Source organism: Astyanax mexicanus, chromosome 2 (genome assembly GCF_023375975.1).
Source record: "Astyanax mexicanus isolate ESR-SI-001 chromosome 2, AstMex3_surface, whole genome shotgun sequence".
Classification (NCBI taxonomy): domain Eukaryota; kingdom Metazoa; phylum Chordata; class Actinopteri; order Characiformes; family Acestrorhamphidae; genus Astyanax; species Astyanax mexicanus.
Window position 1 is genome coordinate 60308066 of NC_064409.1, and position 144179 is coordinate 60452244.

The following is a 144179-nucleotide window of genomic DNA, read 5'->3' on the forward strand; positions in this document are numbered from 1 at the left end:
AGAGCAGATGTATTAAATAAATTTATTAAACAAACAAGAATAATAAAAAACAGAAAACAAACGTGGGTAACGCAAAAAACGTACAAAAAAAACAAGACTAGGATATAAATTAAACTAAAAAAAAAAAAAAATAGGAAAACTAAGGAAACAAGAAAATCTAAAATTAACTTTAAACAAAGAATAACTAGAAAATACAAAAACAACTGACCTGGATCATAGTAACAAAAAAGATACTAAGGAACACAAAACACAAACTCTATTCACAAACATACAGTCACAAAGATACAAAAGACTCCACAAGTTAACACTCATACACTGGGCTATTTATACACAGGGAGGGTGAAGACAGGTAATGAGGGGGCGGGGTTACAAACAAGACACAAGGTGATAACACTAATGGCTAGGGCAGGGCTAGGGCGGGGCCAGGGCAGAGACAGGACAATAACAAAAAAATGCTATGTGCTCAAAATGGCTGGGGACACAAGACAGGAAAACAGAGGGCAGGAGCACAGAAAACCAAAAGAGGGAAAAACACAGGACAGACAGGCTATGTGTGATAATGAGGAAAGCATAAAACAACAAATTAAAGAATGTGCGGAATTTTTGGTAAAAAATTTACAGATACATTATGGTGGTTTTGATGCTTACTGTATGAAAGAAAGAAAAAGGGGATGGAAATAAAATGCCAAATAAATGAGTGTGGTTCAAAACAAGCCTAAATAATGAAGAAGCAAAACACAACAATATGGTTTGCCATATTCTATGATTGTAGAAAAAAAAAAGTGACCCCTAGAGAGTTTTGGCCAAGTTAGGGTTGTTTAAAATATAACGATATGAATGGGAGGAAAGAGAGATTAAAATAAAACGATAAATACATAAGTGAAGGTCAAAACAAGATTAAACACTGATAAAGCATAAAACAATGCTATAATTTGCCAAATTCTGTGATTAAAAAAAAAATTGACCCCTGGTAAAGTTTACATATATATTTCATTGCATTTGTATGGTAGAGATTTGGACCCATTAGGATTGTTTTAACACTATCTTTTTGAATGAGAGGAAAGAGAGATGAAAATAAAATGACAAATAAATGAGTGTGGGTTAACACAAGCCTAAAAACAACGCTATGATTTGCCAAATTCGGTGATTGTAGATCAAAACATTTGATCCCTAGTAAAATAAAAAATTTTGGTGAAATATTTAAAGACATATTTCAGTGCATTCCTGTAGAAAAGTTTTGGTCACATTAGGGTTGTTTTAATGCTTACTGTATGAATGGGAGAAAAGGGGGATGAAAATAAAAGACAAACATTTGAGTGTGGAAAGACAAATGCCTAAATAATGATAAAGCAAAAAACAAAACCCCATGATTTGCCATTTTTTGGTGATTGTAGATCAAAAAATGTGACCCCTATTAAAAGGTAAAAAAAATTGGTTAAACATTTACAGACATATTTTTGTTAGGGGAAGGTTTTGGCCACATTAGGGTTGTTTTGATGCTTACTGTATAAGTGGGAGGTAAAAGGGATAAAATAAATTGCAAATGAGTGTGGGAAAACAAGAGCCTAAATATTCATAAACCATAAAACAACCCCATGATTTGTCATCTTCTGTGATTGTAGATCAAAAAATGTAAGCCCTAGTCAAATTAGAATTTTTGGTGAGAAATGTACACATTTCAGTGCATTCATATGGGAGAGTTCTGGCCACATTAGGGTTGTTTTAACACTAACTATATAAATAAGATGAAAATAAGATGACAAAAAAATGATTGTGGGTCAAAACAAGCCTAAATAATGATAAAGCATGATTTGCCATTTTTTGTGATTGTAGACCAAAAAAGGTGCCCCCTAGTAAAGTTAGAATTTTTGGTTAAAAATATACAGACACATTTCAGTGCACTCCTATGGGAGAGTTTTGCGATTAGTTAAGGAAAATTAAACATATGCGAACAGCACTTTATCTGAGGGGCTCCTGCTGCTGTTCCTCACTGTATGAGTGTTTTTATACAAGTAAATTAGAAAAACAACCGTGGGGAGGGATAGGTGGGGAGGGATGGTTGTGGGTAAGGTGAACTGGAAGTGGTGGTTTGGATGTGTAAAAACTTGATTACAAAAAAACAACAGCAATCAGCAATTATTCACTCAGAAAAAAAGAGATGAATGAATTGCTCAATCGGTCCACAGAGAAAAGTTCTGAGTACAGAATCATTTCATTCATGTTTTCATAAAAAAAATAAATTTTAATTAAAATGTTAGCTTAATTTAATAAAATTTTGTACAGGAGGTAATTTCTGCAAAAAACTTCCTTAATATGTCCTTAGATAGATGGGGACATATATTTTATTTTAATATTTTAATTGTGTGTAATGTGGTAGTTTGACTGCTAGATGGTACTGGAAGTGTCTTCATATGAGGCCAAAGGGTCAACATTTTAACTGATTAAGTATCATGATGCAGAGAAGCAGTAATGTCTCCATATGAGGACGCAGGGTCTCAGGAGGATATATGTAAACACTATTCCCACCCATGCATCACCCAAGAATTCCCAGACACCTCCCAGACAGAGATTAAACATAGTCAAGGACTACATAGCATTTGAAAAGAGGATGTTTAATAAAAGAAAATTGTAATCTGCAACTAGTTATTAGGAAATGTATGTAAACTGAAGGACAAATCCTGCTGATGCATTGTGGTTTTCATGTGGAAATAATACACCCATTCATGCCAAACCAATTCAATGCATCCCTGTTTTTCAGAGCAGTCTACAGATGATAAGCACGCTGTTCAGACAATGCACAACTGTCGTACTAGGTCACCAGGAGAAGCAGCATTACATGCACCTGAATGATAACGGCTCCGCAGCTGGGCTAGAAAATATAACAATATCTGAAGGTGGATGAAGCCGTAATAGCATAGAGACATGTGTACAGTGCTGTTGTTGAGGTATTGTTTGTGATGTTCTGCATGATTCAATGCAGGTGACACATTTACAACATGCTGGAGGATTTTATCGTACGGTTAGTCAGAATTGGGAAAGCTTGCTGATTTTTATCACTATAATTACCCATAGCAGAGCCAGTATATATGATATACATCGTACAGCTTCCAAATGGCTTCGTTTTCACCAGGTGTAGATAACATGATTTCTTTGTGTTGGAATCCTGTTTTCTTTCTTTGTTCAGACACTTTATGATCACTGACAAAAGCTTCACAGAACAAAACAAAATGTTTCTGTTTGTAATAATGGCTCAGTCTCTATAAAAAAAATTATATACACACTCTAAATGGTTCTCTTTGAAGGTTTCTCTATGAGAAGCACATTTGTAATGGAGGTGACTGAGGATAAAGAACAGTTTACTTGATGTAAACATTTGTTTTTCTATATAAATGATCTTTAGACATTTCTATGGCAAACATGTTTTTTTTAAAAGACAAGCCAGCAAGCTAGCTAGTCTGTAATGTCACAAGATTTATTTATATCCAGTGTTGAATGAATTTTTTACCAAGATCTTGCAGCATTAATGATGGTAGAGTCTGACCACTGCACAAATCCTTCTCCAGCACATCCCAAAGATTCTCAATGAGGTTAAGGTCTGGACTCTGTGGTGAACTCTCAATCCATGTGTGAAAATGATGATCTCATGCTCCCTGAATCACTCTTTCACAATTCCAGACCCATGAATCCTGACATTGTCATCTTGGAATATGCTCGTTCCATCAGTAAAGAAAAAATCTATTGATGAAATAACCTGGTCTATAGTCAGTATATTCAGGTAGTCAGCTGACCTCATTCTTTCAGCACATACTGTTGCTGAACCTAAACCTGATCTGTGTAATAGCTGATGGCTGCTTCAAAAGACAGCAAGTCTGCATTTTAGGTTGTGTCCTGTTTTATAACAATGCATCCCAGGCTTTATTTTAAAACTCCCTCCAAATGGTTCTTTAGAAAGATATGTTGCAAAATCTGATTGCAGTTGGAGCACAATTCAACATCTGTGAAAGAAATGCAAAAAAAAAAAATAATAATAATAAAAATGCTGTATTTGTTAGAAGGCACAACACACTGCGAGTTTTCCTCCTGAAGTTGACATGATTTTTGGGCTTTTCTTTTCACATTGGACGATTTAACACATTTATACCTGAGAGACTGAGGCCATTTAAGGTACTATCTCTGCCTAGCTGACATCATGACAGTGAGTACTAAAGAAAATCAAAAAAACACCAAACCAACACAGACTACCACAACCACAAATATGAATCAGAGGTACCTCAAAGCATCATCACTCCTATTCCACAATATCACCATCTCATTGTGTGGGTCAGTTTTTGTGTTTTGTGTTCAGCTCAGATACAAAAAATAAAATACAAAACCAGTCTGCAGAGGTTCACTCTTGAATCTTAGGGACGCTGTTGGGAGGTTTGCCTATTTTGTCTATTTAGCCCCTTCCTTTCCAAAGGAAATACTAGCATCTGCCACTTTCCAACTAGCTCATGCCAATAACAGTGGCCACTAAGTGATTGACAGCATCAACTGGCTAAATGGAAGTTGCCTTAAACAGCTGGAATCAACTGACTGGCGGTTGCCACTGGGCTTGTATGTTACTGTCAGATTCTAATTGCTAATCGAATTCATCCTACACATTTTTAAAAAGCATGACTGTAGCAGTTAGTAAATGCCACAGTTTTAAAAATAAAACAGTAATACATAGCTAGTCTGCTAGTTGTTTAATAAAGTGATAGGTGTTAATGGCAGTTTTAATGGCAGGAAGGAAGTCTGCATGGCAGGTTTGATTGGAATAAGGTGTCAGAGGCAATTTTCCTCACAGTGCACTCATGGCTTTATTGCATAGCCCCCTCCCAAAAGAGAAAAGAAAAGAAAAGATCCCAGGTTAGCCCCACATGGAATTTACATGGAATTATACTGGATGAAAGTGGGGTTTGGGTCATAAATGGGCAAATGTATAGCCAGTGACTGGGAACCACATGGGCTTTTAATTAACATTTTATGGTTTTAATTGGGGAAGCCCAGTTGGGTCTTTAGTGCGGAACAGCATGGGTTCTGTTTGGGAATATGGATTTTATAAGGGCTTACCCAAGTGTTTTGTAATGTTTCTCTTGAACTTGACTTTTTCAATTTTTCCTTTTAAATTGGAAGATTGAGACAGTAGTAATTTTACAACAAGAACAAGATATTAATTTTGTTTGACTGACTTGTTTTACATTAATACTTGGGAAACAGAGGGGATTTGCAGCCTTATCTAAATATGAAAACTATATTAAAGTGTTAAGTATGTAAATTACACATTGCATTCTCATACTATTTCATCATTTTACTGCTCAGGAGGTGTATGAGTGGCAAGATGCACATACAAAATTCACCAATATTTTTTAGCAGTGCTATTTTTATGTTAAAGCTGATGTCCTTAAGGTTTTAGAATTTAGCTCTCTCTCTCTGGTGAGAATGGGTAATTGCACCAAATATGTGGTCGTAGAATCATTTTAAACTGGGTGGGTGTGATGCGGTCTCCTTTCAGAGCGGATAAATGAGACAGTAGTAATTTTACAACACACTGCTCAACAAAATAAAGGGAACACTCAAATAACACATCCTAGATCTAAATGAATGAAATATTCTCATTGAATACTTTGTTCTGTACAAAGTTGAATGTGCTGACAACAAAATCACACAAAAATCATCAATGGAAATCAAATTTATTAACCAATGGAGGCCTGGATTTGGAGCCACACACAAAATTAAAGTGAAAAAACACACTACAGGCTGATCCAACTTTAATGTAATGTCCTTAAAACAAGTCAAAATGAGGCTCAGTATTGTGTGTGGCCTACACGTGCCTGTATGACCTCCCTACAACGCCTGGGCATGCTCCTGATGAGGTGGCGGATGGTCTCCTGAGGGATCTCCTCCCAGACCTGGACTAAAGCATCCGCCAACTCCTGGACAGTCTGTGGTGCAACGTGACGTTGGTGGATGGAACGAGACATGATGTCCCAGATGTGCTCAATCGGATTCAGGTCTGGGGAACGGGCGGGCCAGTCCATAGCTTCAATGCCTTCATCTTGCAGGAACTGCTGACACACTCCAGCCACATGAGGTCTAGCATTGTCCTGCATTAGGAGGAACCCAGGGCCAACCGCACCAGCATATGGTCTCACAAGGGGTCTGAGGATCTCATCTCGGTACCTAATGGCAGTCAGGCTACCTCTGGTGAGCACATGCAGGGCTGTTCAGCCCTCCAAAGAAATGCCACCCCACACCATTACTGACCCACTGCCAAACCGGTCATGCTGAAGGATGTTGCAGGCAGCAGACCGCTCTCCACGGCGTCTCCAGACTCTGTCACGTCTGTCATGTGCTCAGTGTGAACCTGCTTTCATCTGTGAAGAGCACAAGGCGCCAGTGGCGAATTTGCCAATCCTGGTGTTCTCTGGCAAATGCCAAGCGTCCTGCACGGTGTTGGGCTGTGAGCACAACCCCCATCTGTGGACGTCGGGCCCTCATACCATCCTCATGGAGTCGGTTTCTAACCATTTGTGCAGACACATGCACATTTGTGGCCTGCTGGAGGTCATTTTGCAGGGCTCTGGCAGTGCTCCTCCTGTTCCTTCTTGCACAAAGGCGAAGGTAGCGGTCCTGCTGCTGGGTTGTTGCCCTCCTACGGCCTCCTCCACGTCTCCTGGTGTACTGGCCTGTCTCCTGGTAGCGCCTCCAGCCTCTGGACACTACGCTGACAGACACAGCAAACCTTCTTGCCACAGCTCGCATTGATGTGCCATCCTGAAAGAGCTGCACTACCTGAGCCACTTGTGTGGGTTGTAGAGTCCGTCTCATGCTACCACGAGTGTGAAAGCACCACCAACATTCAAAACTGACCAAAACATCAGCCAGACAGCATAGGTTCTGAGAAATGGTCTGTGGTCCCCACCTGCAGAACCACTCCTTTATTGAGTGTGTCTTGCTAATTGCCAATAATTTCCACCTGTTGTCTATTCCATTTGCACAACAGCAGGTGAAATTGATTGTCAATCAGTGTTGCTTCCTAAGTGGACAATTTAATTTCACAGAAGTTTGATTTACTTGGAGTTTTATTGTGTTATTTGAGTGTTCCCTTTATTTTTTGAGCAGTGTATATATATATATATATATATATATATATATATATATATATATATATATATGTCTGTAATTATCAGTATGATCACAATAATGGCGGCACATTGAACTCAAAGCTAGCAGCACAGAATGTCTCTGGATTCTATCAAGGAGGTGTGGAGCTACTTTGAGCTGGAAAACAGTGTAAAAAGTGATTTTTTTGGGGAAAAATATGCCCTGATATGGTCGTTGTACAGAGTTCTGGGCAAAAAGCACAAAATTACTGGATCTCAGGAAGCTGTAGGAGAGAGATGGTGGACTATTGAACAAAAGTAAGTACTATTTATCATGTTTTACTACACCAAAAGCCTATTTTACACAGAGTTCTACTTTAAGATACAACTGTATTACAGTATTAAATAGTACACTATTCAGCATGAGACAGTGGTTATCTCTAGGTCTCTGTTAAAGAGATAATACTTGTTAGCACATTGTGTGTGTATCTGACACAACAGTATGGAGTGTGTTTGGACTTTTTACTATGTATCACTACTGTCAGTGGGTTAAGAATAGTCCATCAAGAGTGGGCAGACTCAGACTGCTGAAAAAAAATAAATGTCACTGAAAGCAATGTACTAGACTCGTACACCTACAGTAAAAGGTATAGCAACAAGGAAGCAGTGGTGATGGATTAAATTGGTCTGGCTGGGCTGACTTGCTGACCGTTTGGATTTCACTCAGCTGGATGACACACATCACTTTCTAAAAGCTTCAGTGCTCATCCACACAGTTTTTTTGTATTATTATCTTACTCCATACCAAGAGAATGAAAGCAAACATAGTATCTGCTCTCAGTTCACCAGGCACTGTTCACTCGTCCATATCACTCTCATAGCTGTTGCCTTTTGTAGCAAGTGATAATCCTTACCATAGGGGTAGTTTTCACACATTCCCTGCCTAGTATCTCTTTACAGCTTGTCTTGCTGTGTCTGATGGGTTTCTCTGGTGCCTGATCTGGCTTCTTTTTGAAAGTCTTTGTCCCTCAGTTTGCGAGCAACAGTCGAATAGAGTAGCGTGAATATCACTATTGATCCAAAGGCGCACTATCAGAAAAAGGGTTGCTAAAAGACCCACCAAGAAGGTTTACATGATTTACATGAAAACCTTCAGCTGCAAACTTTAACACATTCTAAATTTATCAAGCCAACAAAGCCGCTGTATACTGCTGTATGCCGCTGTAATTTATGTGTTTTGAATACCAGGGAAATACAGAATCTGGATCAGGCCAAGTTACATTAAAATGCAGGTGTAAACACACATTTAATTTAAATCAACATATAGAAATCCCATCATTCAAATCAGGAGGTGGCGTGAGACTCATTTATCCTTATAACAGTGAAAACACGTCTACAGTATCTCTCTTCAAGACACATACAACATACTAATCATATGACAAAACAAATTTCAATCCAACTAACTGTGGTGAATTTTGCCACCAAATGTGGTGTGAAATGAATATGGTGGAAATAATGAATTCACAATGTAAGCTACTTTTGTTTTTTTCTCAGCTCTACTTCCTCAGGAGGCTGAGACGAGCTGTACTCGGGAGTGCAGTCCTCACCTCCTTCTACAGATGTGTGGTGGAGAGCGTTGTGTGCTCCAGCATCAATGTGTGGCATGGAAGCTGCTCTGCTGCAGGCAGGAAAGCTCTGCAGAGGGTGGTGAAGGCTGCACAGAGGATTGTTGGAGTCAGCCTCCCCAGCACCGCGGACATCTACACCTCCAGATGCAGGAAAAGGGCCACCTGCATCAGGAAGGATCCCACCCACCTAGCACACACACTTTTTGTCCCACTCCCCTCAGGCCGGAGGCTGCGGAGCATCAAGTGCAAAACAACCAGACTGAGAAACAGCTTCATTCCAGAGGCTGTAAGACTCTTAAACTTCTCCTAAACGACACACTGCACCAAAACTTTACAGGGACAATTACTGTTTACAAACACTGTCACTTTAAACCGCACTGAGACACTTGATGCTCTTAATTCATACTATTATGTTGCTGTAGCAAACTTTCACTCTGGACTTCATGTTTCTGCCACCTGCCTACTCTCCCTATTTTTTTTTTGCTTATGTATTTATCTTGATGTCTATTTTGTTCTATTCCATTTTATTGTGTTCTTATTTTTATTTTAACTTTCACTTTGGACTTCATGTCTCTACCACCTGCCTACTCTCCCTATTTTTATTTTTTTGCTTATGTATTCATCTTGATGTCTATTTTGTTCCATTCCATTTTATTGTGTTCTTATTTTTATTTGATTTTATTTTATCTATGTATCTATTTTAATAACAGCTCTTGGGTGTAAACTGGATCGTCAGATCACAATTTCGTTCTACCTCATGTACCACATGTGATGCGAATGACAGTAAAATCTCCTTGAATCCTTGAATCCATGAATAATGTTCTGCAGTGCAAAAAAAGCCTTGATACTAGGCTAGACAATAGAAACGTCATGTTCTCGTCCTGTCTGTCTGGCTCTGTATGTTTCCTGCCCTCCTGTTTGTATATTTACCTTTCTCCTCCGTGCCTGTGTGTTCTTTCCCCATGTGCTCCCTTGCACATGGCCCTGTGTGTTCCTCCGTGTCTCAAGAAGGTAACAAAGACATTAAGGCGCCCAAAAACACTGCAATTCACCCACTCCACTGTCTACAAAACCTTTTTGTATAGAGTTATAGTGTGCAGAGAGCAGGACAACAGCACCAGCATCTAAGTTTAGAAGTTGAGCCTTTATCTCAATATGAAAAATATATGAAAGTGTTGAGTATGTAGATTACACATTATATTTTCATGCTATTCCATCATTTTATTGCTCAGGAAGTGTATGAGTGGCAAGGTGCACATACAAAATTCACTAATATTTTTAGCAATATTATTTGGATGTTAAATTGGGCTTATTTGAATGAAGACAATACTGATTTTATTGAGAATGGCTGTGATGACTTTAGGAAATATCCAGTTTTCTTTTCACAGTGATGCTTCCTTAAAACCAAGACCAGATTATTTTTATTACAGCACTATACCCCCAACCCTTACTAAAACAAAATATGGGGTATTTGCTTTACCAGAGGCCACTCAAATACGTAAAACAAAATTACATAGTCTTTTTTTAATATATCCAAGAGTGCTTCTTTAAACTAATCTGACTCAGAGTTGTGACGGACACTGAGGTGTGCTCTGCATCTTTCCTGCAGTGAGCCCTCTTCACAAGAACATTTCCATTACATTCTTTAATAGACTCCCAGTTATCCACCCTTTTGAGTTCCTCTCCTCCCTCCCTCTTTCCCTGTTTCTCTTTTACCCTTTCCTTTTGATTGTTAAGTCTCTTGACACCTGAAAAGCACAGCTTTAGAGAGAGGAAGACAGTGAGAGAGGGAAAGGGAAAGATAGAGAGAGGAGGCAGAAAGAGCAAAAGAATAGCCGATGTGAATTGCGCAGCTTATCAGGAGACAAATAATGCCTGTGAGTGCTGGGGTGAAGCAGCTCGCTTCCCCTCCCACTTTTATCTTGTTCATCTCACAAATACTAATGCTCCTCTTCCTCTCTTCCTCTCTTTTTTTTCTCTGCACTCCAGCAAGGAAACCATGCTGAGGAGGCACCAGACCTTCAAAGACTTTCTCTACTTGAATTTGTTAGTCTTTCAAAACTATCCGCATAGAAAAGTGGTTGGAAGCTTGTAGGCTTAACATCTTTCCTCACTGTTTTTTTTTGTGTGAAAAAAAAAACACTTTTGAAGTGGGATGGGACCTTCTGTGTTTTATTTTTTCTAGTATACAGTACTTTTACAGTTTTGAGCACATACTGTATAAAAGAGAGCTGGTGCTTGTCTAGACCCTGAAAATGCCAAATTACCAAGCCACCTAGCGAAATACCAACAACACAAAATCAGTCAGAGAATCAAACAGAACAAATTCTTCCATTGGTTTTCAAATTAATAAACATATCTATGTTATACACAGCACATATATTAATTCAAGTTTTTTTTTACTTTTATGTTGATGGTACAAAGGGTTTTAACTTGCGCGATCAGTGGAATAGGAAGGCCCATCCATCCATGTATCCATCCATGCATCCATTTATCCATCCAATCACCTATCCATTCATCCATTCATCCATCCATTCAGCTACCATTCAGCCATCCATTTATACATCCATCCATTCACCCATCCATTTATCAATCCATCCATCCATCTATTCATCCATCCCTTCACTCATCCATCCATCCATTCACTCATCCATCCACCCATTCACCTACCATTCAGCCATCCATTTGTCCATCCATCCATTCACCTATCCGTTTATCCATCCATCCATCCATCCATCCATCCATCCATCCATCCATCTATTCATCCATCATTCACTCATCCATTCACTCATCCATCCATTCATTCACTTACCATTCACCCATCCATTTATCCATCCATCCATTCACCCATTCATTCACCTATCCATTCACTTATGCATTCAGCTACCATTCAGCCATTCATTTATACATCCATCTATTCACCCATCCATTTATCAATCCATCCATTCATCCATCTATCCATCCATCCATTCACTCATCCATCCATCCATTCACCTACCATTCAGCCATCAATTTATTCAATTCAATTCAATTTATCCATCCATTCACCCATCCATTTATCTATTCATCTATTCATCCATCCACTCATCCATCCATCCAATCACTCATCCATTCACCTACCATCCAGCCATCCATTTATCCATCAAGCCATCTATTCATCCATCCATTCATCCATCCATCCATTTATTCATCCATTCATTCACTCATCCATCCACCCATTCACTCATCCATTCACCTACCATTCAGCCATCCATTTATCCATCCACCCATCTATTCATCCATCCATTCACCCATCCATCCATCCATCCATCCTTCCATCCATCCATCCCTCCAATCTATCCATCCATCCATCCATCCACAATTTGTAATGGATCTGGCACCTACCCAAAATCATTGGCAATGATTCAATACCCATTGAATAGGGCACCACTTGTAGTTAGTTGATAGACAACTAATACTAGTCTGATATTGTGAATATAGACTGTTTTTTTTTCAGACTTTGGAGCACCTGCTCGGTGGGTTTATTATGTTTTGTCAAGTTTAAACCCTCTTTGAGCCTGTTAAAGCTGTTGGAAACTGATCTATGTTATTGTAGGTGAGATTTGCTGCAGGTGTAGAAGCTATTCACACCTGGTGCTTTGTGTGGGGTCATGTAACTGGCAATTTTTGATTATTATCTTCTTAATAAAATCAGAGTTTCATAGGACTGGAGAAAGATCACTTTATTAAACTTTGTGGAGTGAGAGTGTGTAGCTACAACATGTTGGAAAACTTGCATCTTGTACTGGCATGCATGGGTAAAAGTGTTGTTATATGAGCTCCTTGCTTGGAGGAGCTTCTGCAAGGCGAAACGTTAATCATTCCAAAGGCACTGTTTCTCATCGCTTACATGGTTATTCCTATTATAATATACACTATTACAATATTACAATGTAATGTTAAGAGTCTTGCCCAAGGACTAGTAGGTAGTGGTGTTATCCACTTCCCACACCAACCACACAATGACCTGAGAGAACACACCCAACAGAGAGCTGAGTAAAGATCCTAAAGCCATTTTTAGTGACATTTTTTCCTTTTTTCACATTTGACAGTTTTGAAGGAGGTTGATGGATTTCAGTATAGTTATTTTCTTAATAAAAAGTTGCAGGTAAATAGCACATGTTGGCTCCCCATCCCTAATAAAAGTACGGCTGCAGATGTTCTATTGTTCAGGTGCACATTTATATGCACCAAGGCACACACATCCACTTTCACACAGCATTATCTCTTCCCCACCGTGTGTTATGCTGACTGTTTGGGGCTTTAGTCATGCTCTTAATTAAAAGGCCGGAGGTTTAGTCTCAGTCTGCACTGCGGTGGGCATCCAGTCTACGTGTGTGCGCTCACTCTAGCTGAAACCCAGACGTTCTGAATAAGCTGTTTTTATGCACTACTCTAAGATGAACTTGTTTATACTCTAAGATGAAGTTTTGTTTATACTTCCCTAACCCAAAAAACTGTGCTGCAGGAACCGCTCCCAGATCCCGACCAAGGGTGCAACATCCAACTTCTAGGGTGCGAGCTGCATCCATTAGCAGCTTAGCTCCCACAGGCACCGTAGAGTGGAGAATCAAGGGGGTGACCCATCTGACCTTACCCCAGTAGAAGCTGCAGCCCAGGCACAGCAGGACCCCCTGCCTGCAGAGTGATAGATCCTTCCAAAGAGCCCAAAGTGTTGTTCTGAAAAATCAAAGGTTAAGAAGTTCACACATAAACACATCTCTCACTGAACTCGCTACCCGAGCTCAAGCTCCTCCTGCTGAGAACTGTGTTTACACCAGCGCACAGCCAGAGCAGCAGTCTGCGGGATAAAAAATTTAAATACAAAAATACTCATTGAATATCAAAAAGAATATGCAATACATGGGGCTAAATACTGAAGTGCACTTTTGCATAAGATTTCTCATTTCTACTGTACATTTTTGCACATTTTTGTGCAGTGTTTATTTTTATTTCCTGGCTTTGGTTTCTGCTTTTTTGCTACTAAATATGAGCTATTTTAATGCTCTGATTTTGTTAAAAAAATATTTTACATGCTTTTAAATTATGAAATACTTTGTCTAATTACATCAAGGCCTTTGTGCGTTTTTGTTCAGTATGGTTCAGGGTTTGAGGCTGAGAATAAGACTTTTAAGATCTTATTCTCAGCCTCATTAGTGTTACAAGGGCTCAGCTGTGAATGGTGAGCAGGTCTGTTAAAGTTTGAGTTTTTTTTGGGTACAGTTCTCTCATATGGCATCTCATGTCAAATAACTCTCTGAGGATGTGAGAAACAGAATTGCTGCTCTCCAAAAAAAAATCAGCCTAGGCTGTGCGTTTTTGTTCAGTTTGGTTCAGGGTTTGAAGCTGAGAATAAGATTTTTTTAAGATGTTGAAAAAAATGAGAATTCTTTCTCCCCTTTTTAAAAAAATATATCTATTTACACACAGAAAAGCAAAAATGCCTGAATAAGCATGTTAGTGCTGAAGCTAAAATAAGATCTGATGCACTTTATTTAAATTTTTTTGTGGGGCTTCTTATTTTTTAAATTTTTGTTGTTTTTGGATATTTTTGCTTTTTTTTGTTACTATCAATATTTACTTATGTATGTACAGCTCTGGAAAAAAATAAGAGACAACTTCAGTTTCGGAATTTGTTTCTCTGGTTTGCTATGTATAGGTATGTGTTTGAGTAAAATGAACATTATGGTTTTATTCTATAAACTGTAGACAATATTTCTTCCAAATTCCAAATAAAAATATTGACATTTAGAGCATTGTGCCCAATTAGCCATTTTCCCTTACTAGTATCACATGACTTGTTAGTGTTACAAGGTCTTGGCTGTGAATTGGGAGCAGATCTGTTAAATTTAGAGGGTTTTTTTTTTTTGTACAATTCCCTCATACTGCTTACTGAATATGCACTGTGGCACCTCATGGCAAAGAACTCACATCTGAGGATGTGAGAAAGAGAATTGTTGCTCTCTACAAAAATGAATAAGCCTAGGCTATCTGGCTAAAACTGAGATGGACAAGGTTATACAACAGTTTTTCAGGTGTTCCAATGTTCCACTCACAACAGGCCACCCCAGGGTTGACCAAGGACATTGAGACCATGTGTTCAGAGTAATATTAAAAAATAAATAAATAGATGCATGACCACTTTATATTGTATCTAAATTTCATATCTTCAATGTTGTCCCATGAAGACAAGGAATGGTAAATTATTTACAAAAAAAATTTGTGAGATACTGCATGTGGTTCACACAGGAAGTCAGAGGAATTAGAGATTAAAGTAGGAACATACATCATTGTGACACCAGTTTTTTTTATGAAGATCTGTTTTTCCTGTCCACATGGAAACAATGAAAACAAAAAGGTAAAAAGAAAAATCTCCACTTTGGGTAGCGTTTTGTAAAAAGCTCTTCTGTCAGTGATCAAAACAAACTATTTCATGTAGAGGAGAGGCCAAAACACAGATCAGTTATCTAAAAAAAAGCCTCATCTATGCTTGAAAGGGAATACCTTGGCATGCCTTGCCAAATTTAGCCAGTCCTTAATTTTTCATTCCCGTCCTCTCTCTCTCTCCATCTCTGCCTCATGTCTATCCACTCGACCCTCAGGCGTGTGTTATTTCCTTGGGGAGGCCATTTTAAGCCTGCTGTTATTTATTCTGTCGCTGGAACAACTGCCTGGCACAAGTCACTCCATATGAAATCAATAACTATTAAGCGCTCATTTATGTTCATGTTCAGTGGTCATCCTACAGTGGTTCACCTTTAGTATGAAATATAGGTGCTAAAATGTCTCTCTCCATGTGCTTTTAAAAAATAAGGGCGCCACAAGTGTTCCCCGGAGCCAGGATGCTGTTGATGAACCATGATTGTTCTTTTTTTTTTTTTACTAATCTCTATCTAGTGTATCTTTAGCACATATCTGTTTATCATATGTACTAATTTAGATATTTTACCTTAAAAAAATAAAAGAATATATTATTATTTTAACTCATAAGAGCCAATAATAATTGGTCTCAATTTCAAAATTGAATCAGATAATTTTTAAAGCTCAATCATGTTTTTTATTTTATTTTTTTATTGTGTGCACATGACTGTACATATGTTTAGGCTAAAATCATGATGTAACATCAATGACACAACAAGAATTTCTTTAAAGAAATCAGGTCAGAAGTAGTTATATGGAACATAAAAACATTAATTCAAGTTTTTGGATGGTTAAAATAGCAAAAACTACACTTTTAAAATAAGCTACATTCTGTTGATAAGCTCAGGTGAACAAACAAAGAATCACACACTGTCCTGTTGTGATGCTTTCAAGATGTTCAGTATCTGTCACTTAGGAACTTGATGAGTTAAAGCAAAAGACAAAAAAAAGAAACTTTACACAGCCTTTAAACTGTCTGTGGCACATGTCACTATGGGTTCATTTGGGTTAATATGGATAAGTATTATCATATAATAAGATATTTGAGCTGCAGCAAAAACAACAACAAAAAAAATCCTTAAATATTTTTAAGATACTTAGTTTGTGTTTGTTCACCTCTTGTCCACCAATTTTTCACTGCCTATTTCCTTGTGCAAGAAAAACGTCTCATTGGTTGTTCGTTTCTAATTGTATTTCATTATTTAGCCAGTTTAGAAGGCCAATTAGCCTGTTATTACTGGGCAGCCAACACACTCTCTGAGGAAAGTGCAAATACACAGCTCTAAAACAACAGGTAACAGATGCCTGTGCTGACCAGCATTACATTATGTGGGAGGGAATGCCATCAATCCATGCTCTCTCAGACTCTTATGCTCTCTCAGACTCTGGCTGCTGATGGCAAGCGATCCTCAGATCATTCTGATGTATAAGGCCTTATTCTGCTGAACCACTGAACCAAGCCCAACAGTAAAGCTTTTAGTAATGGAGCACTGAACTGGAACTTTGGAATTATGTGGTTACACACATTTGCATGGTCCGTTACAGATGGCTCATAAATACTCAACAAACATACAACAGAATGTCTGTTAAATGCAACTTAAGTCTTAGTTTAATGGAAATGACTCTCTATAGAACCTAATGCAAGCCTTAACCCTAAATCCTAACTCTGACCAAAACCATAACCTAAACCAGAGGTCACTAATAGGCGGACCACGGTCCTGGTCCGGACCCAGACGTTGTCCAATCCGGACCCAAACCGATAAACTACTGAGAAGGATTTCATTCTGACAGTGTTCATTTAAAGCGCTGGAATGTTTATTGTCTTTATGGTTTACACGCTTTACAGCGCAGTAAACTTACAGACCAATCACGTGTGCTGTAAGATCCCCAATCGCTCTCCTCTGCCAACCAGATCTGTGCAGATGCGAGTGCGAGGAGCCACACAGGCGATGCAGGCGGTGAGAAATCGGAGAATAAAGCGAGAAAAGCTAACACAGATGGTGTGTTAAAGACATTAAAATACTACATTTATAAAACATACTAACAGTAATGTAACCGAGTGGTGTTACTTGGAGGAATTAAAGAGAAACAACCCAGACAACAGTGCAAAATATTCCACTTTACTCCACCTGATCAGAACTCCTCAGCAAGAAAAAAAAAAACTCCCTCGCTCGCAGGTGCTCTGCTCCCAAAACAACCCTGCCTCAAAACTAAGGCAACCCCCAGGGTTCAAAAAGAATTGGCAAATCCTCCCATCAGTTTTACCCACAACATAATAAAGTCTGATACAGTAATAATATTAAATAAAATACAATTGCTGTTTTAAAAAAAAGCTGTTATTTTGGCCAAGTTCAGCAAACATTTCTCCATATATTGTATGATTTATCATTCATGTAATTATTATTATGACAAGCAGGCCTAAATCTAATATAAATAAAATCAAATAGAAACAATATAGCATTTTGAAACAAAGTGAACATAGAGATTCACATTAATAGACTCGATATTTTAAATTATTGAGGGTGTTTCTATTTTTTTTTTAGGTTGATAGGTTGATAATGTAATTATTGTGACAGGCCTATTTAAAACAATAAATATTGTTAAAATATGCTAGTATGTGTCATTTGTTTTGTCTTTCAGTTGTTGATAAAACACTGACAGAACTACTATAGGCTTCTTCATTAAACAGAATAAAACACTGAATTATAACACAAGCTAACATTGGCGATGGTCCGGACCTTAGCCTGATGAAATTTTCTCTAACTGGACCAAACTGAATTCTAATTAAATACCCCTGACCTAAACTTTAAGCTTAACCTAAACCTAAAATGTTAAGATTAGATTTTAGGTTACATTTAATAGAGAATCACTTACTTTCATCTAAAACTTGCATTAACAAACAGAATTCAGCTGAATTATGCTACATAAACACAAAACATAAATTGTGTGTGCTTGTCAAAAGACAAAAGAAAATGTCCCTGATATGCCCCTATCTTTGATCAAATATTGAACCAATTTTGGCTGCGGCTGCTGGGACTTTATAATTTAACCTAGCCTGGTTTTACATTATTTACAATGTTGAAATGTACTTGCCGCATGGTTTTTATTTACACGTCTCCTCTGCACGGAGACGCCCTCCTAGAGCACTTGCTGCTGTGGCCTTCTACATGCGTGACACAGATTTCCTGTAAGGCTCTTTTGTGAAATGCTCATGGCCCCATAAACGTGCGGATGTGTGATTAAAGTCGCATGAAGGTGACTTATCCAAAGTGGAGTCGGCGAGATATGAACGCCAAATATATCTCGTCAAAGAGGCGCGAGGCAGCTCTGCAGTTCACACATGTTCATTTGGGAGTTCAGGCATGCGGAAAAAATAAAAAAACGGCAGCGCTGACATTAAAAGGCGTGCTACATGGAACGGTATGGCGACAGCACTTCAGAGCTTTAGCGTGTCCGCGAGTGGGTGGAGTGTGGGAACTATGGTTGCGTTGCATCTGTGTCACTATTCTAAAGAGAGAGAGAGAGAGAAAGAGAGAGAGAGAGAGAGTCTTGGCCCATGTTCTCGTTCTGTCTCTGTCAACTGATCAATTAAGATCAAATGAGCCTGTAAAGATGTACCACCTCCCTGGAGCACAGCAGCAGCAGCAGCCTTCAAAGTAAGCTCTGTTCATACCTACTGAGAGAGAGAAAAAGGAAAGAGAGAGAGAGATAAAGAAAAAGAGAAACAGAGACAGAAAGAGAGAGAGAGAGAGAGAGAGAGAGAGATGAGGAGATGAATCCTTTGTCTTGCTTGTTCTCTTTTTCTCTTTCTCTCTCTTGTTTTTTTTTTTGTTTTTTGTTTTCGGCTGCTGGAAACTTCCTCAGCGCTGGAAGATTCCTGTCACTGCTGGAGTGAAAATCCTTGTAGTGTTTCTCGCCTTTACAGTGATAATAAGCTCAATAGGAAGCGCGCTGGATTTGTGTTTGAACACGCCGAGGCAGTCTCGGTTGACTCAGTTGACTCAGTACTTCACTTCAGTGCCTAGATATGAATAAATAAGCCAGTCTTGCTTACAGTGAGCACACATACACCTACAGAAACACACACTCATGCCCTCAGTGTGTGGAGAGATTTGCTTCCCTTTGTAGCAATATAAGCTTGGAACTGTCTGTGTGTATGTGTGTGTGTGTGTTTTTCTGTGTGTGCGTGTATATCTGAGAGGAAGATATAGAATGAAAGAGATAAAGAGAGAAGCGAGAGAAAGAGGGGCAAAATCAATGGCGCTGAATCCCTTTGTGGCAATTTTCCCGCCGTTTTCCTGCAATCAAGAATTTTACTCAATTTCAAGATAACGACGAGGCTATTGGCGGCAGAATGATTTATTTTGGTGGAAATAGCTCCTTGGCTCCATCACAGGAGACCTGTTCGATTTCTCTCAGAGCTTGCCGTTCCTTTAAATGCCAATAGAGGGAAACAGTGCACCGTTCTATAATGGAGGCACATACACACCCACACACACACACACTCATACACACACTCATACACACTCAGCCACATTACATGCAAAGAGTAGGTCCAGATCAACAAAGCACGTCTGTCTGCATGCATGTAGAACCTTCAGTGCGGCCCCCTCGCCGCCACCGCCGCTAATATCTGGATCATTCAGTCATTATCGTTTGATTTGCGCCTGTTAATCAGGGACGCATGCGAAGACATAAGACATCAGACATCAGAGAGACATCAATGTGGAAAGCAGCAATAGGAATAGGAATGATGGGTAATGGGGGGAATGGGGGGAGGGATGGAGTCGTTTGTATGTGTTCATCTCTAATCAAAGCAGTCAATAACGGATCATGAAAGGACATGGATGATATGTATGAAATGATATCCATGAAAGATTAATTCCCACAAACATATACTAACACACACACACACAGACGCATCTCTCAACCCCCTTTCCACAGTGCTCGTATGCCATCTTACTGCATGTCATAATGCACCTTCCGCTCACACATTTACATGGCCTTTTGGGCTTTGCGAATGGTGCACTGGTTCGCTCTGTAACAGTAACAGGGGAGTACTTACAAACCATTACATGCTGGTGGAGTGCTGAGAAAAAGAGCGAGAGAGAGACAGATAAAAAGAGAGAGAGAGAGATAGAGAGGGAGCCCCATCTGGCAGTAATGGAAGAAGTGTGTGTTCCCGTAGATGTGTAGCTTTCCGTGGGTGTATGTGTGAGCGAGTTCATTTCTGCTTTCCAGGCACTGTCACGCTGCTTTACACTTAAATACTCATGAAGACCTGGTCGGGGAGGGAGGGTCACTATCTAGGGCTGGCTAACTTGTTGCGACAGATGCCAATGGCCATCATATCAGCGTGGCGATAAGCACAGCTCTGCTGTGAGCTAACATGTCAGCTCCTCTACTCTGCACGCTGCCACCCGCGGGGGCCGAAAGACAAGCTGACTAACTATATAGTGTGGACAGGTTAAAAGGGATACCTTCTGCAGTGGGAGCGCGAAGCGACACACTTCACACCCGCGGCGGCTAATGAAAAGGACAAAGCCGCCAAGCAGATGGCAGCGAAGGTGGGGAAGGAGTTGGGATGTCTACTGGGATGATATGGTAATCTACAGGCATTTCATCTGTGTTCCTTTGTCTCTCTTTGTGTTTAGAATTGAATTAGAATCACCTGCGAGGAACTTAAGCAAAGTTCCGGAATAAGAAAAAAAAAAAATAAGGAAAATAAGAGAGAAAGAGAGGCACCGAGAGTGTAACTAGAAAAGAGTTCAGCTAAAGTTTTTAAGTGAACCTCAGGATATGTTGGCTGGCAAAGGATCCACTCAGTGGATCTTTTGTTGCAGTGAAAAAGAAGGACATAGTATTTCCCAGCTGCATATGAAGGATGAGAGTAGTGGCTCAGTGGCTACAGCCTTGAGTTTTTGATGACAGGGTTTGGGGTTTGATTACTTTTACTTGTTGTACTGGGCCCTTGAGCAAAGCCTGCAGTAATGGCTGCCTACCTTACCACTCTGGGCACATGTGCGCACTGTAAATTGTTGGTTGTTTAATAGAAAAAAAAAATTATGAAGGTTTTTGTGAAAGATCTACCAGGAGACTCTTAACTCAATGCCTCACCCAATCACCAGCCTTCACTTGTCTTAACTACTTTCAGGTGCTTTGGAATTTTGGAAGTGCGGCGTGTTGCTTATATTGGCAGTGGAAAACACAGGTGCTACACTGACTGATTAGAATCTTCACAACAGTCAACTGCCAGACATCCATACCTACAGGGGTTGGACAATGAAACTGAAACACCTGGTTTTAGACCACAATAATTTATTGTCCCGACGGACAGTTCTGGTGGAAACAGGAGAGTTGAGGTGCACATTGAATTCTGCCGTGATTTGAGCAGCCGTGGTTTTATGTTTTTTCGATATAATCTGGGTTAGCACCCGAACATCCCTTTCAGACAGCCTCCTCTTGCGTCCACAGTTAATCCTGTTGGATGTGATTGGTCCTCCTTGGTGGTATGCTGACATTACCCTGGATACCATGGCTCTTTTAGTAGTAAATTTACAAAATAAATGCACTCAAAAGCAACATTTAATTATTTTACATTGTAATTAAATATAGCTTAATTACAACTGAAATATACTTAAGTTGCCGTAAGTTAAAAATAGTACAAAAATAGTACATTTAATATGTATTTAACTACATTTTTTAATTCTAAGAAGTATGTACTTTTCAAGTATACTTTTTAAGTATACTTAAAAAATATACTTAATACATTTTTTTTACAAGGGTTCCTTCTGAACATCACATTACAATCTGACTGTTCCCTGATCTGTTTTTTTTAATCTATTTTATTAAATATGAGTGCATATTTTTAAAAACTAAAACACTTTTAAACTTAATGATTATGAAAGCCACATACCTATAGCAATGTACCATGTAAGCCCATTAACATTTTATTGTGATGTTTTTTTTTACCCAGTTTTCTCCAAATTAGCTTAGACTATTAGCCCACCCACTCACCAGGACTCCCACAATCACTTGCAATTCTCCCGTTCCGACACTAGGAGGGTGAGGTCAACTTGCAATGCTCCCAAATATGAGTGTAGAATTTAAACTAACACAATTTTAGAATTAATAATGATGAACTACACTTGACATAAAGGACCCTCTATTGTACAACAAGCCACCAAAAGCACCAACAATCTCTTCAGTACCCTGGACAGCAACACTGGTATTTTACCGAGGTGTGGTAAAGCATTTCACATGAGGACGTTTATAGCTGCACAGAGAGCATTCAAACTGCCTTGCTCTGATTTCAGCTCGTTGCACTGTGACTCCGGCTTGATTTAGTTTTTTTGATTGCTGTTGCAGGCGAGCATAAATGCTGTTTACAGTGATAACTCCTCGCTCGCTTAGGACAGTTCGCTCTAAACTGATCTGCATGACTCCACTGTTTATTTTAACTCAGACCCCGAACATGGAATTCTCATTAAGTCACATTGAGGAGAAAAAGATTCTCGCTGCTTTGCATTTCACAGGCTTGTTTGATGTTTTCATGTTCCCTGTTCCTTTTCTCTCCCTCCATTTTTTGGCAGATCAGAGTATGTGTGTGTGTGTGTGTGTTTGCTTGGGTCTGTGTATGTGTGTGTGTGTGTGTGTGTGTGTGTGTAAGTGCTCGAGAGAGAAAGAGAGAGATGTTTTAGAGCAGGCTGTGTGGGACAGATAGTAGCAGGAATTAACATCCATTTCACGGCCAGGCTGCCGAAGCTGGACGGGCCGGAGAGGAGCGTGTCAGTCTGCAGTGAGGAGTGGAGCGGCCTCTGGCCCCAGAGACATCCCATAATTGTGCTGCTCTGAAGTGCAGGTGGGTGTGCAAATTATCAAATGTGCCGTGTAAACCCATCCGCCATGGCTGCGCCATTGTCATGCGCTTCCAAGTTCGCCACAAGTGGTGGCAGCGTTTTGGGTCTGGAATGCAGTTTTCCTACTGATGTGAGTGCTGGGGGGAGCTAGCTGTCCAAAAAGTCATGTTACCACCCCCTGAAACACTGCGTGACTTTGTAGGTGAACTGGGTATGAAATAATTCATGCTGTTTTGCTTGGCAGCACCAAATTGCTATAGGGGCTTCAACAAGTACGAATGAATAAAGTTACACCTACAGTATATAGCGCCTTTCTAGACACACAAGGATGCTTTGAAATTACGTTTTACACAAAACCGTTTACACAATGGTGAAAAGTAACAGCCAATCATGCACAGAGTACTCTCAACCGGAAATGACTGTACACCTGGAGGTCTGTGTTGGGCAATAAAGAGTTGACCCAGCACAGAGTGCAAATTCATACACACAAGGAGAGAAAAATAAGTACAAAGTTTGTTGTTGGGCCTGTACCTTATATTGAGTGACAACAGAGTACCTATCAGTAAAAGTCTTTTGTTGTTGTACCCATGTTTTTTTGTAGCAGTAAAAATGATAAAGATTATAAACATTATCATCATCATTAATTCATTAAAATATATTCTGTTTATTATTACAGTGATATTACAGAATTGTAATAATGTACCTTTTAGCTGGTTAACTGGTACAAATCTCTACTTCCTGCTGTTAGAAAGGACTTTTTTTACTTTAAAGGCAACATCTGACCCTCTAAAAACCAATATTATACCTTTGAGGGTACAATTAGGAAATGTGTACCTCTGAGTCCAAGAAAGTACTAATATCGTACCTCTGTTTTTTAGTGTGTATGTAATTTTTGTGGGTAGTTTAGAGCATCTATTTAGCTGAATCCAAGTTTTTGGACTGTGGAAAGAAACAAAAGTCCATGGAGGAAGCCAATGCAGACACAAGGAGAACATGGAAACTACACCCAGTAAAGGACTTGAACCAAGAAGACCCCAGTGCTGGGAGGCGAACCTATTAAACAACTGGGAAACCAAGTGTGTATTATTTTCAGGGTATTCTTAAAATAGATCTTTACTGGCATTTCATGAAAGCCACATACCTTTCACATCCATTTACTTTTTATTTTGATACTGGGTTTTTTCACCCAGTTTTCTCCAAATTAGCTCAGCCTATTAGCTCACCCACTCACTAGGACTCCCGTAATAACTTGCAATCCTTCCATTCTAAAACTAGAAGGATGAGGACAAATTCATACCTCCTCTCGATACACATGAAATCAGATAAAGCCTCTTTTCCAACTTCCACCTATGCAGCATAACTAGGTAGCCAACACATTTTAAGAGGAAAGCACTGGATCCCCAGCTCTGACACATCAGCCAGCAGATGTCTGATTTTGGGAGGTCTTTAGAAATACCCATTCTTTTTCGTTACATTTTATTTCAAACTTTATCCCATTTTCTCCCCAATTTGGAAGTGTACATTACTGAATTACTAAAAACTAAACCACTTATTTGATCTCCCCTTATCACTAGTAATTGGTATTACTTTATTTAGATGGTCCATTTTACATGCCTCATAGATGCTCAACTAACATTCAACTGCATGCCTATTAAGTGCAACTAAACTCTATGGTGAAAGTAAATGATTCTCTATTGAATGTAACCCAACATCCAGCTCTTACGCTACATATAAAAACTAGGTTTAGGTTTAGATTTAAGTTTTAGAGAGGTTTTGGTCAGGTTTAGGTTTAAGGGTTGATGTCATGGTTAAAGTTAGGCTTAAGGTTAGGGTTATTTGCAGGGTTAGGTTCTATGGGGAATACGTTACATATAATGTTACATAGAACCATTAAAAAAAGTGTTACCCTAATAAGACCCCCAACACTAGGAGAATGAAGATTAGCCTATGCCTCCTTCAATACAGGTTAAGCCACAGGTTCACGTCTTTTCAGAGGACAGCGCAGCGACTCAGCTCTGACACACCATCTAACAGATGCCTGTGTTGATCGACATGACATTGGGAATGTTGTGGGAGAGAGCACCATCTACCCACCCAGAGAAAGCAAAGCCAATTGTGCCAATTGTGTCTCTCTCTCTGACTCTGGCTGCTGATGCCAAGCAGCATGACCACCCATTATTTTACTTATATTTTTTGAACACACATTGACTGGATCGGTGCATGACTTATCATAGAATGAAGCAGTTGAATTCAATCATTAGAAGAAAGAAGTGTCCCTATACCTTTGTCTACATAATGATTAACATCTCATGATTAATATCTTATTGGTATTAAAAAGTATTTCTAAAAAAAAAAAAAAAAACACATGAGAAAGTTAATGGTAGAAGCAGCTGTTCTTGTTCATTTTTTTCTTTTTCCTCTATGTCTAAAGGTTACAGGGGGTCGTTTGAGACCCGCGAAAAAGCACTTGCGCCGAGACATTTGCGGAGATTTGTGTACAAGTTTGAAAAATACTTTTCCATCTCAAAGTGCAGTGTTGCACAGTTTGAAGCTGCCTTTATGTTGTCACCTCTTTCTTTTAGCTTATTCTGACTCATTACCCACATTCTCTTCCACTCCAGCCCCTTTAACTGATGCCTTTCCCCCCCAATGATGCATTGCCTTTATATAGGAGGATGTCAAAGCAGCTGCTATATGAAGGATTGCGGAGCGTCGAGGTAGTGCCAGAGGGGCAGCAAAAAATACCAGCTGACTGCAGCCAGGGTTCCGTCAGTGCGCTGATTGCCACCACAGGGGGTGCCTCCCTGGCTGGAGTGGGAGGAGAGAGCTGGCCACTGTAAAGAAAAATGACCCACTGTCTTTGTGATATCACGGTGGGAAGGAAGGAGGAAGGGGGGGGGGAGGGAAGAGCGAGATAAAGACAGGAGGTATACGTCCCCCACCATCGTTTTGACCTGTTTCAGTCTCGGCTGTCGTAGCTAAGTGAGTTTCAGACCGAGGCTGAGGGGTGTGTGGGTGCAAAAGGGCCAACAGATCAATGCTGGTAACATGGCACTGCAGGTGAGAGTGAAGACACTGACACTGAAGAGCAAATAAATCCATTAGCTTCCCAACCACAGAGAAAACCAAGCCCTGTATTATTCTACAGAACAAATCTAAATCATCTTTATTTAAATATTCCCAAGGATACTCATTTCTAGCTCATTCTGAAAGAGCACACATGTTAATTTTATTATCATTTATATCCTCCTTGTACTTGCACTCACTGACTGTTTCATGAAGGTCATCTACAGTGCTTCATAATTATCATGTACCATGTGTGTCCAAAAATATGCAAGCACTAGCTCATGCTGCATTCCATCTGATTATTCCAATTGTATATATTAAAAGATTGTTCAAATCATTTTTTAAAGTGTTATACCCTCTGAACTTCATGAAAGCTTTAAGCCATCTATGTAACATTTCTGATAAGGTTTGAATGCCTTCAACTGCAAGAATTTTCATTCAAATTGTCCATGATGATATTTGAGCTCTTCTGCAACAGCTCTTGCCCATACCATTTACAGTAGTTGCTAAAGCTATTTTTGCATACATGGAAACTCTTAACAAGCTTAGCAAAATTACTGTTCAAAATCTGTTCAAACATTTCAAGGAAAAGGAAGGTTGAAACACAATATGTCAGATTAACCACCAATGCAATCACTCAATATAATCTTCAAAGGGTGGAAGCAGTTTTATCAAAAGAGTCAGCAATCAACACTGAGCAATGTTGTTCCAACACTGATGACACCCATCACAAAAATATATGGCTGACCAATCTCTAAAGTTGTTTGTTGTTGATTTTTCCAAACCTATGTTTTTTTGTGTGATATATACGTTTTGCTTTACAAAATGATTATACAGCTCTGGGAGAAATAAGGGACCACTTGAAAACGAGGAGTTTCTTTTATTTTACCAAATTTAAAAAACTCTGGAATATATCAACCCAAGCTCCAAGCTGAACTGCTTGAATTTTTGCACCAGGAGTGGAATAAAGTTATCCAAAAGCAGTGTGTAAGACTGGTGGAGGAGAACATGCCAAGATGCATGCCAAGAGTTATTCCACCAAATATTGATTTCTGAACTCTTAAAACTTTATGAATATGAACTTGTCTTCTTTGCATTATTTGAGGTCTGAAAGCTCTCCATCTTTTTTGTTATTTCACATTTCTCATTTTCTGCAAATAAATGCTCTAAATTACAATATTTTTATTTGGGAGAAATGTTGTCCGTAGTTTATAGAATAAAACGATAATGTTCATTTAACTTAAACATATACCTATAAATAGCAAAATCAGAGAAACTGATTCAGGAACTGAAGTTTTTACAGAAACTGTCTAATACCACCCATTCTTCTTGTAAGCAAAAGTATTGTAACATTTAACTGTCAGGTATGTTTTGTTTCTCGGGTGTGTTCTGATAAATTGATTAATCATAAATAAATTACACTGAATGTCAGGGTTGAGTTGGATTTGGGTTTTATCTGTGCACACTGTGCATTTATAGATAGAAGCATAACCAACATAAAAAACAGAGAGCTGCCTAAGGATAAAAAACAAGGCACCACTTTAAAATAAGGCACCTTTATAAAGAGTTTAGAAATAGTCTATGAGGGCGCTTATTAATGATTAATAATTAGGTTGTAAATACTTTATAAACCATTGTACCATATAACCATTATTTTATGTTAATATACACCCTGTTATAATTATTGGATAAATTATTAATCTGGGTAATTAAAGTTAATATCAGAAATGTTAATGCTAACTGATGGAACACACAAAGTAAATAATAAACAAATAAATTAATAAATAAAAAATAAGCATCCAGAAAGATCTGAGGTATAACAGTATAAACAAATGTGGAATCACTATTTGGCAAACAGCAGGCAACTGTTGCTTATTAATAGTTTACAAAGTATGGTCAACCTGATTAATACCATTAATAAACTCCTTTATAAACTATTTATAAATACTTTATAAAGGAGACTTTTTTTAAAAATGGTACCCAAAACAACCAATTGTAAATATGAGAGAAGATGCAAAAACCAATCAGAACCAATGCTCAAATATTGGCCATAGCCAGTACAACAATTTGAATGTCCTGAATAAGAGAGTTGTCACTGGTGTACTACGTGTCACGTCTGGTGCTGAAAGCGCTCCTGTTTCTCCCACACTCAGCTCTAATGGAGGTTCTCAGTCTATCAACTACACTACCCAGAACGCACCAACCGCTGACATCACACACACACCCGATCCCCGGGGAATCTAAATACGTGTTTCCTTTCAAATTAGTTTAATCTTGCTCTTGTTGGAAGAACACGTATTAAGTATACTATAGATTAAAAAAAGGACAAATGGATTAAGAACCACAAAGCAGAACCAGCCATTTATGTCAAGAGTTTTGTACACACAATATTTTCAAAGTGACACCATGTATTTCCATTTTTGCTCTTCCTGAATCTTTCTCAATCACACATCTGTATCATTCTCAGGCTCAGTTCAGTTTCTTGTTTGAGTTAGACACATGACACATCACCTGCTTCCTTCAGGAAGTCCTGAGTATTGATTACTGGCACTATAAAAGAGCTCCTCATGCACAATCCTGTGCCGAGTATTGTTGGTTTATCCTCATTACAAAGCGTAACTTTCTCTGTCTCTGTATTTTCGTGTATGACCTTGTTCTTTGTTTTCTCGACGCCGATTTTTGCCTACTCCCTTCTGTTTGGATTTATCGTATTTGACCTGGACTGTTTATCGTTTTTGCCTTTTTGTCTACCTCTGCTGCTGGCCTTCCTGTGTCTGATTCTCTGGACTGTTCAAGTTTATGGTATGGTTTTGTCTACGTGGCATCTGATATCTGGTTATTTACTGTTTCTGTTTTTGACGACCGCTGTACCACTCAAACCTTTAAACTCTAAAATCTACAATCTGTATCTGCGAGTGTCTGAGTCCTGTCCCCAAAATGACACTACGTAACAGATGTTGAACTGGTAAACTATGGAAAACCACAGCGGTTCTGTAAAGAAAGATGTTAACAGCTGAAGATGATCTTATTTTATCTTTTGTCTCATATTATTTTTTTATGTTGAACCCAAATGTTTTCAGATTACAGAAAAAAAAAAATATTGGTCTTATTGTTTCAATACTTTTGGAGAGGACTCTACTTTTAGATTTTCAATAGACATTTCTATCCAGCTGGATATCTGGAGATTTAGAGAGGATATGCAATTCAGTGTTTTCATCTTTATATAAACAACAAAGCACTGCAAACCAGCAGCTATCTCAGATGTGTATTGAGAAGTGGGATGTTGATAGGAAAGGAGCAGATCTCAGCTTCTGTGAGTGTAGAAGGGTTTTGCTGTCTGGGCATGTTTCAACACATTCTGCATTACTCCTTCCTGCTGTTTTAGGGAGTCTTGTTTTTCACACACATTCATTTTGCAAACATTGCTGTGTTCCTCATTCATATTAACAGGATAATAATGAGACGTGAAAGTCATCATAACACCTCATTTACTGTTACTATTACTATTATTATCTGATTTACTTTCTTTTGTGGGAAAAAAAAAACAAACAAACTTGTTCGATATCACACCTTGCATTATCTCCTATCACAAAGAAATGATGGATGAACATGTCTAAAAGATAATAAAAAGGGCAAAAAAAATGCAAACATGAAAGAGAAAATATTACCATGCTTTTACACTGCCATTGTCAAGACCCGAGTTCTTCAGCGTCAGTCAAACAGCAGGTTGATCAGGAGAGCAGCATCAGCTACGTCACAGACAGCAGCCCAAGTGTGAAATTAGAACGCCAAACTGACCAGAGATCTGCAGTCGCCTTCACTGCCCTTCTGCGTTTACTCATCCGTCCAGAGCGAAAAGAAACGCGGATTCCTCTACTCCGCCATTGGCCCTGAACGTCCACCGCTATCAGAGAAAGCCTGCAGTCTGAAGGACACCACAAACAACCTGTTAAGTTTGCGTGTGATGCTCTGCTGGGTAGTTTATTGCCAGTGCTGAACAGCGGGAGGTTGAATGAGGCACGCTGCAGGACACAGCGCTTGATGGAAGTTTTCCTTCCTCACAAAATGTCAAGAATTTTTGCTTAAAGCCCCAGGGAATCTAAATATGTGTTTCCTTTCAAATTAGTTTAATCTTGCTCTTGTTGGGAGAACACGTATTAAGTATACTATAGAATAAAAAAAAAGGACAAATGGATTAAGAACCACAAAGCAGAACCAGCCATTTATGTCAAGTGAGTTTTGTAAACACAATATTTTTAAAGTAACACCGTGTATTTCCATTTTTGCTCTTCCTGAATCTTTCTCAATCACACATCTGTATGATTCTCAGGCTCAGTTCAGTTTCTTGTTTGAGTTAGACTAAAATATCTAACAAAAGTGACTCTTTGCAACAATATGACCTGCCCATTTAGAGAGTCGACATCTTTCCATAAACTGAGTAGCCGAGTAGCAGAATTCTACAACTGCAACCCTACCAAGTCGTGGCCATTCACCCAAAGTGACAGATCAAGCAAGGAGAGCACTGGTCAGAGAAGCAGCCAAGAGGCCCATGGTCACTCTGGAGGAGCTGCAGCAATCCTGCAGAAAATTCAGGGAGGAGAATCTGTATACAGGACAACTATCAAGTCGTGCACTCCACAAAAATGGCCTTTATGGAAGATTGTCAAGAAGAAATCTATTGTTAAACAAAGAAACAGTTGCAGCAAGGTGCGGTGGTCAGATGAGAAGAATGTGAAAAATCTCAGTCTCTAGATGCGCAACGCTGGTAGAGAAAACCCCAAAGCACTTACTGTTGTAATTGTAGTAAATGGTGGCTGTACTACAGTAAGTATTGATATAATGAATACTTTTGCACATCACACTTTTCAGATTTTTATTTGAAAAAAATTTAAAAACCATGTATCATTTTTGTATCATCATTTCACTTCACACTTGCAGTGCTTGGTGTTTGTCTATCACTTAAAATTTCAATAAAATACATTTAAGATTATGGTTGTAAGATGACAAAATGTGGAAAAGTTCAAGAGTTATGAATACTTTTACAAGCCACTGTACGTGTATGACTTTTTGCACAGATATGTTTTGGCTCTGTGCTGGGTCAACACCTCAGTGCCTGATGCAGTCCTCTAGGTGGATGGTTGTTTCCGGTTGAGAGTACACTGGGCGGGATTGGCTGCTACTTCTTAAGGATGTGTGTGTGTGTTGAATGAGTGCTGAGTGCCAAAGGTTGTGTGTACAATGTGATTGCAAAGCATCCTTGGGTGCTAGACACATGCTAAATAAGTGTAACTTAATTTATTCATGCCTTAAAGTTCTCAAAGTGCTTTGCCTTTGGGAAATGTCACTGCCCATGTTTGGGTAGAGGCAGCCCTTCTTATTTAATTGGCTTCTCAAATTATGATGTGTTTGTTGATTTAATACAATAAAATAAGAAAACCCAAATGTGTTTTTGCAAATTGAAGTCCAAATCCTATGGCCAGTCAGGCAAACAATGATTTTGTGTTGCTTTCAATCAATGACTGGTATTGTTAAATACAGAAAATAAGGGTTGATGTTGTGTCCTTTCAGTCTGTCTGAAACAAACTTACCCAGTGAGTGGAGATCCCTTACATACAGCTCTGGAAAAAAATAAGAGACAACTTTTGTTTCTGAATCAGTTTCTCTGATTTTGCTAATTATAGGTATATATTTGAATAAAATGAACATTGATGTTTTACTCTATAAACTACGGACAACATTTCTCCCAAATTCTAAATAAAAAAATTGTCATTTAGAGCATCTATTCGCAGAAAATGAGAAATGGCTGAAATAACAAAAAAGATCCAGAGCTTTCAGACCTCAAATAATGCAAAGAAAACAAGTTCATATTCATAAAGTTTTAAGAGTTCAGAAATCAATATTTGGTGGAATAACCCTGGTTTTTAATCACAGTTTTCATGCATCTTGGCATGTTCTCCTCCACCAGTCTTACACACTGCTTTTGTATAACTTTATGCCACTCCTGGTGCAAAAAATCATTTAATGGCTCAGGATCACCTATCTTCCTCTTGATTATATTCCAGAGGTTTTCAGTTCGGTAAAATCAAAGAAACTCATCATTTTTAAGTGGTCTCTTTTTTTTTTTTTTTCCAGAGCTGAAAAAAATACCTCATTAAATCATCTAATGTTTTTATTTTGACATCTGAGACACATGGATACATTGCTAAGACACATTATTTTGCTGTTTTGTTTGTCTATTTAATGGGAAATTTAAGAACAATTCCACAGCATGAGGATACAGGAAAGGCTAAGCTGCATGAAATGGAGACAGCAGTACTGGATATAAACTTGACCTGACCTGACCTGAGGAGCAGCACTGCTGCACTGGCTGAACAGGAAATGTTCTATTTTCTAGATTCCATGCTGCTTCTGGGATGCTCTGTCGCGCTGTTGGCACAGACTGTGTGAGCACTATAACCTGATAACCCGGGTGGCGAAATGAAAAAGATGTTGCACATCACTCACAGATATAGTGTCCGAAACTGGCCTTAGGTAGTGGGCAAGAGAGGGACGTACAGAGATTGAGCAGATTTTCTCTGGGAGCTGGAGAATCTTGTCAGTGTGGAGCTAAAGAATTGGTCCTACTTAGACCTCAACCTATATTTATATATTTTATATCAATGTATGTGCATTACTGAGGTTAGTATACAGCTCTGTAAAAAAATAAGAGACCACTTCAGTTTCTGAATCAGTTTCTCCGATTTTGCAATTTATAGGTATATATTTAAGTAAAATGAACATTGATGTTTTATTCTATAAACTACAAACAACATTTCTACAAATTCCAAATAAAAATATTGCCATTTACAGCATTTATGTGCAGAAAATGAAAAATGGCTGAAATAACAAAAAAGATGCAGAGCTTTCAGACCTCAAATAATGCAAAGAAAACAAGTTTTAAGAGTTAAGAAATCAATATTTGGTTCTCCTCCACCAGTCTTACACGCTGCTTTTGGATAAATTTTTGCCACTCCAGGTGCAAAAATTCTAAAAGTTCAGCTTGATTTAGTGGCTAGTGATCATCTAACTTCCTCGGATTATATTGCAGAGGTTTGCAATTTTGTAAAAGAGCTGTATGTGGGTATGGTGTTCCCAAATTCCCCACTGTTTTTTTGGGATATTTAGATTAGGTGTTTCAGGTAATTCAAAAGCTGATCATACAAACCCTTTGTTGGTTAATTAGCTCTTGACCAGCATAGCATATGTTGCAGCATTTGATTTTAGCAGGGCTTGGTCATTCTGGTCAACCAACTTGGACATCAGCCTGGTTTTCAGCTTGAGCTGGTTGATCATCCTTGTTGACCAGCTAAACCATCCAACTAAACAAAAATAAACAGTTTTTTTCTGGCTGGGTAGTCTGTAGTGTGAAAGACCAAAACATTGCTAATAATAAGCCAAATGAATTATTAATTATTATTAACTGTCAGCTAGTTTAGCAAACTTCATTTTGTAGTCAAGTCCCCATGTTGTTTATACCCATATTTGGAATTGCAGACCTAAGATGAATGTTTCAATGGCCAAAATTAAGTGGGACATTTAAATAATCACTTCTGTAGTAGACAAATATGTTCAGAACCTTATATGTTTTACTGTGTGTACATTTTTCTGCTGAAAATCATTGGATTCTCTGAATTATTATATTGTTTAAGAGTCAAAAGAGAAAATTGCTACATGTAAGCTAATGCTATTGACAGAGGACTACAGAATGACACATGACTCGGGTGGTCTATTGTCACACTGGCCAGACTCACAACAGACACTCGCTGATACAAATCACACAGTTTATTTCAAAAGGGACTATAGACTTATAAGAATAGTGAGAGACAGGCAGGGTCAATAACACAATGGCAGCAAGTATAAACAACATACCAGAGAGTAGTCAGGCAAACCTAGGTAAATACATGGTAAATCCAGCAAAACAAGGTAGAAGGCAAAAGAGGAGTCAAAAATACAAAAAAGTTTGGCAACAGGAGATCAATAGAAAGGGTGGGGCAACAAACTTTAAACAGTGTTTTGTTACAGTGTCAGTAACAAAAAAGGCAAAAATAAATAAAATGTGTTGTAAAAGAGCTAGGGAAAGATTCAATACTCAGCGAGGAGCAAGACAAACAGAGGTGTATATATATATATATATATATACAGGGAAGAGCAGGTGAGAACAATCAGTAGCTCAGAGAGCGGGAACAACGTAGCGTAGTGGTGCTTAGTGTATGCTAGGAAAGGGAGTTTTGGCAGGCAGGCTGACAGCATCAGGACTGACAGCTATTGTCTTAAAGCAGCTTTACAGATATACATCCAAGCCATTGAGTGAGCAAATCAATGGCAACAATGACAAATAAAAACTCAAATTAGTCAGATAAAGAGGAAGGAACTCAATACGGAGACTCATCCTCCTCTGGTCCACACCAAGTAGCAAACCAAACAACACCAAACATGTGAAATCCAGAAATAAATAATGATACATAATAACAGAAAACTAATAAAAAGATTGAACTGAGGGTAATATTCTCAACTTCTTAAATTCAAACCAGCAATGTAGACATTCCGCACGTGTCCCCAGGATGCACATTAGCAGGAAAGTGAATAAGAACCTCACCTTATTTAAGCTGTCTTCACGCAAATGCTGGAGAATGTTTTTAGAGAGTGAACACAGCGGGGTGTACAACACCACCTGCATTTTAAGTAGAGATCATTTCACTCATTTCTCCACACTTTCCTTCAGCTGCTGTGTTTAGTTCTGCAGTACAGCAGACTGGGAGCTATGGACAGCAGGGTGTTGATCAAGAATGCTCATTAGAATATTAGGAAAACACCCACACAGTTCTCAGATACATCTGATCAGCAGTTAAATGTTTAATTCATTTTTAAATCTGTTAAACGTTTTAGAGCAGAGGTTTTTAGCATGTTTATATTTAAAAGTTTCATTTTAATTCCACACTGCATTTGCTGGGACATTAACACTTTTGTACAGTATATCATTGGCGAACCATGTGCATTCAAGGACTAATATCTCACAATTGATCCAGGGCATGTGAACCTTCCAGACTCAGGTGTATTAGATCTGAAATCTCTGGGGTGTTAGATCCCCAGAACCAGGAACACTTACATGTTTAATATAAGGAGCACTTGGTTATGAAGACAGTTATGAAGCCTCACTGGAGCTGACAGAGTAATAAAGAGAGTACGAATGCTTAATTGAACTGGCTAAACACATGCTAGCTATGCTACAACAGGAAGATACACATAATGAATTACACACATATTTGACATATTTAGACAACAAATGTGTGCACAGCCCCTACTATCAATCAATCAATCAATCAATCAATCAATCAATCAATCAACCTTTTTTTTCATTCAGAAGTACACTGAGAGCAACCCGCATTTTCAGTCATGCTGAGCAAATACAGGGGTAACACTTTACTTGGATGGTCCATTTTATGGCCTTGTTGATGCTCAACAGCACATTCAACTAACACTGAATTGAATATCCATTAAATTTAACTTAACCCTATGTTGAATGTAAATGATTCAAAATAGAACCTAACTCTACACCTAACCCTAACCTTAACCCTTAATCAACCCTAAAATCTAACCCTACACCTAACCCTAACCTTAACCCTTAATCAACCCTAAAATCTAACCCTACACCTAACCTTAACCCTTAATCAACCCTAAAATCTAACCCTACACCTAACCCTAACCTTAACCCTTAATCAACCCTAAAATCTAACCCTACACCTAACCCTAACCTTAACCCTTAATCAACCCTAAAATCGAACCCTACACCTAACCCTAACCCTAACCTTAATCTAACCTTAAAATCTAACCCTAACCTTAACCCTTAATCAACCATAAAATCTAACCCTACATCTAACCCTTACCCTAACCTTAACCCTTAATCAACCCTAAAATTGAACACTACATCTAACCCTTACCCTAACCTTATCCTAAACTTAAAATCTAACCCTAAACCCAATCCCAAAATATTAAGATCAGCGTTTGGGTTAGAGTTGAATGTAGGGTTATATTCAACAGAGAATCATTTACTTTCACCTTTTAGTTCATTTGCATTTAATAGACAAGTAGTTGAATGTTAGTTGAATGTCAGTTGAGCATCAAAGAGGCCATCAAATGGACCATCCAAGTAAAGTGTTACCCAAAAAAAAAACAGTTAAAATTGAGCTAAAACTAACTTTTACATAGTATTTATTGTCTCAGTGTCTTCATGAGGTAGTGTCACCTGGAATAGTTTTCTCAGCATCTTGAAGGAGTTCCTGGAGGTGCTGAACAATAGTTGCTCTAGCTCATCAAAAACCATCCATCTACATCCCGGACAAACACTTTTTTTTACTGTTTACTGCATAATTCCGTAGTGTCCCTTAATTGTTTTGATGTCTTGCATATTGCATATCTATGATGTAGAAAAAAAAACTGTATCAGTATGTGTATGTGTAAATTACAATAAATATTGACAATAAACAGTAGCTATTCCCCACACATCGTCAATTAAACTCAACCAGAGTCCGCACAAATGCTAAATCCACACACAGGGAGTTGTGTGTCTAATTTGTTATGAACTCTGTGACCCATTGAGGCTAAAATTGTAGTCTATCATTATTAACCATTATGCATGAATCAGCAGACTATTCAATATTCACAGGATTTATCCCCTGTTCTAATCCCCGAGGCCCACTGAAACCAGCTTTTCAATTTTAGGACCACTATAGTATGAAAACATTAAGTAGGCCTATTCACCACATCGTTATCTGTGGCTTTAAAGCCCCAATCCAACCCCGCGCCTTATCTAAGCATTACCATTTGATCCCTTGAGTAATGTTTCCATAGAATTACACCACCTAAAGCTGCTCTTAATGGCCAGACCAGTGGCTGGAACTTCGTGCTTTTTTTTTTTTCATGCTGATAGGATGAGGGGAGAGTAGCCTCTCCAAACACGAGCGAGAGAAAGAGAGAGAGAGAGAGAGAGAGAGAGAGAGAGAGAGAGAGAGAGAGAGGAAAGTTGATTAATAATATATCTGAGAGGGCTGGAGATAGAACGGCAGGAAATTAAACACAGCAATGCCAGGAAGGGAGGACAGGGTGATCAAGGCTTAATTAAAGACTTTGCAGTGCGGAGGCCACAAGTCCAGGCTATGGATATACTTTCTTGCTGACAACAGTGATGAGATGAGGGATTATGGGGGCACGGTGACTGCGCCAAAATGGGGGACCCTTGCACTGCCTGTGCCCTCCATTATGAGGAGCTTCTTTTAGCGAAATGATAATTACAATATCTCCAGCCTTTGTGGCAGTGTGACAGACGTGTCTTACCTCAGCACACACACACACAGTTATATATATATATATATATATATATATATATATATATATATATATATATATATATATATATATATATATACGGCTGCAGCACAAATAACGGTGAAATTGGTTTAACGGGTACTCAAGAACTTTCAATGAGGAATTAACCATCATAATTCTCAACCATCTGTTGGAGTATGATAACATGTCAGGGGTTGGTAGCTGTGTTCAGTGAAGTAAAGCGGTTATTGACCTCGCTGGAGTACACCATTACACTGTTTCACTTCTCCTGGCTCAATACTGTACGTGGTAGATTAAAGATTAATGTGTGAAGTTTAAAGCTCACTATAGGAGCCTGAAATTCTCAGCAGAATCCGCGGCTCCCTATACAAACCCCGCTGTTCTCTTTAACAGGAGCAGAACGCTCCAAATCCATGACAAACAATGCACATTATATTTAGAAAACTAAAAGATTAAATCCAATCTCTTGCCAGCCCTCCCTCCCTCCCCCCCACCCAAACCCCGCAGTGGATCTCTCAGGAGATCAGTGACGAGAAATGGCCTCTCCCTCCTATTCATCTTCAGTGAACTATTTACTCTCACTTTTAATAGCTCAGCAATGTCGAGGTCAGTCCATAAATAAATGCAAGTTTGTTACTTTTATCCTTTTACACGCGCTCTCCAGAGAAAAGCTCAGTCCTTGTGCTGTTCGGAGGCTATTTATTTCCATAAATATGGAGTATCTGTGCTCCCGAGATTGAGTGTACACGGGTACTTTAAACCTCTCCAATCCAATAGTGAATTATATGCCGTGTGCCTTCATGAACGTACACTGCTGCAGTAAAGTTGCAGTGAAGTAAGCGAGCATTACGGAGATATGAAATCTCATTTAAATGCGTCTCAGCTTCTCCCACTTCCTTTTTTATGAGCGCTCCCACTTCATTTCCACTCCTTTTGGTTAAATTCTGTGTTTTAAATGACCATGCATGGCCTAAACCTAAATCTTTCATTCATGGACACATGGACTTCTTTTTATTTATTTATTAATTTATTTATTTATTTTATTTTGTCCAGCATATAAAATATAGAACTCTATAGAAGCAACTCAGGCATGTGTCCCATACAACTATTGAATAATGAAATATTAAAATAAAATATGGATTAAAAAGGGATTTTTTTTTCTCTTTCAAGATCCGTCTGAAGTGCAGGTGGAGGTCAGTCCTGCAGCCAGGTCAGTCCAGTACCTGTAGCCTCTTCTTTCTTCTTTCACAGCCATGACTATGTAATGTGTGCAGCGTGAGGTTTTGTTGAAAAATGCATGGAAGGCTTCACATGTGTGGGAGAAAGCATGTGCTACGCTTCACCCTTCTATTGTTATATTGTTAGTGTTATGTTGTTATTATTGTTAGTGATGTGGAGTGTCCATATGAAGGGAATTGAATAATTGGCCTCCCAAATTTGGGAGAAAATAGAATAAAATGGCTCATGGACATTCCCAGAAAATATCTTTAAGGGGGCCTCAATAGCAGAATATGTTGCTTTACGATTATAGTGTACTTTTTTTTTTAAGTTTGGAAAGTCATTTTATCCTTGTCAACCATTTGGCCTCATAGAGAGACACTGTCCGTACCATCTAGTGATCACATGACCATTACACTCAATTGATTGAAAACAAGATGGTGGGAATCCCAGTCTAAAGTTTCTACAGCCAATCCAGACTGAAACATGGGCCAAAAAAATAAATAAATAAATAAAATCTCATACAATTTTATGTTTGAATCTAGTTTATTTACTTGATTTATAGTTTGTGTACTAATTGGCTCTTTCTGATCCCAAATTACAAGGATTTCTAAATGTTAAAATAAATACTGTCCCTGTATTAAGATATTGCTTTTGCAAAAATGACTTCCTGTACAAAGAAACTAAAGTCATTTTTAAACGTGTTTGGAGAAAGTAAAAATGCACACCAGACAAAAGTCTGAATCTCTGGAGGTGATCTTTGTTCTAGAGCACATGGTTCCCATTTCTTCTGAAAAAGGTCTGGATTACTGATTTATCTGACCACAATGCATGTTTCTACAACATGATAGTCCATCCCAGATGCTTCCTAGGCCCGAGAAGTTGATGTTGAAGTTATTATGAACCTTCTTTACGGATATTTTTCATTCCTATTCCAATTGTTGCTCAAATATAAGTAGAGATACACTCATTTGCACAGCTAAACAGATATAAACAGTAAAGAAAATGCTTGTTCAGATATACACTGCCTGGCCAAAAAAAGTTGCCACCAAAAAAAAAAGGTCACACTTGATTGTGGCATACATTTGCTGTGGCATTGTTTCAAAAAGCTTCTGCAATGTCACAACATTTATTTCAATCCAGTGTTGCATTCATTTTTCACCAAAATCTTGCAGCATTGATGGTAGAGTCTGACCACTGCTCAAAGTCTTCTCCAGCACATACCTAAGATTTGGTCTGGACTCTGTGGTGAACTCTCAATCCATGTGTGAAAATGATGATCTCATGCTCCCTGAATCACTCTTTCACAATTCCAGATCATGAATCCTGACATTGTCATTTTGGAATTAGGGAGGAAAAAATCAATTGATGGAATAACCTGGTCTATATTCAGTATATTCAGGTAGTCAGCTGACCTCATTCTTTCAGCACATACTGTTGCTGAACCTAGACCTGACAGTGTCTCATGGACAAATATTTATATGCATACAAAACAAGTAATGAGAATCAAAAATGTTGATAGGTGTGAAGAAGTGAAATCTGATTAGTGGTTATTTCCTTTATTTTTAGTGTGTTTGACATCTCCTCACTTAGTGTCACAATGTCTCTTTCTTTCTCTCTCTCTCTCTCTCTCTCTCTCTCTCTCTCTCTCTCTCTCTCGCCCGCTCACCCTCCCACAGCTCTTGGATGTGGACTTGATAAATGGAGCTAATTGTTTTAGTGGCAGGCGGCTGTGACGCCACCGCTCTAATCAGACTGAAAGGGAAAGGCCTTAGGGAGGTCATTACCCTTCCTATTGTCTGAGAGGACAGCAGGACACAGTGTGGAAGCTGCTCTCTCCTGTGGGACACGGACCACACTCTGACTCTGTCCCCAGGCCCGTGTGGATCAGCAGGCAGAGAGCAGGGGAACCACAGGTGTCCTCTCCGCTTCGGCTCTCTGATCAGCTGCTGCTTTCTGTAGCCCATATTAGCTCTTAAAGAGGGGGTAAAAAAAAAAAAAAAGGCCCCGGGCTCATTTTTACCAAGCTGTTCCAGCATGAATCACGCGGCGTCGTCTACTTCCTGCCGCGTCACACCTATTTTTAGCAGGGGATTGAGATGAGTGAAGTTTTTTTTGGGGGGATTATTATTTGGTAGTGTTGTTACTGGATATGTCAAGGTCTAACTTTTATTCAGTGCTCTTGCTTATTGAGATAAACACAAAGCTGTTTTTATTTTTTTTTTTTTTGTGGACTTAAATCAACCAAAGACTCTCTTTGTGCTTTGAGTCGCTCGTCTCTATACGTGGCCATGTGACCTCGGCATAGATTGACGGAAGCAAGCGAGCGGGTTGATTGTGTTTTATTGCCTGTATGGCAGGCTGCTTCTGCAAATGGTGATGAATCATAGCAGTGAGCGGCGTCGAGGAAGAAAATGTGGACACCAAGCTACATAAAAAAAAAAAAAAACATTAAAAATCAAGCTACATCAATTCAGTGAGCTTTCAGAGAAGTGTAATTGCCTTTATCTACATCCTAGCTGGGCTAACATACTCATTAGCATAATACGCCACTGGTTTCAGGGCTTTTTTCCTATCTAAAAATGGCCTTCGAGCCAATGTTATGTCTACTGATGCTACGCAGATGCGGCAGGGTGTACATGAGGCGAAATCTTCTGCTCTCTGCCGAAGCGTAGTCAGCGCTGATTGACTGTAGTTACAGTTCAGTAAGTTGCAAAACTGTGTACTTGACGACGCTTCGGCAGGCAACCAAATGCGAGGAGCAGTGTTGTGAGACAGGCTTATTTAACAGTGCAAAATCCCGCCATTCCGCCAAGGCAGTTGATAACGTTGATACACAAATGGCTTGCATTTCAAGGGCAAAGGAAGCAGATTTCATGTTTCACGTGGCATCGCAGCGTGATCCATCGTTTCAGATGGATCTATATGGACGTCACACCGTCTTCTGCCTTTGAGTTTGACCTGAGCGCAAATGGCAGTCATTAAATGCAATGCAAAATAATCAATACCCCATCCCATCTCTGAGTGCACATACATATACACACATACACAAATGGGTTTGCCTCTAGTTGTGAACTAACATGCAAATCGAGGCGTGGACGTAATGATCTTCGGAGCGTCCGCCTCAATCTCCTGCCCCCTCTCCCCAAAGAAAACAGGCTTTACAGGACCAACTGTTTTCACTGGAGCGCCCAACCTTAGCCCCCTACAGCCCAATCATATGAGTGATTACGGACACAGCTCATCAGTTTCACAATGCTGGCTGCAAAGATGGGGTTTATTGAGTTGGATGGTAATCAGTCGCTTCACGCTTTGTTCTTGCTCACTCATCACATTCGCGTCGGGATTATTGCCTCCCGTTTCACGCATCAGAGTTCCTCCAGGGATGAGGGGACAGAATGCACAAAAAGACAGAGAGAAAGAGAGATCTAAAGACCAGTCAGGCAGTCAATACGAGCATGCCCACAAATTACATCAAATGTGACAAAAAAAGAAGAAGACGGAATAAGTAAGCCGTTGGAAGATATAAAATGTTAAATATATCTGCAAGTGGCAATCTGAGGGTTCAAGCAGGATTCAGCTCAGCTGATGATGATAGCTTAATAGCTATAGTTATAGGATGAGACTTTTTGGAAGTCAAATCAACTAGACTTGACTATGGTGTGTCTCTTATAATTGCTTTAATTAAAAGTTTTTGGTAACACTTTATTTAAAAGGTACTTAGGCCCAATCCCATTTCACCCCTTGGCCCTACCCCTTCTTTTCAAGTGTAACCCTTCCCCTTGGAACAGAGATACAAGGGAAAGGGGTGAAATCCTCCTTCTTAGAATTGGGACAACCCTTCAAGCATCTGGTATGTGACTGCTGATTAACTTTAGTTAACTTTAGAGCTTTATTGTATGTCTTCAGAAACGGGGAAGGTGGTGTAGAAATAAATTATTATTGTCCATTCCTTATTTCCTTTGTGATAGGGAGCTAAAATGAGCTTTAATTAGCTTTTATTTTAATTTATTTTTCCGTTCTGCCTTAAATGCTGCAGCTTCTGCCGTCTTTTGCAACATTTAAGGTGTTGCTAGCTACTGAGACAAACTACTAGCAATCTTTTTTTATGATTGCTATGAAGAATTTGACCAAAAATACATTGAAACTACACATTAAACTCTGGTAAAATAGTGCTAATCATCACTTTGTGTTGCCATCTTACCAGTGATTCTCATACCCCTTCGTTTGAAGTGTGCCTCTGAAAAATCTCTGTATGAAGGGCTAACAAGCCCTATCCCTTCCCGCTACGCCTTCAGCCTAACAAGAATCAGGACACCCCTCCTCCCCTTGGTGTCCATGTGCAAAACAGAGGGTTAGGGGTGAAATGGGATTGGGCCTTAAATATAGAAAGGGCTTTATAACACATTCATAAGCTTTTAATAATGTTTTGATCTGCTTTATACTTACTAATACAGGGGTTGGACAATGAAACTGAAATCACAATAATTTATTGTCATGACGGACAGTTCTGGTGGAAACAGGAGAGTTGAGGTGCACATTGAATTCTGCGTGATTTGGGCAGCCGTGGTTTTATGTTTTTTGGATACAATCCGGGTTAGCACCCGAACATCCCTTTCAGACAGCTTCCCTTGCATCCACAGTTAATCCTGTTGGATGTGGTTCGTCCTTCTTGGTGGTATGCTGACAATAATTTCTCTCCTGTTCTAAGTAATGTTTGTTAAATGGGTCTATGGCCTGACATCATTACTCCACCCATTATGATGTTACAATATTTTCTTATATATATATATATAAAAAACAACAACAGCAGAGGCCTTACTTTTCTGGATTGTTGCAGTGTAGGGGGCAGATTCGCAGACTCACTGACTAGGATGAGATGTAGATAAGATATGTTGAGACAGTATTTTTACATTACATGTTTTACATTACTTTTACAACAGAATAAAAGTTCTCTCTGTTAACTTTAATAAGATTCACGCACCTGCACAAGTTAAATATGTAAATGGTATAACAAAAACCTTGCACCTAAAAGCAAGGCACACACACAAGCACTTACCACTCACACACACACACACACATACACACACTTTCTAACAACGTTATGTGGTGTCAATCACCAAAATTCAACAAATTGTAAACTCAACAAAGTGATTTTGCATTAGCATTTTAAATGCATCCATTATTTGGGTCCTGGGGTTAATTATTGATGGCTCCTCAATGGAGCCTCTGAAGCCGGCTGATGGATGGATTGCTGGGCTACGCATATGCAGGGTTGAGAATATTGATCGGTGGGAGTAATGTGGTCCCCACAGCGGGTGCCTGGAGTCAAAGAGTGTTTCTGTAATTATACATTTACACCAGCTAATATCCCTGAAGGTGCTGACAGCCGCACTTTCAGTTTCCTCCCTGGCTCCACCTACTCTTTTTTCCCTTATATTTTTGACTGAAGCTGCTGACAGCAATACAAAGGGGGTGTAATTAAATGTCTATGATACTGCATGGGAGACTTTCAGCATAAAAAAAAGTTTAATTAGGTGTATCTCAAGTCAATGCTGATGGGGCTAAGATTTCAATGCACTCTTTAAAAATAATGCAACAATTGGTTCTGTGATTAATACAAGGTTCAGATTGGAAGGACCATAGATTTCTGGTTCCATAGAGTACAGTTTATCAATTCTGGTCCTGGTGGCACCATGCTCTGTACATTTTAAGTCACATCTTGCAACTCTGAAGAGTCTTGTTAAAGCAGCAGTCTTTAAGTTTTTTTGGGGAACCACTTTAAAATAAGGTTCCTTTATAAAGGGTTTTTAAAATGTTTAATTGAAGGATTTTAATAATGTCATTAATTAAGTTATAAGCCATTAATAAGCAGTTACAACACATAAACAGAAAGAGCAACAGTGGCCTGTCATGTACCAAATAGTGATTCCACATTTGTTTATACTGTTAAAGTGGCAGTCCGTATTATTTTGTTTCTAAACTAAAAGCAGAAGCATTTCTGATTGGAAAAGAGACAAAAATTGTGTTTAATTGTACCAGTGTGCTGAAACTACCATCCCTGCTAAGCCTAATACAGTACATTAATTCTAAAAACTATGGTCATGAGTCGCTTTTCGCAGGAGTTCTTCTGGCCACGTTGTGTGTCTTTGCGTATTTACAGCACATTTCCAGCCTCTGAAAGAGTATTCGGCTCAGTTTTACTAAACGCGAGTGGCTGGTGGAGCAATGGAGACTTCAGAAGAGGAAACTCAGAGCTCAGTAGTTCCTTCACTCATAGTAAAAACAAAGAAACGATGAAGTAAAGTTTCTGATTGAGCGCTCTCTCTGACTGAACATAACCTGGATTCGGATTCATCCGCTCTGCAAGGAGACCGCATCACACCCGCCCAGTTTAAATTGATTCCTCCGCATGCTTGGTGCAATTACTCATTCTCACCAGAGAGGGCCCTAAATCCCAAAACTTAAGGGCATTAGCTTTTAAAAGATGCTTATCTTACGTTGTCTTTTCCATCAGTCATCAATAACATTTCTGTTAATAACTTTATAGATTAAACTATGATATGGCTTTTAAAAACTGACTTTTAAAAAAGTTTTTTTTTCCACTGTTGCTCTTTCTATTTATGTTTTTTTTTATGTAAGTACATACAACTTAATTTATAACCATTGATAATCTCCTTTATAAATGATTTATAAAGGAATAAATAGCATTATTGTGTTTATGCAAACATGTATGCAAAGCCAAATATAGTAATTCTAAAATCTTTCCCAGAGTTTCTTGCTAGGTTTTCTCAGTTCCAAGTTTTTTCTGGTTACCTAAGCAACCGTTGCACTTCTAATGGCACTGATAGAAGAGCTACTGCGAACATGAAGATATTAGAACAGCAAACTGTCTTTGTCTGTTCGTTTATGCATCGTAACACCTGAAGAAACACAAAATTAGAAAAAGAGTGTTACACTCAGATTTATCCACTCTGAAAAGATCCTATACCACAATGCACATTTTAAAAGTACTTTTCAGCATGAAACTACACATTTTCATCAAAAAATTACAGACCGCCACTTTAACAATCTAATTAGTTAATTCAGGTGTGTTCAAAGCAGGACAACTTTTTAAATATTCAGGGCAGGTTGGCTTCAGGACCAGAGTTGAGAAACACTGCCAAAAAAGAGCCATTTTTGGTTAAAAAGCTGTGAGCATGAAGGACCTATAAGTTGCAAAAATAAGCTATATATTGATTTATTTAATCCTTCAAAAGGTTTTTCACACACGTTTTGATAAAAGTGAAGCTAAAAGGGTTTTTCTATGGCATCTCTCAAAGAACCTTTTGTAGCACTTTTATTTTTATGAGTGTGGGTTGTCACTGCACACACAGATCTGCAGCAATTCATGGTCATACTGGCAGTTTTCTAAAGTAGAGTAAAAAAAAAGATAAGAAAAAAAAAACTAAGTTTCTGTTATAGGCCTGCACTGCAGTGGTTTAGGAAAAGCCTTGAGAGGTAATTGCTATTGACACAACAGTAAGAGTGAAGCTTAACGGAGGCTCTTCAGGGGCCAACGGCCCGTCCCTTCCCCGTTTCATCCAAATCCATATCTGCAAGCAGGGACAAGGGAGGGGAGCGTCAGACAAAACAACAACAAAGACGAAGACAAATTTACAATGGAGACGCATTTTTTCTTTGGTCATGCTATTTGCAGAGAGCTCGGCATCCTGGAGGACTAGCGAGGCATGTGAGGCGTAGCAGAAACAGATTGCCAGGGAATCCGAGCAGGAGCAGATGAAATCACAGAGGATTATTCAAAAAAGCTCCTTCGATCAATACGCTGCAGCCTAGAGAGAGAAAAGCACGCTCGCAAATGCACTCCCACAGCTCCTCTGACAGACATCTAAATTAGCTTTAAGTTTTCACGGGCCTTTAGTCTTCTGTCTTCAGTGTGTTTGGGTGTATTTTCTCCCCTGATCTATTGGTTTTTATTTCAGCTGTTCATGTATCAGGATTCTCCGTGCATGATCAAGATGGAAAGGCTATCATAGAGTAGATGCTCCTGGATAAGCATCTTTAGCCTCTCTAGACTAATAAACCATCCTTATTTTGCAAGGTTAAGAACTGTTTAAATACATTTTAAGGAATGATAAACTATTTTCTTTTTTTTTCTTTCCTTGGCAAAGCTAAATATGAGGTTCATTTCACAAGGCTAGCTTACTACACTGCAAAAAATCATTGTCAAAAACTAGACAAAATCTATGCAAATTAAGACAAATTGTAACGAAAGGGAGCAGATGGGAGGCAGACGTAAAAGCGGGTAAGACAGACTTTAATATGTAACAAATAAATAAACAAACAAATAAGGAAACAACGAGAGAACAAATAAACATAAACAAACAGGGAAACAAACGAAGAGCTAAGCTAAACAGATAACACACTAAACAAAGCTAGGAATATATACAAAGGGATAAATACGAAAATTATATACAAAATAAACAAAGAAACAAACAGGAAAAACGTGACTAGAAATAACGTGACAAACAATAAACAAGAGCGAGGAAATACAAATGTGGCGAGACAAACGACAGAGGAAGGTGCAAAGACCGACGGATAAACATAGACAAAAGGGTACTATGTATAGTAACATGCAACACTGAACACCTGGGGAAGGGGCGGAGCTACAAATTAGACACACGTGATGGAAAATCACTAGAGAAACACACTAAGAAACGGGGAAAACACAGGGAAACATAGCGAGGACATGACACAAATATATGTATATTAAGCAAAAAAATCTGCCAATGGGGTAAGCAAAATTTTCTTAGTAAGATTTCTTACAAAAAGCAATGGCAAAGTCACAAAATGAGTGAACTAACACCTAAATCTAAAAAAGTGACTTTTTTGCTTGGACACAAGAATCAGAATAACTTGATTGCTGCTTGATTGTGCTTCTTTTGAGTTCAAAATACTTAAAATAAGGTACAAATTCTAAGTAAGTATGATTAAGATAATTATCCCTAAAATAAACAAAATAATCTAAGACTTACACAATGCTTAGTAAGACAAAAAGTCTTATCAAAGAAGAAAATAAGATTTATTGCCTTAAATAAAAAAAAAAAAATCACTTGCTAAGATTTAGTTTTTTGCAGTGGAACCCTAAACACAGTTGTGTTAAGTTTATTATAAAATTCGGCTTAACCAAAAACAATATATCCACCCCTCTTTTTCAAATATTATCCTTTACAAACCAAAGAGCACATGTCCAGTTACTAAAAGTTTTTAAAGTAGCCTGACGAAGCTTGGCCACTCCAGAATCACTCCAGAATCAAAATGTCCAAAAACTACTGTAGCCTCAAATTAGCCTTTAGAGAGACTGCTTAAAGCCTGAATAAAACCAGAATCATCACATTATAACAAAAGCAATCCTGGCCAATGGAGTTCAGAGGCTGCAGATCTCAGACAGAGCTTTCAGACAGAGCGCCAGGTGTGACAAAAAGAACAGTTCAGAAATCAGAAAACCCAATTACCAAAAATCCAACTCAATTTAAAAGGCATAGTAAAACATTGTCTGTTTTAATCTACTATACGTCTGCAACCCCTATATATACAACTTTCCAGAAAAAACTTGATTCCAAAAATCCAACTCAATTACAAAAACTAGTACAAAACCTTGGGTTGACTTGGGTTTGTGTGAAGCCACAGACTGCAGTGAGACACTTGCAGTAATAATTAGGAGTGACTTTAATCAACAAAGCTGAACCAACAAATGTAGTCAAAGTACAAACAAGGGTAAAGCACAGAGACGAGCCTAACCAAAACATCAGAGTCAAATACACAGTCCAAAAGGTTTAAACAGGAGACAATAAGGGTAAGAAACCAGAGCAAAAAAAAAAAAAAAAGCTAACTAGCAAAGGGGGCAAGACAAAATCTGAAACAAAAGCTTAAAATAGGTCATAAAAATAATTCTCAGAATGCAGCTGAAACAGGTGAGGCTGATTTACCAATCTTGAGCTGATTGGCTGTCTGAGACACATGACTGTGAAGTGCATTCTGGGAATTGGAGTGTGTGAAGGTGGAAAAGTCTGTAGATGAATTGGAAGGTGTGACTGTGGGACTCATTTTATTTCTGCCAGCAAGACTTTAGAGGCAAGCATGCAATAATAAATATGTCTACTCTTAATAGTATTAAAAAATCTAAAAAATTAAGTAGACCAGTATTAGGTTTCATTGAGGACTAAAACCGAACCGAGTTGAGGTCAGGCTTAGGGTCTGAGTTAGTTTTATTTTTGGGTTTAGACTGAGTTTAAGGTTAAGGTTAGAATTGGGACTGAGATTAAGGTTAGGGTTAAGTTTAAAGTTAGTGTAAGTAGCATATTAGGTCTATTACATGTAACATATTAACAACAAATTAACTGCAGTAAATGTAAATCCTGCATATACAGCACTTTTTTTTTTAACGATATTAAACACATTTACGAGATTAACCTCGATGTATTGAGATGTTTCCCTTCTGCTACTACACTGATATGTAGTTCATGTGTTACTGATACTCTGTAAAGAGTTTATTAAACATAGGGACCAAAGGACCACTCAATATATAGTGTTTCCAATAATTATTGTAGATTTGAAATCTATGGTATAGGCCCTGGTCTGCAACATTTGCACCCTTAAAGCTTAAAGCTATTCTGGTTACAATCTCTTTAGCTTTCTAACAGCAGATCTCCATAAAAGGACACAACTGAATTAAACATATGGATTTTTTTTTTTTTTTTTTTTTTGCTTTTTTTGTCTGGTGAGGAGTTTTTTAAACTGGTGGAAATCCTTTTTCTAGATCCCATAAAGTATCTATCTATCTATCTATCTATCTATCTATCTATCTATCTATCTATCTATCTATCTATCTATCTATCTATCTATCTATCTATCTATCTATCTATCTATCTATCTATCTTGTGTAGATCCTTTTGGTCTGTATCTAAAATATTTCACAACAGAGAAGCTCCACTTATGTTATGTGAAAATATGAAGTCAAAAAACTTCTTCTCTGTAATCTATATAATTTGTTCCACTTCCACAGATAAATCAATGAAATTTATATGTAAATCTACATCTATTGATTTTTTTTTCTAGGAATATAAATCCACTTAGGCACATTGTTTTCAAGAGTGCACTTTTTACACAATTCAACTTCTTTCTCTGTAGGATTGGAACATGACTGTGGGCAGACCAAGCAATCCAATTTTACAACAGACAAATATGTTCAGCAGATGCTGCTCATTTTCTCCTGAGCCGTAAGGCGTGCGAGCAGACAGATAGATTTCTGCTTCACTGCACCTGACACCTGTTCACACCTGTGTGGCTTGGACCAGCACACAGATGCCACGCAGCGCTCTCCAGAGCTCTCACACCTCTAACCTGATCAAGACAATATCACTGCTAATTACAGATGCTGGTGCACAGCAATGGAAAACCTTGATTGCGGAGGCTGACTGGTGACATTTTATTACATGAAAATGTGATGCATTAGAAGTAAATAATATACATACCTGGAAATAACTTGTGATTAAAATATTACACACTTCAAAATAATCTGTAAAATATCTTCGAAAACTTTTGCTTGATGTTCTTTATGCTAGTTTTTGTAATCACACATGTCGCTTTAGTTGTCTTAATTCTGATAATGGATTAGTGATGTGATTATGCATCAGTGATGCTGTTGATGCATCAATAATTCTGATGATGCATCAATAATGGCGATTACACTGCTGCTGGTGATGATTCTGTTGCTAAAGATAATGCTGATAACGCAGCAGTCATGCTGATGATGCATCTTGGATGCTGATAATGCATCAGTCATGCTGATAATGCATCATGGATGCTGATAATGCATCAGTGATGCTGATAATGCATCATTAGTGTTGATAATGCATCATGGGTGCTGATAATGTATTACAGATGCTGATGATGCATTACAGATGCTGATAATGCACCAGTGATGCTGATGATGCATTACAGATGCTGATAATGCATTACAGATGCTGATAATGCATCACTGGTGCTGAAAATGCATCATTAATACTGATGATGACATTGAATGTGGTGCTGCTGGTGCTGCTGATGCTAAAGATAATGCTGCTGAAGTTTATGAGGCATTAATGATTCTATTGATGCATGATTGATGCTCATTACACTGCTGCTACTGCTGGTGATAATGGACCAGTGATGCTGATGATTCATCACTGATACTGATTTGCTGTTCACAATAATGATGCTGATTATGCTTCAATTATGCTGATATTGCATAAATGATGCCGATGATGAATCAATTAAACTGATAATGCATAAATAATGCTGATAATGTATCAATGATGGTAATGCATTGATGATGCAAGTGATGTATCAGTGATGCTGATTATGCATTAATGATAATGTATCAGTGATTCTTATGATGCATCAATGATGCTGATGATGGTGTTGAGGATACATCAATAAATCTGATGATGCATTAATAATGCTAATGATTACACTGCTGCTGATGATGCAAATGCTGAGGATGATACTGACCATGCATCTGTGATGCTCGTCATGCATCAGTAATAGTAATTAAACTGCTGTTGATAATGTAGATGCTGAGGGCTGTAATGGTGATAATGCATCAGTGATCCTGTTGATGAAGCAGTGATGCTGATTTAGTTGTTGCTGGTGATAATGCACCAATGATGCTAATGATGCGTAACTGAAAATTATTTGCTGCAAATAATGCTGCTAATGCATTAATGAAGCTGTTGTATCAATGATGCATTAGTGATGATGTGTCAATGATACTTATAACATTTTGGTGATGATGACGTATGCAAGATGCTGATGATGCACCAAGTATGCAGATTATGCTGCAGCTGATGATGCATTACTAATGCTGGTGATGCACCTGTGATACTGATGATAGTCCAGTGATGCTGATGATACATCGCTGATCGCTGAGCTCTGGTTTGTTACCCAGCCCCACCCACTCAGGGCAGCCAATGCAGACCTGTCCAGGTCTGTTCAGACCCCCCCAACTCAGACATGTTTGGGTGATGATGATAATAATGATGATGATGATGATGATGATGATGCATCAATGTTCATCAGTTCACTTTCCAGTACATTATTTTTTGCAGTACACACACACACATACTCATCCAAATGCAGACTCATTAGTCAAAGTCCAGCCAACTCCATATGGTACCCAACATTTCCCCTTCTCTTTCTGAATCCCTATCCTCATGAATATGCAAAGCAGTTACATACCCAAATGACATTCCTTCACATTTGGTTTTCCCTCCTCTCTCTCTCTCTCTCTCTCTCTCTCTCTTTCTTTCAACACAGATGGCTGATGAATAGGTCCATTAACACCCTTGAACAGGCATAGGTGGGTTTTAAATGCGAGATGTAGATGGAAGTCCCTCATATCTGGCAAGGGTAATATGAGCGTGCAAGGTCAATGTTTAGTCATCTTACAAGTGGAGTGTGCATGTCTCCACTTAAAAGAGGCAAAACTGCAGGAATATATTTTGTGTGCTCGCCAATAATGGGACATCAGGTGCCCTCTGCATAATGGATGTAAATTGGCGAACACAAACAGAGCAGCAGTTTTCTGGGTGTGTTTTCTCAGGCTCTAGCATTGGCCCAGCCCCGGACCTTTTAAATTTGACTAATTTCCCTGCATGTGATTGATATTTGTTTTAATTTTCACTCAGATTCAAAGTTAACAGCAGCTGATCAATATTTGATGATTTGGTGAATCTTCATAATTGCATGGTGGGAAAGTAATTAGTTAGCGTTATGGCCTAGATTTTCCTCCCAGAGACGGATAGAGAGTAAACACTGCACCGTTCATTTCAGTGAGGAGGCAGCAGTCTCTATGGGGAAAGTTTGCAAAGCTGCCCAGCTATACTACTGCTGCCGGGATTGAGCTGCACCTTTGGGAGATAGTCTAGTAGGTAGTAGAATAAAAGGCACTTAACCCTAGAACACTGACGCTGTGTTTTTCACCCACACAATTTTTTTCATGTGATTTCCATTGTGTTTCTGCTGTCTGAGTTGCAATGGACTTTGGGGAGCTTCAGGGCGCTCAAGGATTTCATTAATGTTATGGTTGATTCTCTACTCCCATCTATGTTTTCGGGTGATTTTCCTCTGGCATTAGTGATAGTATGGGTGTAATTTACCTGATGTTAGTGTTTGTGTGTTTAAATAAGGAGCTCACATGTTGCAGGAATGGGTGCACCAAAGACCAAGTTCCCAGCAGCATTTTTTTTTTTTTGTTAGGACATTACCTGATTTTCCAATCATTTATCTGCTTTTTTATAGGGTCATCCATGGTACCTTTTTTTAAATTTTGTGTGATGTATGTTGTAAAATTAAAAAAGGGTTCCAAAACACTGTCAAACTCTCAAAAATTTTCTTGCCCTTTTTTCCCTACAACAAGGGCAGCCAGAATGGCACTTTGACTAATTTTCTGACACTAAAAAGTGCACTTTAGGGCAGGGAGTCACTATGACAGGGGCAGTCCCCCCCCCATTCCCCCTCTAGAGATCGCCAGTGCAAGAAGTGTTCTCTGGAATATGCCAGAAGGAAATTGGACAGGCTTGAAACAAAAGGAAATGTTCGGCCATATGGATCAGCGGTTTGTCTGCAGCCAGTAAGGTGAGGCTTATCATCAAAAGAATACTGTCCCCATAGTCCCGCTATCTCTCTCTCTCTCTTACTCTCACTTTTTGGACCTAAATTTATCTCATGTAATGAACAAATACTTTATATCAAATTGTGGAACCCCCCTTTTTTAATGAATGCATTCAGATACATTAAATTGTCTAGTCCCTCTAATCAAAAAAAAGTCTTCACCAGTAAATGATCTGGGGTTGATGCTGCAGTTGGTCAGGTCTAGGTTCAGCAACAGTATGTGCTGAAAGAATGAGGTCAGCTGACTACCTGAATATACTGAATATAGACCAGGTTATTCCACATATCTCTGGATTTTTTCTTTATTGAAGGCATGGCCATATTCCAAGATATCAATGTCAGGATTCATGGGGCTGGAATTGTGAAAGAGTGATTCAGGGAGTATGAGATCATCATTTTCACACATGTATTGAGAGTTCACCACAGAGTCCAGACCTTAACCTCATTGAGAATCTTTGGGATGTGCTGGAGAAGACTTTGTGCAGTGGTCAGACTCTACCGTCATCAATGCTGCTGCAAGATCTTGGTCAAAATTTAATGCAACACTGGATTGAAATAAATCTTGTGACATTGCAGAAGCTTATGAAACAATGTTACAGTGAATTACCTTTATTTTATTTTGGTGACGACTAACAGCAACATGCTAGGAAAACTAGCATCCAGAAAACTACTGTAATTTTGCAGTACATGTTTTAAAGTTTGACCTTAATGACACACTTTTAGAGCTAGAGGTTGCATTTTAGGATCAGGGTTATCAGGCCTTCATAATGGACTATCCAAATAAATTGTTACCAAACTCTTTTTAATATACTTATTCTTTCAAAATTAAAAAACGATGAACGAGCAGATGTCCCAATTTATTTGTTCATATATCATATGATTAACCGTGGAATCTTGTGTTCCACATAACATACTTCTTAATCAATAAGCACTCAGCAGACACGCTAAAGCTCTGCTGCTGCACCGATACAGTGAACGACAGGCTCTCTCCAGCAGACAAAGTCGATTTATTTTTTAGCTGGTCAGAAGCCTCCCTGTCCAACTTTTAAACAGTGATGAAATGGATTTGACACCAGGGACACACTGCAGAGATGAGCTAACTTTACAATCTCACTCCCGACAGAATCTTTCTAACTTTCCATATGCTGGCCAAGGGCAGGCACCAGAGGCTTCATTTTCAGGTTTACCTCCGTGTTTATTTCAACGTGGTTTACAGCACCAAAATAGACTCGGGCCCGAATAGATTGCTGAGAATTCTGATGAACTCTTGAGAGATTACTGCTGTTGCTAAGACACATTCGCTATTCATGTCTTTGCGCTGCAGGCAAAATAAAAAAGTCCATGAGGTTTACAGCGTGCTCAAAAACAGAAAACCTAATCTAAATGCAAGCTGAAATATTCAACATTACCTCTGCTAGGAGGTGAAAGCCCAACTCATCATACTAATTCATTTCTTGTGTATCAAAGCTGCTGGCTCACACAATAAAGGATGGATGATATTAAGCAGGCCTGCTAAGATGATGCTGCGGAAACTAGGACTATGGTTGAGCAACGCTGCTGTATTTCATCACTCTGAAACAAACAAAAAAAAATGCATATGTTAATCATTAGAGAATACAACCTAGAAAAAAAACAAAAAAACTATGGAAATGAATGAGCCGTATGCACAGGACTCTAGGAGAAGTACTGTGGCTGTTGTTTTCTTCTGAGCTGAAAGTATAAAGTATAAATTGCATCATCTAGAAGCAGGTAATATACAATTGCTGTCCCATGAAATATTCCATTTCCCATGGAAGCTATGGAATGCTGTACTGACCTATGGGATATGCACACGTGTGCTGCAGTATTCAATAAGAATGTGAATGAAATTTGAATTTGTGCCAGAGTGTGATTGTAGCTTTTTTGCATGGATAGTTTGCATGGACAATTTTAGCCAGATGCCGCAGGTCATGATCATTACCACACACTGCACTGTTCACTAGACAGCACTATAGGAAAAAAATATTTTCATATCTTCATACATATGTGGCTAGGAATTAAATAATGCATCCACAGCCCCAGATTAATTTTAAGCCTAGTCATAATTTATATACAGCTCTGGAAAAAAAAGAAAAGAGACAACTTTAGTTTCTGAATCAGTATCTCTGATTTTGCTATTTATAGGTTTATATTTAGTAAAATGAACATTGTTGTTTTATTCTATAAACTACAGACAACATTTCTCCCAAATTACAAATAAAAATGATGTAATTTAGAGCATGTCTTTGCAAAAAATGAGAAATGGCTGAAATAACAAAAAAGATGCAGAGCTTTCAGACCTTAAATTGTGCATAACAAGAATACAAGTTCATATTCATACAGTTTTAAGTTTAGAGTTCAGAAATCAATTTTAGGTGGAAATACTGTGGTTTTTAATCACAGTTTCCATGCTTCTTGGTATGTTCTCCTCCACCAGTCTTAGACACTGCTTTTGGATAACTTTATGCCACTCCTGGTGCAAACATTCAAGCAGTTCAGCTTGGTTTGATGGCTTGTGATCATTCATCTTCCTCTTGATTATATTCCAGAGGTTTTCAATTTGATAAAATCAAAGGAACTCATCATTTTTAAGTGTTTTTTTTTTCTTCAGAGCTGTTTATACTGTATGCACAAGTTCTGTATTTTTTTTTCAAACTGTACTTTGTAGAAGCATCAGTTTGTGCTTTTTCAGGTAGTAAATGGTGGTACTAAAGCATCAGAGAAATAGAGGCCAGAGTCTTGCACAGTTTACTGATTTCCCTTCTCCAAAAGACTGACTGAACCTAACAATTATCAGGTGATTGAATCAGGGGTGGTTTAGCAGGAAAAACGAAGGACTCAGACGTTCCACAGTACATTTCTTGAAACACCTGAATGGTGTTGTTAGGGATGTATCCTGTGGTCATTGGGTGTTTCAGATCTTACAATGTTATACACCCTCTCCCAGGCAAAACCAACCACGATTGATCACACTGTGGCCTATATTCAGGTTGCAACCCTGGCCAATCTTTCCATATCCAGAGCCATATTGAGGCTTTCTCAGCTGCTTGGGTGATGTTCTTGATGGTTCTTGTCCTTGTCCACAAATCCTCTGCAGACTACTGCAATCGGCATAAAACCTTGTTTTCCAGCCACGTTCATGACAATTTTGCAAGAATCTGGCCCTCCAGGACCAGAATGGCTATCCCCTGTCCTAAAATATCTTCTGGATAACTGTCCTTGTGTAGAAGTCATACTTTATTAAGCTTCAGCTCTTTCACATATGGCTCTCTACAGGCAATCATTAAAATCCTAAACATTATGAATCCGCCCCCATGCTTCACAGTTGTTTTTTCAAGGTGTTCTTTTCATTAAATGCACCTCTTTTTCCAACCATACCTTTGCTGAACGCAAAGGTCAAATACATTGAGGTTAATACATTTCTAATCAGTCAAACCTTGTTTCCAAAACTCATTAAGCTTCCATAGATATTCTTCAGCACACTGTACATTAAATGCGTTTTGAGTTTTGCGACAAGATCCCAGGCAATTTTATTCCTGTCATGAAGAATTTATTTGTGCAAGCAGTGCTGCACAGTGGAACAGTGCACCACCACTCTTAACTCAGCTATACCGTATTAAAGGTCTTTGCTAGTCATACGGGGATTTGGATTTGCCTGTTTTACCAGCGCACAAGCAAATATCTCACAACACATTTTTGGTTCTTGGATTGCTTCTTGACTTCCACAGTTCCCCTGAACTGTCAGCCTAGAATGGACTTAAACTTTTGGAATGGCACTCATGGTCTCCAGACCTGCAGTAAATATCATAGAAATGTTGTGGCTAGACCATAAATAATATCTGCACACAAGATAGCCCAAGTATATTTTTAAATACAGTATCTATAGGCCTTTTGCAAATATGTATATGGCGGGACAATCCAACCACACACATTTTCAAGTTGATACAAGGACACTGAGCTCTAGTTTACCAAATTAATATGGATTGGGGTACTGCAATGTGGCTAGAACATGCTGTTTGCCAGTTACAAAAAAATAAAAATGACATGCACAGTATAGTTTATATAACCAGCACTCCAAAAATAAAAGTGTAAAAGAAGGCACTTTGGAGACTTGCCATAAAAGAACCTCTTCACTGAAAATGTCCTTCATTTTAATGGTTTCCAAAAACATAGGAAACAAACAACTCAGTATAAATGTTGCCAAGGGACTCTCAAAATGTAATATGCCATGACTTAAAAGAACATTTTCTGGCACATGATGGAGCAGCGAATGTTAAACCAGTCCTCACGGAGAACCAGGCAGTCCAGATATTCGCTCCAGCCCAATTCACAGCACATAATAAGGAAACTGAATACTGAATCATCCCTAATATACTAATTTCGATCTTTCTGGGTAACTGCCTCATAAAGCCCAGTTGAAAGAATTACATTTGGCAATGTTTTATTAAAATTTCACCAAAAATGACTTCTGTAACCTACTGTCATTACTATTTCATATAAAAGCCTGCCTGCAGCCACTATGAAATCATTATTTTACAATGGACAACAGATGGTCTCATGGCACATTCTCTGGTTAATTAAAGATGAAAAAAAGTCATCATGGCGGGGAAAAAAAAGGAAAAGTGTTACTAATGAATTTTAGCTGTAACAAATTAAGTACTAGAATGGCTGTAAAACATAAGAGTGAGAGACTGCGAGGAGTCTAAGAAGATGTAAGTGTGCTGCGCAGAGCGAAATGTCGAGCCATCTTAAGTGGATTATAGAAGGCCTTAGCACCGCGCCCCTGCAGCAGGATGCCTCTGACAATGTGCTTTACAAGTCTGGAGCAGCCAACTTGTTCTGCTCGCATTACAGCACTCCAGCCCATATTTAATCCTGCGAACTGTAGCAAAATGGGCTATTGTTCACCAATTTGTGCAAATGTGATAATGACGTGTTTAACACATGGTGGGGATGGAGTAATGTGGTCCATGGTTTGAGTTTCAAGCTGTTATATTCCTAGTTTTTGTTTTTTTGAAACATGGCTTATACGCACTCACCGGCCACTTTATTAGGTACACCTTGCTAGAACCAGGTGGGATCCCCTGAATTGCCATTAGAACTGCTTTAATCCTTGGTGGCACAGATTCATCAAAGTACTGGAAACATTCCTCAGAGATTCTGGTCCATAATAACATGATAGCATCACGCAGTTGCTGCAGATTTTGTCGGCTGCACATCCATGATGCAAATCTCCCGTTCCACCACGTCCCAATGGTGCTCTACTGGATTGAGATCTGGTGACTGTGGAGGCCATTCCAGTACAGTACAGAACTCATTGTTGTGTTCAAGAATCCAGTCTGATATGATTCGTGCTTTATGATATGGTGCATTATCCTGCTGGAAGTAGCATCAGAAGATGAGTACACTGTGGTCATGAAGGGATGGAGGGCATGGTCAGCAACAATACTCAGGTAGGTTGTGGTGTTTAAGACATGATGCTCAATTGGTACCAATGAGCCCAAATGTGCCAGGAAAATATCCCACCACATCATTACTGCAGCACCACCACCTGTCTGAACCGCTGATACAAGGCAAGTTGATGCCAAATTCTGACCCTACCATCCAAATGTTGCAGCAGAAATCAAGACTCATCAGACCTGGTAACTTTCCCCCATTCTGATGCTCGGTTTGAACTGCAGCAGATCATCTTGGCCATGTCTACATGCCTAAATGCATTGAGTTGCTGCCATGTGATTGGCTGATTCTACGTTTGCATTCATTGTTAGGCACTCTGTGGTGATTATGTACTGTATTAGTCTCCTCTTAAAACCATCAAAAATTAAAGGCTCTTCAAACAGCGTAGAGTGAAGCAAGTGTAAATAACCTTTAAAAGGTTTGAGAGATTAAACAAAAGATTAAACAAAAGTTGCGTGTTAGAGAACATTTACACAATTTCTGAACATTATAAAGAGTGAATGTTGCATAACTGCCCTTTCTTTTTGTCTGTATGTTTCTGTATATTTTTATTGAATTCTTATGTATGTAATTTACCTTTGCTGCTGCCCCCCCCCACTCCCTCCCTCCCTCCCTTTTACTGTTTTTCCCATTCCCCTCCCAAAAAAGGCAATAAAATAAAATGTTAAGCACAAAAAGAAAAATGTTGGTTTATCAATGGAAACATGTTCTGTTTGACCTTGACATGTTTATATTTATATTTGTTTTGCTACTATATTATTGTTATTTTCAGTATTAGTAATAATAGTACTAGTAGTAGTAGTCTTTTTTATCAAAACAATTAAGTAAAGAATTATATTTCTCTGCCAATTAGAGTTATATTGGAGTTATACATAATATAGTAATATTGGATTTTTTTTTAATTAAAAAGACTATTAGTTTCAGGACATCTCTCTCTGAAGGAATGTCTCTTTCTAAAAAAAGTGTCAGCATAAATAAATAAAAAGATAGAATGACAGATTCTCATTGCCACCCTTTGATTATGATGATAGTCTCTTCATTTTGACCTAATAGATTTTTGCTTCATGGATTTTTAATTTTTAACATTTCATGTAATAGAAGCAATGTTTTATTGGACACATTTAACATGTCTGTTAGATGAAGAAGAAAAAGATAAAAGAGTTCCAAACAGTTGCAGTTAGAGCACCACACATGCTGACAATCTGTTTCACATCTGGGCCTGGGCTCCGTTTAGCTCATTGTTCTTTATTCATTCTTTCTTTTTGGAGCTAAAGCATGCTGTCTCTTCCAATTTCCCAAAGTCCACAGGAGGGCTGAGCCTCCAGCCAGAGTGTGTATATGATAGATGGAGCTATAGTTTGTCACCTTCTGTCATATTTCCCTTTTAAAAAGGCTCTTTTTCGGTCACTTCTCTCCTGAACAGAACCGGCCAAGCCCACCTAGCATGTACTGTACCTGCCACACTCACACAGGGTACGCTATTGATCCTCCTGCCTTTACTTTACTTTAAATAGTGGTGGGATTATACTGTATAGATCAGTAATGAGTGTGTAATGATTATATTATGTAATAAAATGATAATAAGCTGTATTTATTCATTAATTACATGTCAAATGTTACTAAAATAATAAATACTTGTAAAATGGTTAAACTATTGTAACAATTTTGTAATTACCTACAATTTAGATGCCAATTTTCTGATTATTAATGAATAATAAGCTAGAATATGTAATGAAAACAAATTAATAAGTAATTAAATGGTAAAATAATGCTAATAAGTTGAAATTTACACTTAGATTTGATACTTTAGATAATAAATACTGTACCCCTCAAAAGTTTGGACACACCTTAAATAGATTTTTTGTCTGGTCTCTGCAAATCTTGGCACTTTTATGATAATGTACATTATTATTTGTAATTTGCTCTAGATAAAATTGTCTGCTAAATGCTATGTAATGTTATGTATTGTAAAAGAAATTATAATAAAATACTCAACTAGGTAAAGAAAAAGAAAAAAAGACTTTAAGGAATTAAGGTCAGTCAATCTGAAAGAAAAATAAATAAAATCAAGAACTTTGAAAGTATCCTCAGGGGCAGTCGTAAAGACCATCAAAAACATTATGATGAAACTGGCTCTCATCAGGACTGCCTCAGGAAAGGAAGACCAAAAGTTACCTCTGTTGAACAGGATAAGTTTATCAGAGTTACCAGCCTCAGAAACTGTAAATTAACAGCAGCTAAGATAACCAGAGACCATCTTAATGCATCACAGAGTATTTTGTTTTGTTTATTATATGATTCCTTATGTGCTCTTTCATAGTCTGGATGAATTCAGTATTCATTCACAGTGTAGAAAACACTTTTACTGGTACTGTATGTTCAAATACATGCACATTTTGTAGTCATTAAAACAAATGAAAGTTGGTCATTGTTGCTGTGCTCAGAAATATAATGATACAATAACAGTAATAGTAATACAAGTAGTAAAACTAATGTTCTGCCTTAGAAATTAGGGCAAATATCCTTGTTTTCAATAAACAATATATTAAGTTAGTAATTGTTGTTAAAGCTAGTTGAAAAAAGAATTGAAAAATAGAACGGAAAAAATATATATATATTTTCTAGTTGAAACGAACAAAAAAACCATAGGACTATTTACTATTCAATTTACTATTTCATTGCAAATTTGTTATCATCAGAAACACAAGGTTATTATACATAACCAGAAGGACTATAAATACTCATTACTATAGTTACACTAATGTATTACCAACTTGTAGCCTCTACAATACATGACTTATTGTTTAGTACCAACAACGGAACTGACATTTAATTTATGGACAGATACAACTTCTTACTATATTATTACCATATCTTTACCCACTAAAGTGGTACCATGGTGGCAGTACAGCTCTGCTTCTTGAGGAGCTTGTTTGCACAAAGCTGTTTGTTATGAGGCAGCTGGTAATGAATCATTAGTCAATCAGAGAGTCGGAGCAGCTCCACCTGTGTTCATTGACATAAGCTTTTGTCATTTTGAAAAGTGTTATTTGGAAATTAAAAAGGGAATTGGGGAACTGCGTCCTCCAGACAGGCATTACTGTGAAATGAAAGTCATTTCAGATAGCTTATTCAGTTACCTGTATGTTTTGTAGAACATGTTTTTGTCCTTTTGTTACAGTTATTCATATAAATTAACTGACTTATAGACTCCTGGGGTGTCGAACTGGAACTGCGTTCAACCGTAAATGCTCATCAGTACCTGATGCTTAGTTAAAGCTTAGTTAAATAACATCATTACCTGATAAGCAAAAGATTGTATTTGTTCAATCAGTTTAATATGCGTGCATCAAATAGTCAAGCACTATAGAAAAGGATAGACATTATAGAAGAGCTGACCAGTCAGAGGGGAAAGAATTTTAATGCATTTATTCTTGAATCAGAACAGATTATTTAAACCATTTAAATGATTCTCTTCAATATGATAATGAAATCACCAGTTCAAATCCTGGTCATGTAGCTTGCCATCGGCTACCGAAGCCCTAAGAGAGCACAGTTGGTCTCGCTCTCTCCCCACATCACTCCAAAGGGTGATGTCGATCAGCACAGGGCGTCTTTGAGCTGATGTATCGCAACCCGAGTTGCTGCGCTTTCCTTTGAGTGTGCTGTGATGCTACTCGGCAATGCTGCATCATCAGCAGTTAGAAAAGAGGTGGTGGCTGACTTCACATGTATCGGAGGAGGCATGCGCTAGTCTTCACCCTCCTGGTTTTGGGGCATCACTAGTGGTAGGGGGAGCCCTAATTAGTGGGTTGGCTAATGGGCTGTGTAAATTAGGCAGAAAATGGGAAAAAAGAATTAAAAAAATTAAAAAAAAAAATCGTTTAAATAATACTATTAAGCATTCATATATAAATATAAAAATATATATAAATAACAGCTTTAACATCATTGTGATGCTCCACTCACAAAGGTGTAATAGAGAAAATAGCATCATTGTCTTTGCTAACTGTGTATGGTTGCAGGGGCGTAGCAGCAAATTCGGGGCCCTGTACACTCTCAGTGACAGTGGGCCCCTATCCATGCCAGTACGTGAGCAAAAATTTTCATGGGCCCCTCTCTCTACTTGGGCCCTGGGTGGTCAGGTCCACTTTTCCCCCCACTACCACGCCCATGTATGGTTGTATATTTCTCAGCTTGTCCAGAAAACATGTTCTTTATTGGTGGCTCAAAGCATGAACTATACCTCCTGACTGTAGGGGGAGCTCAGGAGCTACGTGAAACCGCAATGAAGTGAAACTGTAAACTGTAAACAATCACAAAAGCTACCAATTGAAATGTGTTGAGCTGTATTAATATTATGAAGCAAGATGCTTCAGACAAGATAATGAACTACTTACGAGCCAGTTATATGACTGCTAACCTTGCAGAGCTGAACTTGCATGACTTGGCTATTCCAGACCTTGTTTCGGAGTCCATCAAAAATGGCCAGTCTTTGCAAGACGACTCCTTTGCATGCGACCTTTTATAGTCATGAATTTTTTATTATATTACTTTATATGCAGTGTTGCTGTGCATAAAACCCTCAATTAGTTTTGAGTAACTATCAGCTTAAATTACTCGTGCACTCAAGAGGTGATAAACATTACTCGCTCGCTCTCTCTCTCCTCTTTCCATTTGCTTGGCCACAGTAGCATTAGTGTTATTTCTCCTCTACAAATTACACTGGAGAGAAGGCAATTAATTGCTGGGGTGAGATCAATTGTTGGATTGTTATTTTATCTGCTGGCTTGATTGTGCTGATGGGGAGCGGAGAGGAGGAGAGCTGGGGGGGGATGCGCGAGGACGAGGATGACACCGCAGGCTATAACGAGTTGTGTCTTCCCCATTAATCAATGCCTTCCACACAATTTGCCATCTGTGAATTGGGACTGACCCATCTCGGGGGTCACTGGCCAATTTTCCGTGGCAGTCGGTCCGCGTCAGGCTGAAATCCCCGCGCGTGTTGAGCGTTCCTTTTGAATGATTCGATCGCCTCTTAAATGGCCAGGCCCACTGCCATGCTAAAGTTTTTCATCTCCATCAAAAATACACACACAGATACACACACACACAAAGGGGCTGCGCTGAACTTTCCACCGAAATTATTTTGCGCTAATCTTTAGAAACTGCATTGTCTTAATGTGATCTTTATAGATTGCATTTTCAGCATTACTGTCAGGGTCATTTTCAATCATCATCATAAAAGAAGTAATCTGCTGTGATTGCCGGGTGCGGTCTGGGAAAATGAGTAACGATTTACACTGGAACGTTTTCAAACCATTCGTAGACAGGTTTAGTCATTATTAGCTGAGGGAAGAGTGTGCTTCTAGCTTTTCCAGCCTAAAAGCACTCTCTGCCCAGCTTTACAGGCTCTTTAAGGGGCCTACAATTCCCATTAAAAGGCCCTCCAGTGTACATGAAGGAGCTGTTGGTGCCAGACTGTTCAATTAAAGCGTGCATATATGCTATACCTGAGCTGAAAACAAAAAAGGACTGTTTACACAAGATGTCAAATGTGAATTTTTTTTTTTTTTTTTTTTGCTTTTGCTAACAATCCAGATCAGAGTAAAGCCAGTAACCAACATTTGACCAACATTAAAAAAGAGAGAGAAAAAAAGAAAACGAAAAGAAGGCAAAGACTTCTTTTCCCCAGGGAAAGCACAGGCACTCTCAGACACATTTAGTTATCACCATTTCACAGGCTAGCAATTACCTGTAATTGCACATCTCAAGGGCCCAGTGAAGAGCAAGGCCTCTCCCCCCCACAGCTCCTCATTCTCGAGCAGCCAGTGTGGGGTGCTAACCCTGCAGACAGAAGGAGCGGAGACCCCCTCCAACCCTCCACAACCGAAGTGGACTCTCCCACCGCTGGCGTGCCACGCCGTCCACGATGAAACGACTGTTTCTCACTTGTTACCATGACCGTAATTGGTTTCAGTGAAGAGCCGCACCAAAGTGGTAATTGTTTTATGATTATTGAATTTCATTAAGTGACTAATTGAAACATGGTGTCTCGGCGCTCGAGGGTAGCTAATTAAAAAGAGGAACCCCAAACAATCTGCTACCAGTAGTGGGGGAATTGAAGAATTAATTAAATACACAACATTGCCAACGCAAAAAAAGGTAGAATTACTTTATGAGGACCTAATGTAATTATCATGGTTATATAATTGATTTGTTTACATTGTGAGCGGTTTGCTCACTGAAAAGGCCTCGGGGCATCAAAATGATACAATAAGTTGTTTCCGTTGTTTCTGTTTAAAAAAAAAAAAGAAAAAGTTTGTTGCAGTTCCACTGTCTGCATGGTTAAGACCATAATATAACTAGACTAGACTAAAGGACCACTAATACAAGTGCAAATAAAAAAAAGGATGGAAGAACTATAACTATAAAAAAATACAACCAATATAAACAGTGTTTCTCTTATTTCACTGAAGGCATTTGATTTGGATGTTTTGTCTGGACAATTAAATTTCATTAGTTAAAATACAGCCTAGTTACACTGCCTGGCCAAAAACAAAAGTCGACACCAAAAAAAGGTTACACTTGCATTCACTGTGGCATTGATTCAATAAGCTTCTGCAATGTCACACAATTTATTTGAATCCAGTGTTGCATGAATTTGTCACCAAAATCTTGCAGCATTGATGATGGTAGGTTCTTGCCACTGCACAAAGTCTCCTCCAGCACATCCTAAAGATTCTCAATGAGGTTAAGATCTGGACTCTGTGGTGAACAATACATGTGTGAAAATGTCTTAATCACTCTTTCACAATTACAGCCTCATGAATTCTGGCATTGTCATCTTGGAATATGGCCGTGCCATCAGTGAAGAAAAAATCCATTGATGGAATAACCAGGTCTATATTCAGTATATTCAGGTTGTCAGCTGACCTCATTCTTTCAGCACATACTGTTGCTGAACCTAGACCTGACCAACTGCAGCAGTTAACCCCAGATCATTTGCTTAGTTAAATCCAGGTGGCAACTTTTTTTTTTTTTTTTTTTTTGACCAGGCAGTGTAGTCAACGATAGTGTGGAAACATGTCAACAATAGATGATAACAATACTCCAAATAAATACAAGCTAGAATTTTTCAAGTAGTATGATACTATTGGAGTAAAATGGAAGAGAGAAATTGCTATTTCAGAGAGGCATTGCTATTTCAGGGGTGCAGCTACCTGGACATGTCCAGTGCATCTAGGTTGTATTTAGTCAGTGTTAAACCTGTGTTTTCTGCTGCCAAGACAGCAATATGCCAGACATTTATTAGAACACACCTTATTTTCAGACCATGCCCATCAGCATAGATATAATCATAAGAACATTTGCTATTTAAACGATGGAGGCACAAGGAGTGAAAATTGACTGTTGGTGGGGTGTAAGATAGCAATGAGCAAGTGGCACTCATTGTACGGCCCCTAGTTTAGGACTACACAGCCTTTTGAATATTTTTTTTGTAGGTAATTTTCCTTCTTTAAAATCACAAGCTGCAGTTTTACTTGACAGCAGCAATATGCTGTAGTTGACTGACATTCATCTCTGTATCTCTTTGTGTTGTAATGAATTCCAATCCTGACAAAACACACTAATGCTCAGCACAGCAATTTCCTTTATTGATTAAATGAATCAAGAATGTAATAAATAATCCAGTGAGCTGATTGCGATGTGTTAGGTCAGGCTAAGCAATAAACTGGGCTGATTTATGTATGTAAAATTCAAGGCTTGTTGGCCAGAGTTTTGCAAACTTTACCTTAAAACACAGAGTTGAACCCAAAAAGAAAGGCGTGGTAATTAGATGACGTGCTGAATCTGGAGTTTTTCCTGTGAAGAGTGAAGTCAGACACCTTTGCTGCATAGCAACCTTAAGAGTTGTGTCACAACACACAATTATTCAGTGTTTTTACTCTCCATCAGTGGAGAAAAATCAATAAAAGTCATTAGGTTGAAAAGCACCCCTGTTTTTTTTATTCTTTGGTCACATGGTAAAAAATAGAGGGAAAAATTTTTTCTTCTAGGAAAATCAGAAAATCCACTGATGAAGCTTTTGAGATTCTGTTTTATGCAAACGTCAATAGATTATGCTCTGTCTGTGATAAAACAACAAAATGCAACGTAATGACTTCTGGAATCAGCTCATCAGGATCTTCAACTGTTTTTAGTGGATCTGTATAATAAAAATGTCAAGTCAAGTCAAGTAGTTTTTATTGTCAATACTGCATATGTACATACAGAGAATTGAAATTATGTTACTCTCCTTCCCAAAAATTACAACAAAGTACAGAAAATAGATGTAAAATATAAAAGAATAGGCGACACTATATGTACAATACAACAAGGACACAGTAGACGGAATACGTGAGACAGAAGACAATAGTGCAATAGTGATGGGGGTGATTAAGAAGGAATGACATCACAAGTATAAACAGAACCCCTATAAACAGCAGTGCATATATGGTATATAGCTTAAGGCTGGTAAAGTGAATGAGTGCATAAAATTCTTAAAGTTCACAGTTTATATAGAAAATTCTGCCAATATTCTAATTGTATTGATAAAGCAAACATTCGAATATACATTATGGGCGTTAATGCAATAAAAAAGCATTATTGTATTATTTGTAAACATTTCAAATGTTATACATACTGTATATATCTCAGCCTTGATGCTGTCTTGATGAGTGATGTGAGCATCGTATTGAGTTATTGCTCACAGACAGTTCCGGAGGTCTGCTAAATGAGCTGAAGTTATTTATAACCCCACAGAAGCACTGATGTCACTCCACTCCCCTCGCAGTCGTCCATTTTTTTTTTTTTTGGGGGGGGGGGGGGGCGTTGTGGAGGCTCTGAAGTCCTCAGCATGTCCTCAGCACCACCAGGCAGCAGCAGCATTGCGTCCCAGTGAAGGCCGGGAACGGCACGCTTTGCGCGCATTGGTGGAATTTCATTTCCTTCGCTGTCTGTTCGTCAAACAGGCACAGGCCCAACGTTACAAATGCAAAGCGCTCAACTGTGAACTTTACATCTTGCAGTTGTCAAAGGCACGCTGAGGCATGGCGCTGGCGAAAAGCCGCCGCATATGGCGCTCGTTGCGACGGATTGTGTGTGCGAGGCAAAAAGGAGGGAAGTGCGAGGGAGAGCGGTGAATGGAGGACACGGACAAAAGGGAGGCACGGACATGGCGCTCCGACTGTCTCCCGCCATGAATGAACAGATTGGCCCAGTCACTCACGGCTCTCTCGCTTCTGATGTGAATCAAAGGGAAAAATGTACCACACTCGAGAAAATGGCAGCACCTCAGTAACGCTGGGAAGGAAGGTGTAATTGGTGTTGTCATCAAAACACTTCAGAGTTCAGGCAGCAACAAGGCGCTTGCCATTGCCTGTTTTAATTAAGCCGGGAATTAGCAGGCCTGATACAGCACCGCTCGCTCACACGCTCACTCACGCTCTCACACTCGCTCGCTCTCACACTCGCTCGCTCGCTCTCCACACAGCCGTTTGAGCCTTTATGTTCACGTGGGTGGAAACAATGACCTCTTCATGGAATGTTCAATTTCTCGCCTCATCTCATGGTGTGTGGTGACATTTTGGAACAGATTTTTTGTTACATTACGCTACATAAAAATCACCCAATATCCGGCCCATACGTACACTATAAAACCAGAACGGCTCCGAACTAACCTTTCCCAGCACCTGTAGTGCCACCTTACAACAGCGCTGTTCATATAAAAAATGCTACAGCTATAAAACACTGCCAAAAACAACAATAGAAAAAACAACACCCAAACAAAACTGGCCCAGAGTTCAGTGACCATACATCACACACAAGAGTCATTTATAAACCTGTCAGCAGCTCTCCAACCTCTCCCTGACCCTCATTTGGAGCAACGATTTTGGCCCCCTGCTCTCAGAGATTAACAGAACGAAGGTGAGGTTGAAAATAAAGCAGAACTGAGTGTTTTATTACTGTACGCTTTATTTAGTGTTACATAAGAAACGGGAATGCATAGAGAATTAAAAACGTTTTACGCTATATCATAAATACTGCTATTGTAGTGCTGATAAGAATAATGTCTTCTTCTTTTTCTCATTATTATTATTATTATTATTATTATTATTATTATTATTATTATTATAAAAAGGGGAAGCGCCTAAGTAAGCAAAACTGTAATTAAAAAAAAAAAAAACTTTCAAAATCAAATTTCTCTCCTGAAAAACATGAAGTCAATAAAGTTTCTCCAGCACTAAGGCTGGGTGCAGCAGCATTAGCATTAGCACTAGCACTAGCAGGACGTAAATGTCATGTGTTGCCATTACTACAGCCACACAAATGAATTTGGGCCACATTTACCTGCTGTTTGAACACAAGCCTAAGCATCATCTACAGGATGCTGATGTATCCTGTGTTTGACAATAAAATGTTTCTGTTGTTGTATTATTTGAAACAATAAAGCGGTAATAAATGCATATACACTAAATAGATATATAAGAGAAACAAGTCATTAGCCAAATCCACAATACAAATTCATACAAAACACAGTATCAGGCTCTATTTTGTGTACTTTGTACATTTTGCCAACATATGATGATATCAGCCCTGCGATGGATTGGCAGCCTGTCCAGGGTGACAGAAAAAGTGGGTATTGACAATGGATAGATGGATGAACGGATGGATGAGTGGATGGATGGATGGATGGCTGATGATACCATAATAATACCATTCTTTTTGTACAATACATGCAAACAATACAAAACAATACAATACAAAACAAACAGCAAGCTGCAAATGAGATAACTGCAGCCATGGTCTTTATACTGATTGATAAACACACTCTTTATTACACTTGAACATCAATGGAACTGTTTGCATGTTTCTTCTTCTTATTGAAATTGACATAAACGTCTCAAGCTGATGTTCTGGTTAGATAAGGAAAATTTCAAGGTAGTGTCTGTTTTTTAGATCCAAACATGTCAATTAAACAGCATGTTAAAAAGGTGGCAAAAACTTTCAAATAGGGGTGGGCGATATGGCCCTAAAATAATATCAAGATATTTCATGGTATTTTTGCGATAACGATACTCTTGGTGATATGACAAAACACTAAATTACAAAACAAATTCAAGAATACACTACTGTAACATAATGATCCAGAATCTCATGATACTAATAATGTGCTCCAAATATCTCCATATTTACAGGATTAAAGTCAAATAAATGATACTGGACAAATATAATCTGTCTCTGGTAGATATATAATGGAAAATGAGAACAGTGTTAATTTTTCTTTTGCTAAAAACAGTAAAAAAGTAGAACCCTGATGTGATAATTAGGGGTGGGTGATATTGCACACAATTTCAGCTGTGATATTAACGATGGTCAAAAATGTTGACGATATTATTGGGCACAATACAATATGGCACATCCCTGCTATCTAATGCAACATAGCTCATTATGGGCACATAGGACCATATTTAACAACAGAGGAAGCCTTTAATGCATTACTCTTTAACGCATGTTATGATTGTCTCTTATAACCTGTACTGCTTCACAAGCTGGTCACATACAAATTCCCTAAGCTTTAAACCTATCATGTCTCTTTATAAATAGGCAAAAAATACACAAAAAGCTAACCATTTACAAGCAAAAGGATTGTTTGAGCTTACCACCACCAATACATTCAACACAAAAAATGGTAAAAGACATTTGCAAGTAGGGGAGTGCCATATTGTATCATATGCAATAATATCGCCAACATTTTTTAATATCGTGAATGATATTATACCCTGAAATATCGTGCCATATCAACCACCCTTAATTATCACATCATGGAACTACTTTTTGTTGTTTTTAGCTAAATAAAATTCACATGAGACATTTATATATACATATATACAAACTGGAAGACTGGGAACACCTGGGGAAGAAAACAAGGGGGCAGGGTGGGGATAGTAATGACTGGGTGTGGCTACAGTGGAGACAAGGGAGGAGACAAGACAGAAACTGAACAGAGCCATGTGCTGAGGAGCACATGGCAAGGAAAACAAGACAGACTGAGAAAAAGAGAAACATGCAGAATATATACACACTGTTCGAATTTCCCATTATATATCTACTAGAGACAGATTATATCTGTTCAGTGTCATTTATTTTAATTTAATGCTGGATATATGGAGATATATGGAGTGTGTTATTATTAGTATCATGACATTCTGGATCATTGACTTCTGTTACAAATCTGATAAAATTCTTGTGTCTCAGTTAGGGATGTGCCATATCATGTACAATTTAATTATGCAATTTTCATTTTGTTGCAGTAGTGTATTTTTGAAATATATATATATTTTTAATACAGTGTTTTGTCATATCACCAAGATTATAGTTATCGCAAAAAATACCATGCAATTTCATGATATTTTTTAGGGCCATATCGCCCACCCTTATTTGCAAGTCTGAAGAATTGAGAAAATGAACTATACACTGCACTACAGCAAATACTGTATTAATATAAGTATCTGAGACACACTTTCCACCCATCTCTATGTATTGCTCCTTAAAGGAGACTGCTGTCATCTCCCTCCTCACTATAATGAAGCAGGTAAAGCCTTTATTAGCTATCCAGCTCCATAAAAAAGTCTCTGAAAGACGAGTGCATTTAGCCGGGCTGAGGCGAGGCTCACAATGTGACGCTTTCCATAAGCGACTCCTCCTGAGAGCTTGTCAGTGTGGAGTTTATTTAGACAGTGAGTTGGGACCCCATTACCCCTGTTCTCTCTGCCACCCTCCTTCTTTTTATTAGCGCTATAATGGCACCGATACATTATCAGAGCTAATCAGAGCCAAATGAAGAAAAGTGGAGTGAGTCTGCAGGAATTGCCATTTTCGTCCCTGACTAAAGGCAATGTGCCTAATGCACACACCCACACACACACACACAGCCCGACACACACAGCAGGATAGCAGGATGACCTGCTTTACATTCTGCTGGTGTTCCACATGGAAGGATGGATTAGATGCTGGACAGGCCCCACAAACCAAGAGGATCTACAGGACAGCTTTTCAATCACTCCACACCAGAGTACAGAAAATATATAAATAAAATCACAGGCTTACGGAGAACACCAGGCTTTTTGTTTATTCAGTCCCACTCCACTCACTCCGACCAATGACGGAAACAAGGGTGCTGAAGGTTCAAGGCGTGTGGTAACTTAATGATCCAGCCTGACGGAAAATTTCAAACCTATTCACCACGTTAGATTGAGCGAAGTCTAAGTGCAAGTTTTATTTGCTATTACAAAAAAAGAACAAACCAAGACAGTAAAACAAACACTAAGGGTAAAAAAAAAAACCACTAAGGACTAACAAGCAGTCTAATAAACAAACAAAGAAAGGAACAAACTAAGGATAACAAACCAGAAACGTTGCAGACAAAAACATGTCAGGACTGTGTCTCAAATAAACAGCAATCAAACATATAAACAGGGTCTAACAAAAAGCATGACAGAGAACAAAGGAGCATATGGGATAAATATTTACATACTGGGAGACTAGAAACACATGGGGAAGGAAAGAAGAGGGTGGGGTAAAAAAACATACTAATAAACTAGTAAACATACTAAGTAAAATTACTAATGACTGGGTGGGGCTAGAAGGAGACAAGGGAGGTGACAGAAACAGAACAGAGCCATGTGCTGAGGAGCACGTGGCAAGGAAAACAAGATACAATACTAATACATTTTGCTTTGGACATGTGCAACAATTCACACAGGTGTCACACCTTAGCCCTTGTTAGTCTACTTTTCTTCTTTTTTTGGTCCTTTCTGTTTCTGTTTTGTTTTCTTCATCTTCCAATGTCCTTCCTTGCCTGTTTGTTTTTCTCCTCATTTGCTCTTTAGCACAGTGTTCTGTTTTTTTTCTGTCTTGTCTCTGCTCTAGCCCCACCCTGTGATTAGTGTTCCCACCTGTGTTTAGTTTTGTTACCCACCCCCTCATTATCAACCTCAGGTGTTCCTTGTTTCCTCAGTTCTACTTATACCTCATGTTTTCCTTTGTTCTGTGGCCTGCTTTGTTTGAAACTTTGTGTAACTGGTATAGTTAGTAAATTATAAGTAAGTTAATAAGTTTATTTGTCTTTGCTACTCTTTCATTGGTTCATTTTCAAAATGGCACCAATAAAATCCTGCTTGAAAAGTCCTGCTTGAAGAGTCGTTACACAGATAAAACAATAAAATGAAGCTCGTGGTTTATCATTTTAAAATTCTGCTACATTGGAGTGCACTAAATGTTGTGTTTTTCCCCTGTTTCTTTAAAACAAAAATTGTTACACCTATTGGACAGGTTCAGTTTTCAGTGCCATTCCCATCTTGTATCTTATTCATTCTTTATTAATAATGAAATACTTATTCTTTAAAAAAAAAATTAATATTTGTGAATTTTATTATTTACACTGTGACAATGCAGTAATTAAAACGATTACACTTCTGATTACTTTCTAAAATAAAATTACTCAACAGTAAATAAAATGGTGCTTCTCTGAATTTAAATACAGTATGTAAACATACATACAGTTCTGCTTAACCCAGATTAAGACTGACAGAAAAGTTAAAAGACAGTTCTTGTCTGATGTTTTAAGAGAAAGACAAACGAGTATCTAAATCTGATTAAATTAAATGGGCACATTATTTGGATTTCTCTTCCTGATCAGTGATGTACCTCACAAATTAGATTCAAAATCTAAAGATCTGGGGAAATTTGATTATAGTTTTAAGGAATAATTCATCATTTTTACTTTGGCCAGACAATGATGACAACATACTGTATGTTTCCCAGCTGTAAATGTATCTCCCACAATTCAGTGGTCCCTATTCACATCAATCCTGTGCCCATGTTAATGCACAAAAAAAATAAAATAAATAAAAAGACTGATCTGTCACATGGGCGCCTGTCGCGGTTGCTTTTTCTTCAGCAGATCGATCCCGAGGTCTTCTAAAGTAGATATTAGAGACGTAGAGGAGGGGATAGAGAGCCGTTCAGTGCGCCGAGCTCTTCTTAGATCCTGGGAGGTTATCGACCTGCTGCTCTTCATCATGCTGTTTCCACATAAAAATGACACGTGAGTGGTAATCACCCCTAGAGACGGGGGAGCGGCGGCGGGGAAAAAACATTTACTGAAATCATTGCAGCTGCCAGGTGTGTTGTAGGCACAGGGTAGTCGATGAATGATGCTCTTTTCAAAGGGAATATTGATATTGATCAGCTCGAGTCATTTGCTACAATTGAACAGAAAACATATTTCCATCGGCTTGAGAGCTGAGAGGAAGTGATATTTACTGGTGGGTGGCTGCGCAATTGGAATTTTCCACAGAGGAAAAAGCAGATTTTTTGCGCAATATTTGTTTTTTTTTGTGTTTGCAGATTTTCAGAATAAATTACAAGCAGCTCTTGACACCTTGAATTTTTTATTCTTTTTTTTAACATCGACTGATGCGCTATAGGTCTTGATATGCAAAGAAAAGAAATGCAGAGCAGCAGCGTAGGCACGTCTTTCTGTACTTTTTGTTTTTCAAGTGTTTCAATCTGCTGCTACCACCTGTAGCACTTGTTGTTGCCAACCTGGCCGAGAGAGTACACGCATACTAATAATCTTTATATAACACTGAAAAGTACACAGTGAAGTGTATGTGTAGAGTTTAATGTGCACATCGTGTCCTCATGGGTAGAATAGCACAGTTACATCAGCACAGTTTTGTTTGTCTTTATAGTTTATTTACTTTTGATAGAAATACAGGAACGGGGTTGGTTTTTTTTTTTTTTTCTCAAATTTTCTCCCCAATTTACACGGCAAAATACCCAACCCACTCACTAGGACTCCCCCTATCACTAGTAATGCCCCAACACACCAGGAGGGGGAAGACTAACACATGCTTCCTCCGATACATGTAAAGCCAGCCACCGCTTCTTTTCGAGCTGCTGCTGATTCAGCATTGCCAAGCGGCATCACAGCGCTCTCAGAGGAAAGCGCAGCGACTCGGTTCTGATACATCAGCTCACAGACGCCCTGTGGTGCAGACATCAACCTAGGAGTGATGTGGGGAGAAAGCGCCATCTACCCACCTGGAGGCAGCAGGGCCAACTGTGCTCCCTTGATGGCTGTTTTTTGAATGTGTTTTAATAATGATTTCAGACATGCAACAAAGCTGTAATTATTAAGTCATGCAGAACCTGCTTCTTATCTGTTTGAATTGGAAAAAAAAAAAAACTAAATACAGGAAACTGACGGTCATATTATTATTTCTGAAACAAATTTTTGCATCACTGATCAAATTTGATATAAGCACTTTGAGCAGTTTGTAGTGTTTGACTTAATAGTGCACAAAAAACATACCTTTTTGACTTGTTATGGTTACTGCGCCTGCACAGATCTCCACATTGAGAGATGCCCTTCCCCAGTTGCACAGCCAGCAAGCTGATTGGCTCTTTGTTAAAGGGCAGAATTTTAGTAGTAAACCTGCAGGCACCATGATAAGCGTTACAAAAATTCCCAATTCATATTGCAGTCAATGCAATATGGTGTTTTCTTATTAATTAATAATGTCTCTGATAAGGCTAAATTACTTCAGGAGGTGGTCTGAGATGCATTTTAGCAACAAGTTACATCAGAGTAAACATGTCTATTTATCAAACATGCATTCGATAATGCATTAAAATAATTTTAAGATATAATTCAAATACTAGTCACATTAAGTGAACAGGTGAAATGGGGTCCCAGAAAAAAAAACAAAATACTTTGAGCTGGAGTTCAGACAGATTCTGCTCTGAGCTAGAAGGCTAGACCTCCTCTGATAATCGGAGCTTGATGTGAGAGAAATGACTGAATAAGTTATAGGAGGTAAAATGTTGGTATAAAGTAGAAAAAACATGATAAATCATAAAAAACAGAAGGCAAAGACATATTTTATAGGACATTAGATTATGAGAAGGAAGAGCTTCAGGCATGTTCATCCTCTCTAAATTAAGTTATTTCATTTTCAATTTCATATATTCAATTTCTTTACTCTTCAGACGAAAAGTGTTATTCATATCAACCTAGGGCAATAATGACTTTGGTTACCATCAGATTTGACTAGACAGAGAGTGGAAAACAGGATAAACAGCATCATATAAGAATTCTCAGTGCATATTGAGACATTTCCAAGGAAAAGGGACATGTTCTGAAAAAAAAAAAACATACATAAACCAATGTCAATAATAAATAAGCCGTTTAAATGGTTTCCATTGGAGTGATAGGTTTATTTATACAGGTCTTGATTTAAAGGTTGACACTGCCCAACTTATTAAACAAAATCATCTAACCTCTGGTAAAACAACAAGATGTCATACCCTTTTGGATTGATGCTTTCATATGACATCATGATAATATGTGAGTACCATTTCTGGTTTATTGCTATCTCTGCAATGGAAAACACATGTGCGATAAATGGCTAAGCTAAAGATTGGTAGAATAGGGTCCCATGGTCACTATTGCATGATACACTCATCATCAGAATAACAGCTGCACACAGAAGGAAGTGCTATCCGGAAGGAAGGAAGAAAGATTAGCAGGAACAGTAAAGGATAAATATAAAAATTTAGACTATAATGGGCAATATTTATTGAGCTTCACCAAGACAAAAGCAGAATGGCAGCAGATGTGGCATCTTAAGTAACGAGTCAAGATTGTATGTCTTGATGGAGACAACCAAGAAATCCATGTGTGAAGGCACTGTGGCCTTGTGTCATGGTGTGGGGTTCAATTTTCTGTGATGCTAATTACAGGCAATTTGACAGCCCAATGTTATGTTAACAAGGCAACCACTGGCCCTACATTTTCTGAAGAAACACTGCTACCATCTGAAGAGCTTCCATTGAAGGCAGACGTGTTGCCAGATGATGCTGAAAAGCTTTTAACCCTCCACTCCTACAGCAAAGAGCGACGATGGAGGACTGGACAGGCTAGTGAGAAAAGCTGCTTCTGTCCAGGGATTAAAGCTGGATTCCTTAACCCTTAGAACCCTATAGACGGATTTTATGTCCAAAATCGCACCTTGTGTTCTCTGCTTAATTACTCAGGAATCCCTTCACACATAAACATAATCCATATATGGCTATGCTTTCAACTCATATACAGTCTAATCTAACCATTTTTTAAACGATATCTTAGGTGTAAATATATATTTAAAGTCTATACATTCAAAAAGTAAGTAAAAAAAAAATAGGCGCTTGGTAACATTTTGACCAAAACATGGTGAGTTCTAGGAAAATATAACAATTCTGCTTCCTTTTACATTTTAAATGATTACAATTTTGAGCAGCCGTATGTCTTCTGGAGTAAAAGAGATCATGGCTCATGTGGCTGTCTGATATAATTACTGTGTTATAAGACTTTAAGCAGGAATGAAGAAATAAACACACTAAAACAACCTAGGGTTCAAAGGGTTAATACCAGTGACTGTGAGGAGAGCCCTCAACAAGCTGCTGAACATCATGGACAATGTTCACCATCCTCTGCACAACATCATCACCAGGCAGAGGAGCTCATTCAGCGGCAGGCTGCTGTCCCAGTCCTGCTCCAAGGACAGACTCAGGAAGTCTTTTGTCCCAGAGGCCATAGAACTGTTCAACTCCTCTCAGCACAGCACAACTAAAGACTTTCATTTTAGCCACTCTGGTCACTCCAATGCACCCCCATCTATTGCAGAAACACCCTCTGAGATGCAGGAATCATTTGGCATTTTTTTTTTAGAATTTATTGTTCCTGGTAACTGTTATCTTTCTAGCTTCTGTGTGCAACTTTTTTTTGATGATGATGATGATGATTGTACTAATGATAATTATGTAAGTGTTGTAAAACGTCTATTTTCTAAAGCAGGAAAGGACTATTATTGCGAACCAACCAACCAATCAATCACAGAACAGTGCACACTATTTTGGGTAAACTCCACTATTCAGTGTCCCTTGTTTCTGTCATTCTGCAGAAAATATAAGCTTTCGCTTGAAGATCTTTATCTTGGCATCTACTCGTGTCGTAGTCGGAAGGATAAAAATGAGGCGGGCGTTCTCTCCCGGTACAGTCAATCAGAGATGCCAGAGAGCTAGCCTTATATCAAAGTTCATCTTTCACCCCTTTGGTATTTCAGTTTTAGCCCTCCGTGTATTTTACATTCAAATACAGAGAGACACTGCACTAAGCAGATTCCACGTCAAAATGTCATCTGCGTCCACAGAGATCGCATGTGTTCTCACTGTAAGTGTAGATATGGCATTTTTATGCGTAATCTCTCCTTCTCTATTCCTTTTTTCTCTCACTTTCTCTCTTTCTCTCCGCCTCTTTCTCTCTTCTCCCTCTCTCGCACACTCACTTTCTCCAGATTTGAAATGTCTGACTTTGAGAGTGCACTAAAATGTCCTGCCGCTGAGTGGTGCGGGCATTAGGGAGATAGTGGAATGATGGAAAGTGTAGGCACGCAACTCCCTTTGAGAGCCAGTGATTGATGTTCAAAGCATGGGCCAAAAAGTGGGCAAGTTGCCTGACATCTACAGAGTCATCTGCTGAGACTGGCCATGTGAAAAACAGAGGTAGAGATGGAGGAAAGAGAGGGAGAGAGCAGGAAACACTGAATATGGCTTTTTAACAACTATTTTATTAAAAAAATCAGTTTCCCCTCATTTTTTAAATTAATAAACAATTTAAAAGCTGTGTGCACTCACGGTCTACTGTGTTAGAAGCTTCTAACTTGCTGCTATAGTTTGGCTATGTTTACATTACCAGGCTGAAGTGACTCCAATCAGATTTTTTGGTTAATGTGGCTCAGATCTGTTTTTTGTTTTCATGGCTGTGTGAACGTGCCAAATCCGTTTTTATTTATTTATTTTTTAATCAGATTTTATTTCAATGCATTATCGAATGCATCGTTGATGCAACTACTAACTAGCTGCTCTAGTTTGGCTAAGCTCTTATTACCAGGCTGAAGTGACTCAAAATTGATTTTTTTGTCAGTGTGGCTCAGATCTTTTTTTTTCATGGCTGTGAAAAAACGTGCAAAATCTGTTTTTTTTTTTTAATCAAATCAGATTTGAGTCACTTTTTAAATGTGGTTCTAAATTCAATAGGTATCTGATCCATGAACATGCAACATGAATGTGAACAGCCAAATTGGAATTCATGTGTCTTTTTGCTTTCACTACTAACTTCATGTTCACTTCATGTAGCTAGTATTTGGATTTTATCCTGATATAATTTTAATGCATTATCGAATGCATCCTTGATGCAACTACTAACTAGCTGCTCTAGTTTGGCTATGTTCACATTGCCATGCTTAATTGACTCAAATCTGATTTTTTTTTGGTTGATGTGGCTCAGATCTTTTTTTTTTTTATTTATGGCTGTGTGAACGTGCCAAATACGTTTTTTTTTTTTTTTTTTTTTTTTATCAAATCAGATTTGAGTCATTTTTTAGATGTGGTTCCAAATCGGATAGGTATCTGATGTATCCATAAACATGCAACATGAATGTGAACGGCCAAATTGGAATTAATGTGTCTTTTTGCTTTTACTACTAACTTCATGTTCACTTTATGTAGATAGTATTTGGATTGTATCCTGATATAATTTTAATGCATTATCGAATGCACCGGATGCAACTACTAACACGCTGCTCTAGTTTGCCATGCTTAAGTGACTCAAATCTGATTTTTTTGTTCAATGTGGCTCAGATCTGATGTTTTTGCATGGTTGTGTGACCGTGCCAAAACCTTTTTTTTTTTTTTTCAAATCAGATGTGAGTCACTTTTTATATGTGGTTCTAAATCGGATAGGTATCTGATCTATGGACATGCGACATGAATGTGAACGGTCAAATCAGAGTTCTTACCTCTTTTTTGCTTTTATGCATGCACTACGTGTGCTTCTCTCTCGTACCCACACATCTCTCGGTGCAGCTGTGCAACTATAGCTGCAAAAAAAACAGCAAAAGCAAACAGCCTGACCTTTTTCCCCCTCTTGACCTGATCATGTTCTTCAGATGAGCTCTCCACTCCACTTGGTGAAGAATGCAACTTTTATACACACATCAATGTGGCATGCAAGGTGTTTCAGGGACAGATTCGTTCACATTACATACAGATACAGGTCACTTACATTTGTGGATGTAAACCATCAAGATCTGAGCAAAAAATCTGATTTGAGCAATGTGGCTTGTAATGTGAACATAGTCTTAGTCTTTTGCTGTCATCTTCTGGTCCCTCATCATTGCCCACAGGGTGCTGTTGGAGGACTATTCTTAGTCCAGCAGTGACTGAGGTGTTAAAAAACTCCAGCAGCACTGCTGTGTCTGATCCACTTATATCAGCACAACACACACAATCTGACAAATTTTTCCTTTTTTTTTTTGCTTTCAACTCATTGACCTCAAGAACTGAGAGCAGGTGCCATCGCAGCAGGATCATGAATGTTATTGACTTTACCTATTTGTGGTTTTAATATTATAAAAGCTGCAAAAACAAAGCATATTAAAAATGGGTAGTATCTGGGATGTTACAGAGAATGCAATACTGAGAAGCTAATAAAAACAGAAGCAATTTACTAGCAGAGTAAATAATAATCGCCATGTTTAATGGTGGAAACGGCTCTAAGGGCCCAAAAAAGGTTAAACATAGACACATTAAATTATCAATTATGATCCAATTAGTTACATAAACCCACACAATTTCACAAGTGGACTCCAGTTGCAAGAAACATTGCTGTGCAATTCCAATAGAAGCAAAAACAACACAATAATGTTATAAAAACCTGTTTTACCCTATAAGAGTCCATGGTGATACATGTGTCACATACCCATTAAAAGCTGTGTAAAATTCCTTACAGTGCTTTCCAGTCATTTACTTTAACTAAAAGTGACATATACTGAACAACCTAAAATCATCACAACAGGACAGTTTGTGAATAAGTGTTTTCATTTATCTCATCTTATTTACAGAATGTAGGAGGGCTAGGCTAGTGCTGGAGATAAAACTAGCTTCTTTTAACAGTAGGCCCTATCATACATCCTGCTCAAGGTGCGTCGAGATGTTCATTGTTATCTTACACCCTGTCAGCTGTCTATTTTTAAACCTTGTGCCTGTGCCTTTAAAATAGCGACAGATGAAATAAATCAATTTACACTGATGGGCGTGGTGGTCTGAAAAGGAGTTGTGTTCAGGTAAATATCTGGCGTGTTTTATCTTGGCGACGGGAAATACAGGTGCGCCACTGACTGAATAAAACCAACGGTCAGCCTTCCAATGATATCTTAGCCATGCTGCAGAGCGCAAACCCAAATTTTAACTCAACAATAAACAGACTAAAGAATAAAATAACATTGCTGTTCCATTAAATGAGCTGCTGGTGTATCTTCACAGCGTAAATGTGCAGGTCAGTATCCTCTGCATAGATGCACACAGCACTGTGTTGTAAAGATATGAAGTCAGGGCACACCGGTCTCTTAAAGGGAATGACAACCGGCACACTGATTTATTATTATTTATTTTACGTTACTCCCAAAACACCCCCATGATTAATTAAAAGAATTAGTATGTGCCTTATGCGCATTTTGAGCCATGCAAGGGCAAATTTTTACTACTTTTAATACTAAAGACACACAACACACTCTAAATTAAACTGTGCGATACGCAATTGACCAGTGCACTAAAATAGGGCCCAGTGTGTTTTTTTTTGCTTCTACAGCTCTGTTTCAACCATTTAACTATTTAAAGGTTTTATTAAAAATTCGTATGTTTCATATAACTAGCTTTTAAAAATATTTTTGAATACCGTTTGTACCATTCATGTTATGCTCATCCAGAGACTGTAAAAAAAGATGGACGCCGTGTCTCCGTTTCCATTCATTTAATGAAAATGAAGCCAAAATCTTCCGCCATGTTGGCGATCCTGACACCCGATTCTGCGCAGTAGAGACCAGAGGAGGGAGAAAGACTGTGGAAAGCAACCTACTCATTTGAATAACCCCGCCCCGGAGGGCTGCCTCGAGGTCACAGACTGCAGAGCGGAGCGGAGCGGAGCTGACGGTCTGTTATTGGTCCCACCCATAACCAGCCCTTTTACCATAACCACACCTTTTTTGAATAGAGCTGAATAACGTTTCAAAAACCAAATTCTGTGGGGATATAAAAATATGACAATATAAGCAGAGGTTACACTAGCTGTTGCATTTAAATAATGGAGGTAGAATTACAGTATATTAGAAAAAAACGTTATTGAGAGTTGTCTGTTTTGCCATTGAAACCTATGGGGATGGGTGGGGTTACACAGCTTTCTGAAACCGAACAGCAGGGGGCGCCCGACCTGTGGTGGCTTCACTTTTGAGAGACGATGCTCTGTCCAACTATCTGGATAGTTTTTTTTTGTTTTTTTTGAATGATGAGAAGCCAGAATGAAAATAATCTGAAGTGATATAGGAGTAAAAAGGCTACATAAATTCAGATAATTGGGTGAAAATGATCAATATAATTATTACAGTACAGCTAACCAAATTTTTACTTAAGAAAAATAAAGAAGAGTTTATATATATATTATACTTCATTACTCAACATTCCTGTAAAACAACATAGCTTTGGGTGACATGTTGATTATATTTTACACAAAATACATTTTGCTTATATATTGTACATTTTATAATATGACTGTTTTTATGCAGGCTATTTTCCCATGTGACTTTCAACACAGCTACTTCCTTCGACCTTCATCTGAACAAGCGGGTGTTCTCTGGAACAATGAGTGGTTCAGACTGCACAGTGGCGCCTCCACAAGAATGTCCCCGCTCTCACGGACCGAATTACATGCCTCTGTCAACAACAGCACTATTTTTACATGGAGGAGAAGCATTCAGATTGAAATGTCATGGACCCAGTTCATTTTCAGCAATGTTTCTGCTGAACTTTACACACTTGACTTGTTCTGTCCATAAAATGTGAATTATTGTCGCTGGGCTGCTCGGCTATCCTGCGCGCGCTCTCACAGTCTGCCTCTAACAAGAGCTAGCCTCTGTGCTAACAGCTCACTCAGTGGGGGCTGAATGTCTGGCACAGGAGTCGGGCCTCAGTGAACCGACACAAACGTGATACAAATGGCAAAGTTACAACTTACAGATGTTAGAATAGTGATCCATGACTACGTGACTGAGTATGTGCGCTGTATTAGGACAATAGCAGCAGGAGCTGGAATGCATAATGAACTTCTATGAACTGCATTCTGTCAAATTAAGCCAGTTTACAGCCCGTCGGAAACTGGTGGGTTGCCAAATGGATGGTGCCTTGTTTATGCACTTGATATGTGATTTATGTGATTAGGGGTTCAGGCTTGGAGAGCGGCTGCACTGATATAGGCCACATTCTCCAACCTAAATAACTGCAGTACAAAACAATGAGTCTCCCTTCAATTTAACTACGTATAAACACTATTTACTCCTTACTTATTGTTTTGTCCTATATTATTGCATCTCAAAATATATATATATATATAGAATATCATTAAAAAGTTCATTTATTTCAGTAATTCAGACACAGAGTGATCTATTTTAAGCGTTTTTTTTTCTTTTATTGTTGATGATTATGGTTTTCCTATGAAAACCCAAAAATCAATCAATCAACCTTTATTTTGAAGTACATTGAGGGCAACCCTCATTTTCAATGTAGCCGAGCATTTACAAAATCAGGGATTTACATAAAATATAAAAAAATAGATAAAAAATTAAATAGAATTAGAATACAATTGAAAAAAAAAAATAGAAAATTAATGATTATAATAAAATATGGTTTAATTTATAAAACATTAAGATAAATAAGACTAATGCAACAAAAATAATTTAAAATTTGCTAAAACTAACTTTTACATAATACAATAATAATACAAATAAATAAATTAACAAAAAAAATAAAATAAAATAAACAAATAAATAAAAGCAATAATAATAATAAAAGTAAGAGTAATAAAAATAAAAGAAAATCAAAATAAGTTAAAAACCAATAATATAAAACTATTAAAATAATAAGAATTATTATTTTAATTTTAATAAGTAAACAAAAAAAATACAATAAAAATAAAATAAGGAAATAAATAGAAAAAAAGAAATAAAAAAACTAAAAGAAGAACTAAAATAAAAAAAATAAAAGTTAAGAATAAATAACATTAAGTAAAACAGGTATAGGCTGTCTGAAGGTGGTTAGAAATTAAATGTTTAAAATGATTGAGTGACACAAGTAAACTGAGTTTTAGAGTGTCCTGTAGTGAATTCCAGCTCACTGGTGCATTGTAGCTAAAAGCAGATTTTCCCAGTTCACTAAAAATCTGTGTCTTAGAAAATTAGAATATTATTTAAGACCGATTAGTACTTTTTGCAAAATGAAATTAAATCTGCATCTCTACAAATGGTACAGCTACAAATGGTGCAGCAGTAGTGGACACCAGCTGATGCAATAGTGCTAACGTTATACAATGGAACGGAAAATAAAATTAAAAAATTAAACAAATCTGTACTTTTATTTGAACATTTATTTAGATCATTGGTTACTTCAGTATTTTTGCATCTAGCACAATTTTATAGTGTCACCTTTTTTCTGTTAATTTAGATAGAAGACAGGGTTGGTTCATACAGATGCTAAGGATGTCTTCTAAGAAATGTAAGATCCTTTTTGCAAGAGTTAAACCTCTGATCACCAGGCAACACACTTTTTAAGGTCCATTTTTATCGGCTGCTGATGTGCGAGTGTGTTCAGACTCAAACTAGTAAAAAGTTTACACACCCAGATTCCGCCCAAAATTGGGTTGGAGGAAAACAAAATCAAAGATGTTTGATTTTCTGCGAGTGAAGTCTGATGCAATATTGAGGTTAAAGATTGAGTCTCAGCTCATCATGCACTACACGACTTTCACTCCATCAATACCAGAGTCTGCAGACTAGAGCCAACAAGCACAGACTGGTTACAACTGGATATTGGGGTTAAAATCAGGCTAAAAGTATTTTAGTGTAACTCTAGATTTATCTTGCCGTCCAACTGTTTGACTGCATCTGGCACTAGAAGGTTCTGGGAATACAGATATATACTCATTAACTCAGGTTATAACAATTTAGTACATGCTTTTGGACTGAAAATCTAAGTCCCTGAGGGAAAACCCATGAGGACACAAGAAGAAGATAAAAATGTTCCCAGAGCACTAGGAAGTGAACATTCTTGACACTGTGACCCTTATCAAAATACACAACGTGACAAAAACCTGTTATTTGGACTTTGGCCCAGATTTTGCAGTGTGAAAATGCTCAATAAAGGAACATCCCCCCTTTTTTGTTTGCAAACAATGAGCTCTTTCTTTCATAAATAACTTAATTTTAGAAGTGAATGTTGTTTTATTAAGTCTGCTCAATGCAGATTACTTATGTAAGAAAGGACAAATACCATCATTTTTGCACTATCAATATACATCTATTTTCCGTCCTATTTTCATAAATCAGACGCACTGGATTATAAGGCACATAATGCGACACTAGTAAGGAATAGGGGTGTCGCCATGTTTTCCTTCTAATTCAGCAGGTCTTGCCGCTGGGAGGTGGTGGTGGAGGGGGTAACTAAAAGCTAAGTAAACAAAACTGTAGTTCTTAAAAAAATAACTTTCTTTTAAAGTCAAACAAGTGCTGGATATTAATCTACAGAGATTTCTCTTTAAAGCACTTTCGTTTATTTACAGAAAGTTTAGATAGCGACAGCGCTACATTGAAAAACCCTAAGAGTTCCAGAAAGTTAGGACCCTATTCGCTAGTGGCTTATCCAACCTAGCTTGTTTTAACACGGTAAACACACAGGCTACAGGCTAATATACTCACCTCTGAATGGTGAAAGAGCTAGCATTTAACACGGTTAGCAACTAATGCTTATACTGCTCCAGCAGTGCTAGCTGGTGTTAGCAGCAGGCTACAGGCTAATAATACTCCCCTCTGAAGGGCGAAAGAGCTAGCGCTTACTGGCTAATGCTAATACTGCTCTAGTCTCGGTGCTGGAGAACCTAAGCGAAACTCTTTACCTCAGCGTTATAACTTGATTGGTAAACTTCATACATAAGACGCACTGGATTAAAAGGCGCACTGGCGATTTTTGGTGGGAATTAAAGGTTTTTCTGGTGTGCCCTTCCGGTACATGTTTAAAGGAAAGTAGAGATAACAGTGTAAATAGGGAAAGATGTGAGAGAAAGGTCCTGAGAAACAACAGGGGTTGCAGCTCCACCTGCTAAGTGTAATGACTATGACAATGTAGGCTAAAGAACTCTCCTCAAGTTTGACAGAGGTAAGTGACACTGCATTAACAGGGCAGCAATGTCAATTACTGTGTGTAAATCTGGGTGGATTTGTGTGTGTGTGCATGCATGTGCATGTGTGTGTACAGGATAGAAAGAAAGAGAGAGAGAGGAGAGAGAGAGAGAGAGAGAGAGAGAACATAGGGTACTCCATCTCAGAGAAGCTCATTAACATCAAGGTCAATTTTATCAGACCCCCAAGCTGTCGTTTTTCTCACATAAATGATGGTGAAATAGAGACGGGAGGAAAATGGTGCACCTTTTGCATGAATACACAGGCGCACACGCACACACACACACACACACACACACGCACACAACCACGCTTGCGCACACGCAATATAATAATACCACAACTAAATACAAGATCATACCCAAATACTGAGCAGGTAGCAGGTGCTGCTTTAAATGAATGTGCAATTGTGTTTATGCAAAACAGATTATGATAATGATTTCTCATCACTGATTTCATGCAGTCAAATAGCGACTGTCTCTCTGTCACCTTTGAGGGACACAGTTTCACAAAACATGCTTTTGACAAAATACAAATAAACCCTAGCAAGGAACTGGTTTTACCCAATATTTTGGAGCATGTCGATTTTCTTTGCTTTTGACAAAATACAAATAAACCCTATATCCCACCCAAACATCTCAGCACTACATCCAAAGATTTTAGCTTTGCCTTAACTCGGTCTTAAAGATGCTTTCTGTCACGCCTGGTGCTGAAAGTGCACCTATCTCTCACACAGTCAGCTCTGCCTGTGATCTATAGCCTCCGGATTACATTTCTCAGGATGCAGCACACACTGACATCACACCCAATTCCGATCACATGACACAGCACATGACACTTCCAGGAAGTAGATCACCTGAGTACTAATCACATGGTTTGGCTATGTGGAAGGAATTGCGTAGAAAGAGAACCAAGTGTCCAACCAATGTATCTTCTGTTTGTTTCTATTACTGTATCAGTAAATTACTGTTAAACACCCTCAATTGTGAATCTAATAATACTTTATTTGTATTCCTAGTCAATTGACTTTGGTAGGAAAATCCTCACACCCAATCCCAATCACATGACACAGCACATGACACTTCCAGGAAGTAGATCACCTGAGTACTAATCACATGGTTTAAAAGGGGCTCATTGTCTCTAAGCCAGTGCTGAGTATTGGTCTCATACTTTACTGAATAAAGTATATTTTGATTTGCATCTGCTGATGGCTGAGACCTGCACAATCATGACCCACTGCATGCGGTAGCTGCGTCACTGCACGCTGACCCCTGTTGGATGCAGTTGTTTTTCCAGGGGCAGAGTGGTTTGCAAGCACCATCAGAGAAGCTGAGATACATGTAAGTCCAAATTATTCGTAAATGTAATGCCTAGTGCATGATTTTAGCCATTTTCAACAGAGTTTTGCCTCTGCTCTGAGGCAAATCGCTCAGTCTGATGTGAGAACTGCGAGCCATCGCTGTCCGGTTGCAGAAGAGTCACAAACGCTTAGCAAAATTCGAGCAGGTCTAATATGGACCTGTCGATGGCTGTTCATCAAGTGCTACTACCTACAGCCAAACCATAAGACAAAAAATTGTATTGGTATATTTTGTGTATAGTAAATTGTAAGCTCTGGAAGACTAGGTGTAAAATGATAATCAAACAAATTCAGATTCACTAAACAAATCATAACTGAATTTAAGAGACTAAAAAACACCCCTTGACAATTTTAAAACTGTAGCATTTATTATTAATTATGTGTAATTATGAGTTGATTTGCATGTGATGAATATTTTAGTTTATGTATGCTGTTTTTGAATTTAATGTATGTGATAAAATTTTGTAATATGTACTAAAATTTTTCAGTAACATTTCTTTAAAAAATGAATTGCATAGAGAGAGAACCAAGTGTCCAAGCAATGTATCTTCTGTTTGTTTCTATTAGTGTATCAGGAAATTACTGTTTAACACTCTGTTGTGAATCTAATAACACTTTATTTGGATTCCTAGTCATTTGACTTTGGTAGGAAAGTAAAAAAAAATACATCAAACAATACTTTTGGTGAAAACTTTCTCTGGGAGTTTCAAATGTGGCTCCTATTTTGTTACCAAGAAGACTAACTGAGCATGTGCACAGTGAGCGTAATCATTCTAGCGTCTTCCTAATTGGAGGAATCCAAGGTGTTACAACTGGCCATGGTCTCCCCTACATATTTCAGGATATAAATGATCAGACATTTATAAACTCTGATTATGCCCAATTGCTCCACATGAACTCATTTTCATTTTCATTTTGAATTCACTTCAAGTGTGTATTCTGCTCTAGAGGATCTCTGGCATGGCATTGCTAGTTCTCACATGCATTTAGAAACATGTTTCTGGAGCAGCAAGATGAGTCAGTGATTTCCCAAGGTGAAAATTTTCATAATTCGTGACCCCGTGTCTCGATTATTCAAGTAGTGTGAAAGCCATGTGATTACACAGCACAGCCAGTTGTATAGCGTGAACAGTACAAAAACCTGACAACTCATAAAATAGTTGTGTAGTGTAATCTATGCATAAACTAATATAATCCTATGCGAGATATTGTGTGTTTTATAATTATGATATATATTACTGTTGTTGCGAATTCCCTTCAGTTATAAAGGACTTTAATTCTGGCGCCACTAGGGGGCACTCTTAGACTAGTGTAGAGCAGGCCTTTTCAGGCAATAAGTTAGACAGCTCTGAGGGGTCCTTAGCACACGGTGTTCATCTGCAGCAGCTAGATAGAAGCTTCTTTGTGTTTCTCTACTGAAAGAGTTCAGTTCATGCGTTCGTGAAGAGGTTCGTTACTAGTTTCTGCATCTTTATCTCCATATATTTCTGTTGTGGTGTTATTTGAAGCTGTTTTAGTTAAACAACAATACAGTTAAATACAGCGAACTATATACAACACTAGTTCAGATATTATATAAGCTCAGCGGCAGAGATGTAAAATGCACTACTGTCTAGTTTAATGTGTGATTTTAGCAATATTATTCAGTATGTGTAATTACGTAAGCTAATTCATGAGAATGTTTGTATATTTCATGTACTTAGTGAATCTATCTGTTATTCCAGATAACCATGCCACTGTAACTCTGTACACTCCTGCTGAGCTGCAATTCATATAAAGAGCTCAAACTGCATTCCCTGTCTCAGTGTCTACTCTCTTATCGGAGTGCTAAGGTGGATGAGGAGTCCCAGCATAACTGCACTAATTTACTAACGAGCTATCTAACAACTGGTCCTTCGAGCCGGATTTCTTCACCCACTGGGCATTATGACAGAGCAGGGAGCAGCAGAAGTTCACTACAGTGTCTCTTCAGGAGATAAGAGGAGCAGCCACCTTCCAGCATATTTGCAACAATACCAAGTGACATTACCTCCTTCCTTGATGACATCATCGAACCCACTCGACTTTCATGGTTCCAAGAGCAATGTCCAGAGGGTGAGTACACCCAGGCTGCAGTCATCCAACGTTCCATCTGAGTCTGTTACAGTGGATTACCAGCCAAGTGTAGTGTTACTCCCCCCATCTGGGTCAGCTCAGCCAAGGAGTGGTCAAGAGATAAATCAATGGGATTGTCATGCAGATAGCCAGAACCTCTCCTTCCAAATGAATAAGTCTCTGAGCCTCAGTGAACATTCGCTTGATCTGCAAAGTCACCATAGCAATAATGGGGAAATTGGAGATGAGAGTGATGGAGGCTGTAGCTCAATTCTAAGCAGATCAGCATCTCATATTTCTCATCATGCCCAATCTCAAGAGCCAAGTGTAACCTTGCAGCACAATGTCCACTCCCCAACGTTAGGTGCTCAAGCAGAGATGTTGCCACATTGCACCCTGACTCAAGCACTACCTCAGTCTGTTCCATCCACGATACCTCTCATGACCTATACTGGTCAACCTGCCAGTTTTGGTGGTGGTCAGCCTCTCTCATTTCCTCCATGTATGCCTATCCACCAAATGTATCAGCCTAGAGATGCAAACCAAGCATGTGCAGTCTATCAGACAGCTAAGGTGTCCGTAGCACCGACAGTATACCAGCCACCTTCTATCCCAGCTGTACCAGCACACCAGCCAGTTACACCAGGGATAACATCACAACTGTATCAGCCTCAGTCTGTGGGAGCAAGCTATTCAGCCTATCCATACTCAACTGTATTTACTCCACAGCCAGTATATCAACCAAACAGCACTCCATTATCTCAACCATCTCAGCTCATTTCCTCAGGTGCATCAGCCCCCACATGTGCCACTCGCTCAGCCTGCATATCAAGCACCAGCAGCACCACCTGCATCAGTGACCTATCAGTTAGCCCCTCCTGTTAGGCCAGTTCAGTCTTCATCACCAAACATGTTCCAGCATTCAGCTACAGCACCAGCTCTGTCACCAGCCCAACCATGGACACAGCCTGTGCCAGTGCCAAAACGTCCTAAGCTTGAGCATGACAGTGAAAGGGAATTCACAGATTTAAAGATGGCCCTGGACTGCCTATTAAATCCACATCCTGAGCTCACCGAATACTACAAATACAGAGTGCTCATGGAACATCTTATCCTGGATGAAGCTCGCATGATAGCTCAATCTTGTCGGCATTATGCTCAACCTTATACCACTGCAATGTAAGCTTTACAGCGACAGTATGGTCAACCACACCAACTCGCTCAGAGCGAAATTGCTGCTATCCTGAATGCTCCTGATGTGAAGGCTGGGGATGCCAAGGCCTTTCAGAGTTCTGCACTCAAGGTGAATCTGCTCATGGGGATGCTGACATCACTTGAAGGCCCCAGAGGGCTAGAACTTACATCGACTGGACACGTAGATCGGCTCCTGAGTAAACTCCTTAAGTACTTACGGGACAGCTTCGTGGAGCATCTGCAAGTACAAGGTCATCTGTTGACTGACAGCTTGAACCCTTACAGCTTGAGAGATCTAGCAGAGTGGCTCACAGTGAAAGCCGAAGCCCAACGACTCTCATCCAAGATGGCACAACGCTACCAGACAGACAAATCTGAGCCCAAGAAAGATAAACAGTGTCAGTTTTTTTTATTATTGCCCAACTTTTTTTTAAACGGTGTCAGGTTTTTTTTTATTATTGCTCAACTTTTTTTTAAATGGTGTCAGTTTTTTTTTTAATTATGGCTCAACTTTTTTTTAAACGTGTCAGTTTTCTTTTATTATTGTTCAACTTTTTTTTAAACGTGTCAGTTTTCTTTTATTATTGTTCAACTTTTTTTTAAACTGTGTCCGTTTTTATTTTATTGCTTATCTTTTTTTTAACTGTGTTTATTTTTTATTTTATTGCTCATCTTTTTATAAAATTCTGTTAGTTTTTTTTTATTTCTCTTTTTTTTGTTTGTGTGGTTCTTTTTATTTTTAATCGCTCCTTTTATTTAAGTGCATCTCTTTTTATTTTCTTGCCATTTTTTTATGTGGTTTGCCCTTCAGGGCCACCGTAGATAATGGTTAACTGTTCATTTTTACCTAGTTGGTATTTCTAAAATAGGGTCAGATTAGTTTAATATAGTATCTCGCCTAAGTCTCTTCTAAAGTACAGAAAAGACAGACTATGCATTAGGAAGGCATGGCATAGGCCTGTTGTCTCCTCCCCTACAATGTCTATTTAAATTGTATACCATCAAATACCATCCTCTGTCAACATTAATCTAGAATGTTCTCTCTTATCTCTACTGTTCTAGAATGAAGTCCACTCAAAATGTTTCAGAATACTCTCCACCATTAACATTGATCTAAAATGTTCTCTCTTATTTACGCTTTTTTTTAAACAATAATAGATTGTGGTAAAATATATGAAATTAGAAAGATCTAAACAAAATGCCTTTACACTATGTCTTGCAATAGGACTATTTCACATGCATGCATACTGAAATGATTCAGATATTGTACTGTATAGTCCTATGATTCAGATGTAAGTCACTCTGAATAAGTGCATCAGCCAAATGTGATAAATGCTGGGTCAATTTAACTCAGTGACAGTTCTGCTCTATAGTGACCCAGCTTCAGGTTGTGAAAACGGTAGATTAACATGCAGAAATACGTTTGGAATAAAATGCTTTAGAAGCTGCAAAACTTTTATATTGTCCTTTGAGTCACATTCCAGTGCTAAACTAAATGCCCCAGTATATTAGATTCAACTATTGGACTTAGATGGTAATAGATACCTTTTTCAAGCTTTAAGTGTGCAGGTAAAACTCACTTTTAGGCCCAAGTGACATAAATCGTTTTAAACCCGGCTCTGTCAGCTTTCATCACCCGCTGTGCTCTTGACTGGGCCTGGATATCCTCTGCATTTGTGCGGTTTTAACGCAGCGTTGGGAGGAGAGGAAAAGTGAGGGAGACAGAGCCAATTCCCCTTTTTCTGCTCTCTTTGTTAGGCCACCGAAAGGTCGTCAGTAGACTTATAGGTTTTCCGTCAAAGACAAAAAAAAAGTGCTGACAGTTAACACCCAGCCGCACGCACAGCTAATGCTGTCGCTTTCGTTCTGATACATCAACAAACTATAGGGGCAATCCATCTTTTTCAGCAATTACCCATTACATTTACTGTTCCAATGAGTCAGCTGGAAGACAGGGACAGAGCATCTGATGCTGACAGCACCGTGGCACACCTTCACCATCGCTGTAATGGAAAAAAGAATATTCAAGCATGGACATGTTTATTCTGCTGGTCTATTCCTAGCGAAAAAAATAACGTTTGGTGCAGTGGTGCAGATGGTTTGTTCTCGCAGCTACTGGACTTCACACTATCTGAAGGTGTAGTCTGAAGTATTCGATACACAACTGTGTAAGGTATGATATACTAGTCCTCAGTTCTGAGCCTTGGACTACACTCATCTCAAAATCTGAAATAAGTTTAAATCTTTAAATCACATTTAAATCTTCATTAGGAAAAAAATAATGTCTTCCTCCATTCATTATGCTGTAGAATGATCTCTATTCACATTGCTCTTGAATGCCCTCATCTATTCACACTGTTCTAAAATTATCTTTCTCATTCATTATGTTCTAGAATGTTCTACATTTAAATTGCTCTAGAATGTCCTTATACATTCACATTGTTCAACAATACTCTGTATCATTCACAAAGCACTCTGTTCTTTTTTATTACCACAGTTCTAGAATGCTCTCTACACTCTAAAAAACAGAGGTATGATATGAGTACTTTTTTGTACTCAAAGGTACACTCTTCATAATTGTACCCTCAATATTGGTATTTACAGGGTCAGATTTGTTCCCTCTGAAGTACAAAGTAATTTCTAACAGCAATAAGTACAGATTTGTACCATTTATCCAGCCAAAGGGTTCATCAGTAATCTGTATCACTGTATTTATAAACAATATATATTTAAATTGCACATTTTTTATTTGAAAGCCAGACAATTTTGCATCATCAAGTTTTTGAGTCATATTCAGTTGATGATAATGTTTATAATCTTTATAATCTTTACTGGCACAAAAAACATGGGTACAAAAAAGGACCTTTACTGCAAGGTCCTTTTTTGTACCTCAATATAAGGTACAGCCCTAGCGACAAGCTTTGTACCCTTTTAAGTAGAAATCTGTACTTTCTTTTCTTAGTGTGTATTCCAATTTGTCTAGAACGTCCCTGATCATTTAAACTGTTCTAGTCTGTATTTATCTATGTATACTGTTCTGGGATTATCTCCATTCAAACTGTTCTAGAATGCCCTCCTCCAATAATCTAGAACATCCTCTTTTATTCACACTGTCCTAGAATGATCCCCTTTCAAATTGTTATAGAATGTCATCCTCAATGAACCCTGATCTGGTTATCTTTTATTCACAATGTTCTACAATGTTCTTAATTCATGCCTCTAGGAGGGTCCTCATATAGTCACACTGAACAACAATATTCTGTCTCATTCAAAGTGCACAAAAACATTCTCAATAATTAAGTAAAAAATATCTCTCTCACACAATGTTCTACACAGTTCCCTTTTGGTTGATGGTTCTAGAATATTCTCTATTCACACTGCTCTAGAATGTCCTCTTACATTCGTATTGTTTTACAATATTCTGTCTCATTCACAATGCACTGTCCATGTCCATTGTCCATTTTTATTAACGCAGTTCTAGAATTGTTGTTCTAGAATGTCTTATTCTAGTTTACACAGATCTAGAATGTTCTCACTCATCCAGACAGCTCTAGAATGTATTTCTCTATGTATTCTGTTCTGGGATTTTCTTCATTCAGATTGTTTTAGAATGCCCATCCTCCAACACCAATCTAGAATGTTCTCTCTCATCCACACTGTTTTAGAATGTCAATTCAAATAGTTTTACAATGTCCTCCTCCATTTATACTGATCCAGAATGTTCTCTTTTATTCACAATGCTCTAGAATGATCTCCTTTCAAATTGTTATAGAATGTCCTCCTTTGTGAACCCTGATCTGGTCTGTTATCTTTCATTCACATTGTTCTAGAACATTCTTAATTCAAATTGTTCTGCACTCTCATTCATCTAGAAGTGTCCTCATACATTCAAACTGATCTGCAATAGACTGTCTCACTATAATATTCTCCACAATGTTGTTAAATATTTCTCATCTACAGAGTGTTCTACATAGTTCCCTTTTGATTTAATTTGAATATTTCCCCCTATTTACACCACTCTACAATGTTCAATAATTTGCATTGCTCTAGAATTTTCTCAAATGTCCTTTTTAATTTACACTGATTTAGAATGTTATTTTCATTCAAATAGTTCTAGAAAGATCTCTGCTTGGTCTCATCCTTTTACATGGATCTAGATGTTTTTTTTCTCATTCACATTGTTTACGAATAAACTCTTTTCAAATGATTCCACAATGTTCTCTCTTATCCAAAGGATGTCCACTCAAAATGTTCAATGATACCCTCAAAATTGATCTAGAATATTTTCTCTCATTCACCTTGTTTTACAATAATATAGTCCACGAACCCTGCCCTAGAAAATTCTCCACCTCATTCACATTGCTCTAGAATATTCACCACAGTTCTCACACAATGTTCTACAAAGTTCCCTTTCCATGTATGGCTCTAGAATTCTCTCCTTTATTCACAATTGTATTATACAATACTTTAATCCATTCTCAATGTTCTCCTTTATCATGTGTTTTATCAGTTATTCTTAAAAACCTTCTATGAGAAATGTCAGCATTAAAATGTTGGTATAGTGTGCTGTGGTGTTACGAGATCATCTGAAAGCCAATTATTTTTTATGCAAAGACTTCTCTGAAAAAAAGACAACAAATATACCAGGAAAAATGTTTTACATTTCACCAAAGGTATTAAAAGGTTAGTCTGCAGCACTGCTGAACGAAATTCAACTTTCAATCATTCGGAGGTTGTGACCTTTACAAAAGGCCCAAATCAGTTTGAACTCCTGCAGAATCCAAACTGTTCTTGGCAGGAACCACTGTCAGCTACACTCCGCTTTGATCCTCCGCATCTCTCTCTCTCCCTCTCTCCCTCTCTCTCTCTCTCTCTCTCTCTCTCTCTCTCTCTCTCTCTCTGTGTTTGCTTATCTCTGAATGGCCAACAAGGTCATTATTTTCTACATTAGCTGTTCAGAGCTGCAGCTGATTACCAGGAACAGCAAATGATTTTCAAAGATTCACTTTCCTTGCAAGGTCCTGTCCTGTTTGCCCACATGCAAAACATCAATGGAGTTTTAATCAAGTAATGAAAGCAAATGAACTTGACTTGCCTAACAGACAGTTAGGAACATGTGCTGTAAGAAATAATCACTGTCAGTCAAAAGAATGCAACATTAGAACAGATAATCTGAAAGAAACCTCTAAATTAAACCCAAAGCCTTTTCATGAAATGGAAAAATGGCTTTTTTTTTTTTTTACAACATTCTCACATTTTCACAAACGACTGAAGTTTGAGGTTTACTTTAATTATTTACTTGCTTTCACATGAACTCTGTTTGTCGTTTAGTGGTTATGATGTTAGTCTGCATACTATTCAACAGTTCTCACATCCAGTAAAGACACAATACAGTTTTTGTGGGCCAAAATCCTAAGTGATTTCCAAAGTGTCCAGCAATTATTAGAGACAGAATATGAGTTTCCCAACAGCACTGGGGTATATTATATTATATTATATTATATTATATGTAAGATATTGATAGAAACATCTAATAAGCATCAGAGCCCATATATAAGAATTTATATCAAATGTATGTATATCAAAATAGCCCTCTGTCACACAAAACCCTTGTATGAAAAAATTCTTAACTTTCAATAAATGTCAGTGGAGAAAGATGTAATTCCAAGTCACTCTGAAGCATTTCAATTGGTCCATTTATAGTACTACTGCCAGATTCAAGTTATGTCAAAAAATGCAAAAGGGCAAAAACAGAGATTAGAGCATTGATAAATTATACATTTACAAAGAAGAGTGGATTAAACCAGAGTAATACACATGGATCTGCATCAGCCTTTACAGAGTTAACCTCACAAACCCGCTGTATGGATATTCTAGCTGCATGCCTATCAAAGCTGCACGCTTTTACTGCATAAGTCATTTGCGTATCAAAGAGCGCAGGGCGCATAAAAGAAGGCGGACACAAAAAAATATAGCCTGTTGTTTAAAATAGGCCTTTATGGCGGGGTGAAGCCGAGATGGGAAGTCAGTAATAAAGCCGAATAAAACGTTAGAGGACAATGTCATTTATTTTTATTTCAATTCATTTTTAACGAGTCCATTACTTGCTGTGAGGCCCCTGGGGGTCTGTGAGTCGATGTGGTTTGCGTTTTTTAAATGGAACTGTGATTGTTTTTCCATGTTTATTCACCAGTCACGGGTCAGTAGTCTGCTGTAATCTTCTCTCTCTCCCAAGGACAATTTGGAGAGATATCATGAATAAAAATGGTCTTAATAATATTGCGCAGCAGAACCCAGGGCAACCATGAATACTATTATGACCGGATCTGGAGTGGTTAATGTCAAATGCGCGAGCGTCTTAGCGCTGAGGTGGAGGTGCTGGACGGTCAAAGCTCCATGTGGAGGTTTTTTGTTGTTTGTCCAGTTGGGTGCCCTCAATTAAACTTCTCTTTGGTGAGGACAGAAAAACACAAACAAGAAGCTGAGACACACACTTCCAAACACACACATACATACACATTAATGAACACGCAAACACACACACACACACACACTAAGCTGAACCTGGATTTTTGGCCTTTATTGGTATAGTTGCAGGGGCAGACACTCCAATAGTACAATACTTAATTTTTGCTTTGAGTGCAGTTGGAAGCCAAATCTGAAAACATGAGGCAGCAAAGACTGAAGGCACAGTATCTGTACTTAACTGCAATTACCAACCATTGATGACCTGTCCTCAAGTAAATAAATCAATAAATGCATTAATTAATTAATAAATAAATAAAATGAACCTGATGCAATTCTGAATACAAATAAGATGAATACAGATACAAATAAGCCCAGCTAGTTTATCCTGGAACACCAGAGCATTAAGCATACGTACTGTAGGCTGTTCTGTTTCTATGCTCTGATCAGTGGTGGACTAACACACATGCTACTCTAGGCTGCTGCCTTGGAGTCCATGCAATAATTAGGGCCCACTGATTGGCCAGGTTTTTTAATGAATTCATTTTCACCCAACCACCACGTCCGGCCTCGCCTAGCTTCGCACTTGTCAGAGACCTTATTAATGATGGGAATGATGAGTTTGTCTGTGTGAGTGTGTACTGTTTACGGTATGCCCGGTTAACAACAATGCTAAGCTACCTATAGACCTAAATCACTGTGCTGAAGACTCTCAGACGCTCACACGCTCTTTCTCTTGTGCTGTCTCTCGTGCGCTCACAAACACACACACACAGCCGATGGCACGTTTCCAGGTTGTTACAGGTAGAATATGTATCTCCACTAGCATTTCTTTCCTCAATTAAAGCTCTCAGTTAAACTTAGCACGTTAAAACACTCTAATTTAAAAATCATCAGAACTACCCTGAGATATGCCTAAAAAATAAACCATTGTCAGTTTTTTGCAGCAAGGGAGGACAGGAGTAACAAACAAAGTAAACAAACAAACGAAAACTAAACTCAAAACAAGATACATGAAGAGACAGGACTATTGGAATTGACATAGAATAAACTACAACACAAAAACCAGAAAAGGAACCGGCAACCATAAAACACACACAAGACCAGACAACCACAAGCTCAAACACAGGGGCTTAAATACACACAAGCGGAATGGAAAACACCTGGGATCACTGATGAGGGGGCGGAGCTACAAATTAAAACAGGTGAGAGCACTAAAAACATGGGTGGAGACAAGGGGAGAAACAAAGGAGGGGAAAAACATGGAGGCTGACGAAGGACAGGACAAGGATGTGACATTATTATTTTAATTATGCTTAATCACATAATTACAAAAAACAACATTTTTTATATTTTAAGTGATTGACTTCATTCATATAAATAGCATTGTTTTTTTTGTGTGTAGAAGTGTTTAGGATGGGAGGCTCATTCAAAACAAAGTGTAGCATAGGGGCCCCGATCACCTTAATCCACCACTAGCTCTGATGTTTGTTCTTTTTTTTGCTCTCTCTCTCTCTCTTTCTCTCTCCCCCTTTTTTCTCACTCGTTCTGAACACCATTACCTCCTAAAATGTGTGCTCAGAATCAGTGTATATCCTGTGCCTGTTTACAAGAATCAAGGCCTTGGACTGTACGTTCACAGAAACAGACACCGCATGCCGAATGAAGAAAATTAGCCAATTACCACCATGAGGCACATGGAGATGAGAGACAATAGGGTGAATTTTAAAACCAACATCATCCAACCAGAATACAGCACAGGCACTTCATTATCTCCATTCTGCATAAACTACTTCAAAGCCGGCCTCGCCAGACTGTTTAGTCTGTGGCGTTTTCTGCAAAAGCAAAGCAGTTATATTTATAATTCTCATTCTAAAGTCACTCTCACAAAAAAACTTTGAAACATACTGCAGTAGTGAGCCATTTAAAACAAACGAAGATCATTACCGTTTCTATGAGTTGAAGGAGAGTTGGCAATACAGTTGTATTTCCCTACAGCTTTTTTTTTTTACCTTCTTGTTCTTCTGTACCTGTACCCTTGACCCAGATGGCAAACTTCCAGAGGGAGAGAAGGAAGAATTAAAAAGGAAAGAGAAATACATTTCTATCAAATTTAGTATTTTCCTTGAACTGTGGGGTAAGGGGAGTCACCAGCTTCAGTCTTGGTCACTTATCTAGAGACATGTTCCCTCTATAATATCTCCTGGGCACAAAGATCAAGACGAAAGTAGAGGGTATTTCATGATTTACATATATATTCATAAAGATCTCGGGCAAATGAGCGCAGAGGCTACAGTGTGGTTAGAAAGAATTTCAATATAAAAACCAGGGTATCTCCATATAAGACAGATGGAGCTGTCACTCAACTAAGTGTGTATAGGGTGAACAGAAAAAATGGGGCAAGTACTGCTGTAGAAGATAGGTGATCCTTAGCTTCAGATTAAGTGTCAGCATTAACTCAACCACAGTACAACAGTACAACTACAGTGTAATAGAAGAAAAAAAATAGACACAGAATTTACCAACTATTTAACATGTTTAACATGTCTCATGCACGAGAACTGACAAGGGACACTAAAACAAAGTGACTATAAATATATAAACAGGAGAGGACATGAAACAGGAAACATCTGGGACAGGTAACAAGGGGGCGGAGCTACAAATGAACACAGGTAAAAACACTAAGGCAGAGACATGTGAGGAACACAAAGAGCCATGTGCTGAAAAAAAGGTAAATAAACAAACAAAAGTGCAGGAAAAACACTGAGACAGACAGGAGAGAGACAGAACAGGATGAGAACATGACACAGCCCAATAAAATGATGCAAAGTTGATATACTAAAAATGACTAAAGTCGAAGGCTTGAAATTTTTTATTTACATATGACTTGAGCATAAAAAAGGCTGCAGCTGCCTTGGATCGCCAATGGATCGCTAAAATAAAGCCCAAAATCTTTTTTACTTTTCACAAGCAGCAGTTAGACTGTTGTGCCACTCCAGCATTGTGGAATTACACAACATAAAAACACAGTTTTGAGCAACTCAATTGTTCTATCCTTTATTGGACACAGATACTGTATGTATCTGCACAGCAAAACAGCTCTAGATTGTGGGAGAAACACAGACAACACAGAAAATCTGCTAATCAATATATTTTTGCTGCAGCTCATTTGCTAATGTTGTTGGATGTGAGTTGGCTGAACTTAATATGTAACTTAAATTATTTGTAATGATTTAATTAATTACTATAAGTTGGTTTGCACTTTCCATTTTTTTTTTTTTCATTTTAAAGAAAGTTCTGTTACAACAGTGGAACATTCCTTTAACTCAACTTTTTTTATCGCTTTCTATATGATATGCAATGTAATTTGTCTTGCTCCATCATTTGATCTGGTGTGAGAGTTGATTAATTTTGCTAGATAGTAAAAGTCTCCCGAGTTGCAAAATGTTCAAAATTGGCTCACTGACCCATGAGTCCTCCATCTTATTATTGCACCTCTAGTCAGAAGATGCTGGATCAGCACTTTCACTCTAAAATCCTTTGTGAATAGAGAAGAAGAAATGAAAATCAGGCAAATTGTATCTCTATGGCTTGTTTGATTCCAGGTGTGTGTCTGAGTCTTAGTTCTGTCTGTGAACTCTTCACATTATAGATGAGTAATATTATCTAGAAGGTTGTAAGTGTCTGCCCTTTCTGACCTGGCCGTGACCTGACTTTTTCCACTCTGACTCTTTGTGGCCCTTGCTGTGATTGCTATCATGTTTCTTTTATAAGCTGAGGAGTCTGAGGAAGAGAAATGAATATTCACATATTCACCTGGGTAGGATCTGTCTAAAATAGCATTGTTCTAAAGTTAATGTTGATGTTAAACCTGGAGGTGGTCTCGGTCCAGTCCCAAAAAAACTGCATCTGCGCTGCACGTCCTATAAAAAAAAAACTGTGTCTCATCTGCAAATTTTCAGCGTTCATGTGTTAAAGCACTGCACAGATATACACACTGGAACACAGAATTTTCTTGCTATATTTACTTACGCATCAGACAGCTCTGACCAATCAGAGGAGACAATGTTTATCAACTGATCCGGACCAGAGAAATCAACTACAGGTGTGAAAATGCCTGAAACCCTTTTTTCAGACTCACCCACCCAACAATCCTAAAAATCACAGGCTGACGTCATTTTTCAACGAGTTCCAACTGGTAAAACACGTGTCACATATGATGAAAAAGATAATATTTTGACCACTTTTATCTGATAGGTGAATGAGGCCTTATTGCTTGCCTTTCACTTAATACACCTGATTTCACTAATCAGTTAATTAGCAAGCTCTTTTAGAATATGAGTTGGGTTCCATTGAAGCAGGCAATCCTCTAAAATGAGCAATGCATGTTGCTTCCAGGACCAGGATTAACATATACTGGATTAACCTGAACTGAGATCTCATTTTAGTCTGAAAAATAGCATCACCTTCCTAAAATAATCATCTTAATCCTCATGATGATGCATGGCCAAGAAAATGTGACTTAATACCTTTCCAATATGGCGGATACCTTTATTGACCTAACTTTTCCATTATTCAGGGTTCGTCCCCTATTAGTAAGTGATTAGATTTTTCCAATAATATGAAGTTTAATTCTTATTAATGAAAGCTATAAGCTATAAATTATTGCATAGAGGTTTAGTTTTATTATTGAGTTTTGTAGTCTGCATTTTAAGTTTATATTTTAGTCAGCAAATTAAATAATTCCATGAAGCTAGCTAGAAGTTTTCTGTCTTTCCAATAAATATTTTCAACATCCTCTTAAACCATTGCTAATTTTTTGAAAAGCCATAACAACTGTCAAATATTTTTGTGTTTCCTGAATATTTAGAAAAAACTGAGTTGGGTGATTATTTTAGAAAGGTGTCTATTCTGTGTATTGAAACATTTTCTGATATTGTACCTTTATGTGATGTTTTAGAGACTGTCACAGTAGTATAGTTAGATATTGGTCATTTCCTAATTTCCACACATTTATTCACTAATCATTTCCCAATGAGATAGACATTACTAATGAACAAACTGAAAACAACAGTTCGTGGCACAAGATTGGAAGATTATAAAAATGTGCCAGAAGCCAAAAGTGTAGTTCTGCAGCATCTTTCATATTTTAAGCTTACGTTATTGTTTTATGGTCCCGTGACATTACATATTTTCCACCTGTCTCCAAAGATGGAAGCTGTTTAGGAGGAACCAATATGAGATATCAAAATTAAACAATAATCCTCAAGCTGTCTGATAGGAAAGACTGATATCAAAGAACTGATCCTCACTCAATTCAGCTAAAACCCATCCAGCATCCTCATTAGCAGCTGAATAAACAGAAGTGCGTTTCTGCCTTACCCCACAACAAACACATTTGCAAAAACACTTTCATACCGATAAGTCTCCAAAACTCTCTTATCAGAATGCCGATTTATTGGAATTCTACTTTAATAAACCGGTGTGAAACACTGGCCTAAGGGCAGCTTTAGCACTGATAAGGCCTGTTTGAACAGAGTTAGTTATACAAGGGGAGGTGAAGCTGTGTAATTTTTCAACAGGTGGTCAACAGATGTTAATAACTGATTGGCACAAGATAAAAAAAAAAAAAAAAAATCTTTGTATAAAAGAAGAGTGAACATCTCCAAAACTCCAAAAAGTCCATAACACAGATTAATTACCATATTTTTAGCACTATAAGGAGCACTTAAAATCCTTCACCATCAGTACCCCTTATAATCCGATGTGCCTTTATGTATAAATTTTACCAGTCAGTTTGTAAATAGCAGTAAAGCCGCTCTGCTGAAGTGCAGGGTTATACAGGAGTTTGAGTTTAGTTCTCCAATGCAGAGGCTGGAACAGTATTAGCATTAGCCGCTAACCACAGCGCTAGTTCTTTCACAGAGGTTTAGAGGTGAGTATTATTGGATTGTAGCCTGCATGTTTATTGTGTTAAACAAGCTACGTGTGACAAAACATTAGCTAACAGTGCTCTGGTTTACTGGAACAGTCAGGGTTCCTCAGTCTTCGCTGTCTGGTGGCATTTACTAGGGCTAAGCTCTGCTAACCATGGCTAGCACTGCTATTATATTACATATTATATTGGACATATTGGAAATCTGTAAATAAATGGAAATGCTTTACTTACCCTAATAAACCGTTTTCAGGAACATCCAGCACTAGTTTTATTTATTTATTTATTTTTTTTTAAATATAGATTTTTTTTCCCCTTCTGAATCACAAGGGAAACATGGAGACACACTTGTTCCTTACTATCGTCGCTTAAAATGTGCCTTATAATCTGGTGCACCTTATGTATGAAAATAGACCCAAAAAAAAAAAAAAAAAAAAATATATATATATATATATATATATATATATATATATATATTAAAAGTGTGCCTTATGAAAAGATGCCCCTTATAGTCTGTAAAAAAATAGTCTAAGATTTTGGAGTGTAGGAGAACATTGATGAATGTCAGAACTGTCATTTTTTTAAGAATGTAGCTGAAATACACAATCCAGTCAGAATATTATGACCACCTCCTTATTTTTACATTTTATCAGCTCCACTGAGCATTTAGGAGCATAATCTTGTTATATAGTTAGAGACAATAATCCTTCTGTCTGTTTAAACACGATGGAGAACCTCTCCTTTAATTTTTCTATATATTTTTTTAATCATTTTAATATTCGCTTGCATTTCTTTTCTAGTGTTAATAGATTTAATATATTGTTCTATATTTCCTGACACTTCTTCTGTTCTGTCCTCTACTTCTGTACTACTGTAACATTGCAAATTTCCTTTCTGTGGGATAGACAAAAAATGATATTATCTTATCAATTTCTCTGCATAATTTATTACCTTCCTTTCATTTTGTTCTTCAGTGTCCCATACCCACGAGGACCACCACAGAGCAATTATTATTTGGGTGGTGGATCATTCTCAGCTCTACAGTGACCCTGGCATGAGTTTTTAAACCCCTCAGTGTCACTGCTTAACTGAGAATTATCCACCAATCAGAAATATCCAGCCAACAGTCTCCTGTGGGCAGTGTCCAATGGACTTCTTGTGTGTGTTTTTCTTTCCCAAATTATAATAAACAATACATACGATATGATAGATCTCATTTTGTTTTGTTTGCATTGAGCAAACACTCAAATCAAGCCCCCTACAGTTGAAGGCAGTTGAAAAGACAGCGCTTAGTGACCAGTATCCTTTTATTATTCCTGTAATGCCATTTACAAGATCAAACCTCCAATCATGTGCATGCAGGGCAGCTGTGTTACCCACTGTGCTAGCCTTTACTTCCTTCTGAGCTCCTCGTGATTAGAAGACCTTGTGTTGTCAAGCACAAGACAGAAGCTTCAGGAGTCCCCAGCAGCTGCTTAGTCCTGTTTGAATATTTTCAAATAATAATAATACTGGAATCATGAATAATATTAGCAAGCGAGCTAATGCAGAACAGCTGTTTCTCATTGAAATGCATATTTTTTTCTATTAAAAATAGATTACCTGAAGAGATACATAGTATCTAACCAGATTCAGCTTCTTAGATATTACTGTTAAATCAATTAACCAACTAACCAGATATCAGTGTTGAGTAAGACATTACTCTAATTTCTAAAAACTGCAACAATGTGTTTAAAGAACAAGTATGTAATATACATAATCAGGATGTGTCATCAGCTTTTCAGTAAATATGCTCATTTTAAGTACTCGCATTTCTTGACAGCAAAGCTTCAGCCTTCTTCTTTGAATTGCAGAGGAGAGGAGTTTTGCAGAGGACAATCCTCACCCCCATTGCCCTTTTCCTGGACCTAAATAGCATGCAAAGTGCTGAAGCCATGGAATTATTTTATAAAGCTCCATGATTAAAGGTGGAATAAAAAAGGAGACAGAGTAAATGTTGACAATGCAGTGGTTTGATAGAGACAGTTTGGAGCCCAGAAGGACTACAAGACATATGCTCTGCTGGCTATTTTCCTCGTGAACAGGTAAGCACCGAGCTTCAGCTAAGGTTAGTTAGCATTGGGTACGTGATTTTTTCACAATTATAACTAGGGATGGACATTTTTAATAATTTAAACTGAACACTATGTTATCGGGATCTGTAAAGCAGTAAACTCCCACTGCAGAGTGTGTCTTTTCAGAGTGGTGGGCGCTTTTTTAGGATTGCGAACACAACCTTTGGCCAACACAGCCAGTGATCGTAAAGTAAAGTTACTTACAGGTTACTTTCTTAGTTCCATTCAGCAGCTACTAACCACCACACTGATGATCTTTAGCTGATAAAACTCAGAATAGTATCTGTTTTTCCAGCTAGTCTCTTTACTTCCTCCATTGTGTGTGTGTGTGTGTGTGTGGTGGAGAGAGAGGAAGGCTCGCTGTGTGCGTGTTCAGCCCGAGAGCTAGTTTTAGCCAGTTAGCCTGTTAGCTTGTTAGCTCGCTAGCCTGTTGTTATTTTGGCATGGTTGTGGCTGACAGTAACCTCTGTAAGTTCCAGCAATAAAGTGATGACTATAAACGTCTTTCTCATCCATCTATTTAATGCCTCCAGCCAGATGCTACAATATCTTTTTAATAAGGAAAATGACGAAAAAATAACACACAGAGACTTGGATAAGTAACTTTCATTTGATTACTGGGCTGGAAATTGTTTTAACATTGAAACCATGCAGGCCAGAGTCCAATACACGGTTAGCAGCTAATGCTAATACTGCTCCAGCCTTGATAGCCTGTAGAAAAACTTCACTGAAAGCAGAGTGGCTTTACTGCTCCTTACAATCTAACTGGTGAAATTCATACATATAAGATTTTGGGAAATGTAAAAGATTTTATATGCACTTTATAGAGTGAAAAAGTGGTGTAGTCTGTATCTAAGCCATGCCATTTCAAAATCACTTAACAGCCAGACTGTCATCACAGACTTTATTGAACATGGGCCAAGTTTTGATATGAATCAAAAAACGTGGGCAGGTCTTCATAGCAGTCGTGTACTGTACGTGTTTTTTTTTCCAGTCAGCGGTAAAAAGCGCTGGCTAGGCACGTGTAAACTGAGCTCTTTATTCTTGCTGTATGTGATGGATGACCGCTGAGGCTGCTGGGACATTAAGCCACCCTACTGTGTCATAGAGTGTGACATGCCGAGACTCGTGGGGATTCGACCCAAGCATGTTGGGTTGAACTCTTTTCCCCCATATCTCACCATGGTTAATCTTAGAGTTATGCTGCTGGATGCTCCTGTCTCTAGGTTTCGAGCATAGTTAATGGAATTGGAGATTCATTAATAAAACTCCACTTAGGCGGTCTTAAAAATGAATGTATGGCCTTCTTGTACAGCCTCTTCCATGCTGTGGTAGACAATTTTTTTTTCCTTCGTGGCAAGAACTGATGCCCTGACACGGCACACACTGTCGACTCAGCATAAGCAGAGTAGATGGAACCATGAGGAGGAGGTAGGACTTAGGCGCTGGAATGAGTCAAACTCAATTACCGAGCCATTAATTTTCCATCTACACCAACAGCCAGCCCACCTAAGCCCTGTGTGATTCCAACAAATGGCTAGGAATTACTACAGGCACATACTGCACTATTCTTCACTCTGCTTGCATCAGTGAAATGTGAAGTTCCATTCGTATTTGTGAAAATGCAGTGTTTGATTATGGATAGTATTGCTGCTGAAGCACAATTGATGTTGATGTTGTTTCACAGCAGCTGCTGTCAGGTTAGGCAAGCTTTAAATAACAAACAATCAATTAAGATTTAATGTAAACATGTCATTTACTTGTTGCTAATATGACTGATATGTTTTGCATAGTTTTGCCATACTTTTTTTTTTTTTTTTTTTTTTACAGATCTTTTCTGTTATACAAAATCTTTGTATCTTCATTTTGTTAGGGCATGGCAAGGATGAGTCAATCATGGACCTGGTAATGAGACTTTATTAAAAAAGGACAATTCAAAAGAGTCGTCAAACAGGCAAGGCTGGCAAATAGAGACACAAATACAACAAACAGAAACATACCAGGGAAAGGGAAATTTGTCCAGGGTCAGTACATGGCAAAACAATGGCAAGGACAAGGCAAACAATCAAAAACAATAATAAACAGTAAAAGAAAGCTAAAAAAGGTATAACCTGGGAAAAGGTCATATATGAAAATAAACAATGGAATAAAATGGGTTGTATGTCAGACCGAACCAAAACAATACTCGGCTTGGATGCAGTGGGCAAGAGGTATATATATGGTGTGGAACAGGTGAAAACAAATCTAAAAGTCAGGTGATGGGGAACGAGGTAGTGTCATGTGATAATATGTGTGCATGTGATCAGAATATGGTGCATTTTGGGTAATGGGGTTCATGGGTAGGAGTTTCATCCAAGAGTTCAGTTCATGTGAGGTAGGAGTGACAAGAAGGGCAGGTGTGTCAGTTTTAGCCTTTTTTTTTTACTTTTTACCATAATCTGTACATTATTCTTTACAATGGTTTGAAATGTTTATGAAGGACAGACCAATACAAATGCTCAAAAATGCATATAATTAACTTGTGTTATACTGACTTTCTTTAAAGCTGCCATTTGATAGATCCCACTTTTATTTTTTTGAGAAAATGATGACATTTTAATGATTAAATGACTAACTTAGTGCTGTTTCTTTATTCTTTCTACTTTATGTTGCATTTGTGACTTTTTTTGAAGTTTTGACACGCCACCACCAACCAATCACATTCCTTTTCCTCAGACCTTTCTCTCAGTTCACCGGTGATGGGGCTTATCAATGCATGGTTTACAAGTCAGCAAGTATGTTTAGATATTAAACCTGATAGTTATTTATACATGGTTTGTGAAGAATTGGCCAGGGCCAGCAGTAAGCAAATGATTTTTGTCTGATTTTCATCTAATTTGATTTAAACATCAAGATTTTTCTGTCATTTCTAAAAAAAAAAAAAAAAAAAAAAAAAAAATGGACAACTAGAAAATATCAGGGCTAATATTGTGTAACGTGATCCAGAAGTAACATATAATATGAAACAAAAATATGATTGAATAGTTAAGGTACAGTCCAAACAGTGTATATTAAAAGCCTACAATTAAAGAGAGCTGTTTATTTCAGATTGGCTTTATTTTATATAAAAATAAAACAAGTTCCAGTTAAAGGATAGACTGAGATAAGTTTTTTTTTGTGTGTGTGTGTATGGAAACTTTCCCAGTGGTAAAAGCTTGTCCGTCATCCTTAAACTGTATTAAAAGTACTGTACTGTATATCAATCTATCTAGTTGGTGGGCAGAAAAAGAATAGTCAATATTTTCTTTCTTCTCAAATCAAAAGGGTGAATCTAAAATGTGGGATTAAAATCTGTGAACTACCATACTTTACTTCTGAAGTTAATGGAATGATGTCTGTTTGTAATCTAATTATAGGCCAGGATAATTCACCTGCAAGCTCTTTTCCCCTGAGACCTCAGAGACACTGCAGACAAATTGGGTTGGACTTCTCCTCATCTCTCCACTATGGCGGTTTCTTATTAGGATGGGCAAGGTAACAGAATTGTGTTTGAACCTAAAGTTCAACCTGTGCTTCATCTCCTCCTCCCCTCCTGTTCTCCAGCTTCACTCATTACCTGGCCCACACTGCCTCCACTGAACTTCAATCTGATCAAATAAGAGAGGAAATAAGAGAGTGTCTCCAGTGGCTTGGCTCTGAAATATGGTTTAGAGGAATGCTGCAGGATGGAGCCCATTTGGCATTTCAGTAGCCGACCTCAGAGTGGCATTTATTCGAACGCAGACTCAATTTAGATTTTCCTTTTTTACCGTTTTTTTTTTTTTTTTTTTTAGGTCCTTCTGTCCTTGTCCATTGTGTCCTTTGTTGTCTGTATATGTTTTCTACTTTACGTTTACTGCAGTATCTTATAATGTGTTTCTCTACTATGTGTCAACAGGAATCTGAGGCATTTAGAATAGAAAGACGCCTAAAATACACTCATCGTTTAAGAAATAGTCGCGAAAATTGTTGCACTCAGAAGGATGTGTTGTATTGAAATGCTATTCAAAAGGAATGTAAATAAAAATATTTAAAAATATTAAAAGTTTAGAGTGACATGAGAGACTCTGTACATGCAGTACAGGCCAAAGTTTTGGACACACCTTCTCTTTTTCAATGTGTTTTCTATATTTTCATGACTATTTACATCGTAGATTCTCACTGAAGGCATCAAAACTATGAATAAACACATGTGGAGTTATGTACTTAACAAAAAAAGGTGAAATAACTAAAAAATAATTACATTCTAGTTTCTCCAAATTAGCCACCCTTTGCTCTGATTACTGCTTTGCACACTCTTGACATCATTCTCTCAATGAGCTTCAAGAGGTGGTCACCTGAAATGGTTTTCCAACAGTCTTGAAGGAGTTCCCAGAAGTGTTTCGCCCATGTTTGGCCCCTTTGCCTTCACTCTGTGGTCCAGCTCACCCCCCAAACCATCTGGATTGGGTTCAGGTCCGGTGACTGTGGAGGCCAGGTCATTTTTTTGTTAAGTACATAAAACTCCACACGTGTTCATTCATAGTTTTGATGCCTTCAGTGAGAATCTACAATGTAAATAGTCATGAAAATAAAGAAAACGCATTGAATGAGAACGTGTGTCCAAACTTTTGGCCTGTGCTGTACAGTAATAATATGTAATCTCTGGCTTTTCCACCGACATGGAACCGACACCGTTCTGGTTCACAAAGCGTTTGTAGCATTTCCACCAACAAAAGTAGGTTCTGGAAGCAGGAACATTCGTTTACAGCGAGAAACAAAGAATACTAGGTTCTTCAGTGCTAACCATGACTGCTTCTTTTCACCGCCGCTGTGCAACGCCCTCTGTTGATGATGTATGATGTGACGTTCTCACCGTTCCACTAAAACTGGTTTAAATGCAAGACCGAAGTTCTTTGGGTGAAAAAGTGCTATGCATGGAGTTGTAGAGGTTCCTAATAAGGTTCCTAATGAGGTTCCTCCTGCGATAATCCATTTCATGTAGTTTGAATATTCTCACACAGTTTGTGCCACTTTTCACTTTTTTTTATTAAGCTACTGCATAGTATCTGTGTCTTTAGGGAAAGCTCTTGATACTGCAGCATTATGTGGGCAATCATTGTCCTTCTGGAATAGCGCATCAGAGTGGGTGCACTGGGGTAAGGTACAGCAACTGGTTGCTGGACCTTATTAACATTATATTGGGCTGTGAAAGTGTCTTTAAATTAATGAAGACCAATGGTGATCTTGCATTGTTCAAAAATGCTCCCAACACCATGACACCAGACCTTCTGCTGCCTCCATACATGCTATTGTTGGTCATCTCCACCAAGACAAAAGCAAAACTCTGCTCACTGAAGATGACCCAATGCAATTGCAAGTCACACCATGACAGTCTGGCATGGCTACCCACTAAGTTTTATTCCTGTTGATTGATTGCAACTGGGTAAAATGTTTTTTGTTTTGTTTTGTTTTATTTTCTTTTATGTCCATGATGAGTTTAATATAGGACAGAATTTGTTGGGCTGTGAAAGTGCCTGTGATGCACTTTCCAAAGGTGATTTTGCATTTTCAAAATTGCTCCCAAAACCATGACACCTGGCCTTCTGGTGCCTCCATACATGGATTTGATGGTCATCTCCACCAACACAAAAGCAGAACAAATCATTGAGGATGATCCAATGCAAATCCAACACACTGTGACAGTCTGACACGGCTACCCTCTAAGATTCATTCCTGTTGATTGATGTTTTTTTTTTTTTTTTTTTTCATTTTATGTCGATGATGAGTTTAATATAAGACAGAATTTGCCTGGTATTGATATAGACATACATTCTTCACTGCTACACATTTTTTATTTTTTTTTGGAATGCATTTTATTTTATTTTTTATTTATTTTTGTTATTGGTTTATTGTTTGTGCTATTTGAACTGATATTGAAATTTGAAATTGAAATCACCGTGAGCCGATATCCTGTGGGAAGATTCCGGTGCCTGGCTGAAGGTCTTTGTACATATGCACTTGCTGAGAGGCAGAGATATAATAGCATATAAAGTCACCATGAGCCAATGGAGCCCCTCTGGGCTGAAGCTGAGGCATGAAAGCCCAGTTTGCTCCCGGCTTATTTCATCTAATGCTGTTCCTCTGCCTCTCTCTCTCTCTCGCTCCCTCTTTCTCTCTTGCTCTCACTCACTCTCTTTTTACAGCATATGCTTTTCATCCTGACACTTCCCTCTGCACAAATAATTCAGAAGCAGCCCCCCACACCCAACACCTCCAACACACCATCCCACCATCCGTACCCCTCATACCTCAACGTACACACATACTGTACAGTAGCACCACTGCCGTCATCAAAATCCTCCATTTCAGCTGCAGCACACACACACATACACACACACACAGGTGCTTGAACCCATTCTACACAGCCGAGCCGCAGTACACTGCCTCTTTCCTCATGTCAGCCTGACTCTGCTAGGCTTTAAGGCTAGAGCTTATCAACCCACCCTCCCTCGCTCCCCCCACCCCTCCCCTCCTCTCCCCGCACAGCGCCAATACCAAACCTTAATAAACTGCCTCTTTCTGAACTGCAGTCTGCCTGCCCGGATATACTCAGTGGACAGATACGGCAGATGTAGGCTTTAATCATGCTTTATGTAAGGTCCTCATAGTGGAGGAAAGCCTTGAAAAATTCCACAGCCTTGAATCGCTATGAGAGGCCATTTATTATTGTTGTTTAAGCTATTTTGCATTCACATTTTATCAATGTCTTGAGGAAACCTGGTACATCCGAAGTGCTTACTTTACAGGAAAAGGGGGAAAAAGTTATTAACTTCTGTAAAAGTTAAAGCAGTGGTACCTGAGATGTTTTCTTTTAAATTAAATGCAGTATCATTCCTGATTCGAATCCTGTTCATGTAGCTTGCCATCGGCTACCGGAGCACTGAGAGAGCACAATTAGCTTCGCTCTCTCTGGGTGGGTAGATGGCGCTCTCTTCCCACATCACTCCAAAGGGTGATGTCAATCAGCACATGGCGTCTGTGAGCTGATGTATCGGAAACCGAGTCGCTGCGCTTTTCTTCTGAGCGTGCTGGGATGCTACTCGGCAATGCAGTTTACAAAAAAGGTGGTGGCTGACTTCACATGTATCAGAGGAGGCATGTTCTAGTCTTCAACCTCCTGGTGTTGGGGCATTACTAGTGTTAGGGTCATTTTATGTAATGAACAGTATCAGTGTCCAGACATGACCATCCTTGTAAGGTTTAATATATTCATGTATTTATATATTCATGCTAAAAATGGACTGCTCTGTTAAGTGTGTCCTAAACATTTCATAAATGAACAACATTAACGAAAAAATACACTCAAAAACAAATAATTTCACACAGCAATTTGTTTATATTAACCTGCCTTAAAAAAAACACTTCCAAATTCTGTGTACAATTACACATGCTTTAAAGCAGCATTATGTAGCATTCTATCTTTAAAATAACAGATTTAAAATCATTGTGATATTCTATTGGCACATTGCTAACTGCACTATGTTCAGTAACTTTGATGAAGTTTGAAGGATAATTATTGTAAAAACTGTGTAACGCTGTATAAGATAAGATAATATAAGATAAGATAGGCCTTCATTAATCAAATGGGCAAGTATGATTGCAGGTTTTCATTCTATAAAACCAACAGTGCATCACTCTACATGATTCTTTCACTTCAGATGCCATTTGTGCCAGCTTATAAAAAAGCACAGATTTTTCATTTTATTTTTCTACTAAATTCTCTAAATTGTGTTTTATATGTAGCAATAACATTGCTACATATAAGCTACACGTAATGCTACCCTGCACTGAATTAACACTAGACAACTTCATCATAAACAACCACATTAACCAGCATGCTTTGCAAGGGTACTGGAGTGTCTGTTTAGCACACAAGTCCATTAGTTTGACCCTGTTTATTTACTGCGGAATGTGACAGAGGCAGTTCTTTTACAACTACATTTCTACCATTGACACAGAATGATGGAATGACAGAACAACGCACGACTCTATTAGTCTCACTATTATTAAAATTCCTACGAAATGTAATGGGCAACTGGTTCTTTCAAATTATATTTATAAAACCATGAGACTATTCTTTTTACTCCAGATAATCAATCAAATCAGCGCTAAATGAAGCTGTCCACTACTGTGCTAATTCATTTGTGCAAGGGTCAGTCCTGTCCATTATTTGTCACACCACACACCACCTGCTACCAGAGGACTTTCATTATGACTGATTGATCTGAAAACTAGCTACTCACGCAGGGTGGGTGTGATCAGCCCCTGGCAACAGGAGTGCGGTGTGTTGGCACAGAACTGGAAATGAGTTAGAGATAATGCTGTGTATTTCATTTCTTACATTTATTTTAAGTCAAGTCTCTAAAACGTTGCTTATTTACACTTATATTTCTTCATTTTGATAATAATAATAATAATAATAACCTACAATAGTAAAGGAAATGAAAATGATATCTTCCAAGGTATAAGACATATGGTTAATACAATACAGCTCAAAATATAAGAGACCACTTAAAAATTATTAGTTTCTTTGATTTTTACCAAATTAAAAACCTCTGCAATATAATCAAGAGGAAGATGGATGATCACAAGCCATCAAACCAAACTGAACTGCATGTATTTTTGCAGCAGGAGTGCTATAAAGTTATCCAAAAGCAGTGTGTAAGACTGGTGGAGGAGAACATGCCAAAATGCATGAACACCAAATTATTACAAGTTTTTCCAACTCTTAAAACTTTATGAATATGAATTTGCATTCTTCGCATTATTTGATGTCTGAAAGCTCTGCATATTTTTATTATTTCAGCCATTTCTTATTAGATTGTTTATTGTAAAAGCTTGATTATTGAACTAAGAGAATAGATGATGTGATCTAGTGTCAAATCGAAGGCCAATACTACAATCAAAATCAATAGAAGTGTTGTGTTTGTGATCTATACTGACAGCCAAAAGTCATGGGACAGCAGTATGTGAGTGAATTGAAACGTGTTACCTCAGGGTACAGCTTGGGAATGCCCACAGCTGTATAAGTTATGAGGCCTAATCTTGTGAGTATGCAATATTAAACAATATACTTCACTTTTGCTTATAGAACAAGAGCACTGATTGATGATTGATTTGGTAAAAAATGGTCAAATTTTGAAGTGGTAATTAAATACGCTCTTCAGGTGTATTATTAGCTATTATAATTATGTCAGTCAAAGTTAATTAAAACAACAGCCACAGTGTGATTAAACCTGAGCAGTGTAAATTCACTGTACAGTGCTGATTTTACAGTACACACAACTGACTGGCTGGAGGAGAACACGTTTCCTTACTCATGCTGTGATTGTTGGGACATCAGTGGGGGGAGGTTTCAGGGTCAGAGGGGAGGCCCGAGAGACCAAAAGTGGTAAATATTAGGCTTGTATGACTTAATGTGGCGCTGTGCAGATCGATCGCTGCCTGGGTCGGCGCAGTCTGTTTAACATTGGCTCAGACACATGCGTTTGTGCAGGTCAGGGTGATTGTCATTAGTCTCAGACAGAATCAATAAAACTGACACCACGAAAAAAAAAGATGCCGTCTAGCTCCCTGTTACGACTTTAACAGTCAGAACTAAATCAATATGTAAATGTGAACCGAACCACATAATCCCACAGGCATTAGCTTGATGGTACCATAACAATGGAATATTAGAAACAAGCTCTAATATAAAAAGAGCTAAAAGCCAGAACAGTCAGAGTATAATCACATTTTGCAGAATGCCTCCGGGAACAGTTTGGACCCTGAGTGGAGCTCAGGGTTAAGTGGCTCGCTCCTGGGCATGGTGGAAATGCTCTGTGAGCAGGAAAAACTTTCAAACTGCTGGCGTCCACCGCTAGGTGAATGTAGCCTGTAGTCAAAGGTCAGTGCCCTATGGTACATACCTGGGAAGGGATCCAGAAACCATCTAATAGACCAACCTCTGAGCTACCCACAATCCCTAAAAAAAAGGGCTAAATTTTAAGCTGCAATGTTCCCATTGTGCAGAATTGTTTCTGTTCACATTCATAATCATAATCTTAACCCTTTAATCTTTTTTTATGTGTTTGATTAATAAAAACAAATAGTTATGTCTTCTTTTTAAAGAAAACATTTTTTTTTTGTTTAAACGTACACCTCTATAAAAAAGGAGATGACTTGTAAAACACAAATAAAAATATAAAATAAAGTATGTTTGCTGTACAAAGTTGCACATTTATTATAACCTTTCAAACAAAAATATGAAACGATTTATGGATAATAATTTAAATATATAATGAACTAAATATATAACGGTTAAAACAGAAATATATATATATATGTATGTATATGTGTGCATTAATTACAATATGCTGTCAAGTATGTGCACTATTCTTTCAAACGTTATGGCAATTCAACAAGCAGATTCTTTATTTTTCATCATCCAAAGAATTACTTTTTTATATAGTTGTATACTTGCTACTAATATTGGGTTGACACCCTATATACATTACACAATTATCCAAAATAATGCAAAGAAAAACAAGTTCATATTCATAAAAAGTTTCAAGAGTTCAAAAATCAATATTTGGTGGAATAACCCACAGCACAACTGCTGTGGTGGTCTCATCTGTGGAATCCTTATCACTGAAGAACTGGGAGAAAGGAGGATAAGAGAGTATGCAGAGAAACATATCTGTAACTATACAACCCTTATTTTAAAGTGGTACCCTATATATATTTTATCCATATGAACTTAATTAACTTATCTTACTGTTTCATGCACCCAGACAGTTCGACAGCAATCATTAAAGTATTTCACTGCTAGCTGTGCCATGTATGATGATGTATATGACAAATATGCATTGATCTGATTTGATCTGCAGTGATTAGATTTGATCTGACCCAAATAAATCACTCAAATATGAAAACTGCATTCAGTGTGTACACAACTTTAGGCCATTGCTTATTCTTGACAAACATCATTAGAACAAAGTTTTGACGTGCAGTTTGAAAGGTCTCCCCAATGAAACTCAAAGGGGATGCTAAATATAAAGCTGAATACACAAATGAATGTCTATAATAGACATTGTAATACATACTGAGGACTGAGGATTCTCTATTCACTGTTTATTCTACAGTGGCCTATCTATTCTCTCAAAAAGAAAGAGTGACCTTGTTGAACAATGGACATGTTTTGTCTGGTTGCAGATTAATTGCATTTGAACATTGTGTTTTTGTCCTGTTCTTGTGGTGAGAGAAAGAGAGAGAGAGATAGAGAGAGAGAGAGGTGTTAGAGAAAGCAGAAAAGATGAAAAGCGATGCAGAATTCTTCTCACAGTATGAGTAAATAACATATCCTTGGTGTTATTGATATAGGCACCCCAGCGTCGGTGCACCAAATCACGTCTGAAAATCTGCCTGAAATCCTCAGTGATTATTTTTTTTTCTCGCTGCTTCCTCCTGGCAGGACTTTTTTTTTAACACCTTAAGCATTTCGTATTAATTAACGGGAGCTACTGCGTTGTTAACGTCGACGGGCCTAATCAGACTATCTGATGACTGGGTTCAGAGGCTTCTTTCTTTTTTCTTATTTTTTTCAGTGCTGGAAAGTTTCCCACTATTCTGTTTTAAATTAAGGCTCCCCGTCGTGAATCTCTGGTATCTCATTCTCTTTCTTCTCGCAAGTCTTGCTAATGTGTCGGGTGGTTTATGTACTTAACTAATTTCCATATTCCAGACATGGCAAGACTTTGAAGCCATAATGTCCAGATAAATATGTAAAACAAGAGTGCCTGTCAAGCAGGCTCATATCACCGCGAGGCCACGAGCAGTATCACTTCCCTGCCAACACTTCCGCATAAATATATTCATAATTCAATCGTTTGTCTTAAAACTTTAATGCCGTTCCTTGTTAAATAAGTAGTCATAAATTCCTGATCACTTCTGTTGTCTCGCTGGCTCTCATCAGCCGAAGCTCTCTGGCACTCTTGTCTCTTTCTCTTTCTGCTTTGCGGCGCTTGCATATTAAAGCGCACTATAATGCCAACGTGTTTCATTAAACTTGTGTAAAAAACCTTGTTCCACAATGTAAGTGTGCTATCTATCACACGTGGCTCGCGGTGGCCGTCTAATGGCAGCCACTTTGCTGCTTTAATTTTGAAAGAGGGATTTTAATTTTCCTGCTCTTTGTTCGGAATAGAAGGGAATTCTTGGATTTCTATGCTCGATATTCCGAGGTTTCCCGTTAAAATCTTATTAAAACGGCCGTTCTTATCCGTGAAAGAGCCGCAATAATATAATTTATGATAAAGTCCCAGTACTCTTCTGGGCCACCGAGAGCACTTAAGGACACTCTCCGTAGCTGCGCAAGCCAGTAATCAGATTTAATAGCCAATCTTCGCATGGCGCGAAAGAAACGAAGAGCTTCATAACGTCCATTTATGCGTCTTTACGCGTCAGCCCTATGCTACCGCCGCGCAGGTGACACGCATAAATAAAGGCGCTGACTCATTTATTTTCTTTTGTGGAACAAACCACCTCTGACACCTGCGTTTGGTCAGGCCTCCGGCTGCCAGGATTTTCCTCTTTTTTCCCCTTGTTGACTGCTTGTTAGCCTTTTCTCCTTTCTCCATAGAGCTGTAGCAGCGTGCGGCATTCATGGCTGACTGGTTGGCGAGATGGTGGTTTAACTGGGTGACGTGCCGTGATGTGTGCGTGCTGCCTTTGACCTTGCTCCGCTACATCTGCACAACCCCAAAGACATAATGCGACTTCACTGGCTATCAGGAGCTTGCACAGACACACACACACACACATATAAATACACACAAGCATGAATGCACACACAGACATATACACACTTAACCTGAAAGTCTAAAAGTACACCAGTGAAGGTCAAGTTTCAAAGACCTTGAAGATAAACCAAGGGTATACAATAGGTCTTAGGCTATGGGTCTACAGCTGTGTTGTGCTAATCTTTACACCAGATGTCCATTAGCTTCTAGAATAGAAAAAAAAAAAACAAGGATTCTAGCCATAGCACTGCAGAACAACACAATTTAACATCCGCAATTATCACACTAGTACATAAGGTATCAAGAACACAATATCCAGAGATGTGGGCAGTCAATTAAGCACCATAGAAGCAATTTTGGGATATATACTTACCGATCCCAATTGAACCATCAAATTCCTTACAGGTAGATTTCAGAGTGAATATTAAACCTACAACATCTACATTAGATTATGCTACACCTTGCTCCCAGTTTCAATATAATGCTATTTTCTGTTACATCTAACACATTGTAAACTATACTCATATATCTAGACATACATGGCCTGTATTTACCTTTCAAACCAAAATATGACATAAATATCATTTGACGTTAAAGCATCTTTAGAATGGGATAATTGGCATCTCTTGCTCTTAGGCTCCCCCTTATGTTCAGGGAGTAAAATGTGGGCTTTGAACCACCACTCAAGAAGAACATGCTTACATACATTCCTGGACAAGTGTGAAATAAGTACGTGGACCAACAAAGTAAACCAAAATTATATGAAATCTTATATAACAAAATTTTACACAAATGTGACTCAGGTTTTGCAGTGGTCCACAGTTCTTACAAGTGTTGCCCTGTTAGTTCACCATCACCAGGGTAACAAATTGCAGTTAAAAGCATGCTTTTATGAGTTTGTACTCATACCAGGTATGGTTTGGTTGAATTGCGCTGGAACACAGTTGTGCCCCCTCCCCACTCCCCAGCTGACCTGCACTTACACTGCGTTTAAACAATCCGTGCCCGAGCACGTTTAACTCCTTCACTGCTCAGTGGAGGATACATAGCAACACAGCGCACGCTCCCGAGAGGGGATGCTTTTTCTGGCGGGGGTGCTGAATTCGGCACAACATCACCATGTTTGTTTACAGGAACAGGATCATCTTATTCCATACCTGAATCATGCCCTGGCTTAAACGGTTCACTTGGATTTGTGAACTGTTCTCTGGCCTACGATTCAGAGTAATCACACTAGACAAGTGACAAAGACTGAGTTGGTTCTCCTCCTATTAAGACTCATTACAGTATGATTAACATAAAATAAGAATACAGATATGGTTGGAGCCTTTTGTCTGTACATTCTGTGCATCCCAACCATATTTGTGCACATCCTCTGAAAAAATAAAGATATGACATATGGCCATAATGAAGCAGCACCATTGGTATGTTTACATCATTGCCTTTTTCTACTCATTGACTGTCTTAAATATTTTATCACAACCTCCTCCAAAGTCACTTCCATTTGTTGTTATTAGACACTTTCAACTTTTGACTGCACTATAGTGGATGTAACGTTTAGCATCTATGACAATGTAAATGATGACTAGAAGTGTGTGGGCATTGACAGTTACACTGTCGGTTACAGTGTCTGTTTAAATAATGTCACATTTAAAATGTATTTTCTTACTTTCTTTCTTTTTTTTTATTTCCCCCGTTTTTTCCAAAGCTAAATGCCATTTTTGTCAGTTTTGTCAAGGTTCTGTTCCAACTAAATATGAGCAAATTTGTGGGTGGTGCATGCATTGGGCAGTGATAGCAACTTCCTTACAGGGTGCTGCTATCTGTGACTTTGATGAAAATCCTGCCATTTCCTCTATCTCCTGCTTTGCTGTCTTGTATCTGGCACAAAGATCCCTTCCCCTAAGCTGGGCAGGTAGCAAGAACATTGACCTCTGTTTGAACTCTTAGTGAACCCTGTTCCTGCTGATAAGCCTTGTCTTTTCTCCAGTAGCGTGGGGACTGTAAAACATGTGCCCTGCTTGCCAGAGATTAAGTTGAGCAGTCGAATGTCGAACTGAGCCGATAGTGGCGCGAGTTTTCATTTCGGTGATGCCTGGATGCCTGTCTTTCTATGTCTCTCTCTCTGTCTATCTCTCTCTCTCTCTTTCTCCCATTCTGTCCCACTCTGTGTGATGCTTAGCATGGATAGAATGGTACAAGCCATAGTTGCCATTATAGTTGCTGGGTGCCATCCATCCTGCTGAGAATCTTTGGGCTGGAGATCAATGGACAGTGGCAGGTATTTGAGGAATGGCTGTGCGAGAGAGAAAGAGAGAGAGAGAACTAAGAAGAGAGAAAGAAAGAGAGAAGCACCATTTACTACCAGAATTGGCACTCCTTCACAAATATGGCCCACAGAGGTCTAGCCTCTCGCTGTTAAATAATTACCGGATAAGTGTGCATTTATCATTACAGAATCGGCCTCTGTTAGGAGTGTTTGTGACTGAGAGATTCTAATGCAATTCCCATGACTGTTATACATGGAGAGAGTTTTCAAGCCAGTGTCGTTATTGCAAATGATTACATTTGCTCCCTTTGGGTACATACATTTAATATAATCCAGACTGGGAGGAGAGGCAATGTCACAGATAATTACAGTGGAGGAGATAGATTATAGCATTTGATAATACTGTACAGATCTGACCGTCAGATCAGACTTGTCTTTCCGACTAGGTTCTGTGAAAATGTGTAACAAACACTTATTCACATACTGTGCTGCAATAGCCTCTCTCGATTTTTCTTTTTTTTTGTTATGAAGGACCTAAACTGCTGCTCATCACCAATCTAAAGCCTTACATCACCTCTCACACAGATAACAAGAGAATCTCTGATAATCTTCTTTTGGGTAGCATTAATTAAAAACGGTTCCAAATACAGCTCAAGAAAAAAATGAAAAGACCACTTCAGTTTCTGAATCAGTTTCTCTAATTTTGCTATTTATAGGTGTTATAGATTTGTGACTAAAATTAGCATTGTTGTTTTATTCTATAAACTACAGACAACATTTCTCCCAATTTTCAAATAAAAGTATTGTCATTTATGGCATTTATTTGCAGAAAAAGAGAAATGGCTGAAATAACAAAAAAAAAATATGCAGAGCTTTCAGACCTCAAATAACGCAAAGGAAACAAGTTCATATTCATAAAGTTATAATAGTTCAGAAATCAATATCTGGTGGAATAACCCTGGTTTTAATCACAGTTTTCATGCATCTTGGCATGTTCTCCTCCACCAGTCTTACACACTGCTTTTGGATAACTTTATGCCACTACTGGTGCAAAAAATCAAGCAGTTCAGTTTGGTTTCATGGCTTGTGATCATCCATCTTCCTCTTGATTATATTTCAGAGGTTTTCAATTTGGTAAAATAAAAAAAAACTCATAATTTTATTTCCATCATTAATGTACAGAATGCCTTATATATTAAAAGTCTTGGCAAATTCTCAAGTCAGATACAAAACAAATACTGTCTAAACACTGTCAAATAATAACAATTTATAACATCTCAAAAATGCAAGAAAAAAATTAAATGGATGTCGATTTAAATAAGCATATAAGTCATTTTGGTGTGTTTCTAATGGTCCATTCATCTTGGCAGTCTAATAATTTTTTTTTTCAGAAAAATAAATAGATAACAAATAGATAAAAGATGAGATTTTTGAGTCTTAGTGACAATATATAATGTAAATATAATATTTATTACTATATAAATATTTTGTAACTTAATTCTTTAGAATACAATACCTTGTTTCTAAAATGCTTGACATCTGTAACAAATTACATTTAATAATAAAATGTGCAAAATAATAAAATAATAATAAAAACTGCACATAATATATAGGTTTATATATATATATATATATATATATATATATATATATATATATATATATATATATATATATATATATATATAAGATTTGTTTAATCTTTTAAATTAATTAATGTATACATATAGGCTATTGATGAAAAAAATTGCAAGCAAATTTATAGTGTGTTGTGGAATTAATACACATAAAAACTTAGTCAACGACTGTAAATTGGCTTTTAGAGGGATGTTTCTTTGTGTAAATATTGGCTATTAGCTTCTCTGCAATGGTTAAGGTGCAAATTAATTGTAATTAATCTGAGATATACAACAATTAACTTTAAAGTACAGTAATTGTTACAAATGGTATAGACCTAATATAAAGTTTCAGTTATAAAGCTAGTGTTCGCTAGAGTTTCTTTGTAGTTTTTGATTAGGATGGTTAGTGTTGTGCCCTCATTAGGTAACAACCCCTTCTTTTGCTTTGTTCTTTATATTCAGTTATAAACACTTTTAGAGAGCAGTCACTGCAGACTGAGAATTGTACTTTACTCCTTTGTTCAAATTCAAAACAGGCAGATTTCTCCTGATATAATCAACATATGGTGTTTGAAGATGACAGTATCCATATGCTCATTAAAGTTGGCAACAAAACACATTTACATCAAAGACAGCAGTGTATTTTTATATGTGCATTTATTGCAAACAGTAAACAATGTAAAGCGTGAACTTCGTCATACATAACAATCATAATTCATGTAGGTAGTGTCCTGTGGTGAACGCCACCACATATGCCGAGGCTAATTCCACTCCACGACACATCCTAGCAAATAAAAGCCAATCGAATCCCAGTGTAAGTGGAAGAAAACGAGACAGTGGTTGTTTGGATGCTCTCAGTAACAAGGCTTTCTGAGTCTCATCTGAGCACTTTTCATTAATTAAAGGCATGCAGCAGAGCAGCCCTCCGCTGTAATTGCACCCATTGCTCCTCGGAGAAGCCGAGGCCTTCGCCGTCTCCTAAACTGCAGAAAACAACACAAGCAGTCAAGCAAAAAACAAGCTGATTACAAAAGCACAAGCATTCACAGAAAACATATTACAGCTGTTGTAATAATTGCATTTATTTCAAGTCACCTCATCAATTTCCCAGGTGGATCAGAGAATGAGCTGCCGTTAAAGCAGCATAATGAGAAACCACATTCTTTTACTACAAATGCACTAAACAGTGCGGCAGGGGTGGAAAAGAAATCAGAGTCTATCTTAACAAAGTTATGGAAATGCTGAACCCTGAGCAACAGAGGATTCTGTAATCTGTCATGTGACTTATTGTTCATTTATCATTAATTTAAATTTCAAATGATCATTATAGTTTTCTAAAAATAGTAATGTGATATCTACTACTAAGATGTGATTTAATTTAAAATATAAGAGTCATTAACAGTATCAAAAAAAGGGTGGATAAATAATTAGTTATGGTCTCCTGCCTGAATAAGTGATTTATTTACCTTTCCCTAATTCTAGTTCATCATGTTCATTCACATTTCAGGCCTGAATTATGTTGCAGTGATGAAATATATATATTTAAATATATATATATATATATATATATATATATATATATATATATATATATATATATATATATATATATATATATATATATATAAGAATGCAGATTTTTGTCTGTAATGCACAAAAAATACTATAACATCCAACACATAAAATCCAATTAATTAAAATAGTTGATTGCTTTTTAATGTCCAATCCAATGAAAGTAACAGTAACACCATCTAAAAACAGTACAATAAACACGATGAAAAAGAAGATAAAAAAGAAATCTTTTTTTTTTTTCTTCACTGAAATGAGTAGGGCTAAGCTACTGTTTCATTTTCTTGTAAATCTTTCCATTTCCTGGTTTAGTCTGACAACAAGACTTGGTGTTACGTCCAACAAAACATTACAAAAACGTCCATTGTAATAAACGCAGGGTTAAAATCACCACCAGAAAGCCTGTGACTGTTTAAACAAGTTTTTTTTTCTTAAATAGTTTATCTTTTCCTTATTATTTTAAATTTTAATGTATTATATTATTATCATTTTATTTATTTGTTTGTTTGTTTATTTGTTTGTTTGTTATTATTTTTTCTTTTTTTATTTTGATTCTTATGTTCTTTATTATTATTATTATTATTATTATTATTATTATTATTATTATTATTATTATTATTATTATTCATTTCTTATCATTCTTATCTTTTTTTCTTTACTTCTTTATCCTTTTTTATCTTTTTATTTATTTAATATTTTATCAATTTTTAAGTTTCCATTTGTTTTTTATGGTCTTTTAGAATTTTCTATTTTACATATATATTTTATTCATACTTTATATATTAAATGCTGACTTAAAACTAGTATTTCTTTTATTTATTATTTTTTACTATTTTATGCATTATTATTCCTGATTTCTTACTAAATGTTTTCAATCCCTCAATGTTTTCCAGAGTGAAAATAAAGGTTGACTTTATTTGGCTGAGAGGCATTCTATAAGTGCCAATATCTACCAGTAATGGCACTGAATAATTTGCCTTCCTGCTAATTTAGCATTACTCTTGCACAAATTACTGGCTTTGACTAAACAGTAACAGCCAAGGAACAATAAGGTAAAGCAATAACAGCTAAAATTTCTCATTATACTCAACATGTTTCTATCTAAACCTGTGTTTGAGTAACTTTGGGCACCTGGACCTGTTTCCGGCGCTGACAAGAGCGGCAGCCTTCCAGCAGCTCCGTGTAGCGTTTCACCTTAAGTGAACTTTTTTCAGTCTTTCCTAAATTTCCTTCGGGATAAATAAAGTATCTATCTATCTATCTATCTATCTATCTATCTATCTATCTATCTATCTATCTATCTATCTATCTATCTATCTATCTATCTATCTATCTATCTATCTATCTATCTATCTATCTATCTATCTATCTATCTATCTAGCAGTATGTGGGAGAGCATTGTCCCATTGGAATAGCAGTTGGCAGTGTGAATTCAGAAAAGGTATAGGACCATTTCCCCTTATTAACGTAACATTGTGCTGTTATGAATGTTAAAAATGTGATCTGGCATTGTGTGAAACTGAACACCACACAACCCCACACCCCACCACTCCTGAACCGGTGACACAAGGCCTTTAGATGCATAAACATCATGTTTTAATCCCTACTCAGCTGGCTTTTACTCAGTTCTGTTTTCCAGTTACAAAATGTACCTAATGAAAATCCAAACAAGCTGAATAGATTGGAATTGAGTTGTGTAGGTACTATGCACTGAAAAAATGCCATTAGAAGATGCAGACATTGAATGCAGAAGCCTGTGATTAAACACCTAGCACTCTAACCTCCAGGCTACTACTGCCATCAATCAGACTTCCAGTACAACTCTGAGATGTGCCATCTGCAGAAATTCTCGGATTCTGCCATCGTTAGGTGTGTGAAGGGTGGTCAGGAGGAGGAGTACAAGAGACAGGTGGATGACTTTGTTGCTTGGTGCCGACTGAACCAACTGCAGTTGAACATATCCAAGACCAAGGAGATGGTGGTGGACTTCCGTAGGTCTGGACCACCCTTGCAGCCAGTCTCCATCGAGGGGGTTGATGTGGAGACAGTAAAGACCTACAAGTACCTTGGTCTGCAGCTGGACAACAAACTGGATTGGTCAGCAAATACAGACACCCTGTACAGGAAGGGACAGAGCCGGCTCTATTTCTTGAGGAGACTGCGGTCCTTTAACATCTGTAAGAAGCTTCTGCAGATGTTCTACCAATCAATCATGGCCAGCATTCTCTTCTACGCTGTGGTGTGCTGGGGAGGCAACATGAAGAGGAGAGATGCATCACGGCTGGACAAGCTGGTCAGGAGGGCCGGGGCAGTGGTTGGAATGGAGCTGGACTCTCTGGTTACAATAGCTGAGAGAAGGACTTTGGATAAACTGCTTTCTATCATGAACAATGATAGTCACCCACTTCACACCACCATCATGAAGCAGAGGAGTGTGTTCAGTGGCAGACTGCTGTCACAGAGCTGCACAACAGACAGACTCAGAAAATCCTTCATTCCGAGAGCCATCAGACTCTTTAACTCCTCCCATCAGGGACGGGATGCTGCTGACGACGAGTTTAATCCAGGCACACCACTTGGACATTATTCAACAACTTAATTATTTATATTAACACGTCCCCAACCTCGCTTACAATAAATTATACCTTACTCATGATTGGGTATTCACATTTTCACATTCTCTTTTTAGAACTGTCTTGTAACGTATGCATACTTATATTATATTATATTTCTATGTCACATCAGTCACTTTCGTAATCGATGTCATTGCACTTTACTCTGTTAATTATTTAATTATTTATGACCATTAGCAACATCTACTGCACTGCTCCGTTTACAGAGAGATCCTTACCTAGTATAGTTAGGTTTTTTTTTTTTTTATAGCCTTATATATTTTCTATTCTTCTGTGTTTTGATTTGTCTGAGTATGTTTCTTATTGTATTGTGTTGTTGCTGCTGCATGCCTAAATTTCCTTTGGGATTAATAAAGTATCTATCTATCTATCTATCTATCTATCTATCTATCTATCTATCTATCTATCTATCTATCTATCTATCTATCTATCTACAGTTGTGGTCAAAAGTTTACATACACTTGTAAAAAAACATAATGTTATGGCTGTCTTGAGTTTTCAATAAGTTCTACAACTCTTATTTTTCTGTGATAGAGTGATCGGAACACATACATGTTTGTCACAAAAAACAGTCATAAAATTTGGTTCTTTCATAAATTTATTATGGGTCTGCTGAAAATGTCACCAAATCTGCTGGGTCAAAAATATACATACAGCAACATTAGTATTTGGTTACATGTCCCTTGGCCATTTTCACGGCAACTAGGCGCTTTTGGTAGCCATCCACAAGCTCCTGGCAAGAATGTTTGACCACTCTTCTTGACAGAATTGGTGCAGTTCAGCTAAATGTGATGGTTTTCTTGCATGAACCCGTTTCTTTAGCACTGTCCACATGTTCTCAATGGGGTTTAAGTCAGGACTTTGGGAAGGCCATTCTAAAACCTTAATTCTAGCCTGGTTTAGCCATTCCTTTACCACTTTTGATGTGTGTTTTGGGTCATTGTCTTGTTGGAACACCCAACTGCGCCCAAGACCCAACCTTCGGGCTGATGGTTTTAAGTTTTCCTGCAGAATTTGGAGGTAATCCTCCTTCTTCATTATCCCATTTACTTTCTGCAAAGAACCAGTTCCACTGGCAGCAAAACATCCCCAGAGCATAATACTACCACCACCATGCTTGACAGTAGGCATGGTGTTCCTGGGATTAAAGGCCTCACCTTTTCTCCTCCAAACATATTGCTGGGTGTTGTGGCCAAACAGCTCAATTTTTGTTTCGTCTGACCAGAGAACTTTCCTCCAGAAGGTTTTATCTTTGTCCATGTGATCAGCAGCAAACTTCAGCCGAGTCTTAAGGTGCCTTTTCTGGAGCAAGGGCTTCTTTCTTGCACGGCAGCCTCTCAGTCCATGGCGATGTAAAACACGCTTGACTGTGGAGACTGACACCTGTGTTCCATCAGCTTCCAAATCCTTGCAGACCTGCTTCTTGGTGATTCTTGGTTGACTCTTGACCATCCTGACCAATCTCCTCTCGGCAGCATGTGATAGCTTGCGTTTTCTTCCTGATCGTGGCAGTGACACAACTGTTCCATGCACTTTATACTTGCGTATAATTGTCTGCACAGTTGCTCTTGGGACCTGTAGCTGCTTTGAAATGGCTCCAAGTGACTTCCCTGACTTGTTCAAGTCAATAATTCGCTTTTTCAGATCCACACTGAGTTCCTTTGACTTTCCCATTGTAGCTTTTGTAGCTGAGTCTAATCACTGGGTCAAATGAGCCCTATTTAAATGGGCTCATGAGAAGTCAACAGCTGTAGTCAATCAGAATCACTTACAAGAAGTGAAGAGGCCATGACATGAAGCTAATTTGATTGACACAACTCGCTACATCACCAAAATTGACAAATTTTGTTGCTGTATGTATATTTTTGACCCAGCAGATTTGGTGACATTTTCAGCAGACCCATAATAAATTTATGAAAGAACCAAATTTTATGACTGTTTTTTGTGACAAACATGTATGTGTTCCGATCACTCTATCACAGAAAAATAAGAGTTGTAGAACTTATTGAAAACTCAAGACAGCCATAACATTATGTTTTTTTACAAGTGTATGTAAACTTTTGACCACAACTGTATCTATCTATCTATCTATCTATCTATCTATCTATCTATCTATCTATCTATCTATCTATCTATCTATCTATCTATCTATCTATGTGTTAATGACTCAAAATAAATAGCTAATAAAACAACAGTAGCATATATTAACCCATTAAACCCCAGGAAGAAAGTTCAGTTATTCATCTTCCAGCAAAAGACTAGTGTAAATACATATAGCTTACCAAATTGTGTGTGGAGTCCAATAGGATTAAAGCGCTCATGTTTGATAGTAAAAATACAATATATATATATACATAAATATTAAATAAATCTGCTAATGTCAAAGTATAATTCATAAAATCATAAAATTGGCTCTTTTAGTATTTTCCTGAATACAAATTAAACAGTTCATGTCCTCCAAAGTTTACTTGTCTAGTTTTACATCTATTTTCAAACATGCAGAATTTGGGGTTGATTCCTGTTACTGATCTGGAATTATTAAGTGGAGCAGAGAAAAAACAGGAAGCGTCCAGCCCAAGTGTCCTGTAGGAGATTTCAACGCCCTCAAATTTTCAGAATTAAAATAAGTTTGTTTACTGCAGAAAAAGCCTGTATGGACATGGACAAGGCATGTTAAGGGGTTAAACAGGACATGTTGAAGGGGTTATTTCTTATGCACAATTGCATCATTATTAATATATTTAATTGTATTTTATTTAAGAGCGAATATGCATGTGCCTGTGTATTTAGTATGCTTGTACTGTATGTGTCAAGTAAGTTGTGGAATCAAGTAAATTGCAATAACACAATAAATATACTGTAAATATTCAGAACTTAGGCCACAGCAATAAAAGATTTGATGTCATATTTTCTCTCTTTTTTTTCTGTCTGCTTGCTCTATGCATGGGTGAACGTAACTGCAAAGATAGACAGCGAGAGAGCAGGAGGAGGAGGTGGGGGTAAAGGAAGACATCAAGCATGAAAGTGCTGACAGTGCATACACGCTTGCCAGCTGAAAGGACACACAAAATTGGTGATGGAACCCCAATGTGCAATCTCTCTCTCTCTCTCTCTCTTACTCTCTCTTTCTCTCTCTCTCTTACTCTCTCTTTCTCTCTCTCTCTGTCCCCATCGTCTTTTCCCTCTCGTGTTCTGCCTGACTAACTACAGTGTATATGGCTAATTTTGCAGTTGAATAACTTCAGCAAAAACAAATAACAGCAATTTAATTTGTAAAGGACAGCATGTTAGAGTTTGTGTATCAGACGTCTGGAAAGGGAAACACGTCAAATCCCCACAGATCTGCATAATGAAACACAAATTCGAGATTAATAAATAAAAGCATTCCAACGAGGGACTAAAGGAATTGATTTTACTGATCACAAGAAGCCTTGTATCATTTAGCTGTAAACAATACAAACAGCTGTCTTGTAACTAGTTCATTAGTGTTTAATTAGTAGTGAATGTAAATATTGATCCTGACATACTTAAGTCCATGCATATGCATTTAACGTTTTCTAACATAGCCTTCAATGCTGATTTTCTATTTTACAGCTTATCATAAACAACTTAAAAACACATTTTTAATTTGATATATTTTTTTTGTAAATTTATTGAGAGGAGATTAAGATGCACAAAAAAGTTTAAGAACACCAAACAGGAATAATACCCATTTTAATTCATTACATTAGAAAATCTTTTATTACTGTATTTTTCTTGCACTATAAGGTGCAGTTAAACTCCAAAAAATCATCAGTGTGACTTATGTATAAATTTTACCTGTCAGGTTGTAAGGAGCAGTAAAGATACTCAGGAGTTTCAGATTAGTTTCTCCAGCAGTATTAGCATTAACCGTGCTGCTGAAGCAGCATTAGCATTAACCGTGCTGCTGAAGCAGCATTAGCATTAGCCGCACTAAGCGCACTAGCTCTTTGGCTGTTAAGAGGTAAGTATTATTAGCCTGTAGCCTGCTGCTAACCCCGGCTAGCACTGCTGAAGCAGCTTTAGCATTAGCCGCTAACCACACTAAGCACTAGCAGTTAGCCAGTAATGCTAATGCTCCAGATTTTGTAAAAATCTGTAAATCTAAGCTTACTTTAAATAAACGGAAGTGCTTTGCTCATTGGAATGAACAGTTTTCAGGAGAGAAATCTGTGTAGATTTACTTCCAGCGCTCGTTTTACTCATCTGAAATGTTTTTTTTTAAAGAATTATAGTTTTGTTTACTTTATTTAGCTTAGCTTAGCATGCTGAATTAGAAGGAAAACATGGTGACATCCCTGTTCCTTACCAATGTTGCTTAAAATGCACCTCATAATCCGGTGCACCTTATAGTGTGAAAAATACAGTATCTTATAAGACCATATTGGCCTTCCTAAACAGTGTATTTTAAGAAAAGTTCAAAGACAAATAATGTCATTCAGAGTTAACTATGTTTGTGGAATGTTTTCAAAATATATACAAATCACATTTTTCATCAAACCCTTCCTCTAAAATTCAAACTTATCAAACTTTACCATGCATATTTTGCAAGAGATTTTGTAGATTTAGCTTGCTAGTTTTACTGGGACACACACAATTAAGCTGGGCACACTTTCAGTATTACTGTAAATACAACAGTCTATCATTCATTCTCCTCTAGAAAACATTTTAATATCCTTTAGGGATCTATTCAGATCAGTGACTTTACTGGATGACATTTCTGAAGAACATCACAGACTGGCTTGACAGTGCAGCAGTAAAAATTCTACAACAGACTATTTCACTCAGTGCAGATCACAAACTGTGACCAATATATCTCTTATTCCAGTAAAATTGTTTTCCAGATTAATAAACTCCCTGAAGCCAAACTTGGACTAATTTCACCGTTTTGGAAAATGTCTGGCTCTGGAGATTGAAATGAAATGAGTGAAATGGAGATTTTTAATGGAGTGAGAGAAATGGGACAGAACCCATATAAACTGACTATATTTATTTTACCTGCTGATAAAACATAAAGGTTTTGCCCCTTAGCCTGTCCTCAGGTTTGTACCACCTTCCAAGCAATGTCATGAAGTTGCAGTTATAATTTGTTGTCAAAAACATACAAAAATGCGAAACAGTGGTTGTTCTACTTTACAGAAATTGTTTACTGTTTAGTTTGCACGTGTGCTCAGAGACTTTTAAAAAAAAAAAAGAACCAACTAGACATTATTCTGTTAATTATTGACTTACAAAAATATCTATAATACAAAATAAATAAAAATACAAAAATCATGAATTAATAAACACTCGACATATTCAAATATGTAAATTAAACTAACAACTAACAATTAGTCTATTCTTGTATTTATTTATTTATTAAAGGGGTGGGCGATAAGGCCCTAATAAATATCACAATATTTCACAGTATTTTTGCCACAATGATACTCTTGGTGATATGACAAAACATTGAAATAAAAAAATAAACAAATAAATAAATAAATATATATATATATATATATATATATATATATATATATATATATATATATATATATATATATATATATATATATATATATATATATATATATATATATAAGAATACACTACTGCAACAAAACAATTATATTGTATTGTTTCAAACGATATAATATGGCACATCACTATTTGAGATATTAAAAATACAAGAATTTCAATCAGATTTGTACCAGAAGTCTATGATCCAGAATGTCATGATACTAATAATGCACTCTAAATATCTCCATATATCCAGTATTAAAGTAAAATAAATTATACTGGACAGATATAAACTGTCTCTAGTAGATATATAATGGAAAATGAGAACAGTGGGAATTTTTCTTTTGCTAAAAACAGCAGAAAAAGTAGAACCCTGATTTATTATAAGGGATGGGTGATATGGCTCAATATTTTAGAGTACAATAATATCGTTCATGATCTTCAAAAACGCTCAGAAAAAATACGATATGGCACCTAATTTATTTATTTATTTATACATTAAATAGAAATTCTGATTTGGTTCTATCTATGGGTTTGATGAGTTCTTAATTGGGACACAGATCATATGTGTGATGCTTTAAAGCCTCTATGGTCACGTTTTTTCCTATGATTATGCTGTTATACAGTAGCATCTTACTAGGTCATGTGCTCTAGTAAATTTTGACCAGTAACACCCCTGTTATCTTGTAGTTTAACTTGCTTTCTTTGCCATGTGATTTCCTTAATTTTGAAAACCCCTACATTAAATGCTAACAAGAAAAATACTTTTGAGCTCTGTGCTTAAAACTAAGAGCCGTTTTGGTAAAAAAAAAAAAAAAAAAATAATAATAATAATAATAATAATAATAAAATATATGTAATAATAATAATAATACACAAAGAAAACTCCAACTCCAACTGCTTTGATATGCCATTTTAAAGCTTCTGCACATGTGATCAAATGCAGAAAACAGCAGAGACAGCTTGCACTATTGATATTTTCAAACCCTGACCTCTGCTGTCCTTCCAAACAGTGAATTCTGTCCAGCTATCAAGCTGTGTGGTCTGCATGTTGACCTCTGAAGAGCTTTTCTCATCTTTCTGATACACTTTTATATGTAGAAGCATCCATAGCTTGTAATACTGGTATTTTATCGTAAGCATTCAGTTTAAACTGATACCACATTTATATGTGCAGTATTATTCAGTCACAACCTACCACTTAAATATCTAATAAAATATAGCATAATCTTGTAGCAAACTAGGATTTTCTTCTGTTAGGAATGGTATGCAAAAGTACAGTAACGTAAAAATGTCTTTAAAAAATAGCTGATCTTGGCGAGGCTTTTGTTTTACCTTTAAAAACTCTATTTAATGTTAGAATGACATAAATGTGTAATTTCAAAACACTTATAAATATTGTTTAGACAAAGGTGCAGTTACATTGCATTTAATTTTATATTTCTAATATTTCTAAATTTCTTTTAAATTAGTGTGGAATATATGGAATAATTGAGTGGCAGGTTAGTATTCGCCTTAAATTAATATTGAACTAAACATTTATTTAATCTGCAGGTTCTTGCAAATTTAATGAAAAGTAAAAACAAAAAACAAACAAATAAATTAGACAAAAATCAGGCAAACTGATCTAATCAGAGCAAAGAAAAAAAAAGAAATAGATAAAGATGAAGCATAGTGAGAGGTGAAAAAGCTAATTTAATCTGTATTTGGATAAAATCTTGGGAATTAACACATTTTCTGGGAAGAGATGTTTGCCTGAAGCCCACATTCATTTCCCAGGTTATTTCACGTTTTTCTTTGTTCCGTCTTTTGAAATCAGTTTACTAAGTATCTTGTTTTTGATTATTCCTCTTTTTTACTTTAACACTTCATGAACAAAACTAGCTTTTATATTACTAGGTTGAATTTACACACATGTTAATTGAAGAATACCTTAAATACAAAATGTTTAAATTTTTGTATTGCAAAAATATAAAAATAAATACTCATATATTTAACTCTCCTTTTAGACTAGACAGATCAGAGAGAGGGGGTGGGGTGGGGGGTCAGGCTTCCAAACACAAGCCAAAGCCATCTGAACTCTGTTCCACAGTCTCCTAACGAATTATCAAAAGCTGATGCATGTTCTAAACTAACAGAAAAGCCATATTAGACATGCATTTTACAGGAAATTTAAAAAGAAAGATCTTCTGTGTGACAACTTCACTGAATAGCCACATTTTTTTTTATGTACAGTATATTATATTCATTGCTACTCTAAAATTTAAATGTAGTAATCTAATTTAGTATTCCTCAGAGTATTCCTAGGTTAGTAAGTCTTCAGGTCCACTGAGTAAAGGCTTAGTCCCACAATCAATACATCTCTAGTGACACTGCTGGAAACAGGCTGTTTTTTTTAATTCTCTGTGAACTCCAGACACTCTATGGATTTGTTCACGTCTACAAGCAGCTCACCTAATTCACTGTAATAAAGTGCTGATTAGATACACTGGATACTGATTGTGCTTCTTTTAGAAGAGCTTTGGGAATGGTCAATCTAACACAATGTCTTTAATCAAATAAACACTTAGCATGTAGATGAATAGCTCAGATTATTTTCATTTTTGCACAGCGGGAGGACAATTTATTTGGATAAATAAAAATATTTCAAATAATATTAATACATATTACAGTCTTGGTTAAAAAATCAATAATAAATTAATACAATGATGTTGAGTAGGTTTGTGACAGGTGTGTTTTTCTCTCTGTACTTGTTTGAGTATTTCCCCCAGAGTTAAACACATCTGGATGTGAGAGAGAGAGAGAGATAGAGTGGGAAAATAGATCAATCCTCTACCCCTGGTGTGCTGGACTCCAGCCATAGTCTGGGGGGGCGTTTCTGCCCACTTGCTGGGCATCAATTCCCCTTTTAATGATGCGGTTTCAGAGCAGGCCATGAAAGCTCTCAGCCTCATCGGAGGACTACTGTTTGTAATTGAAAAGAGCTTCAATCTGGTGCATGGAGAGACCAATTGGGATTTCTCTGGAAATAGCCACTGCTGTTTTAATAAGTTTGTTCATTAAAAGTTTATCTATTTCCTAAGAGGTTTAACTCCTTTTTTTAAATGTACTGAAAACTGAACATAGGAAAAAGAAAGTGAAAGAGAGAAAAACGGAAAGAAACGTGAAGAGAACCTGTAATCCTGCATGCTTTTCTGACAAGGCTTAAAAATACTGTACATAGAGCAGTACACTTAAATTAAAACTGGAAAATATAAAATATATCTGTATCAATAAGGACGTCATGCAGATGCAGTCTTTGAGGGCTGTTTAGTCAAGCAAACCCTGATAAATCCCCAACTCTATATATACAGTATATACAGTATATTACAGTGGCGTGGAAATGTATTTCCATTTTTAGTTTTGTTTTTGCATTTTTACATTTTTCAGATTATCACCAAAATTTTATATCAGGCAAATATAACCTGAGTACATATAAAAAATAAAAACCCCCTCTATAAATGAATTGTGATTAATCAGACTTTTTGGAAAGCTGTGTTTAATTTAATTTAACTAACCACACAACCAGGCCTGATTACTGCCAGACCCATATAATCAAGAACTCACTTAAATAGATCTGTCTGAGAACAAGAAGCAGCTAAAAGATGAAAAAAAAAACACATTACGAAGAAATTCAAAAACAGATCAGAAAACATTTATCGTTTTTCAGACATTTATCGGTCTGAAAAAGGTTACACAGTGATGTCTAAAGCTTTGGGACTCCAGTAAACCACAGTGGGAGCTAATATTCACAAATAGAGAAAACATGGAACACTGGTAAACCCTTTTGGCCGGCCAAAATTATTTGAAACTATTAATAAAGTTATTAGGTTTAGGGGGCAAACACTTTTTCACACAGGGCTAGATGGGTTTGCATATTTTTTTTTTTCCTTTAATAACTGAATGTGTCATTTAAAAATTATATATTTTTAAATAAAAAAAATATCTATATTTACTCAGGTTATCTTTGTCTGATATTAAAATTTATTTGATATTTGGAAAAATATCAGTATGACAAAAAAAAAAAAAAAAAAAAAAAAAAATATATATATATATATATATATATATATATATATATATATATATATATATATATATATATATATATGTATTTGAAAATGTATTTATTGGGTATTTTCAGTTGTTGTCAATGTACACTGAAAAAAATGATGAGTAAAATTTACCTAATTAGGTTTTGTAACTTTCTGCATTACGCCATGCAAACTTACAAACTTACATACTTACAAACTTACATAACTTTAACTCGGTTTCTAGACTTAAATGTTACATAGAGTAAATAAGTGAACTGAACTTCAGTCAATCCTTTTTTTTAGTAAACTTTACTAAAAAGAATGTATCACACGCCATCCATGTGTTGAGACAATGTTTTAATGTGTGTTTAAACTATAAATATATTTCATATTTTGAATATAAATATATAAATATATTTCAAGTATTTGAGTAATATTGTATAAATAATGTAATTGTAATTAGGTAATATTGTATGCAGAAAAGTAAAGGTTACTAAAAGAAAGGATTGACTGAAGTTCAGTTCACTTATTTACTCTATGTAACATTTAAGTCTAGAAACCGAGTTAAAGTTACTTAAATTTATCTAAAATTAAATTTACTTTAAAAAATGCAGAACGTTTTTTTAAGGAAATCTTACTTATCATTGTTTTCAGTGTATACATATTAAGTATGTAAGTTTGCATGGCGTAAAAAAACAAATGATGAGTTTTTTTAAGCTTTTCTTGATTGATTTATGCCACCAAGACAGCCCACAACAACGTAGCCTAACATAGCCTAGCCTTTTATAGCTAATCATAGCTAATAACAAGAACAGAACAAAAGCAGGGCGGCACGGTGGCGCAGTGGGTAGCACTTCCGCCTCACAGGTTGGATTCCCGGCTGGGGCGACTCTAGTCTTTCTGTGTGGAGTTTGCACGTTCTCCCCGTGTCTGCGTGGGTTTCCTCCGGGTTCTCCGGTTTCCTCCCACAGTCCAAAGACGGCACGTTCAGGCTAATTGGAACTTGATTGAAATTGCCCCTTAGGTGTGAGTGTGTGAGTGAATGTGTCTGTGTGTCTGTCTGTGTCTGTCTGCCCTGCGATGGATTGGCGGCCTGTCCAGGGTGTATCCTGCCTTCTGCCCGATGCCTGCTGGGATAGGCTCCAGCCCCCCCTGCGACCCTTCACAGATAAAGCGGTTGACAATGAGATGAGATGAGAACAAAAGCATACGTTTGTCATTGTTTCTAAATGTTTTCAGACAGTGTTGCAGTCAATTTTGTGTACAATTGGCATGGTCTGCATTGGCATTGGTTGGTCTAGCATTAACTGTTAGCCACTCCAGAAGTGCTCGACACTGGTTAACAGCATAGGTCTCCTAGAGACTCCTTGACACTGGCTAAGAGCATTAGCTTTAGCCTGTTTAGCAGCCTTGTTTCTTTTATAATTTATTTTTTATTTAAAATGATTATGGGATATGGAATTAAGAATAATTTGATTTATTTAAGCTTTTGAATATAGTTTCATGTATTGAAATCTCATTATTCACCTACACCAAGATAAATCCAGTTTTCTATCCTTGTGTCGCTTTAAATAGGAAAGTCACCTAGCTGAACGCCAGCCCTCCAGGACAGCAAGTGAAAAAAACTTGATCTAGACATTTAAATTTCAGATTTTTTCTGATATGAATCACCATGACACTTTTGTCTTTTGTTACTGTACAAACCTTTTCCTGCAGCTGAATAAGGTGTCATCCCCCTGCAGTGTTCTCCACTCCCACTGTGTCCCATTCTAATGGCCAGTTTGGCATTTATCAGTAATTAGTCTCGGACATGTTTTAATAGAAAATGATGTCCCTTAAGGTCCCCTTGTCATTTGCATGGGCAGCTCTGATGGTAATCAGTTCTGGGGAAGAGGGGGGGGGGGGGGAGGAATCTGATGGCATGTCCTGTCATCCAGAATTAGCAATCACTAAATTCTTATCAGTGATGTGCCCTTTGAGAGTATAACAAAAAAAAGTGAAAGAGCAGGAGGGGGGCATTGGAAATTGGCTGATGAGTTAGTAAGTTTGCATGTGTGTATGTGTGCGTGTGTGTGTATTTGTGTGGTTGTGTGTGTGTGTAATGAACTTGATATTGCACTGTGAGCTGTACTGCATTTGACTGACTTATGTTCTTATGCTTTATATTAAATTATCATGTGAGATATACAGTGTATATGTCTCAGGACATATGAGAATAATAATATTTGCAATTCAATTTACAGAAAAATAAACAGTTTAAAGAAATAAACAGTAGATGGCGATTTGCTGTGTGCCTTTCTCAAGAAAGCCGAGTTATAGTTACCATCCAAATGTGTGTGGATCTACACTGTAAATATATTTACCACTACCCATATGAACACAATTACGCATAGTAACTGTTCACTATATTCTATATGCAGTATATAAAGTAGTATGGAAATATAGTATACATTTTCATACTAATTTGTCTGTGTCCAATATACATATCATATTTGTATATATATATATATATATATATATATATATATATATATATATATATATATATATATATATATATATATATATATATATATAAATATAATTACAATCTATGTAATATAATGCATTGTTCTTATTATACTTAAATAAAACAATATTGTTAATTCATAAATAATAAATACAGTGCATTGGTAATAAAACCACATTTTACACAATACTACTGCTACTACTACTACTACTACTGCTACTACTACTACTACTACTACTACTACTACTACTACTACTAATAATAATAATAATAATAATAATAATAGGAAAATGAATAATGAAACTTAGTTTTATAAACTCCAGCTCTCTAGATTTAGATATCAGTGAACACTAAATGAGTAAATTAGAGGACTTAAATGATTATATGTAAATGTGTGCCTCGTTCTCACATGAATAAAATATATCACATCAACATAATTTTGCCCTTCAGCTTATTTACTTTTGAAAGTCATTGTAATATAAGATACTATATTCTATTAATGTGGAAATGATGTACATATTAAATCAATTATAATTAAATATATTAAATATATCAGTGTATAATTTGTAGATGATAATGATTTTCACTTTGTAACAGAGTAATAGATGCATTCAGAATATTTTCTGCTGCTCTATGATTGCAGCTACACATCCACAATGGATAAAATCAGAGAGATTTTTTAAGGATTTTATGGAGCCCCTGAAAAAACATGGTGTATTCTTTAGTTAAAAAATATATATATTAACATAATAATTATATTAACACTGGGCCACACAGTATCTGTTGTTCTCCACTTAGGATCTGGTGCTTACTACATAGTTCCTGGTGCTCATCACATAGCATCTGGTAGTCAATGCATTATTCGGTGGGCTTTGGGGTCATTACAGGGCATCCTTTGATAGGATAATATCACAACACGCTGCCCACATTAAAAATAATAATATTACAATACTGTGATTCTGCAATACTCAATATATCACAAGACAATTGTCTCCAATACTTTACGGCATTTGTGTTACTGAAGAGAATAAAATACTCCTACATAAGCAAATACCAGAAATTATGGATTTATTGGTGCCAGTTTCACAGAATCTGACAACCAATTTTTTTTTTTCCCAAAGGTTTACCCTATTTATTTCAGTAGCGCCACCACATGGAATAATAAAGCAGTAGCTTTAGTAAGTCAAATTGGGGGGTGAGTCTCATATCAATACATTATGGTACGATCAAAACAATACAATATATTGCAATCTTGATTTTTTGTCCCACCCCTACTACATAGTGAGCATGACTTTTTCACCTAAAAAATATACACCATGCCCCTCCAGAGGCCCCTCTCTACACCCGTGAGTGTTTGATAGAAGGTTCTGCTTGAGATGGCTGAGCTCATTGATTTCAATACTGTAAAATCGCAGCAGGTTCACTGAGAGAAGCAGACAAAGAGAAAGCATGTAAGTACCGTATGCACTGCAGAAAAGCAGCTTTAATGCATTCTAAATGGCCAGCACCAGCACATCCTATAGAGTTCGAAGGACACAGTGGCAGAGCGCTGCCGCGATCAGGTGAACGTGGAGAAGCGCAGGCGGCTCTCTCATTTGCATTTAGCATGCCTCAGTGAAAAAGCTAAGGGCACGGGCTATATCACTCTTCTGCAGAAATGGCTGCCTGCACTTTCAGGCCGGCAACATCTAGCTGGAGAGGGCACACAGCACAGGAAAGGTGAGTGGCAATGAGCCTCGGACCATCATCTTCAGGTTGTTAATCTTCAAACAAACAGACCGTGCTGCCAGCGGTGACGACGGTACCCACAGCGGTGATGCATGACAAAGCCCCTCGTGGCTTCCACCAGGTCCTCTCTGGGGAAACGGCATAAAGAAGCAAATCATTTCAGCCGGTCCTGCTGGGAAGCTTGGCAAACTATCTCCTTCCAACTAAATGATATTCGCCTCCACCCTGAGGGAACCGAATGGAAATTCAGAGAATTCTGCTGTGAAGCCCCAGAGGATGTGCTGTGTGTTCTCACCTTAAAAGTAAAGCTGTCTAAATATATATATTTTTTATTTTTAACCTAATCATGTGTTTTAGTGTACTAGCCTCTGGGGCTGAGAAATACTGTATAATACAGATATCAACATGTTAGAAAATATTTGACCTTATTAGAAAAAAGAATCTTATTGTAATCTTATTGTAATAATATTTGAATATTTTTTTACAGATCTAGGCCTCACCATAAATTGTATAATAATAATAATAATAATAATAATAATAATAATAATAATAATAATAATAATAATAATAATAATAATTTGAGAATAGGCTGACATACAGTACATAACTTACAGCATCATAATCTGTACAAATAAAGAACAAATAGAGAAAAAGTCATTCATTTTTGACAATTACTATTTTTTTTTATTACTTTTTGACGTCACCGCTGTCATTTAGGCATGACTAGGCATAAGAATACAAAAATAGCTTTACTGTTTCTCTTGTTTTAAAGTCATAAGTCAGACTATAAGGATTGAGTTAACATTCTTCAAAATAATGTAATGAGACAATATTTGTTAGATTTATTAAATAGATTATTATGTGTATCATGAAATCTACTCTATGATTTAGTTTTCTATTTTGGTCAAAGACTTGTTTTGGTAAAAAAAAAAAAAAAAAAGCATACATATTACTCAATTAAAGCAATTGCAGTCTATTTCTATTTTCCTCAAACTTTAAAGCAAAAAAAGTGATGCCACAGAAGAACAACTGCCCTTTTAGTATATTTAGATATTCTTAAAAAAAAAAAAAAAAAAAAAAAAAAAAAACAAAGAAACACTGTCATAAATGAGAGATGCGAATAGTAACTACTGTTTTAAAAGTACAACAAGTAGTTTGTCTTTAAAATATATGTACCTGGACTAAATCATAGAGATGCATTTTGGTATTTTGGTTTGTAATTTTGTGAGGATACTAGTTGCAAAATGAATTTAATTTATAACCAGTCACAGGGTCTGTAGCACATCATACTTATTTAATTCGCGCCCTACAGCAAATAACAGTAATCTGACCTGTAGGAGCATACTATATATTGCACCTTTAACCATAAACAACCACCACAACCAGGCTAAGAAAATAAATTTAGAAATCATTTTGAAATTATAAGCTTCTTTAATATATCTACATTGTACTAAAATGCTTTCTTTTTTTAATGGGCAAATATGCGACTTACACAGGCAGCCTTGTGCATCCCAAATTCTTCAACATTATTATTTTAATATAACATTATAGCCATTATATATTTTTGAAAACTGTGTTTTGGGGGAGGGGGGTAGTGCACTATATGATCCTGTAGCATGGCTTAAGCTTTTGTCCTTAATGGCATTTTTTCCCCTTACATTACTTTTACTTTTATACTTTAAGCAGTTTTGAAACCAGTACTTTTACACAAGATTAAGTTGAGTATACTTCTACCTGAGTAGTGAATGTGAATACTTTTGACACCTTTTGACATCAGCTTATCTTTTCCCTGTAGAGAAGGACTGTCAATGGATGGAGCAGATCAATAAACATGAACCTATTGGCACCAGGCCTAATGCCAGGCCTGGGTTGAGGAGAATAAAGCTGCCCCAGCACTGAGCAGTGGAGCAGTGGAACAAATGATGGTGCTCCATCCAATACTTTAGGAATGAGGTGAAGTGATGATCATCTGACCTGTCTAATGTTTTTGTCCCTGAGTTCAAATTCTCACAGCAAGGCTCCAATATCAATTGAACTTTTTTTAATACCCCTGGTTTTGAAACCGATGTAGGAACTCTTGTCTCAATACGTTTGATTGTACAGTGTATAATGCATTGTGCTTCTTTGTTACAGGAAAAAAAAAATGCAATTCCATTCCTGCAACACATTGTGATTCATTACTTTGTCCCAGGCTACCCCAGCAGTGATACTCACTATGTACCATGCATTGAAGAACACCGTAACTGATTGGAGGGTTTCCACCAGAGAGGCTGACAGTGCTTCTTTCAGTTGTAAATGGGGCATGAATGTGTTTTGACTTCAGAGTGAGTTCGCTCTACCTCACTGTGTGTGGCTCCCAGGAGCGAGGACGGCCCTTTTGAGGGAACCTTGTTGCAGCGAGACAGATTGTGTTTTCCAGACACCTGACCTATATTCCAGCTTAAGTCACCCCACCAGTGTGGTCTAGCCTGCCCTCTGTATTCCCCTGCCTCACCTTCTGTCGGTGTCATTTCGGGGGGAGTCCTGCCTGAGATAGGAATCCAGATGAGGGGGGCCGGGGAAGTGTGGCAGATTGGGATTCTGATGTGAAACCAAGAAATTGCATTTCATATTGAATTGGGAATAAGAGACGGGGAAAAAAAAAACTCCCTTCTGCTTCTCTTTTTTATGACTTGCTCATTATATCACACGCTTGAAGGAGGTGGGGGCGGGGAGAAACGGATGAAATGCTTAAATATTCTGATCCTGGATCTGTTCAAGTGGTTTAACCTACTAATGCTGTAATCCCTTCCTCCGGAAAAGTGCTGGCAGGTGAAGCTTTAGCCATTTCACTGTAGACCTTTTATATACTGATCCATATGATCCATATTTATGCATTATTATTATTATTTTTTTAAATTATTATTTCCATCAGTTGTTCACGGTTTGGCTATGCGGTACTAGGACAAAATCTTAGTTTGTTAAAACTAAAGAATCTGTACCGTATTTTGTGGAGGTTCTTAAAATGTTCCTTATCCAAAAAAACATTGATTATTTTGGATTATATATTTTTTTCCTATGGCATCAACTCTTTTAGCACCTTTAAGGCCGATTTCTATTTCTACTATGTCAAGTCAACTTAGTCTTTATGACATCGCCTTCATAAGTGACCTACAATGTTTGTGTGTCTACATTGCTCTGTACCAATTAACCAATCACAGTTGCTGCATACTTGCATAGCCACAATACAAAAGTATGTGTGACATAGGCTACATGGAGGCTGCAGATAGTGTAAATCTGATGCATGAGCATAAATTAGCCTTTTCTCTTAAGCAGAAGACACTCTAGACCAGGGGTATTAAATTAGAATTCAGTATGGTCCAGTTAGAGAAAATTTCGACAGGCGAAGGTCCGGACCGATTTTTAACGTGTGTAATGATTCAGTGCTTTATCCTATGGCGTCACATTAATGTCAAAAGTCGAGGGCGCAAAAATACAAGTAGGGGGCGCAAAAATACCAGGTGAAAAAAAATAACCTGCTTGTTTTAACGTTTAGCGTGTATAAATTTCCTTCTCGCAAGCGCAAATGGGAAACTCATGAGCAAAAAAAAGGGAATGGTGTGCGCGCTGAAGAAAAAGTTGCTCTCGAGCTTAATTTTTCTCCTCTAGGGGGCTTTTTTTCCTCGCGCGCTGTGTGAATTACCTGCAGCAGCAATTTCTGCTCGACTGAGTTTTTTGCGCTCGAGTTTTGAAAGGGGTGTTTTTGGCAGTTTGGGGGGGAGTCAGGGTCGCCTCCCTCAGCGAACGCTATTGGCCGATATCTCCACAGTTTGTGACGGACCGCCTACTACCAGCAGTCTCCTTCAGAGAGCAACGATGGAGGGCGAGGAGGAGCGACAGCAGGTGAGTTTGCTAGCTATGCTAAAAG

At 37.7% G+C, this 144179-nt stretch overlaps 1 long non-coding RNA gene across 1 annotated transcript in view; it reads left to right on the forward strand.

Annotated features, from left to right (window-relative positions):
* The first annotated feature begins 143905 nt into the window (after positions 1–143905).
* LOC125799170 (uncharacterized) overlaps positions 143906–144179 on the forward strand; it is a 2352-nt gene continuing 2078 nt past the window's right edge. Inside the window, exon 1 of the long non-coding RNA XR_007438003.1 lies at positions 143906–144154. This is a non-coding gene — a long non-coding RNA (uncharacterized LOC125799170). The remainder of the gene's footprint in view (positions 144155–144179) is intronic.